Source organism: Cinclus cinclus, chromosome 2 (assembly GCF_963662255.1).
Source record: "Cinclus cinclus chromosome 2, bCinCin1.1, whole genome shotgun sequence".
In the NCBI taxonomy this organism is placed as follows: Eukaryota; Metazoa; Chordata; class Aves; order Passeriformes; family Cinclidae; genus Cinclus; species Cinclus cinclus.
The window spans coordinates 29150968-29268531 of record NC_085047.1 but is presented as its reverse complement, the minus strand read 5'-3'; the positions used below and the strand labels follow the sequence as shown (position 1 = coordinate 29268531).

General features: G+C 42.3%; 1 protein-coding gene across 2 annotated transcripts; it reads left to right on the top strand.

The window, feature by feature from the left end:
- The first annotated feature begins 8985 nt into the window (after positions 1 to 8985).
- Positions 8986 to 97686, top strand: TBX15 (T-box transcription factor 15). 2 transcript variants are annotated; one of them, XM_062515526.1, is made up of 10 exons: positions 8986 to 9167; positions 28856 to 28872; positions 37165 to 37170; positions 62353 to 62566; positions 70514 to 70615; positions 72412 to 72583; positions 72975 to 73142; positions 76441 to 76505; positions 83319 to 83416; positions 96902 to 97686. In XM_062515526.1, the coding sequence occupies exons 1-10, from the start codon at positions 8986 to 8988 to the stop codon at positions 97684 to 97686; spliced, it is 1809 nt and encodes a 602-aa protein (XP_062371510.1). The 2 variants fall into 2 exon arrangements, with proteins under 2 accessions (XP_062371510.1, XP_062371511.1); XM_062515527.1 differs by lacking the exons at positions 28856 to 28872; positions 37165 to 37170 and having other exon boundaries at positions 8986 to 9187.
- The last annotated feature ends 19878 nt before the right edge of the window (positions 97687 to 117564 follow it).

Here is a 117564-nt window from a genome sequence, read left to right as displayed (position 1 = left end):
CATCAAAGCAGTGCAGAGCAGCAATAAAATGCCTTGAAATACTTCTTAATACAATGTTTGCATTGGGCAAGTCCACAGATGACGCCGAATTTGCCATCACAAGAGAAAGAAAGCAGCAGATGAAATTTAACCAATATTTTTCTGAAACCCGACTGTAGAGGGAAAAGAGGAAGGGAGAGGGAGAGATTTTTATAATCCTGAAAGGCAAGAGGAGAAACCACATCAACGCAGAGTGAGTAAAATGCGGCAGGGCAGGATTACCAAGGCACAGGGGGATCTTAACGAACAGACCAATATGCCACAAAACATCTGTAAGGAAGACAACTTCCAGTCAGGATTGCTACGGAGGCACTTTTGACTCAGACGCTATTGCTCGGCCTTGCTATTTTAGAGGAGGCCATGCTTGTCCCCCTTACGCCCCCATTCCCCGGGCGATATGGGGGCACACACAACCTGAATTTTGTCCCCATGGTTGGAGAGCTTTTCTGGGTGGGATGCCTCTCCCACGGATGGTGAAGTAGAAGAACGGGGACGAATGTGTGTGCTGGCAAGGGGAAAACCTCCGGGTTCCGATCAGTCTCTGCCAAACAAATAAGCCGTCACACTCAGATGAGCGCTTAATTGCTATTGTGCTTTTGTTTTCCAAAGGCAGAACTCCTATTCCCCGAGCGCGGCTGCAGTGTGGCACAGGCTGGCTTTGTCTGGTTGCTGTGCGGCTGCTCTCGTCATGCTGGCCCCGCCTGACTGCAGCCCAAAGCCAGGAGTACCTATTTAGCCTCCCACGCACGAGAGAACGGCTGGATGCAGGCGGCTGAAAACCCCTCTGCCCTCAGCGAGTCTCCCTCCCTCGCTGACTGCTCATTCCCGAAGAGATGAAGCCCCGATCTGTGCTGAACTGTCAGATCCCGCTCTCGACTCGCTTCTTTGCCTTCCCCCGTGGGCGAGCTGCTGTCCCCTCAGAATTTGGCTCTCCCACCTCACCCGCTGGCCGGCCGTGACAGCCGAGAGCCGGCGCCTGCTGCCGGCACTCTTTCCCCAAGCCGGAGCCCGTCGTGGCTGAGCTTCCCGGGCTGGTTTCACGCGGAACCTCCCGCTTGCTGCGCCCACGCCGGGAAACCTCGGGAAGTGCTGCCGGGGCTGGCGGCCCTAGGTCCGGGTGGCCGGGGGGCTCCGCTCTTCCCTTCTGTGGAGATGTCCCTGCGGCTCGGCCCCTGCGAACAGGAGCTGGCTGCTGTTCACCGCCCGCCTCAAAATACTGCTCTGCGGGAACCTGAAAGGCGGCATTGCGGCCCTCGGGCTCCTCCTCCGAGAGTGCCACACGCCGCTCCTTGACCCGGGGTGACTCCGTGTCCGCTGCGACAGGGACCGAGCACAGGGCAGGGAGTGAGGCCTTGCGGCGGGGAAAGCACCGCACACGCTGCCGGGCTCGCTGCTGCGTGGTCGTGTCTGCCCAGGGGCTGGAGAGAGAAGATAATTTCACTTGTATGAATCACGATAGAACGTGACCCTGATAGGAATGCAGCCGGCACCGAGGCGGGAGCGGGGGGGGATATCTCTAGGCTTCTGCGGCTTTGCGGGGAATTAGCGGGTTGGGCTGTGGGGAGCGGAGAAAGCTGCGCTGAGGGAGGATAAAGGTTCAGCTGTATCAGGGGGTGTCCCACGGCGTAATCACTCGTCGCCCTCCGTTCGATTCCCAGGTTCCTATCTTCCAGGCAGGAGAAATCGCTGCGAGGCGTGCAGGTCACACAAAAAAAAAAAAAAAAAAAAAATGGACCACAGATGCCAGGAGAAATTCCTCCTGCCGGCCCAAAATTTCGTCCTGAGGAAGCCCAGTCCCCGGCAGCTTTCTGGTTACTAGAAACTAATAAAAACAGTATTAGAAGCTAATAAAAGCTTGCTTAATAATAAATATGGGTGAATTCCGGGCATGGAGCAAGAGAGGGTGAGGTTTTGAGATGCCGAAAGAGAGCCTGGGTCGGGGTCCGGTGGGTCCCGACCATTTTCGAGGGGCTTGGAGCCTCGTGTCTGCCGTGCCTGCCTTACACACCAGTCGTGTTTCACGTGCGTCAAAATAAGCCGTGTTTGAAGTCCCCGGGTTGTTCCTCGAACAAATCTTGTGTGGAGGCCGGGGATCGCTCTCCTGCTACTGTAGTGGTGCCTTAGCGTTGATAGCACGGGGGGATAAACTTCTGTTTTCCAGTGGGAGGATTGCATCCGGCGGCCACAGATCTTTTGAATAGTCCCATTAAGGTCTGCTTCGTTTTAGGTTCGGCCCTGAACGAGATTTGTTTACAGTATAACACATCATGTATGAGGTAGGGGAACGCAGAGACGTCTTTTGGTTCAAAGAGCCGTGCCCTGAAGAGAGAAAAAAAAAATATATTTCCCTTCTATTTTTTTTTTTTTGACCGAGCACACATTGAAATGCTGCGCGCATTCCTGCTTTCCTCTCTGGAAGAGCGGGCTTTGGATCCCATCTCGGTAACAAGGGGCCAGTTGCCCGCCTGCAGCGCTCCGTATGAGAACTATTGTGCGCAGGACCCACAGCGTTTTCTGGGGAACGCCATTTTTCGGCATGTATAAGGCTTGGGGACAAGAGCGGGACAAGAGGCAAACGTGGCTGCTGGGTGGGTCCTGCCCGGACCCGGGGAGGATAAAGCATGCTTGGCTTTGCCCTCTCCTTCTCCCCGGCGGCAGCTCAGGCTGAGACTGCTACAAGGTACCATAGGCTCTGTACCTCCAGATTCCTCCACTTACCGCACTCAGTCCTCTTGGGTGTGAGAGCCGAGAGTTGCATTTGGGCTGGAAAAAAAATCCAACCAAAAGGAAACAAATCCCCAAACTTCAAACTATCCCAAGTTGTAACAGCAGCAATTATCTGCAAAGAAGCAGCTCTTCAACGCGCCGCTATCAAAATGTTTGCTACCAGCTTTAAACTGATTTCTTTTACTTTCCCGATGGAAAAGTAGTCAGTCTCCCTACAGAGAACAGTCACCTTTCAGACTAAAATCTCCCTGCCGGGACTCGTGCGTGGGCTGCCCCAGGTCTGATCCTGGCCCGGCTTTTCCCGTGCTCCTCATGGAGTGTTAAGGGGCACATACACATCCCGATCTTGGGTCGGAACCGTAGCAGTGTTGAGCCACGGCAGATGGAGATGTTTGGCTGGTGACCTTCTCGGGACCAGCTCCTGTGCCCTGACTCTGACAGTGGATTTGGTTAAAGTTCTTATCCTGGACTTTGTCTAGATACAGCCTCGCTGCCGGCTTTTCCCCGCTCCTCCAGAGGTCTCCTAACCCTTTAGAACTCCGAAATTCCTTAAGAGTGGTTTATGTATTGGGGAAAAAACCCCAAACCCAGCCAACAAGCAAACAAAAATCCCAACCCAGACCTATGAACCTCTTTGAAATCTCTCTCGGTCCGTCTCGTCGGCTAACACCACTCCAGAGTCCACCTGCAAACAGGGGCAGGGGAAGAAAGAAGGAGGCCCCGAGGAAACCTCAGTGCGACTGAGGCCAGGGGAGCAGTGCAGGGGGGCAGCGGAGCCCAGGAGCCCAGCTGCACCTCGGCACCACCACCCTGTGCGAGCGACTTCGGCTGGCTTTGCCACCTCTTCTCTGGGGTGTGAGTGTGTGTGTGCAAATAAGGTTGTCGGGAAGGTAACGTGGCGGGTGTCATGACTGATCGGACACCTCTGTCTCTCGCTCTCGGAGCCCAGAAGTGCAGAGGGTTTTGTTTTGTTTTTTTTGTTTTGTTGGGTGGTGTTGTGGTTTTTTTGGGGTGGGGGGGTCAGCCCTGCTTTCTGGTCATCTTGCCAGCCTCTGCCCTCCTTGGAGCTGCCTCCTGCCTCTCGCCATCCGAGAGCTGCAGCCACGAGGATTCACCTGTCAGCAGAGACCTCAGCACAAGGCAGGGTAAAAAAAAAATCTGCAGAAGAGGGAGGAAAAGTAAATATCTTACAAAAAAGCAGACGGCAGGAGCAGCCGGGATTGGGTCCGGGGCACCCGTGGGTGTGAAGCCGAGCGTCCCGGGCGGGCGCGCCCCCAGGCTGTGCCCAGGGGCTGCAGCGCAAAGGGAGCGCGGAGCAGAGCAGCCCGCCCGTGTGTGTCTGCGGGCTTCACGCAAGCAGCGAGAGCTGAAAGCTGCAGAAACTCCGCGAGCCTGCTGGCAAGCAGGCAAAGCGGGTCTGTAGTCTGCAAATGAAGAGAGAGATCATCTAGTCCCCCGATTACCGTTCCGCGTTGTTCTGAAGTTTGACGTGGTAAATACAAAATGCATGGCTTTTAATCCTGCCTGTGTTGTTCCAAGTCAGTAGCTGAGAAAGCAGAAGGGTCTCTAGCCGGGACTTTGGTCTTTGTTGCGAGGGGAACCTGTTTTGTGTGAATTATTCATCATAATTGCCTATTTCCAAACAGCTCCGCGGGGAGGCTCCGAAATGCAGTCAGGTCTGACTGGTGCCTGGAGAAAAGTGACGCCCGGAGTTGGTTCAGGGGCAATTTTAAGTTCCCGATTCTTCTCCCCACTGGGAACACTGGGGCCGGGATGGGGCTGAAGGAGGGGAGAGGCCCGGGGGACAAGGGGCATGTTGTTTCCTGAAGCCCAGGAAAAGTGCCGATGCGTTTCTGCTCTGCCTGATCTCCTTCTACCGCCCCGAAAAGAGGAGAGACAAAAATTATATACGTGCCGCAACAAACAGGAGAGAAGTCCTGGTAAAATGGAGGGAAAATAGTGGCTGTTTTTTATAGTCCAAGTGTATAATCGGATTTTTTTTTTGTCCTGATAGAAAGCAGATAAATTTAGGAAGGGAGAGCTAAGAGAATAATTACAGGGTGAAGGTAGTTAAATTTTATTTCGAGTCCCAAAGGCAAAACCTGACATTTTATTGCAAACATCTGGAAGGCTTAAGAGACTGGCATGGTGTTTGTTTAAACACTAATAGAGATTTTTATTCTGTAAAACACAAACAAAGCCCATTTAAAAACACTTGAGACTGTAAATATTTTGCGGTGGTTCAATTCTCGAAGCCTGAGAAAACCGGGGAAAGAGGAGGGGGAACGAATCGACAGCATAATAGGGGTATAATTATGAATTAGTTAATATACGCAACAATACCGTTTGTGCAGACCATAAAAATAAATTGCAGGCGTATTTTTTTCCCCTAGCCATAATAACTGACCGCGCGCAGCACGGGAACATCACCTCGCTCGTGTTTCCAAGCGGCGACTTGTGCTTGCTTTAAACTCGCCTCTTACTAAATAGCCAGCCTCGAAATCCTCCGATCCGTTAGAAGATAATCGGCACTGTATTAAAGCCCTGTTATCAGACAGTCTTCAGCCCGCACCCACTGGCTCGTTTTAACGTTGTTTTCGATTACTAACTTTTTAAAAAAGAGAAATAATAATAAATCCATGGGCTAGATCTGAATGTAGTACCTTCGAAAGGGTTTTTCTTGCTGTGGAGCAGGGTTTGAAACTGGCCCTGCCCCTGCAAACAGCACATCTGGAAAGCACTCCCGCCCAGCAGCCGGCTCCCCTTATTTCTTTTTTCCCCCCAAATATTTCCATATATAAACAAATATTTTTCAGGCTCTCTCCCCGACAACTGGAAAGCAGAAGTGAATGATTTCTTTATAAACCCCGAGGCCTGGCCCTGCGACCCTTGCTCCTGCCACTTTATTCCAGGGAGCAGTTTCCTGGATTTAATGGGAACTACCCCTGCGAGTAAGAGTCTGGAATAAAGACCAGGCAGAGGGACGCATTAATCTCTGGCGGCCGGAGGTTGGAGTCGGATCTGAATCCAGATTAAGGCCAGGCCTCTGTAGACTCGGGGTTTACACCGCTCACCGCGGTGAGAGGGGACCTTGGCCTCGGAGCCGATGCGACTGAGAGGAACCCCGGCGTCCGGGAGCCGGCGGTGCAGCGCGGATGCGTTTTGCTCGGTCACATTTTGGTGCAGAGCCTCAACCGAAATCCCATTCCCCGGGTCCGGATGAGCTCTCTCAGGGCAGGGGGCAGCGAACCCTGCGAGGGGGCACCTTTGGCTCTCTGTCCCCCCCGCCCCCCTCATCCCTCCCCTTTCCCTCCGCACATCCAGCGGGGCCTCAGGGTCGCTGCAGGATCTGCCCTCTCCCTCCTCTCGCACGGCGGAGCAGCAATGCCTTTGTGTTTACCGCTTCTGCCCCGCCCGAGCTGTCCTAAACCTCCCGGGCACCAGGATAGGGCAAAGGAGGAGGGAGAGGAGCAGTCGTCGGGACCGTGAATCCTCTCGGTCCCGGGAGCGGCGTCCGGGTCCGTGGGGAGCTGCCCTGGCAAAAGGGTCTGCTCCCTGGGGTTTGACAATTAGAGGCCGTATTGGCTTGGAGACTGCGCTGTGTTTCTTGTCGTTGCTGCAGAGGCTGTGCTCGGCTGCCAGAGCCGGGCGCGGAGTGCTCGGGCACAGCTCGCAGACCTCGGGTTGCACAGCAGAGAGCCCCAAGGTAAGAGACCCAAAAGAGGTCGGGGCTGCTTTAAACTGTCCGCCAGTAAAACCACACTTAACGCTCTGGAAAACGTATTTCTGAGTTCTTACATCAGTTCCCAAAATTAGCTTAAATCTCCCTGCCTTTCCAGCACCATCTCTTTTCACTAAAACGCTATAAATAATCGACTGTTTTCTTGGGCTCTTTTGCTAAAATCTCCCTCCAGCTTCTTTAAAAGCCTTCCTCAGTGCCTGCCTCCCAGATAAGTGTTTCAGAGGTTTTCGGAAAGAGGGAAAATAATTATTTTGGGGTTTTTTTGGGGGGGGGAGGAGTTTTTTTTTGCTTGTTTGTTTGTTTGGTTGGTTGGTTTTAATTTTTGTTTGTTTTTTTTTTTTCTGGGGGGGGGGAGGATTTTTTTGGGGTTTTGTTTTGTTTTGTTTTTTGAGACATTCCTTCACCCCGGGGAAAGACACACAGCTGGGAGACCCGCTGGAAACACATGTGCCCTCCTCCGAGTCCCCGCTCCCTCTGTCGGCTTCCTCCAAGCCCCTGCCTCGGTCGCCCCCTTCTTGTTGCTCCCCGGCACAGCTCCCCGTGGAAGTAGGAGCGGGCAGTGCCAGCGTGGGGAATAGGCGACATCCATCCCGCGTGGCAGCGCCGCTGTGCCCGTCGCTGAGCCCGCGGAGAGCGACCTGTCAAGGAGGTGTACTAGAGGGGAGGGGAAAGGAGCGGCGGGGAGGGGGATGAGGGGTGTAGGGCGGGTGATGGAGGCGTACAAAACCTGCTTCTCGGCCTAGGTAACAAGGTTTAGCATTTCCGGGATTTGTCGAAGAAATTGCTTCTTTCCCTCTTTTCACGTGAAATCCATTTCCGCGCGTGGGAACCCCGGTGGGCTGTTGTCAGCCGGCGCTTTAAGCCCGGGAGAGAGGGCTGAAGGGCTCCGCCGTACCACGCTGACGTGGGGCACCATGGATTCACTCTGGGAGCAAAAGGAAGTGTCTTTTCCCTCTACGCTCCCACACGTGCCCCTTTCACTTGTTTCCAGCCGCACAGAAAAAAAAAAAAAAAAAAGGCTATGAAAAGCCTTCGCTAAGCAGCTCTGCACCTTCGGGGAGCAGCTGAGAAACAACGGACTAATATAATCCCTTCCTGAAAATTTGTGTGTCTCCTTGCCCGCTTTTCTACCGCGGCTCGGTCCAGGCTAATCCCCTCTCGTACTTTTGAATTATTTATATTTTATTTTGATCTTGTATCGAATTAAACCCCCGCGGCTTTCCCCGATGTATTTTCTGTGTACAGTTTCGCTTGACTTCACCTATTTTTCCAGGGTCCCACCAGCTAATGAAAACACACGCTTCTGTCACCTTCTCAAAAGCAGCCCTTGCTGCTTTTCACTGCGAGCCCCCCCCGCGCCACGCGTGACCGAGGGGCGTGGGAGCAGCTGCGGACCCGCCTCAGCCGGGAAGATGTCAGGGCAGAGTGAACAAGAGAGCAGAAATAAAATGCTGAATATTATCCAGGCAACCAGCCGGGATATGTACCTAGCGGCTTTGTTTTCGCCCTAGCTAGAGTGACCAAAAGAAGTGGGAAAGGAGAAAAAAAGTGTTTTTTATTTAGAGAGAAAACCCTTCCCAAAGAGACGGCGATCCCCATGCCCGGGTATGTCTGGGTCTCCCAGCCAGCCCACGCGGCCCGCTCAGCCCTGCCGCTCCACGGAAACGCATCGTTTTGAAATGAAATTTCAACCCTCTCGGGACGTTGCTTCTGCCAAACACCGATTCCTCTGGCAAGGGCAAGTAATACATGGCATAAATGAAGTTTTGAAAACACCCCGTTTTCCGGCACCCCTGGGTGGTAAAGCACCTCTCGGGTACTTTGCGTAGGGATTAGCCAGCAGCAGCGTTTGGGAAACCTGGGTGAGGCGGAGAGAAGTGCGGGAGTTGTTACCTTTCGGTGTTTAGAGCTATGGGTTTCCTACTGGCTCCCCGTTCTTCAAACAGTTAATTCTCCCAGCCGGTGTTCCAGGACTCAGATGGCCAAAATTCCTCTCCCTCAAGCCCGAGTCCCCCTCCCCTCCCTATTGGGTCGCAGCTTTTGGGTCTCTCCCTAGCTCTCCCTCCTATTGGCCGGGGACTTTTTTTCCCTTTTTTTTTTTTTTTTTTTTTTCCTTGACAGGCGCACGCAGCCTGCCTAACTCTTGGAGAGGAAAAAAAAAAAAAATCCCAGAAGTTTGGATCAATCAGAGAGAGACAGAAGGAAAGGGTAGAAGGAAAAAAAAAAAATCCAGCCTGCAGCCCCTCTGAGCAAGAAGTGCTGGGACCTGGGCTGAGCACACCCTCCTGGCTCTGCCTGCGGAGTATCTGCAGCCTCATGTAGTGCCTTCAGGAGACTGAAGGCTGGTTCTTCTGGGGGTGCAGCTGGGGAGGGGTGGGGGGGGAGAAAGAGGCAAGAGGCTCTGCCTCTGGTTCCCGAGCTGTGTGCTCCCAGCCACTGGTCGCTCCTCTGCCCAAGGGTCTGGGCTGGGGGATAAGATGAGTGAGAGGCGAAGATCGGCGGTGGCCCTCAGCTCCCGAGCGCACGCTTTCTCGGTAGAAGCCTTGATCGGGACAAATAAAAAGAGGAAACTGCGAGACTGGGAGGACAAGGGGCTGGATTTGTCCATGGAAAGCCTCAGCCCTAATGGCCAGCTGGGGGACAATGAAGACCCGACTCAGTGCCTGGACCTCAACCCCGGTTAGTGCGACTCCTTTCTCTTCGGGACCTCCCCTCCCTCCTGCCCCATTCCCTTCCAGCTTCTTGCCCTGAGTCCTGCCGGGAGCAGCCAGCCGGGCAGACCGTCCCGGAAAACATCCGAGACTGGGAGTACAGAAAAACAGAAGCGGAAATTTTGCGGAGATTTATTTTGTTGTTGCCGTTGTTTTTGTGGGTTCTTTTTCCCCCTCTTTTTTCCCTTTTTTTTCCCCTTTTTTTTTTCTTTCAGTTTACGGGGGCTTTCTCTTACTCGCTGCGTCTCTTTCCACCCCCCCCCCCCCCCCCCCCAATATAGCTCCATGATCTCCCGCTAGGGACCGCGTGCCCCCTGTGCTTCCTTTTTATCCCTCTCTCCTTCCACTCCCTCCGTGCCTGTCGATCGTGATAGTCCTTCCCGGGTGTCTCGGGACACTCGTTTTGTTTTGCCCCAGAGTTTGCCGAACCCCGATCGTGGAGCTGCCGGGTGGGTCGGGGGCAAAGGAATGGGGTGCGAGATGCACCCCCCTCGTCTTTTCCGCGTCACCCCTCGTGTCCTCCCGGCGGAGACAGTGCCGCCCTAAGCGGAGGTGTCGGTGTAGGAGGGGGATGTGGGCATCCGGGATCAGCGCTGCTCTGGGGCGAGGGTCGCCGGCTCCTCGGAGCCGTGGGGATACGCTGTATACTCCCGCAGCTCGGGATCCTTCTCCCGGGATCGGACCCGCTGGGTTCCTACCCTTTCCGGAAGGAAAAGGCTCCCGGCAGGGAAAAAGACCTCAGCGGGTAAGGGGCACGGCCGGGAGTCCAGTCCCGCTCCCGAGCCTGGCTCCTCCCGGGAGCCGCGGCGTATGGAGCAGCGCCGGGCCCGCGGCCCCAAGGCCGGCGGGACAGGACGAGGGGAGAGGGAGCGCGACACTTCCCTCCTGGTGTCTGCGCTTCAAATTTTAAACTCGCGTTTGTTTATTTTTATTTAAAAGGGACCCAGTAGCTCGCAACTATAATTTGGCACGAGCCAAACCCTCATCTTGTCTCCCCGGCCGCTTTTCTCCGGCCTAAAACTACGGTTCCGCAAACGCAGCCGCGGATCCCAGAGGATCCCGAGGGTGAAAAGGCGCTGCACCTCGTTCCCTTCGCCGTGCCCACGCCCCGTTCCCCAGGGCCTTAAGAAGGGACGGAGGGAGCGGCCCCGCTCTCAAAGTTACAGTGTGGGGAGAAAGTAAATTTTAGGTGATTTCCCTTTGCTTTTAATGTTCGGATGGGGCAAAAAGGTCAAAATATTTCTTAGCGAAGCCCCTAAGAAATAGACAGAAATATCCTCCACTCCTGCCAAGTCCATTACGCTGCACTTGGAACAGCAAACACCTTTTAAATTTTGTTTTTATTTATCTTGCATGATGTTCCTTAAGCTATCAATCAGCATAAGCTGCCCAAAACTCAGAGTAAAAAAAACCCAAGCCAACAAAACAAAAACAAATGGAGGGGAAAATAAGAGAAAGAATTTTAGATCCAGGTATCAAAAATATTTGCTGTAAAAAAAATATTTAAAGTGTTTTTCAAGGGAACTAAAGACCATGAAGACCTTGTCTCCACGCCGTCAAGGAAGTGCATTTAAATTTGGTTTTAACAGCAACAGCCTTTCCTGGTGCGGATCCTAAGGAGAAGTAGGTAAAATCTGCTGCCAGGGTCGTCTCTCTCAGCGGAGGGACGGGCACAAAGGAGAGCAGACAGCAGCGATCAACCAGTCAAAAAGTAGCCTACTTTTTCAGAGGCTTCCCCTCTAAAAGAGTAAATACGCGACCATAGACAAAAAATCCGCTTTCTAATAACAGCATATCTGTGCACCAGTCTTCTTAATTTTTTTTAACTTTTTAACCGTTTCTCATAAATTTTTAGCCGCAATAGGATATATTTTTATTCTGTCTAAAAGTTTAATACGCCTATTTCTCAGTGAGTTCGAATTGGAAAATTGGAATGCGCCAGGTTGGAGAGTGGGAGAGAAAGGCTGCTGATGCCCGAAACCTCAGAAAGTAAACGTGATGTTTTTCATAAAGCAAAGGAAATCAAGAACAGTTTGAGAAATCATTTTTAGGAGGTTGATAGACTTTAAATAAAGTCCGCGACTGTAATTTGCACAGTCACTTCATTAAACCTAATTCCTCCGCGGTGTACTTTTGCTGCTGGGTGAAAATTGATTAGCGGCTTTATAATGACCACCAAATTCCATCTTTACAAGACCTAATTAAGAACAAACTTTACACCTAACGTATTCTAAACTCGCCAAATCTCCAGCGATATAGAAAAAAAAAATTAGAAAAGGAAATTTTTATAGCGTCCCAAAGGTTCAACGCTCGAAGCCGCTGCCCGCGAGTAGAGCGGGCTGTTCCTTCTGCTGGTGCCGGGGTGCTTGCGGAGAGGCCGCAAGTCGCACGGTACGCGCTGGGAAATGATGTCTTGATTTTCGTGGGATAACCTAAACCGGTCTAGCCCCATTTATCGATATTTTCACCTAAATTGCCTAAATTTCAGCGCGGGAGGGCCTGAAAACCATTCAGTGCGGGTAGAGCCAAACGCGACCGCGAGCAGAACAAGGCTTCGCTCTCCTTCTCCCGGATCTTTTGAGTGCGGGCGGGTGTGAGGATTTCCCTCTCAAGCTCGGGACGCGTCCTCCGGCAGGGCTGAGAGGAGGAGGCGGCGGGGCGGCCCCGCTTCACTCACTCCCCGGGTCGGGGCGGGTCTGGGCTGGACGTGTGCGAACTGCAGCCTGGCAGGCAGCGCTACTTGTTTTCCCCGTTTTGGCGGAATCCCTGACCCCTTACGTGCCATTTTACAGCCGTGCCCAAACTCTTCGGTGACGATATTGGCGAGACCGAGTCTCCCCGAGAGAGCTCCCCGCCCTCCGGGGCCGCATCTTCCTGGGAGAAGCGAGGTGGCAGGCTGGGAGGTGCCGGGTCGGGCTGTGGCGTGGGCAAAGGTGAGAAAAGTAAGCGGATAAATTCCCCAGGTTTGTAAAAAACATCTCCCGAGCATCCGAGTTACTTATGTCTCAGCCATGAATTTTGTCGCCAGAGTTAATGTGCTTTTTTTACGAGACTCATTTAAAAGGGGGATAAATCTGGATTTTAATCATGTGCTGGTTCAACCACGAAGCTATGAAAAGGAATTCGGTATTACAGCGGCTCTCAACTTCTCTCCCCCACCCCGCGCACTCGGGGGGCCGCGGCCGGGCCGGGGCAGGCAGAGCTCGCCCGGGGGCTCCGGGAATCCTCCCCTGCTGCTCGGCGCTCCCGGAATCCTCCCCCGACACTCCGTTCTGGCCGCCGACAGGCCAAAGGAGGAGGAGGAGGAGGAGGAGAAGGGTGGCGGGACGCCACTCCGTCCCCTTGGCAGGTTCGGTTTCAGAGGGCAGGAAAACAATGGGCTCGGATGTCTTCTGGGTATTTATAGATTTAACCTGAGCAGCGGAAAGGTCACGGGGGCCCCAGGCGTTGCCTCCTTGATGTATATATTTTTTACCGTCGTTTACGGCGGTGGCACTCGTGGGCCCGTCCCTTTGCCTCTCCAAGGGCGCAGGGACAGAGCAAGGCAGAGCCGAGCGCGCTCGAAAGTTTAAGATTTTTTGATTTTTTTGGAGAGGGTGGATGGGAACGAGGAAGCGTTTTCCTCCACAAAAATACGCCTGCTCCTTCGGGCGGTCAGCATCTCTTAATGGCGAGACGAGCGCAGGTTCTTCAGAGGCAGAACAAAAACGTGCGGCGGCTAAATAGACTTCTTCGGCTTTGGGACCGTCCTTTTCCTCAAGGAGAAACACACAAGCGATTTTGTAAACGAATTTTACTGCCAGTGCAGTCTCTGTATCACACGTCCATCCCATCGGTATTTTTGGTTGCATATATCAAAAGTGCACCTAACAGTTTAAAAAACCCCCAAACCACACGAAAACAAACAAACAACCTCCAAACAACAAATTAAACAGAAGAAAACAGGGCATTTTTGAGAGTTTAATTATTCGTTCCTTATTTTTATCTGAATCTACACTGGTGAACTACTGCGAGCCTCGGCAAAGGTGGAAAAAACACGGCACACATTTTGAGACCCACAATGTGTTTATTACACATGCTTATGTTCAATATTAATATCCGGGAGCTTAACAAAGCCTTCAGTGACTGACAAGAGTAAAATCTTCAGCTCTTTTAGGGCGGCGTGTCGTTCTTCTGTGTCTCCCGGGAGTTAGCGTCAATGTCCATCCCAAACCCGCTCCACCGCCGCGGGATTCCTGCTCCTCCTTGCCCACGGGCAATCCCCGTACGCCGGCGGGGGTGCGGGAGCCACGCAGCCCGCCCACCCTCCGGAGAGGTAAAGAGATTTCAAGAGCAGGAGAAAAAGAGATTGACCCCTTCTACTTTTTTTTTTTTTTTAATACCCTTGCTTCTGAATGCTTATATTGATAACTCCGTTCTTTAAGCAGCGGCTGTTAAACCCGTGAAGTGGGAGTGACTTAATTCGGTTTCTCACTTCAGCTTTTGTTTGAGTGCTCGGTGGATGTGGTTAGGATTTCAAGAGCTGGCAGAGCAATTTTTCTCGTCTCTTTCCCGAGGTAGAGCACCCTGGTGTACACAGTCCTTCGCATTTTCCTTGAGGCTCGTAGATGAGCAGCGCTCTGAGACAACGAGATGTAAGACAGAGAGTGTCAGCTTTGCCTTTGCCTTGGGACTGGGCATTATTGATTCGTCTTTCTAACGAATTTGTGTATGACTGGGATTGTACGAATTCATTCCACCTCTTGTATCAGCACTTTGCCTCTTTAAGATGGGATACGGAGCTCAGATCCTTTGCTCCTTTGTGTACGCGATGGAAGGAAACACGAAAACCTGCCTATCCCAATACTTCTGCTCCCCCCATACCCCAGCAGCAGAGCTAATGCTCTCGTCTTTTCCAGGGGAGACAATTGCAGGAGGCAGATGGAGTTGTCCAGATGAGAGCCAGGAGAGCCGGCCCTGTTGGGGGCTCGGGAAAGGGTTGTCTCAGTTAAGTTCATACACCTCTGACCTTGGAGCCCGAGGAGACAGGGAGAGAGAAGGATTTGTTCCTGTGGTAATATGCATCTTACTGAATTGGGGAACTCCTGCTGCTGTGTTTGTGAAATTCCTTCTGCAGGGAGGTGAATTACACTGTATTAAGAGGGCAGGTAATAGAACAATAGAGGTAAACCTTAAAGAAAGCAAAAACCTTAAAACAGAGCATTAGAAAAAAATGCAGTGCGTCAAACAATTTCTTCCTTTCCTTTATATGTATTTTAAATCTGCAGCATTTTTACACAGGTTTATTCCATCTGCTGGTAAGGGGAAAGTTGCTGTTTCAAAAGATGTTACTTGTCTTCAACAAGAACTTTGGGAGAATCCAAAAAGCTTCTGTTACAAGCAAAGTCAAGTAATTCCTTACGAACCATCAATCACTTCTCCCTCCTCCCATTTGGGACTGAGCGCTTATATCAAATAACAGCCCAGCTAGCCTCTCCTCAGGCAGAAGTGTCCTGCTTTATCCGTATCTTTCTTTTAGGAAAACTGATGCTTTTTTCAGATGGAAAAGTTGAAAGATGCCTTCCAAGAGAGCTGCATTTAGGAAAGAGAATTTACATTGTTTTACAATGCAGTTGGTGCCATTTAAGTCAGTTCTGTTCACACAGAACACTACTCTAATCTGTTGGATTCCTGAATGAATCTTTGCTTTCAGTCTTAGCTTTTCAAAGATCAAAGTTCCTTTTTTTTTAATGTTTCTTTTTCCTGCCTTCTGATTTAGATTAATAAGATTTCAATAGTTTAAATAATGCACTAAAACCAATCTGAGAGTATTGGAAAAATTTCTGAGTATATTGAGACAGGATCAGATGTCATTGTCCTTTTTGTAAAATTAGTAAAATCCATTCAGGTGTGATTTAAATCACCTCAAGTGTCCATATTGAGATCTGTAGTTTACACTGGTGATGTTAAGTCAAATTCAGTGAAATAAACTTAATTTTTCTAAACCTGACAATGTTTCAGAGATCAACAGAGTTTCCCAGAGAGGTTGAACGTGTTAGTGCCTGTTGATGGAGTTACAGGAATTTGTGCTAACTCTTAGTTCTCTGACATCCACTTAAATAGCACAATTACTTGGCAGTAATGGGATGGGACCTTCTGTGTAAATCCTGACAGAAATGGCATTGTGGGTATACACACATAGGGGCAGCGTCTGTCAGCCTGGGAGCTGTGTGGCTCCTTTGGGAAGAGCAGCAGTGGGCACCTGGGTGTAGGGAAAATGCAGGCAAGTGGGATCTTCCCAGTTATCCAGTTTCTAATCCTGTCCGGAGCAGTGCTGTATACCAGGACATCGACAGATTTTGCTTCTATAGCTTTTTATTCAAACTACAGTTTTCTCAGAGAGTTCCATGCAGCAATGCTGAGACTTTTTTTTTTTTTCCCAAAGAGGGGGAAAAAACCCCAGAGGTGTAGCTTTCTGATGCTTATTTCAAATATAATTGAAAATAGGTTACAGTTGCACCCTTTACACCTGCGAAACATCTGCTGTCTCAGAATACAACCCCACTGCATTTCCTATGTTAAAAGCTGTAGTGTGATCTGAGTGAGAAGTGCTGGGGAGAGATAACATAATGGTATGGTAAAATTAAATTAAAATATATTTGAAAGCAGATTGAGAATTTTTTAAACTAAGAAGAAATGGGTGCCAATTGAAATTCTAGTAGCAATTTGTGTCCTAGGGGCATCTTTTAATTACATATTCTTCAAGGTCAGAAAACAATGAATCAGTAAATCAACCCCAGAAGTGATAAAAGCACTTGTTACAATAATATTTACAATAATATTTTCATATAGCCTTTGCTTAATTGAGCTATTGATCTGAGAGTATTGTGAAGATGGTGAAAGGATGGTCTGAGTCAGAACCCTGTGACAGTGGGCTGTCCACTGCTGTGTACTTGCAAATGCAGCCTTGCAGCTGTTAGAGGGAAGGATTCACCTAGCTGGTGAGTGGCTTAGGCCAGCACATACTGATTCACAGCAATGGAAGAAGTCCAAGGAGGATTTTCATTTTGGGACTCAGCAGAAAACAAAGTGAAGACCGTGAGGATTCACTTAGATTTACCTTATTATAAGCTTTTTTTTTTGTTTGTTTTTAAATTACTTTATGGAGAATCAGGAAAACTTAGGGTTTGGCCAGTCTTTGAGTATTTATTTCTGTATCATCAAACTACCTAAGGTTTCGAAGTTGTGTAATCATTTTAGAAATAGATCCCAAGCCTCCTTGTTTCAATTAATTAAAAAGGAGTTTTAAAATAGATCACAGAATGAATTAGCAAATAAAGAATAAGGCTTTTTTAAAAATATTACACTCAAATCAAGCATTTGGATGCTCCAAACTGCTTCCCATTTTTTCTCTTCCGAAAAGTCAAAGCTCTTTGGCAAATTCTGCAGCATTTAATGTAGGTTTAATTTCTTCTAAGCTGGATTTTACTAGTTAATTTTATACATCATATACACATACATATACATATACATATACATATACATATACATATACATATACATATACATATACATATGAAGTTCAGATAAACTCTTGCATGATAGAATTCAGTCCCTGTCATAGCAGAAGTCTTTACTTCACTGCCACTGCACCTGTTCATTCTTCTCAAGGTTTTTGCTTTTTGGGAAAGAAATCTTTCAGTATTGTTAAATGGACATTTCCAACTATGTCCACATGTGTAGTTCTTGGAAATGAGCTTGGGAAGAAATTATTGCAAACCACCTTTGAAAGAACCAATTTAAAGTTTGTAAAGAGTACTTAACCAACTGGTTAAAAGCTGACACAAATCATATTCATAATCAGCACATTTATATGGATGCAGCCACAGCAAAAATTGTTTTAAAATCAGTGGGCCAGAGCACACAGAATAGTTATGAATGACTTACAGTTCTTTGACTTCACTCAGGGACTCGATGCACTCTTGGCTAACACTGACATTTTTCCATGACCAATGAATTAACAAACGTGAGCTTCAGCTTTTAGGAGCTTCAGGAAAAAGAGAACTCCCTGATCAGAAATCTCCCCCAAGTCCAAGGAGAAAATGGAAGACATTGAAGCATCTTTGCTTTTAATAAGAGTGAAGAACTGTGCACCACAGACTTCTTAAGAAGCTGCACTAGTAATAGCAATATCCCTAAATAAGATATCAGAAGTGCTCCTTTCTTGTGATACCAGCGTCTGTGTGAATGCCTATGCAGAGAAAACAATTCCAATGAGAACATACATTTAGAAATGCATGCTGCATATGATGTGTAGGTTAGAGAGGCGTTAAAAATATGTTCTTCTTGGTTCACCCCTGAAATTACTGCAGGTGAGTTCTGTAAGTCTGAGTTTAGTGGGGAAGAAGGAAGCTTGGGAATAAATGGAGATTCACAGATAGATTTTTTTTTATTTTTCACCTAATCACCACACTGGATTTTCTTCAATCCTGCTCTGAGGATCCTGTTGGAAGGTCAATAATTAAATGTTCATAGGTGTTATTGTAAACATATTTAATGAATTTTACAAGAATCACTTTATTTGATGAAGAAATGGTCCTGGTTCTGCCCTGTCAGCACCCTCTTTCAGCTTTACACTTTACACAGAAAAAACACAAATGAATTTTTATTGCGTTTTAAGCAGCCTTTCTCACCAGGGTGAAAAGATAGTGGAAGAATACTATTGAGTATTCCCTTATGCCCTCTCAGACTTAAAGGAAATACTCCCACTGGCTTTTTAAAAGGCAAACTTCAGCCTTCAGGTTGTGCTGGAGTCTGCTGCTGCCTTAACTTGTAATTAGATACCATGCAAGGATTGGGACAAGCAATACTCAATTTTCAGTTGCTGTATCCTAGTGTGAGGGCTGTGTGGAAGCACTGCTTAAGGAGGGCCTGATTCTTTGACATGCCAAATATCTGCACTTCAGAGGACTTTATGGTGCTCATTTTCAAGGGTGCAACTTCTGTGACCTTATTTCCAGTGGTATTAAGAATGTGTAATCGCCGTGGAGATCTTAACCTCTCCCTTGTTTTCTGCTCTGAAATGCTCTAAACAGGCTGCCATAGCCAGAAAGTAGGGTCCTCCTCAGCACAACAGTAGGGATTGGAATAATTTTCGGGGGATTCCTTTTTCTTCTGCTTCAATACAGTCAATTCAGTCTGTAGGAGTTGAGTAATCATGTCAGTGAGGTTAATACCTGGGTGATCATTTTATCCTACAGCTGGATCATGTTTGCTCTTCAGACAAATACCTGATAGTGTGAAAACAGTCAGGTTGGATCAGATGCAGGTTTCTGGATTGCTCCTGTCTTTGAAACTTCTAAGTGCTCCTTCCATTTAATTGTGTAATACAATAATACAGTGCTCCATACAAGGCAATGAGGCTGTTATTTTTACACTGAGAAGTTATTTTCTTGCTTCATAAAGTTTAATCTTTTTATGCCAGAAGATTGTAGCAAGCTATGAAAATACAGAATTCAGCCCATGACTGTGGGTGCTTAATGGTTTTTATTTTGCTCTGGAATTTAAAAGATAAACAGAAGATTTGTTATCATAGGATTTGGGGGTTTCCTGTGCCAAGCACTTTGGAGCAAATAAAAAAAAAAAAGTCTTCATTTACCTTCAAACAAGCCTAGCAAAGTCTCCATGTGCCTAGTGGCAAGGCAGTCACATTATTCACTTCAATGCTGGGGAGTGTTAGCCACATAAACTGTAACATCACAAAGCTGTTATGCAGGTCCCTGCAACGCTGACGGAGCAGCAGAAATCCCACACTGCCCCATTAGAGACTCCTTGGATTATTCTGTACAGTGAAATTCTGTTTACTCCATAACTCAGGAAATTGTGCCTGGGCAGGGCAGCTCTGGAAATGCCTAGCAGTGTGCTGTTGCAGAAATGGACAATAATTAATAGCTTTTGTGAAAATATAGCCGTATAATGCAGCTTCAGGGAAAAAAAAAAAAAAACAAAAAAACAAAAAAAATCCCACCTCAGTCTGCTTCTCAGAATGAAAGGTTCGATTGTGAATTGGCTGGTTACTAAGAACATTTCAAGACTGTTTGCTCAAGTTACGTTAAGGTGCTGAGCATCATTTTTCCAGGGTAATGCTGGAATAATTAATTTAGAAAAAAATGAAAAGAGATTGGATTGAGTACATACAGCACACATAAGAAAGCAATCCAGTATGGTTAGAGCCTTCCACAAAAAAAGCAGTTCAGCCCCAAAGGGGAAGGGAAAATAGGGCATTTTTTGCCTCTGCTCTGTTGCAGTGTCAGATGCCCTGCTCCTGGTTGTGCTCTCAGACGTCTGCAGCACTGGAATGGTTGTAGGCTTCTATAGGTGCTGGCTTGTCCTTGGGCTGAGAAATGGTAGAAAAACAGCAAATCAAGAATGACATTGCTGTAGCCTAGCTGGATGAGGTCTGGGTGTCCTGAAGCCTTCTGAGGGGCTCACTTGGCCGGGACAAGGGGTGCAATGCACCAGGGAATGAACCAAGTCACCGTTGTGTTCATGTTGAGTCACAGGTAGACATTTTCCTCCTGGGAATGAAATGATGGTGAAATCAGGAAGATAGGAATTAATAGTGGCAAAGGAGTAGAAAGCCAAAAAATTGATAGAAAACCAGAGAGAGGGATCACTGTTGGGAAGGAAGAGGAGAATGAGGTGGGAAAGGGAGCAGTTCAGGGCTTCATTTCCTACTCACCAGCTGCTCTCAGCATGAGAAGAAATTAGAAACTATTTTCAGATTTTCTCCCTGCATCTGGGCACCTTCCTGTGTTGTTTCTGTTTTTTTTTTTTTTTTCTGGAATAATGAATAACATGGTTCCTATACTTGAAATGTACTGTTCAAAATGGTTTCTGAAAACAACTTAGGACATTATATGAGTAAGTGTAATAATTTGATGTAGTTTAAATATGTAAGAGAGAGGAAAGAGAAGACCTCTCAATTATGTAGAACTTTCATGAAAAAGAGCAGGTTTCTTCTCCATGGTTTAATGCAAAAAAGCTAGGAGTTTCAGAAAAAGTTAAAAAGACTCTTCTAGAGGAAGTATTTTCTCTTATAGTCAGCTCCACAGGATTTTTTAGAATAATATTTAAAATCCTCTTTGCAACTTTTGCTACTTTATTAGGGTCTTTGACCTTTCTATAATCAACAGATGTTACACATGGAGTTCAGTCTATTTTATTGTGCAGTTGAATTGGCTGAACATTTTGGATTTTCATTGAATATAAACATCATATATTTCAGGGGTTTATAGTATTAATATTTAAATAATTATTATACAGAAAATTTTCGTGTGCCAGAGAGACCATGTTATACATTATTGCAGTGAGTGTAGTTATTTATTCTATAGGTATTCCTAGAGGCAATTTCCAATTGCTAATTAAATTATGCATAACACAATACAGATTGATAAGGTCATAATTAAACTCAATTTATAATAATCAGGTACTTCAGATAACTTAGTCATCCCCTTCGACTCAAAAATTGTACTTGTTATACTGTTTATTTGTGTGTTTTTCCTGGGGGCATGGCTGGGAAGAAGAGGTACCAGCTTTTCTGCACCGCAACAGAAGTTTTTTGAAATGCCATTCTGACTAGGACCCCCAAACTTAAATGAAGAATTGTGAATAGTAGCAATGGTTTCTTCCTGCAATTATTTGCAGCTGGATGAGAATACATGTTTGTGAATGGACCCTCAATCATTTTATTTGTGACTATTCAAAGAATAACTGAGTATTCATGACGATGCTTGACAGTCATGAATTCAAGTATAAATAATTAGGGCTCAGATAGTTGCTGTCTGCTCTACCATTTATAATGGTGTTTGCTGTGCAGACAATTGGGAAGAAAAAGTTTATTATTATGGTCATCTAATGAAGTGTGTAATATTTATTTTGCATTTTTTTCCTGAAAATTAAACATTTCTTTTTTAGTCTTCTCCCTCTCCCCTGTCCCATTTCTGCTACCTTTCTTTCTTTACTCCACGTTCACAGTTGCGTTACTTTTGACGTGTCGGAGTCGTGACTTTTCTCCCGTAGGTCAGGGTGTTTGTCCAGCTCTGTTTCTAAAGCAGGAGGTGATTCATGGTTAGCACTTGGCTCTTTGCACATACTTTGACTGGTGACTCCTGGTGACAACTCAGTGCTGTCCTTTGCTCACGTTTAACAGCACAGCAGAGCATCAATTCACATCCAGGGCCTCAGGACATTGCAGCTGCACAATGAGTAATATTTTGAAGGTGTTGCTGGTCAGACACCCTCCTTTAATATGACAACATTCACACCAACTCTTTACACTGTGGTTGGCTAATTTTTTTCCCCGGGTACATACTAAGATGTGATCTTCATTGCATGTGCCAGAATTGCCTCTTTGAGCAGAGCAGGTCAAATGCTCCTAACTCTTCCCTGATATCTCCTTCATGAGGGGACTTCAACCAGGATTTATCATTATTTTATTTGTGGTCTGAGTTTGATAAAATTTAATACTAAATTCGAAAGAATGGCTGACGATATTTGAGTAGGAAATCAAACCTCAGTACAGGGAAAACCCTAAATACAATGAAGAAATCATAAAAGTAGAGTTTTGTGAAATAGAACAGAGGTCTTGAGGGTTTTGGTTTGTTGTTTGGTTGGTTGGTTGTTTTTTTTTTTCTTTTTATTGCACAGTGAATTACAGGCGAGATATCCATTCATAAAGAGATATTTTATGGGAAAAAAAACCCCTAGAAATTCTTGAACTATGCTTCCTCTTTTCCTAAGACATTGTGAAAATCCCCGTTTACTCTTGTATATCTAAACAATAAACAAAGGAATAGAAAACAGTAATTTTTTCATTTGTGAGGGCAGAGGAATCTGAAGCTAGAGGCCTAGTTTGCAGAGTTTGTAAAGCAATTAAACATATCAGGATTTCCAGTTCAAATTGTTGGCTCAAAATGCATCCTGATTTAATAAGGAAAGAAGAGGAATGATCAGTGATTGAATTCCTTGCACAAGGGATTTGCCAAACTGGAGATCTAACATTTTCATTTTCTTCAATTACATTTTGACTACCCTGAGACAGATAAAAAAGGTTATTTTTTTTTAATGAGGACAGGACTTTTTACAGCTATTATAAAATATTTGTTTGTTTGTTTTTCTTCAGAAGAGTCTTTAGATACTTATTTGGGGCCAAATTCAGCAAGCAACTGGGAACTCTAGCCCATCCATTTCCTGCATTTAAACAAAAGCATAACAGCAATGATGACTTGTACTTTAATATTCCCCATTTTTAGTGAATGTAGTTCTCCCTCTCTTTTTTTGCTTTTGTTCTAGTTTTTTTTTAAGGACCGAGGAAATTTTTTTCAGTGAAGACATTCTAGCTGCTCTTACTGACTCAGAAAAAGTGACTGTTTAATATTGGACAGAGTTTGAATCTCATTTTACTTGTTATGTATGCTATCCACATCATGTGCATGTATGAGTCTCTCCCTTTCTAGATAGATCTAAAATATATACACAAATATATTATATATAATTTAAATTATTGTTTTATGCCTGTATTATATATATTCAATATAATGCTAGTAATTTTGATATGGTTTTTGGATAGGAATGTAGTGTAATCTTTTACTAGGGAAACTAAAACTCTGTATTTAAACATTTAACATATCTTAGATATTTTAGAAGTACCATTCTTCTCCATTCCCATTTTGCACTTAATTTTTTTTATGGCAGCAAGTGTTAGATACTAGTGTTGCATTTCATGGCCAGAAGTAAGAGAATTGTGCTTTGCAAGAGAGGTTTCATGCATTTGGTAGTGAAAGCTACTTTCATTTTGCCATGGAATTTTCACACATGTTTTTGTATACAACAGCAAAAAAAAAAAAAGGCCTTGCTTTTAATGAGAGAAGCATTGTTTTATGTATATATTTGTCCCATTAGCTTTGTAGCAAGTAGGTAATATTTGGGACTTGAAGGTAGAACTGCCTTCGGATTTTGGTGAGAATCACTCAACAAGAGCATTTCCCTTTTTCCAGCCGATGTATTTGTGGCAGCACAGGTTTCCCTCCAGGCAAAAGTGGATGTGAAATCTTCTTTTAAAAGGCAATTCAAAAAATTTGCTGTGTTAAACAGAAGTGCAAAAAATTCCTAATGGAAGACAGATTGAAAGTGTTTGCCTAAGATTATCATTCTGGTAAACTGAAGCAGAGGAGCTGAAATTCCTGAATCTTTTATATCCCGTGAGCAAGGCAAGGGCAAAAGCTGGAGGGAAAATATTTGATAATATGCGAGCAAACAGCTGTGAGGAAGAAAAAGCTGCACATTCAGTCACTGAATCTCTTGGCAAAAGAAAACATTAGTTTAGTCAATGCCAAATGAAGCAAGCCCTGGGCTGTGCCATGCCATAAATCCTTAAAGGGACACACTCTACTTGGATTAAAAAAAAAAAAAAAAAAAATCAGTTCTGATGTTTTTCAGCTCCTTCTCCTTTTATAATACTCTGTCTGGCACTTAAAAGTGTATAAAACTTTAATTTGTGTTCATGGGATCTTTCCCTTTTTTATGTTTGCAAAGGTGGTTTCTGTTAGCCCGTTTCCTCCTTGCTATCTGAGGCTCTTATCCTGCCAAGATGTGTTCATGTCCTTTATTGCAGTGGGTCTCCCATCCAAATCCCTCCCAGCAGGAAAGGTGAGCTCTCATTTATGTGTTTGTAGGAGCCACCCCTAATTGTAGGGGAAATAGAAACTACAGAGTTTTGTCTGTGGCACAGACTAAACAATGGAGACTATGGGGTAAAGTGCATTTTTTTAATACTTCAGTTATAGATGAGCTAGATGTGATGTGTAACTTCAGTAAGGGACAGTCCCTTTTGAGAGGATTGTAATATTTCAAATTCTAAGTACATAGTTGTAAGCAGAAATATATCTTAAAATAGTATATATTGAAATTATTTCAGCTGTGAGGTGAGGAATCAAGTTCTTTACTTTCATCCTATATTTTCATTTCAATGTAAAACTGTTTTGTTGCTTGCCATGGAACTCCTGCGGGACTTTAATTTTATTTCCCTCATGCATGGTCTTGTTTTGCACATTTAGCAATTCTGATGTTTTTAGGTAAGTCCATTCAGAAATTGCAATATTTATTAAACCACCCTGTACAGTGTCAATAGAGGATAGAATGCTGAACAAAATTAATTGTGACCCTTTATATGGCCTTATTTAGGAAAATAGTCTCACTGAAGTCACTAGGAGCTGCAAAATACATCAGATGCAATTTAGGCATTCACTTGAACCTAAGAGCCTAAAATGCACTTGAAAATATGTGGGGGAGAAAAAGTGTGCTTGAATTATTTACATGCCTTCTAAGGTACATCAAGTTTTAAAGTATGGCATTGAAAAATCCAGCCTAGCCATAAGAGGCTACCTTTACCTTGTGTTAGAGGTGGCTGAGATAGACTGCAAACCTGCTGTCATCCTACAGAGCTTGGTAAAGTCACTGCACAAACAGTTGTTAGACCCAACATGAAGAACGGGAATTGATAGAGCACTGAGCTATTAGATGAGAAATAAATTTTCTTTCTTTCTTTCTTTCTTTCTTTCTTTCTTTCTTTCTTTCTTTCTTTCTTTCTTTCTTTCTTTCTTTCTTTCTTTCTTTCTTTCTTTCTTTCTTTCTTTCTTTCTTTCTTTCTTTCTTTCTTTCTTTCTTTCTTTCTTTCTTTCCTTTCTTTCTTTCTTTCTTTCTTTCCTTTCTTTCTTTCTTTCTTCCTTTCTTTCTTCCTTTCTTTCTTCCTTTCTTTCTTCCTTCCTTTCTTCCTTTCCTTCTTTCTTTCTTTCTTTCCTTCTTTTTTTCCTTCTCTCTTTCTCTCTTTCTCTCTAAAAGTTGGGCAAAGGTGTTTTGCTATTACTCAGTTTTTGGACTTGGTTTGCAGGAAAGTTATGCAGAAGAGAGGTGATCTTTATTCCTCATTCTGTTTTCTTGCACACTGGTGCAGCTATTTTACTGAAAGTTGTTTGCAGAGCACAGGCAGGATGGCATTATTTAGATCTTGCAAAATAAAGTATGAACAAGCACATACCAGCACTTCAGGAAGATTTTATAAGCATTTTCTGCCCCAAAAGCCCCTTTTTGCTCTTCCTCTGGACCCTGAACTCTTGAAGACTTTTAAAGGGTATTTCTGTGAAAGAAACATGCCTCTTGCAAGCAGCTGGACAAATGATTTTCATCATGTTCTGATGTCACCTGAAATGTTAGTTCTTCTTGCCCTTTTCCCAGTGACTGTATCCTGTTTTTTACCAACATTTTCATCTCTCCATACATTTCCCTGAACATATCATGGCATTCCAGGTGCAGGTGAAGGTTTTCTCCATCTAGCTCCTGTCTGAGGATGTTCTCCTGGGCTCAGCACGTAGAACAAGTAGTCAAGAGAGCTTCTTCAGTGCAGGTGCTAATTTGTTTTTGATTTTCACAAAATGTGTAGAATTGCAATTGATTTGACACTGCTATCCTTCTGTCAAAGTTGTTAGAAGCTAACCAGTGAGTCAGTTTGGATCAGTGGGTGAGAATATTATGGGGAAAAGGAAGATTTACCAGCTGTAAACACAACTGTTTCTGTGAGCCTAAATTCCTAAGAAATACAGCTAAAATGTTTGATATGTAGACAAGCAATCTGTCTGCTTATTTTACAACACAATGTTCAAAAGAGATGCTTTAGGCTAGAGTTATTTTATGTGCTTATGAAAAGATGATGAAAAAATAATGTTCCACACTTTCACACATTTTTTGTCATTTGTATAGCTTAATTCTTCAACTTTCAGATCTGAGTGCCACTTCAGGAAAAAAACCCAACTGCAAAAAAGCTTATGTACATGCTGTTAAGAGGTGCTGATGCTCTGTGCCCCTTTGTTCCTTTTATAAGTCTTTTAAGCAACATTTCCTCTTCTTTCCCGAAATACATATGAGGAGGTAGCTAACAAAAATCAGAATATCACCATTAGCAAACAAATTATAACCTGGAGGTATAAACAGGATGTCGAACCTCAAAACTGCTGGTTTAGAGACTGTAGATTCACACAGACATCCATAGGGTGGTTTGTAGTGTTTGGCACCTTGGTTTAAAGGATGTTGCACTTTGTTTTTCGGAAAGATTTGAGTTGCTGCAGGTTCAACTCATGTACTGTAACATTTCTTTAATTCTGACTATGTCAAAATATCCAGGAGTATTTAATTGCTGTACCTTGCCCCTTTTCTTGGGCTGTTTTTGAAGCCCTTACAACTCATAATGAAATGTTACCCCTAATTTAGTAAATGGTAGCATTTTAATAATAATTATAATAATGAATATAATGAATTAATAATTAATACCTAATTAACCATTCATAATTTTTTTCAGTGGCTTGACATTAATAGTTACATCCTCTGAGTAAAGATTTGCCTGTTAGGGAACTCAGACTAAGAATACATTTACCACATAAGACTAATTAAAACCCCATATTAAGAGTTCAGTGTAGTAGGTTGGCTCTTGTGTGGAACTCTGGATATGAATTTCACCAGAATATTTATAGATACAACATTCCTCCTTTGTATCACCATCTGCTCACCACCTCTTATTCTCTAGCTGAGCTTCAGGGTCTGTACCAATGTCAGCGGAAGCTTTAAAATCTGCCATTAAAATAGAAACAACAGCAGAGATCTGCTGTTAAAATAATAGCAACAACATCCCTCTGTGGGATGCTGGGGAACACACAACTATGGACAGGCCTGATCCAGCATTCCTTTCCTGCCCTGGGAGCTCTTTTTTGGGGAGGGGTTGGGGGGGGAAAAATAAGAAAAGAAAGAATGCACAGGCGGAGCCTGTTTGTGTACAGAGAGATGGAAATGTGGAACTACTTTCTCCCATTGTCCTTCTAGCTGAACACTGGGGAGAGATTGGAACAAAGCATGGAAAAGCCATGGAGGGAATGTAAAGAGATGCTCAGCAGATGGATTCAATATAAACAGCTGAAACCACTGATAAAGTTAATTTATACATTTTCCAAATTACTCTCCATGTAATTGTGACTAGGCCAGCTTCTATGCCTCTTACAGTCAATGGCAGCAGGATTACAATTAATAGGAGCAATGCTTATGCGGGATTGTAGTGGGACTGAATTTATGGGTCATGTATGAAACACTCTGAAAACAGACACAAGTAGAGCTGTGAGCAAGAAAACAATGTGTGAAAATGAAAGCAGTGAATAAACTTTAGCTTTGCTGTCTGGCAGATTTTTAGTTGATTGTAAGGGAAAACCACTGAACAGCGTCATCTGGTGTGGTCCATTAGCTGGTTTTTTTTTTCAAAGAGTCTAAGTGGACATGGTATGGTTGAGACATATTCCTGGAGAGCATCTCAGAAGACACACATGTCTAATGAATTCACATAGTGCTCATCAGCACAACTTCTCAGCACATCTTCATCTGTTATACTAGCAAAACTTCAGACACAATGTAGTTCCTGACAAGAAAATAACATTGTGGTAGCTAGTTTGAAAGAAAAGGATGATCACACTGATCAGTAATGTGTCTTAAGAGGCTTTACTTTTCATATTTTGATGTTGCTTTGATAAAAAAGTAGTCTGAAATGTAACATAATGGTTTTTTTCTAACAGAAAGTAAGGGCTTTAAAAATTTTCTATTTCAACAGAAGAATAATTTAGGACAAACAAATGAAGCTAACCCTAACAAAAGGATAAAAAAGGACAAATCCTCAACATAGAAAGTGCCTTTGGATGATTTCTTATCCAGAAAAATGTATGTGAGTACCATTTGCAATGGATGTTAACAGTGTAAAATCAGTTTTAGGTACTTGGAGTGGGATAGGACAAAGCACACCTCTAGTGCAACAAAACCTGTGAATTCTCATCCTTCACTAAACAAAATTACTATAGATAATTTGCATACAGAAGCAGGTTTGCTGATTTTGATGCAATTACCTGCTGAAAAGCTAGGCAGAAAAACAATTATGGGTTTTGCGGTTCAATCACTGTGAAGTGTATCACTCTCTGGAGGAAACATGAGGAATGCAGTCTGGAGGACTGTGACTGTTTTTAAGTATCAGCAGTATGTCAATGAAGTGACTGTGCTGAATATATTAGTGATAATTGATACCTCATCAGGGCAGCAGCATCATTAGAAGTAAAATATTCGATCTCTAAAACACTCAAGATCCTGGTCAGCTATTGAAGGGTGCAAATAAACTCTTGCAGTTTCATGGCCCAGGAAAAATACGCACAGAGTTAATTAACAAAGAGTAACACAAAATGGCAGCACTATAAACAATCAGTGTTTCAACAATGTTGAAGAGTAGTGGGAATACAATCTTTGTGCACAAATCAATTTCCTCTTATACTGTGTAGGATTTTTTGTCTTGCCTCCCTTGTGCATTCAGGGAGCACTGTTGGTTAAGTGGAACATCAGATGAAGGTGTAAACTGCCTGTATCTCTGCTCTCACAGGGGAAAAGGCTGTGCATTTTGTTCTAATCTAAACTGTGTGAGTCTGTCGGCAAGACTGTGTGGAAATGAACAGGAGACCAAAACAGGAGGGCAAAATAAGAGATCTCCATGAGATAAGGGAACCCAATTTATTTTTTTTAATGACAGGCATATGGAAGAGCCACGTATACCACAGTAGTAACAAGAAACAGCCTACCATTTAATAACTGGAGAAGATAGCATTTATTTTTATAGCAGGTCAAGAGCCCAATCCACAAAACAGATGAAACTTTGCTTTCATGAGCTCAGCAGGCCAAACCCGTACCATGCAAGCCACGACTGCACTTGGACTGGCCTTTGAAGTTAGTTGTGTCTGCCTTTGCAGTATCAGGCACATGAAGCCCTGGAACATTACAGGAAAAGCTTTTAAAAATTACTGTGAAGGGGAAGTAGCATAAAGGGGAAAAAAAGTCAGAATCCACATTCTTGTGGGTAAAAATCCGTTCCAGTGGCCTGAGTGAATTTTCCCTTGTCGATACTATGTGAGGCTGACCCAGCAAAACAGAAGTATGAGCACCATAGCCTGTTGGGCAGAACTCCAGTGAGATAAGTATTATCTGTGTAATCTGAGATAAATTCATTTTATTTTTGTTCAATAAAGGTAAGAATTGCACAGTGCAAACCATACAGATGTCGGATTGGTCTGCACCTTTGCTGTGTGCCTGTCAGTAATCTACAAGAGTTTGAGGCATGGGCTCAAGGCTTGAATTTGATCTCACACAAATATAGACTTTGAATTCCTTGGTCTGTTAAGACACTGTAGGATTTCTCCCAGTCACTCTGGGTTTGCAGAGAAGAAACTGGGATGAAAAGCGCAGAAGAAGGTCTCTGCCTAGAGACACGTTTTCTGTCAAGGATGTGTCTGCCTGAGTCAAAGAAATAACAGTTTATTTGGGTACACCAACCCTGCTCCTTCTTGCTTATTCCTGGCTGCTTTCAGCTTCTTTCTGTTGATTTTTTTTATCTCTTCTCCAAGTATCCATCTTCTTCCTTTTGTTTCAGAATCCTCTTTCTTTGCTTTTCCCTGGAAAACTCACCGTGCTCATTCTCTTAGACCATCTTGTCTACAGGAACATTACTGCTGATACTTCTCCTCAGATGTTGTCTGGCACATAATCATAAGGTCAGGCACTTCCTAAGCTATTTACCTTCCATTAAATAAATTAAAAAATACCAAACCAAAAAGAAAGACTATTTTCTGTTTAGACAACTAAAAAATGCCAGCTCAGAAGAAGCGAGAACATGCAGAAATTGTGAAACAAGACATTCAAGATTCACAAGAGCATTAACATGATGCATTTCACTTAGTGGAAGTAACAAATTTAAAGAAATGTAGTATGTGAATAGTGTATGTGCAATATGCAAATAATCAATATTACTGATAAAAAATATAATGACTAGGAATTTGGGCTTAGTCACTGCTGAATTTCTGCGTTCTGTGTGGGTAAAGAATAGAAGTTGGATTTAAAGACACCTATTCATCTTCTGATTGATTTCTAGAAGTGTGAAGTGATGGGCTTGTCCATCTGGTGCCAAGGTGTCCCAGAATTAGGAAGCTTTAAGGAGGAAAGGAGAGGGTGGTTCAAGGATGAGAATTGGTATCTTCCAGGTTTGGTCATTCCACACGTAGGGTCTCACAGCAAGAGGGATATCCTCTCTTCCTTCTGCCCCAAGCGAACCCCATGAGAGGGGCAGGCAGTGGGCAGCCCAGCAGATCCAAAGGAATACTATGAAGACCAGGGCTATGGCCAAGTCCACCCAGAGCATTTCTGGCATCCCAGGTCCCTGGTGCAACCAGGATGACAGGAAAGCAGCTTGCATCTCAAGAGGATCTCCAGGAGGAAAAGACACACCACAGAACATACAATGATTGGCTACAGAGGCGGATATGTAGATAGAAATATTATTTTTTATTAAAGTTGGTTTGGACCAGATCACACCTGGAAGATGAAGGGAAAAGAGTATTTTCCTATTTATCTCAAATAAGACCAAGCAAAGAAATGGCTGTAATTTTAATTATTTTTTTCTTTCTTAATCCCTTTCTTATGCAGTACTCATCTCAGAAATTTTCTCACACCATTCTTATTCTGTATTAGTCTACAAATATGGCTTTGTCCTCAAGTAAAACATCATTCAGCTGAGTTTCTTATTTCAGCTGAGCTCTGTAACAATGTGCTACCCTTTCAGCCCTGTAAGATTTCCCATTGTGGGAGGCCTTAATAGTATGGAACTCTTTGTTTTTGGCTCTGTCTATTGCCAGATGAAATTAATGACAACAGCTTCTTAAGTCTTTCAAGTGCTGTCTGGTACACACACAAGTATGTGGTGAAACAGGAAAAGAATATGATGGAGTATCTCTTTTTCACAATTTTTTTTTAGCCCATCTGAGAAATCTCTGCTCTTATTTAATTTCTTAAAGTTTCTGAGACATGCAGGTATTTCATTGAATCTTAAATCCACAGTATTTTCTGAGCTTGTTTATTTATTTTATTTTTTTTTTTTGCAAATGCAGAAATCAAACACCTTCCTTTTCTCTTACCTAATAGTTTTTAGTGTGGAAGCTGAGAAGTATAAGGCATCCTGTGCTCAATGTTTCCCAGAGTTGTTGCAAGTCCTGCCTCTGATCTGTCCCTCACTTGCTCAATTTTGAGAATTATTCTTGTTTTCTCATGGCCAAAATGAACAGCTGTTAGCTGTCAGTAGGGCCTCATCAACTGTCTTCCACTTGAAGACATTCTATCCAACAATCCACAAACAGGTGAGCTGTAGGAGGTTTATAGAGCATAAGTGCCAGTTTTCAATGTTACTTCAAAATCATATTGTTTGTGCCATGACTATAAAGCCCTGTTGCTTAATTATTTCTACATCCAGAGGCAAGAAGTCCAACCCACACAATTTTCAAGCTTTGAAATTTCCTGAGTTTTAAAATTTTATTCTGTTTATTTCTCAAACAGAAAATACCATTTTATTGAGCATGATCTTGATAAATGTCTTGTTTACATTCAGACTTTCTATGATAATACTCACTTTCTCCTTTGAAGTGTGTTTTTCAAGAATTCTCAGTGTATACATAGATTTATTTATTTATTTATTTATTTATTTTAATTTTTTATTTTCATTTTGGTTCTGTGGGAAAGAAGCCCCTAAAGGAGTTTAAAAGTTGTTGGCTTTTGGAAAGTTGAGCAATAAATAAAACCTTTGGGTCTCAAATCACCTAACATCCTTTCTCAGCATGTTACCACCTGTCCTTTGCTGTTCCTTTTGAAGAAACTGCCATATAATCTGCTTTTTCAAAAGCCTGCCCACCATCTTTCCCTTACATAATGCTTTGGTTTATGCATTTTTGGGTTGGTTCTGTTTAATAGACTTGCAGTAAATCCAGTCCAATCTCTGTGGATTTGTGCATATTTTCACAAAACCTTTAACTAACTTTCTGTTTATCTCAGACTGAAAGGGATTCACCAAGCCTTTTCTTCACTTGATTTTTTAAGATGGAAAGCTTTACCAGTACCTTTGCCATTTATCCCCACCTTTCAAACAGCCTGCAAAAGTTTCTTATCCCAATGAGTTTACTGGGGTTTTTTTAGATAACTCTGATAGGAGACACATCATTGCCTGAATTTGCATCCTGTTGTTGACAACAGTAAGAGCATCCCCCACGTTAAGACCTTATTACATCTTGAACATTACCAGCAACTAACAAGGTGATTAGCTTTAAACTTACTACTGAACTTCAAATCCTGATCACTTTCCTCTACCAAGGGCTGGACTCATGGACTGACTACAATTTTTTCTTCTGTCCTAAATTTCATTAAAAATTCTTTAAAAAAGGGGAAGTGATAAGAAAGAAGCTTGTTCCTGTGTGGAACAGTACGGAGTAGGTACTCTTTCAAGTTACTGTTTTAGAAGTCTTTGATCAGAATATATCTGCCATCATTAAACACCATGCTTTTAGGATAAAAAGGAGGTATTTGACTAATAAAACTGCCACCCCTTCTCCTGGTGGTCTGACAAGCAGTATGGTGTATATTCTCAAATAGCAGCTCAAGAAGCTTTCATTACTGGTCCACAAAGGAGCTTCTTGTAATGGTCAGTTGTGTTATTAATTTTAATTTTTTTAATTGCCTGTAAAACTTGTTGACCTAAGCTGGTCAATCGTTTAACAGTTAAAGATATCATTTGAACTGGTTAATCTGTTCTGTTGGCTTTCCAGCTGTTGCTTTTCCTTGTAAAATTAACAAGGCTTTATTCTAGTGCTTTTAGCTGATACTTTCATAAAAGGCTCAGTACTGCCTGTTGTGATAGCCAGTATCCCCTTTTATTAATAGAGGAGGTGACAAAATTTCAGATAACTTTTCAGGCTTCATGATACTTTTACTTTACATTGTTGATATGTGCTTTATATTATGCCACTACCCTAACATTAATTAACTTTAGCAATTCTGAATTTCTCCCATCTTCAACAACTTACTGCTAGCCTTCTGAGTCTCCAAGGACTGCTCTGTCCTGTGCCCTTTGGAGCACAAATGCAACTTCAAGTGACTAGAAATTACTCATTAACAGAAGGCACTGATCACTAAAGTGGGAGGCATTTGCATCAGAGAGATGCTGGGAGAGAAGGGAAGGGAGGACATCATTATTTTAAAAACTCTGCTGGCCTGGCCAGGGGGGTTAATTATTATCATCCCTGAAAGCCTACACAAAAAGCAGCTGTTTGTCTGCCAATCTGTGCAAGTCATTTAAATCAAATGAAGAACAAAGTTTAAAACACTGCCCGGACCTGAGCAGCAATGCTCAAGATGGTTTTGTTCAAAACGGTGTTGTGCATCTTGTGCACCCACTGCCAAGACAATGGTGTTCACCAGGAGTTTTATTTCTTACATATGGAGGGGGCCTCACCATCCAGGGTAACTTGGCAGCACAGAAGTCTTTGGGTGTCCCCAAAGCTTTTGCTCTCTTTGAAAGTCAAGGCAAGGAAGGCACCCTGCCTCGCTGGAGAGATTTCTGCTGCCCAGACGGGGGAAGTACTGCTTGTTATTAAGTCTCTTGAAACTGGGAGCAGTTGTGAAAGCATGTTTGAAAGCAGGATATGCTCTACAGTGATATCCAGGGCTCATAAGAGATTTTAAAGGGCTTTAAAGAGGAAATCAGACCTGATCAAGGGAGCTTGAAGATGGTAATTTAACAGGGGAACTCTGTACTGTCTGAGGGTGTTGCTTTCCTGTGTATTGATTTTTCTGTGATTCTGAACTGAAAAAATGCATTAGGATATTAAAACCAGAACTTCTGGAGTAAGTTTGGTTGAAGTCATGAAGTGGGAGAATGTGGCAAATTTTCCCCCACAAAGCCCAGTATAAGCTTTTCCTTAACAAGGCACATCAAAGCCATAAACATTGCAAGATGTAAAGCCTGACAAATGTGCAAACAGAAATACGTCTCCCTGTTCTTTTCTTTTGAGCCTACAGAGGAGAGTACAGGACGGGCTAGAACAGTTAACAATCCAGGATGCAGAAGGAAATAGCAAAGAAACCTAATTTGGAACCTAATGCAAACATTACGTTGCTCTCACAGGCTTTGCTGCAAATTTACTGTCATATCCATCTATTCAAGAGCTGTTTAGTGTGGAAGTGGGTGCAGAAGGTACTCCTGATAGTACCTTTCCTGTCAACAGAGATCCTCTGCATTCTTGCCGCTGGCAGGGAAGGTGAAGGGAATTACAGATTCAGCATTATGGATTTTGGCCCATCTGCACTGGAGAAAAAGGAAGCTGCTTTACTTACATGTTTTTTTTTTTTTTTTTTCCCAGCTTTACTTCTGATTCTAATCACCTCTGCTTTTGAAGCTCAGAGGAGCTGAGTAGGGCGACTAACTGATCCCTCCTGTGATATCTGTGTCCTCTTTGTAGTGAAGCTTAGTGAGTGCTTTTGGCTTTCTAGCTTTGATAACACTTTTTCCCAATAGTGAATTTTTAAATAAATACGAATAGAAGTATTTGTACTTTTGCACTGCAGATCACCTTTTCCACTAGCAGTAGTGATATGCTGTAAACCACAAGGAGCACAGACTGAATATCCTTCTGATGGGTCCTAGTGGCCTTTGTAGGATTTTCTTCATGTTAAACTGATTAGCTATAGTGTTTTACAGTTTTCTACCAATAATAGCATTAGCAGCTTATATTTAGTTTTATAATATAAAGTGGTATTCGCTGTTTTTATATTTGCTATCATATGATAGGGAAAAGACATATTGAGCTTCTATTTATTTATTTAAATATTAAGAGTGTCACACAGAAAAGGGGCTGTGAAACCTCCTTGAAGTCATCATCAGTATCATCATTATCCAAAAACAAAGCTGTTTCCTTGTTCAATGCTTTAACACAAAAGCCTCATAGCTCAATCTAACACAAGGACTAAAAGAGTTACATCTTAGAGAGATCACCTGAGATGCCTGTAGGTTTATGTATCCTGGTGTGGGGTAAGGAATAGTCTTTGGCCTAACAACATTTTTGCTTACTTTGATGAAAATTCATGGAGACCTGCTAATCTTCTAATTGTGACAAGGAGTTTAGATATTTGAAGTTTAAGGACCAAAGAGACTCTTAGATTGTCTCATTACCTTTCCATCTACCAGAAACTGCAGCATCTTATTCAGTCAAATTATTATTCAGCTAAAGAATATCTTCTAGAAAAGCACATAAGCTTCCTCTGAAAGGTTCAGAAGCAGAATTCAGCACCACCTGCAGCAGGAGATATCCCACTGCTAGAAACATGTGTCTTCTTTCCCTCAGAAAGGAGCTCCAGCTTCTTGTATTGGTTCTTGTCAAACCTTCCTCCAGGAAATTCAAGAATTGTCTTATAGTTCATGTTTTATACTGTAAGCATATTCCTTCATTGTAATAAACTCACTGCATCTTCCTTTGGTGTATGAAGCAGGCACAACTCCATGCATCTTCCTCTGAAACACATTTTTCTCAATATTAGAAGTAATTTTGTTGTTTCTTTTCTCTATCCCACTTTTAACCATCCTTTAGAAAATACATACACAGGACTATATGTAGTAGTCCAGTAGAAGTACCTCTTCTTTTAAAGCTTTGAAAATCTAGATTTAAACTACCTCAAGTCCCACTCAATACTCCCCAGTTTAAACACAGTTACTTGTTTTTTCCAGGGCATTGTGCTGGAAGTTCACATGGCATTCTTGTCACTGTGGCACCTTATCCCTTTTCAGGCACACCACTGTTCAAAACACAAGCCTCAGTTTGTTGGTTTGGCTCCCAGTCTTTGTTCCTAAATACACAAATTTGCATTTGCCTGCTTTAGCGTGCCCTGTTTAACAAGATTTATGTTCCATTGAAATATATGGTATGGCTTTATTTATATCTTTATTCTTTGGCTTTTTTTTATGAATGGGATCCCTTCCTGACTTTTGTGTTTTCCTTGCCCAGAATATCAAGACTTGTCAGCAGAGCTCCTCTGTTCACCCCATTCACTTAACGCTGACACTGTTTTAGTCTTTCAGTGTTCCCCTGCACTTCCAGTGAACATTCAAGACCATCACAGCAGGTCAGAGATCTCTTCAGCCAAGTCTCTCAGAATTGTTATGCACAAGTGGCCTTGGCCTGCCAAGTTGAATATGCTTACTCCTAGGGGGCTGATCTGAATCTGAACATCCTCCTCTGTTACTAATAAATATAAATGTTCTTCAGCTTTCTTACATATTGCTGTCTTACTTCTGAGACCTAGACATGAGTAATTGTTATTTCATATTTATGTCAATTTATCTGAGTGCATTGATCTTAACAATTCAGCATTCTTCATTCTATAGGCTACAAGCAAATGTTTATTGCTGTTTTCTGATGAAGAGTTCTATGCCTGCAAATCCCTGATACTTTTAGCACTTACTAATATAGACTTTCTTTCTGGTTTTGGCTTGACTCATTCAGATAATTTAAAACTCTGTCAGAATTGTCTCCTTCACCCATTGCTTCCTGCATATTTTGTGTTCCTATGGATCCTTACTCCAGAATTGTGTTGGGACATTGAAATGGCTTGTTTCGAAATACAAATACCCATGGACTTTTAATGAGCTTTCGGGTCAGGTTTGAGAACACAATTTGACCCTTAAACTGTCAACCACAAAAAGTGCTAATCTTCTGCCCCTACCAAGCAAACTATTTTTATGAAAGCGATTATCTCGATGGAAGCACTCCCACCTGCTCTCAGGAAGCCTTGGTGTGTGCTAATAGTTTGCTGTAATATTAGAATTGCAGCTGCTTTAGGATGGGGCATTCTGGGCCCTGCTGTCATTCATGCAGACACAAGGCTTTCACTATTTGCTCCTGTGACCTGGATTGGTGGCTACCAGGCCACTGCTGTTGTATTTCAGGGTGCTGCCTCCATCTTCAGTCTCTGGAGAAGATCCTGGTGTTGGCTCTGTTCACAGGACAAAACATAATTTCCATATGTTTGAACTCTTCCTCAGCCTGCTCTTCCCACCCACAACTGGGAATCAGGGTACAGCTACAAATGAATACACTTAAACTTTTATGGAAGGGAAATAATTTTTCTTCAGGTCACTGTAAGAAGAGAATAACAGGGGAGAGCATTCACTTGTGACCAACAGCCACCTGAGGAATGCATGCTAATTTCTGCTCAGATGCCATAGTTCCCCCCTGAAAAAAAAAACCCAAACCAACCAACCAACCAACCAACCAACCAACCAACCAACCAACCAAAACCCCCAAAAACCCAAACCTGCTCATCCTAAAGGTTTTTTTGACATACAATGGTCCAGAGGCTGGGAGACCAAAAAATTACAATTACTCAGTGTAGAGAGAAAAGATAAATGCCAAAAAATGAATAGGAGACCGAAGGTGAATTTTTGGTTCTAGCAATACAAAACCAGGGAGACAAATTTAAGAGTAAAATACCTGGTGCATGTAGCAGAGATCATGAATGAAATGAGGCTTTCTAGGTGTCTAAAAAGATCAAAACATGCATAAAACACAGAATAGAGTTATGGTTCAAAATGTTGGCATGTGACTGTGTGAAATATCATATGGTATAAATAAACAGGTAGCACCATTTTCTCTAATCCTAAACCAGAAATCTCCTTCTTCTCCTGCAGGCCTGTAAGTTAGAACAAGAACTGGACATTTTGCAGAGAGATATTTCCCTTCCAGTCAGATTTGGTACAAATTAACAACAACTCATGTTCATTTAAGGTTTCTCTAGGCTTGTCCCATGAATTCATTGCTTTGCTGGGCAGACTCTAGCCCTGCAATTCGTTTACTGTGGCATGGGAATGTACTTGGGAATATGCAACAGCATTTCCCTTTTTCTAGGAGAAAGCAAGAACTGGAGAAGGAAGAAATACCAGAGTATACGAGGGTACCAGAGCTGCTCTTGCATTCTTTGGTTTGAACTGGATATATGTCAGGATATATGAATATACAAACATTTGCATTCACACAGAACAGTGAAATACAGGGAAACAAGTGGATTTTCTGAGACTGTTTCCTGAAAAAGCATTAGCTAGTCTACAGGAAAATCCTGGGTGTCTATTATTTAGAAATGAAGTAAGTTAAATCAGGTCAGCATCATTTTAATGCTCAGTAGAGATTTCCTCTTAAGTACCTTATAGCATTTTAGAAAATCCACTTTAAATTACCAGCTTCATTGGTTTAGTATACTTTTCCTGAAATCTATGTGTAGATAGTGCCCTGAAGAATTCCTGTAAAGATAGCAGTTTTAAAGTAACATGGATATTTTTTCAGTTTCCTTAAGACTGTCTTAAAAAATAAGATTACTTAAGGAAAAGTGAAATAATTCACTCTTTGCCTAGCTTGAAGAGGTCACAGTAAGGTTGAGTGCTGGCTTACTCCATAACATTGCTTAAATTATTATTTCTAATAAAATCTTTCTAAAGCCAGAGAAGGAGTTCTTCAAAGACAGACAACACCCAGGCAAGCTTCTGGTGATAAAACAGGTGTTAATATAAGCAAGATGGGAATGTACCCAGACTGCATGGAGATGGAGGGAGCAGGTTAAATGGGACATTCTGCAGAATGTTCTTGGCAATTAACTGTCCTGATAAAGGAGGCATGAAAACCACTGTACAGAAGTTTTCACAGTGAAAAAAAAGGTCATCAGGGAAAGAAAAATGATGTTATCATAAAAATAACAGAAACCTGGAGTCTGGGAAGATTGAAGAGCAAAACTACTTCTGCATAAGGGAAGCATCAGGAAGGCATAGTTCAGGTCACAGCGACTTTGTAGAAATGAATTACTGAGCAAGCCAGAACCTGAACTGGAAACATTTTCTGTACTAACTATGAAGTCAGTTTTAGCTAATGTGTTGCTAATTCTTTCCTCATCTGTTAAAATGTTTTTCATTTTCTTGTGTGCTGAAAATATCTCTGAATAGGACCTTACAAATACATTAACTTCTACCACAAACTGTGCAGGCGGTGGTACTAAGAATATTGGAGAAAATTGCTTTTGGCCTGCGGGACACAGAAGACAATGAGAAGTTTCTTTAAAAAATCCCAAAACAATCTACTTTGCATTTTGTTGTGGAGCAGACCATAGGACCTGGTTATGGGAATCATCCCACGCAGAAACCCAGCCAGCATCTCATGTTAATGGATTTGCATTGTGCAGAGAAAGATGAGCCCTTATTTTCTGAGGCTTGAGGGGGGGAACAAGAAGTGTTAAGTGAATGGACTATCACATACTGCTCTACAAGTGGAAGACAGCTTCACTCCCTCAGCTTCCCAAGACAAAGTAAAACACTGAAATCCTTCTGTCCTTTAGAAGAGGAAAAAAAAATCAAAACAGAGCCTGCCTACCTCATTAGGGCTAGGGAAAACACTGTGACACTGGAAAAAATAGGAAACTAGGAATCATAAGCCAGGCTATGCAGTATACGGCCCACACAGATTTTCAGAGCACAACACCTTTTGCCAGTGTTCACAGAAGAGCTATAATTGGCATTTAACAGGAGCAAAAGCTATCCAGAATAACTACTGTATAGTAACTAAATGTGCAGTTAAACCCACACTTCAGTTCCTGGTCTTAGCAGTCAGGTCAAGCAGTAGGCAGGGAAGTGGGCTAGGAGGAGTGGAGGGAAGGAAACCCTGGGAACTATTTTGTGCCTTCTCCACACAGTCCCCACAGTTTATTTTGTACCAAACAGCATCTGAGCAGTCCCTGTGGGCAGCACTCTATCTGTTTATCCTCCTTGCCACCTCCATCTGCATTTCCACGAGACCCCACACAATTCTGGGTTGTGCATATTTGGCTCTTTTACACTGAGCAAGGTCAGTGATGATACTGGGTGGGGATTTTTGGGCATCAGTGACGTTGCTGGATCACACATGACATTTACAATTCACTGAGTCTCTTTGCAATCAGATTTTCCTTTCTGAATATCTCTCATAATATTCTTTTTTCCACTCTGATTTTCTCTTTCTATTTGGTAACATACCTCAAGCAGTGTCTTGTCAGCCTGCCTAACAGTTCCTTTCTCTGTCTTCTGCATGTCCAAGGACTTAATCCAACACTTTGTGTCTTTTGTTGGTTTTCATCTGGGTGTTTTTCCAGCGTTTTATGAAAGGTGAACTCCCTACCTTGTATGCTCTAGCCATCATGTACAGCCCTGAAGCTTCTTTTTGAAGGTTGAAAATCTAAAAATGAGGGGGAAAACCCTCTCCAAAAACCAAGTTCCTCAAATAATAAATCAGGACATACATTTTTCAAAACTGCCTGTAGTGGTTTTGGAGGAAAACCAGAATTGCTCTGTGTGTGTATTTGCTTTCACGGTGTTTTATGGAATTCTCAGTGTTTGCCTTAAAAAAGGGAATCTCAAATGCTGTACAGGCAGAACACTGCTTAGATATTAAATCCTAATTTATGTCTGACTGGTTTTGGATGCAGTCAGATGAACTGCAATTACAATAATTGTATGGCCATCACACTGTGCAATGCTCAGAATCCAGACCAGTGTTTGTCTCTGAAATTCTCTCACTTGACAAAAAAAAGGAAAAAGAAAAAGAAAAAGAAAAAGAAAAAGAAAAAGAAAAAGAAAAAGAAAAAGAAAAAGAAAAAGAAAAAGAAAAAGAAAAAGAAAAAGAAAAAGAAAAAGAAGAAAAAGAAAAGTTAAGCTGTTGTTATGAATTGAACTGCTTTTTGTAAGCTGCACCATCTTTCTGTTCTGTCCTGGAGTCCATAAGTACAACTTCTAATGACACTGCTCCAGCTGCAGGAATCTGCTCAGTGAAAGAGGAGGAGGAGAAGGAGAATGGCTGCTGGCCATTTTTGTTTTCTAACATGCATGGGTTGAAGAAAGAAGAATCCCTCATGGGATTTGATTTAGATGGTTTTGGCAGCTGTAAATTACTCACAGCATGCTGCAGAGTTTGTGCTACGAGATATTTTCAGTTCCGTTGAAATCTCATGCTAAAAAAAACCAGCCTCATGAAACTTGAACAAAAATAAGGCAGCGGGACAGAAGATTGCTGCAGATGACTTTCAGCTGGCTCATGCCTGCCTGCTCCATAGGAGGAGTTTTAAGGAGCTGGGTTCAACACTTAGGGAATCTTGAAAAAACAGCCGTGAATGACACTGAAATGTTGCTTTTCACCCTTAATGGCAAAGAAAATGCTTTTTTTTAGCCTTTGGGTTACATTTGGGTATACTTACTCTCTGTCTTAAGATAATGCTGCACAGGTTTTTAGTGGAATTGAGTTAGTATTTTCTAAAACATTGTTTTCTTCTGTGGTTATGCCTTGACATTTAAGAGTGAATCTTAGTCAGAGAGCAAAACTGCTACTTACAAAATCCACCTCCACAAATAAACAAACAAATAAACAAAACCCTGTGCTAAAATTAAAAAACTCTTGTAATCTTTGGAGCACAGTGCGCCTTTGTTTTATGGAGGGCTGGTCTTAGAGGGAAGTGAGATTACTTTCTATTAAGGAAGATGTTGCTGGAGTTGAAAGAATAATGTATTTTTCAGTGGAAGGGAACGTCTTGGAAGTACTCAGCTTAGGTTTCACATCCTGGGCTAGCTTGCAAGGTTAGACTTCCTGCAAAAGCTTTTGTGAAATTGCATGGATTTGAGCCAAAGATGATTGAAGAGTGGGCAACATAAGGTGTCCTTGCTGGCCCTTTAGTTTTTCAGAGCAGTTGTGCTTTGTCTGGACATTCTACCCTGTAAGAGGCTTGGGGTTGTGCAGTCTGCCCACAACACATGGGGCCTGCAGCAGAGCAGGCACCTGCAGAACTGAGTTGTGGAAAGAGAACAAGAGCTGCTCACCTTTTCTTCCATCAGCTGGATCATTCCACCATCTGTTCTTACAGATGCCCAATCTCTGTGTTAATTTTTCTGTTTCCTGCATCACTGCCCATAGTAGAGGGTAAAATATTTTAGTAAGTGGGAATATGCAAGACATTTCAGAAAATTATATATGGACATTTTAATATAGACATTTTTGCAAATGTCAATTTTTGTAAATGTAAAAAAAGATTCTAATAAAAATGAAACAGAATTAGACATGGTTTCGGATATGAAAGAATATTAGTACCTCTTGGATACGCTTCTACTTTCACAAAATAGCGCTTTCTAAAGAAAAACTATTTCATCAGCAGTTTTTGACCAGCTTAATAGTTTCATTTTCCCATAATTTTCTCAGGTAGAGTAGAACAACAAAAAGTCAAAAAAATGCTGCTATCTTGTGTTACTTAGTGTTTATGAATGTCCCACCCTGTTGCAACCCTCCTCTTCTTGGTCGGTCCTTAGCTGCAGGCACAAATGCACACATACCCACACACCCAACCCTGAGGCTGAAGCCAGTCTGCTTTAGGTTGTTGCCAAGACCTTGGTCCGTGTGCTCTCACGTCCACCTTCCACCCTGTGCCCTCCCAGGCTGGCAGAGGAGCACTTCAGGAGGAATGCTTCTTGGCCCCTGCAGATTTCTTCCCCAGGCTGAACAAAAAGCCAAAGAAGAAATTGCATGTCAGGCATTCATCCCAAGTTTTCCCCTTGGGGCCAGAGCCCCCTTCCAAGGTTGCCTTGGTACTGTGGGTTATGGTGGCTATGCAGGGTGAGCAGGGTCGTTGTGGTCCTCAGGTCCGTGGCTCAGCACTGTGCTGAAGATACATGGATGTATTAAGATCATTTTAGGCATCCTGGATGTTTCAGTCACCATCTGTGACTGTAAGGCTCCTAAATATTTCTGCTGCTGAGAGTCCCTGTATGGTGCAAGAAGAAGGCATTTTTTGAGGGGTCTTGGTTACCCTGTATCCTGGTAAGGCGCCATGATTTTAAGCTTCTCGTCGAGAAATTGATGTTACAGGACCATGGGACCCAGCCAAGCCTTCTGCTGGCAGCCATTTGACCTCCTTTGATCAAGACGTATTGGTGGATGAGGAAATGGGAAAAACAACATGGATATAAACTCAGTAATTTCTGTTGTTAATACTCATTTTGTGTGAAGCATCTGGACCTACCCTCTCTCTACTATCAGGGGAATTTTGAAGGTTGTGCAAAACGTTTTCTCCTGTTCCTCTGCTGGATTAACAGCTGCAAAAACTGGACCAGCTCAGCAGTTTTAATCCCTGGGTTCCCGTGTGTACTTTCTGATTTCAGAGGCCCCTGTTGGCAGTGAATAGAGAATTCATACCTCAGTTCGGGGCCAAATGATATAATAGTGGTTATGGGGTGTAATTTGTTGTCTTGCACATAATCTTTGCATGTTTTCTCAATCAATCCATAATTGCTTCTATCTGAGCTTCCATAGGTTGGTGTGGAAAGTCCTGACTTTGGCTGTCTGTAAATCCATTCCAAGGCCCTCAGCAAGAGCACTCTAATTTGAGATGGAGGTGCAGGAGAGTTTTATCTAATGTATTACACTCCAGAGCTTGCTCTCCTTCATTTTGCTGTTTGAGTTATATCTGTGCAGAAAAAGAGCACAATAGAGAACAATTAAACATCTTTAGCATCACTGGAAATGAGGGAAAATGCCATTGAAGTAGATAATGTAACTGCTGTGATTGAGGTGAGAGCTGGGATTTGTTTGTACTGAATTAAAAGCACACAGAGAAATGCAGTAGTGGGTTAAGATTTGGTATTAGAGAAGTTACACAGGTTTCCTCTGTAATCCAGTTTATGTAGTTTTGTGCCCACCTGCATGTGGTTGTCTGCTTCATGCAATGTGGGCATCTCACAGAGGAATAAAAGTTATACCTGGGGAGCACTGGTGAGGTGTTCAAACTTTTTAGCATGTCAGAATAATTTCTGAATTTCACCTTGACTTGCATTTTCCATAATCTATTTCCTGTTTATACTTTTCTTTCAAGTTTTTATGCCTTTCTAATGCCCTTTTAATGTCTTTATGTTTATTTTGCTTTATTACTGGCACTATGCATTTTAAAATATAGCTACTGTCTTTTTGTCTCCTTTTCTCCCACTGATTTCTTTAGCTGTTCCCCATTCTCCTTCTCCTGTGCTATCTCCCCCTTCTTACTGCTGTAAACTACAGAGTTTCTACCTGTTTCCTCTGAAGACATTTGAACTCAGGATGGTCTAAAGAGTTTAATGGGTGGATATGAGTCAACAGATCTTTTTGGGAAACCTACTGTCAAAGCCTTAATTTTAGTAAATAAAAAGATTTTAGCCTTCGCTGTGACTGGAGAGGTGGCTTCTGAATGCTTGCATTAGCTACCAAGCCACATAGGAAATTCTTGAGAATGTTTTCAGTGATTTAATTTCTTGGTTACTAAGTCTGCAGACACTGAATTATTTTGAGTATTTGTGGGCAGATTTTTTTTTGCTTTATTTTTTTTGCTTTTTTTTTTTTTGCTTTATTTTTCCACTATTCTTTTATTTCATTAAGTCTTTGGCCTATTGTCTTTATTTTCCTTTCCTCTTCCATAAATTATTTCTTTCCCCATAACCTCCCCACATCATCTCTTTCCATCTCTGTGTCCTTCCAGGTTTTTTCATCTTGCTTCTTGTACTCTTTTTTCTCCTTGCATTCTTCTTGCTCCTATTTTCCCAAACAGATTTTATCTGCTCCATCTAAATCTGCTGGGAGCAGAGAGCACTATGCCTCTAAAGAAACAGACTTTTATGAAACTAAGAATTAAAACTTAGAATGTTTGGCTTAGGAGGTCAGAAGATTACCTTTCCCAAGACAGGAACTGAATTGAACTCAAAATTCACCTGTGTTTCTCCTGTAATATCCTCTGCTGGATGCCCTGACTTTGGGAGCAGAGAAAGGAAACTACCTGAGGTGTCTTTTCTTTGCTAAGCACTTAGGTAGAGTGCAGCCTTACAGAGCACCAGTGAATGCCACTTGCCATTGTCTATGGCAAAGAAAAATGGAAGACTGGGAAGGCACACAGGCTGGGAGAAAGGATTTGTTGACCAGCTCCTCTTGTCTGTAGCTGCCAGACCTCAGACACTGTTAGTGAGCCCAGCTTCTGGGTGAAGGTTTTGTGTTTGTGCAGGAAGGAGCCTGCCCAGTGGTGATTATCAATACACTGCTGCTGCTTTGAGATAGGAACCATTAATTAATCATGGACTTTATGAGGGAATGAATGGCTCAGGTATGAGCAATTGTCATAAGTGTGATTCAGCTTAGTCCTCCCCAGGATGCTTTCAGCACAGCTGAGCACAGGCACAGGGCAAAATTCCTGGCAGGAGGTTGAGGACATTGTATGCAAGGAGATCTCTGTGTCTTCTCTTTTTCACATGTGTAACCCTTGTGTAAATCCCCTCAAAACAACCTTGGTCTAAAAGAAGTAAGAAATCGCTTGAGCTCATTGAAAAAAAATGGAATATAATAGTTTTCTGTCAGAAAATTTTTGCACAAAATTGATTTAAATTCAATGTGGAAAACAAAGCATTTATTGAGATATTGGGATCTGTACTAAAACAGTCTACTACCACAGAGGTTTTTGCTTTCTAATGTTTTATACTGTTAAGGCAACCATGATGCCTAATGAAGTTTTAAAGCTCAGCATTCTTAGACAGACTGTGCTGGACTGTGTGAATGATTTGTTGAACTGTAATACACCTTTTACTCAAAAGCTGTACAATTCTGGCAGATTCTTTTGAGTGCTTTTCAAGCCTTTGAAATAAAAAGCTGAAGAGTAAATAAATGGGAGGAAATCACATGCAGTAAATCACCAGGAGTGCATAGACTGTCTCAGGATTGTGAAAGAAATAATGTGTGAAATAGCAATAATACAATAAGAGATACAATAAAATCAGAAAAAAATCAGTGGGTCAGGTGCTAAGCAGCATGAAGGCTGCTTTGTTCTGCTCCAGCAGTTCAGTATAGCAGTTAAGCAAACATTTTATACCTGGAAGTACACAGCCCCTAGTTCCTCAAGCTGGGTGCTGTGCCCCTCTCACTCTGCTGGTGAAAGAGCACATGCAGTCCTTACACACTGACAGTGTGCAGAACTCATTTAGTGGGTCAGTGTGGGACAGAAGCAGTACTCATCGCATGTAGATTTTTTGTGGTCTGAGCTCCTGTTTCGTTCCCTGCCAGCTCCCAAACTGCTCTGCCCAGTCCTGCTTACAGCAAGAGTGGGGGACCCCAAGTTTATCCTTGCAAATCTTCAAAAATGTAACCGTGGCAAGACTGTGCTAGATTCCAGAAAAACAAAAAAGTGACCATAGTAATATTGATAAAACTTATAACTACAGGTGGTGATGAATCTTACAGCTCTATCTTTAAAAAATCACAGGATTTGTTCATGTTGCATGAAAGTGTTTAATTATCTTCTTGTCTAGTAACCATTAGTACTGTGTGTGATACATTAAAGAAGGGGAAAAAATTATTATGCAGAAGCAATCGTGGCCATAGAAGAGAGGAATGAGAATATGTGTGAGAAACAATTATGCAGACACCAGGGCTGGTGAAGAAGAATGGGAAGAGGTGCTACAGGTGCTGGAGCTGAGATTAAGAGATACAAAGGGGAGTAGAGACCCCATGTCAAAGCAAGAGGATACCTAGAAGAAGGCTGCGACCCTGTAGGAAGTCCTGGCAGGACCCGTGGACCCATGGAGAATGGGGCCTGTGCTGGAGCAGCTTCACTGGCAAGACTTGTGACCCCGCAGGGGACCCATGCAGGAGCAGTCTGTACTTGAAAACCTGTGGAAAGGGACCCACGTTGGAGCAGTTTGTGAAGAACTGCAGCCTGTGGGAAGGACTCATGTTGGAGAAGTTTGTGAGGATCTGTCTTCCATGGGAGGGACCCCATGTCAGAGCGGCGAAAGGGCTGCACCCCTGAGGAGGAAGCAGAAACAGAGTGTGATGAACTGACCTTAACCCCCATTCCCATCTCCCTGCGTCTCTGTATAGCAGAGAACTCTTACTGTTGCATGAGGGGTTATGTGCAGGGCAGCAGGATGACAGCAATGATGCAGCAAAACCAGCTGGTTGCAGGAGGCATGCGCTGGTGCATGTACCTTGTGCTACATGCAGGGGAGAATGAGGGAAGATCTTTGTCACAGCCTTTCCAGGACGAGGGGGGTGCTGTGCTCAGGTCTCCGTGCAGGGGACAGACGGCACGTGCCTCCTGCTTGTGCTGTGGGATGGGGCACAGTCTGCCACCCGTCCCTGCAAAGAAGGCATGGCCTCTTGCTGCTTGCAGCACAAGGGACCCCAGAAGAACAAGTTCTGGGGGTGTGAGGATGGGTGAGCATGTTGAGGGCAGTGGGGTACTATAGGTTATCCCAGAAATATCCAGCACAGGACACTTGCCCTGTGCTCCGAGGGCTTCTCTGCACAGGAGGCTCTTACTGAATACGTTTTTGATTGGCAGTTGGTGTAAGGAATTCTTTACTCAAGAAAAAACACAAAGCCGTGTTTGCTGAGTAACCCTTAAGTTGACACAGAGATGCCTTCCCGGATTTAGAAACACGACGATGGTTATTACACACAGCATGTCCCATGGATGTGACCTTCTCAGCTCCTCCCACTCAGTAAACAGAGGAATTAGTTATTCTCTAGCTCTGGCTCCCTGTCAAGAAAGGCACATTTTTTAGAGTAAAATTCACAAGTTAGCAGTTTTTCTATGAAATATTCAATAGAATGAGCTTCTAAGGGTCTTGCCCTGGTTGCAGAGAAAGCTACAGAGAGGCAGGGGATGTAACAGATGCAATGTTAGATTTGCTTTGCTGCCTTCTGGGGAAAACCCATTGTTCCTATTTTCAAGTGAGGCCAACAAATTCCATTAGATTACCTTTCTGTAAATATCCTGACTTGTTTTTAGCAGGTAGCTGCCAAACTGGCATTTTGCAAAGACATCTTGAAATTCAGCCATGGAGATAGCCATTTAATTTCAGCCAGCCGCTTCTATTTTCTTTTGTTTTACTTTATTTTTTATGTTTGTTTGTTTGGGGTCTTTTTTTTTGTCTGTTTTGTTTTGTTTTGTTCTGTTTTGTAATCTCCATTCCTCAGTGGAACTTGCCTGCAACTGCTCTGTGCAAATGTGTGAAATATTTTAGTGCTAGTTTCCTTTACCCCTAAAGGCCATAACATTTATGTAAAAACCAGACTCTCTGGAGTCAAAAACAGAGTGCCAATCAGAATTCTGGGTTCTTTATGCAACAAAGAGCATTCTGTTGAAGCAAACCCACATTTCCCTATTGTGTTATTCCCTATTTCTCCATCATGAAATGGCTGTGGACAAGAAAGCTGCTGAAATGTGTTAGGAAGTCCCTCCTTTGCTGATGCACACAGGAGGAAATGAGCTGATCTGCTCAAGCAGAGGAGACCTGCAGCCAGCAGTACAAAGCCAGACTGACATGAGCTGTGGAAAGGGAGGGAAAGAATGGTGTGGCATCAAGGACATTAGCCTAGCTCACTGACATTCCTTGTGCTGGGGTGTTTTGTGAGAATGTGTACTGCCTCCTGGACCATCCTCTCTTTACAGCATTTGGTGCCAGGAAGCCAATGCCACCCAATAAACTGTCCTAACCCCCAGCCTCTACCTTCTCCTTTCTTACCCTGTACTTTTGTTGTACTTCTGGTTTAGCCTTGTCCTTTCCCTCCCTCTCCCTCTCTGCTTTCCATGGCACATCTCACTGAAGAGCAGCCCAGCTGCATCTCAGACCCTGCTGGGCTCCAGGCTGGAAGGGGTGGGTCAGAGTTTTGCTTTGAAGCATCGCTGTGGGGCTTCCAAACTGTACTGGGAGAGGAAATTGCTGCCTCCTCCCTTAGCCACATGGTCAAACTCACCAGCACCAGAGACAAGCCCGGGCTGCTTTTCACATCAAATTTTGCCACACAAGAAGAAGGTGATAGAGTATGATTGAAGGGAAGATGGGGAGAGAGGGAGGAAAGCATGTTCTTCTGAGACTATCTTTTCCTTCTCCTCTTTTTTCCCATGAGAAATGGTGGTTCCTTTACTAGTTCATTGCTTCTCTCCAAGCACTTCATGCTGTAGTATGGGAAGGGAGTTTTAAGCCACTGATGGCAGCATTTCAGCATAAGGAGGGCATGGGAGGATGCACAAGAGCACCAGAAATAATAAATTAAGTGATCAAATAATATGTTTAGAAACCCAGTAAGGAATGTGCTATTTGGCTGATTGTGCAATTATGCCCCACTCCCAATGAAACCCCAATGACAAATTAAACTCTGCTTTTCCTCTGGGTTCTTCTTGAGCTGAGCAGTAAGAAAAATCTGCAGCAGCATCTGGGAAGGATGTGAGGAATGATCTGTATGTAAAAAAAGTCACAGACTTTTTCATTAAGACATTTTGTGGGGAATATGCTAAATGGTAACAAATACTGGTAGGACTGGCAAGCACTGAATTCTTGGTGTGCTGGTGTCCGTGGGGTCCTTTCCATCTCTGGGCCTCAGTTTGAGTGATTTTGACTTTCCAGTCTCTGCATTTTCTGCAGTAGCACACCTTCAGCTTTCTCTGTGGCAGTTGTTTGTGACAGAAACCCCTAAGGGAGAGAGGAGAATCTCAGTGAGAAAGCTCTAAACTGGATGGCAGAGTGAGGTTGAACAGGGCTTTTTGGGAGGTGTGGAGAATGCAAATTCAATGTGCTATCTGTATATCTGTTGATGTTATTTTAAACTCATATAATAGAGATTAAAGTAAGAGTTAATGGTGATGTAAATTCTTGCTTTCTACTTCAAAAATATATGGAATATCTGAATTTTTAGCTGTAGTGGAGATTGAAAATTTTGAGAATTTTGTAGATTTCCTTTCCACATGAAAATGTTCATCTGTGTTTTCTAAATGAAGTAATTCATTAGAATGCTTCATATTTCTTCTCATATGCAGTAAGATACAGCAAGCAATTCTTTCCACTGCCAAAATGCCAACTTTCTTAGAGAAAAGATGGTTGGGAAAAACCCTCAGCAAGCTCAAAATATGCATATAATTTTCCAAGTGTAGTACATGCTTTTAAAGGTTTTAAAAGAATGGGTTATGAAATAGTTTAGTTCTGCATGGTTGAAAATGTGTGGGTATTCATACACAGAAAATTACTAGCCCTGTTTTTGACATCCCTAAAGGGTGCTATCTGAGGTCACAGAAACCAACCGCTTTCTGAGGTCACCACTGATGCTTTGACATCACTGATGGGAGAATCAGGCAAATCTGAGGCCTCTGTGCTTCTAGACCCTGCACTTCCCAGAGGACATCACAGTGGGGCATCCTATTGTTTCTAGTGTGCTGAACTGAGAATCACGCAGGCATAAGCATTCTGAATTAAAGCATTTTTCATTAAATAACAAACTATCAGAGGGTTTTGCCAACATTCTCCTTGAATATATATTTTATATTAGATGTGGATGAAAGAAACAAAGGAAAACAGACTGGAAATTTCAAACATTCAGAAATTCTGAATTATGCAATCATCAGTTTTAGTCTTAAGCAGCATGATGTTTATACTTTAATAGTTATCTGGGTATGATTCACCATTTCCTTTTATCAGTTTTATTCTGGCACAGCTTCTAACCACAAAGTGGAAAGTGAGTCTCACAGTCAGTAAGGCACGTAGGCACAGGTACAGGTATGACTAAGAAATAGAAAGGTGTATATATAAAGTTATTGCTTGCAACGCCTGTGAAGTGTTTATGACAAAGCCATTCATGCCCTGTTTTCAGGACTAAATCAGTGCTTTTAGAGTAAGTGCAAGTGATTGGTCGTATTTCCTTCTGTGTGCCTGTAAATGCCACTTTAAAAGCCCATACTACTTTCAGTGAAGTGAAAAAGGTTATGCACCTCTTCAGTTGTACTGATGAAGTGTTTGTGAGTTCTGTAAAGATGAATGAAGTCCATGGAGTTTTTACAGTAAGCCTGTGATCACCAGATGTTGCAGTATGTGTGTGAACGCATGCTGGTGCATCTGTTGTTTGGATAATAGGATATACACATGTGGGACAAGTGTGCAGTGTAGGTGTTATGACACTTGGGACCATGGCTTCAGCAGGCGTAAATCAGGGTGGCTCAGTGGAAGGAACAAAATGCAGCAGAGTGTGCTTCCTGGAATCAGCGTGTGTGATGGCATGGAGGGACTTGGACATGTGGGATTGTGGTTGGCAGAGTGTGTCAGGATGTGTCTTGGGGAGCTTCAGCTAAAGACGGTTGCTAAAAGAAAAGAGAAAAAGCCAAGCCACAAATACACATCTAAGGAGCACGAATGATGAGGGAAAAGGAGAGAATGCACTCACTGAGGCTAATCCCTCAGGCTAAGTCACCAGTCTTGTGCTGCTTTTCCTCCGTGGAAGTACATGGAGCTGTGGGATTTTAGAAAAATTCTGAGGGAAATTCAATTTATGCCTTGGCATGTGTATGTGATATTTCAGATTTCAAATTAAATTGTGTTTATATGACACAGTTGCTTTTCATAGCAAAGGCTTGATTGAAGTTCCTAACACATCTTTTCCAGGTCCATGCACCATACTGTTGTAATACAGCCTTGTAACCTACTCAGTCACTCGTGATTCTGTCCCCCACAAACTCATACCAACTCCATCCCCCATGCTGTTACTTTAAAAAATAATTTGTTTTGTTCCTAGCTTGGTCTGGAAATACTAGAAGCTAATAAAACCAGAACTGTGCTCAGGTTCTTCTGGAGAATCTTTTCTCTCAATCATACCTGGATGGCTACATAGTCAGAAAATTGGTTGGTTTGGATGCAAGTCAGTTGTATATGAAGGAAATAAAAGGAAGAATATGTTTATCATTTGTGAAAATTCCCCAGAATCATTGCTTAGGAAAACATCTGGTCACTCTGCAGAGGTGATAAAAACAGCAAGCAGAACATTAGATTGCAAGAACCTTCCCAGTGGAAAGTACCATTGAAAATACTGTAATTTCTGCTGTGTTAGCCACTGGCAGATCACGTATTTAAAACCCAAATGCATTTTTAGGAACTCAGTCTCATACATATATTAATGTGTCTTTGTGTGTGTGTGTGTGTGTGTGTGTGTGTGTGTGTGTGCAACCATGTATGTAATAAAAACAGGACAGACTGAGCAAGCTAGCAATTGGAGTGTTTAGAGTCAAGGAGAAGCTTTGTTATGAATGAAATATGAAAGGATTTGGATTACAGTCAAGAAGTTTAGATAGAGGGCAATCTAAATTGTACAAGGGCAGATAGTCTTCCAAAGTCTGGCTCAGAATGGGATGTGGGAGGTCTAAAAGACAGCTTGGCTAATGTAGCATGTAGATGAAAAAAATGCACTTTAATGATTTGTTGAACTATTACAAACCCAAACATCAGTTCAACAGGACTAGCCTGATAATTACTGTTTTCCCAAAAGAAAAATGTAGATTGTGAATGAAAAGAACAACTCAAACTTGAAACTTCAGCCTAATGGAGCTGCATTTTTCTTGTGAAACCATTCCCATGGAAATTTCCTAATGATTTTCTTTTGAAATTGTCTCATTTAGAGAGGAAATAGATAGAGTGGCATATATCTCATTATAACACTGCAGAAAATGGACAGTCATAGTATAAAGGCAAATAAAAAGTACTAAAGGCAAATAAAAAGTACTAAAAGCAAATAAAAAGTACTCTTTCTCTTCTTGTTCACAGTTACATGAGAGACTCACTGCTGTGTGACAGCAGTGCAAAGAGTTCAAAAGGACTAAGGGAAATGTAGGACCTTTCTTTTTATTAAGATACCACCTGGTCCCTGATACTTCTGTTAGGATAACCACCATGGTATAGGGAAACAAACATAATGTCTCTTTCCCTGTGGTTTGTAGGCCACCAAATATTAGTTTGCAAATGTTTAAAATGTTAAGCTTCTTCTGTTTGAGCTGTGTTTATGCCTAGAACAAAATGTTAATATTTTTCTGGACTTCACAGACATTTTAAATTTCTCCGGGATTTCCCATTGGTCTCAGGGAGAATGGATACCTCTGCAGCCTTAATCGTGTGTCATGTTTTCCTTTTGTCATGAAGGATTTTTCTTTTCCTGTCTGGCAGAGAGTAGTCCAAGCCACAGAATCCAGAAACAGACTGTCCCAGGGATGGTGCCCCTTTCCACCAGGGAAGGGCTGCCACAGAGCTGGGATCTAGTTTCAAACTCCTGCACGATTTGTGGTTATTTAGAGCCAACATTTTGGTTTGAGTTGGTCTCCAAATATTTGTTGTATGGCTTTATTTATAAGAATAATGACTCTATGTTTGCAGGCTACAGCATATAATGTAACTAATGCTTGGTCTCCTTTTTTTTAGCTTGCTCTAACTTTCAAGTGCATTTCCACTCTTTAATTTTACACAAACTCTTGGGCATTGGCCAGACAAATTCTTTGTAGTCTGTGCAGTTCAGGATCTTGGCCAGATTAAAGCTGTCATCAATTTCACCTCCCTCTACTTTTAATAACGTCCCACTTTTCTCCCTTGTACCTCTCATGTTTTTAAAGGTTGTCATTCTCTGCATTCTACTTTATTTTCTTCAATACTATACTATTTTATTTTTTCTTCTGATTTAACTGAATCTTACTTTTCTGCATGTTCTTTTAAAACTCTGTATATTTAAAATATAGTCTTTATAAATATCCACTACTCAGCAGTCTTTTTGTGAGGCTGTACTAGTGATTCATTGTCCTAAATCCAATCTGAATGACAGCTGCAGAGAGTCTCCTCAGGGAATTTTAGGAATCTCTTGGTTTCTTCTATACTGAAATTTCAAATTGCATTTTCCTCAAAGCTAGTCTGACATACTGAAGGCCCAAGGTATTCTTGCTTTCCAGAAGACAATAATACAACATCAAATCCTGAGTCCAACTTTTGCTAGTTCAGAAGGTTTGTTCTGCTGAAATATGACTGACAGAAAACTCTGCTGGGAAAAATTATGCTTATAAAATTCTTTTAAACAAACAAGATACCACCATCCACAGATGGGAAGGTTTATAGAACAGGTTTCTGGTTGACATCTATTTGATGAGATAGTTTTAGCTGTGATAGATAGTAAGCATGGACTGATGAATTGCAGGCAGTTTTACTCAAAGAATATGATGGGATTTGGTATGAAGTCTATGAAGAAAGCCTACACTGTTATACTACTCAGAACAATCTTGGTCACCTAGCTTATGCTTCTGTAATGAGAATTTGTACTTGCCAAGGATGAGTTCAGAGTCCAGTGGTCAACATCTCCATCTTCAGCTGATGCAGTTCAAAACTGGAGCTGATGTCTTGGATGTCTGGTCCTAAACTGGATGTTGGCCTAGCGTATACATTTTCTTTTTCTCAACATTCTTTGAAAAATTACAGTAGATTGTGAGATAAAAACCCACTTTAAAGTTTAACTGTGGCTGATACTCTTTCTTCTGGCAGGACCAAAAGTTAACTTTTAAGGGCAAACCCCCAGGGCTGAGTATACTAGTAAACTCCAGCTGCTTTGTACTTCTTTGCCAATACTGAGAAGTCATAAACCCAATTTAACTTTTTGGTAAAACCAGCTTTACAGCTGTTTTGCATTGCTGGAGTAGAGCAGAACAGCTGGAGCATAACCCTGAATCAGGGTGATTTTTTCTTTGCTGAATCTTGTGTCTCTTTGTTCAGTCTTACATGGACTAAAACAAGACAGAGGTAGTCAACTCTTGGCAGCACAGACAAATTGATGCAAGACTTGCATTTAGAGCCAAAGCCACCGTGGGTCTTTTTTGTCTATTTGTTTCTATATTCTCTTACTAGCTGTGTTTGCCATGGGGATATACATATGTGATAGCTGTACTGGCCATAAACTCAGTTTTGGTAAGTGCAACATTTTTTGAGTGGGTTTTGCCTGTTTTGTCAGCTCAAGTTATTTTACAAAAACACCTTATAGCACTATATATCAGGAGGATGAAGAAGATTTTGATGTTAAAGTGCCAGAGGAAGTCTTCTCTTCAGGATCAACTTGTCTTTATTGGTACCACCTGTGACGGTATCAAATTGTTCCATTTGTCTCTGCCACATTTCTCCATCTCTGCAACATCTTCCAGTTTTGTCTTTTTGAGTCTTGCTGATAAGAATGCCATTTTGTCTTGTCGTGGTTTCATGGTCTTAAGATAGAAATGAATTACTTGAATTCTTCTTTTAACTGCCTGAGATTGCAATGCAGCGTGAATATAGATGAAGTTCTTGGTTTGGACAGGTTTGTACTGTCATCAGTAAATCCTGATGTTGGTTGCAACTTTCAGTCACGAGCATAATAATAGTAAGTATTACTGTGGGATACACTAGATGAATTTTAAAAGGTTCCTTTAAGCAAAAAATCATTTTATGACTCTATTATCAGTAATAAACAGGTTATAAATTCTAGCTGTATGTAGTCAATAATGGGCTAATGCTGGAAGAAGGGATGATTAATGTAGTAGGGCCTGTGAGTGAATGGAAAAGTTCAGGGGGATAAGATAATCTATAAGAACACCTGCAGAACTATCTTTGTGTTATTTGTTGTGTGCAGTGTGTCCATATGGTTACAATCACCAAGTGTTTAGAAACCTTTGCCTACAGCAAGAGCAATTGCCAGATCAGATGTGCAAAATACACCGTGCTAATTTGAATGGCTCTGTTGAACTCCAAACTGCTTCACCTCTGCTGCTCCTGCTGCCTTTGTCACAGCCAGACTTCTTGTGTGTTTTTGCAGTTACTGAGGTCTTTGGTTTAGCTTCTCCCCAAGTATTTGTTATCAGGGAAAACAGTTGTGTACCTGAAATAGTTGCACCAGCAGCTGCCACACCACAGCCAGATAAATTTCCACTCTTACAAACTGTTTGTGTTCTGTACAACAGAAACTCAGTTAGTTTCTGTTCTTTCACTTTTATGGGGTTGTGAAATTTTGTTTCTAAATTCCAGTAATGTCACGCTACTTTATGCATGGTTCTTAGGCTGCTGATTTTGTGGGGTGGCAGTAGCCAGTTTGAAAATCATAAATCTAAAAAGAGCCATGAGATCAGTCTGCAACCAGCAGCAAAAGCAAGGTGTCCATCTGCTAATTTCAACTGAGTTCATAGGAAAAAATAAAAGCAGAAAAAATAAAGTTTCCTAGATTTTCTTGGTTCATATATGTCCTATATTTTGTACCTTTTTTGTAGTCTACAGGTCCTAATGGCCAGCAAATCAACTGCTGTAGAGAGGGAAAGACCACCTGTTGCACTAAATATTCACAAACCTTGCAAACAAAAATAAACAGTAAAAGACCAAACCCTTAACAGCTTGTAACAGCTGCCACATTCCACCCAAGAGAAATCTTTATGCTAATGGAATCTGACAGGATCTACATTAGATATCTACACATATGGGGAAAAAAAACCCTAAAAGGAAAAAAGGGGGGAAAAAAAAGAAGAAAAAATAATGTGAGAAAAGGTTGTTGGGCTCCTCTGAGCAGGTGATGTTTTATATATGTAAGTCTTTTGTCATTGTTCCCACTCCTGTAGTTTACATTTTTGATAGTTTGAAGTCAGATATTTGTTGAATGCATGAGCTGCATGGTATGGCCAAGGACTAAACTGAGCTCTATTTCTTTTATTGGTTAAGTAAGGGGAGTGGTATCCCTGCTGTGCTCCAACTGCAGAAAAAAATTCTGCTGAAGATTCATCTATGAATATGCAGAGAAAATAGTCTTTTAATATTGCACATACCAGTTTGCCTCTTTCGCCAAACTGATGAAAACCCAGGAAATTTACCTGAGGAATACTAGCCAGTTGAGTCCTAGAAAGAAGTCAGGCAGTAGCACCTTTCTGATTTGTGTGGGACGGCTCTGATCCCAGGACACTGGTGCTGGAAACTGGTGCTGGAAACTGGTGCTGGTTGGGGTTATTGTCCATCATCTTGGGGTACTCAGTGCAGATGCTGACCTCAGAGTCACCATGCTTGTCAGAATGGTGTTTTCCTTCCTATCTGACAACAAGAAGCCTGGGGATTTGCAGATCAGAAAAAATTATAAGTTGAGTATTTCCAGGGTGATACAGAGATAGTAGAAATGCAAAAGGGATTAAGAAAGAAAAAAATCTGAACTACTTTATGTTCTTCTTTAAGCTCAGAAATGGCCAAAGTTATCCCTGGAAGCTTTGAAAGTGACCCTCTGGTCTGGTTAGCCTCAAAGGTTGTTAAAAGTGCTGAGAAAATTCCTCTCCTCCAATTCAATTAAACTGCAGTAAATAATTGGATGCATGATCAGTGTGGCAAGAAGGGATGGTTGTAGGCCATCCAACAGAGCAGTAGAAAAGGGAACTGTCTTTTTGCACAGTGCAGTGAAGCAGAGTTATGCTTCAGGCTTAGAGAATTTTCTTGCACATTGAATCCAGGGGTCTTTTCCATAAAATTTACAGTATTTTCCCATCAGATAGTTTCAACCTCCTTGAAGTGCAGTTCTTGCAATAGCCTGTCTGGCTTTGACAGATCAGTCCATTAAAAAACATCAGTCCTTGGTAAAAAAAACTTGGTCAGTCTGTTTGTCCAGCAAGTTGCCTGCAACAAGGGACAGTGCTTTAGTATTTCCTCTGTATTATCTGTAGAGAAAAACCTATTAGAAGAGTTAAGCATTGGCATTTCCCTGTGGTCACTATGTCTGTGTCCACAAAGACTGAAATGTTCATGTTTTTTTCTGGCTACACATCACTTCATAGAACAGCAGAAATAATTGGTGGAAACATCAGAAAAAAGAACATAAATAATGAGCAAGAGTGGAAATGGATAGTTTTAGAAGAGACATGAAAGAATGGGGAAAGGAAGGAGGCAGACTGATACTAACTGTGCAGTCAGCAGTAGCTTTGGAGACATTCACCTCCATAGCTATGGTGCAAGAGGAAGAGCCCTGATTCAAGCAGACAGGTGAGAGGAACCATCTTGTAAAGAAAAGCAATTAATATCAGAAAGTCCAAGTTTGTGAGTTCCTGTAAAAGCAATAAGGAACATTTTGACCTGGGGCAGTCCCAACTGAAAGTCCAGTGAAATGCTGTAGGGTTAGTAATCTCAGTTGCATCTATTCCCACTTTTATTAATGGTCAGTGATGGATGAGCTGGTTGTGAAGTATTTCTCAAGGACTGTAACCTGGCAAGAGAAAACCATGAAACTACTTCAATTGCTGCTTGTTTAACTTATGCCTAAAGTGGCATGAATTACAGATTCATCAGGGTTGAAAGAGACCTTCAAAATCATCTACAACAGTCAAACTATCACCAGCATAATCACCCCTGAACAATATCCCTACCAGCCACATCCAGACACAGTAGGATTGCAGCCTAACATAGTACAAGAGTCAACATTCCTGGGGAATTATTCTGAGTAGGTCTCCTAACTCTGAAAGGAAGCCATGTCATGGGGGATCTGCACTTCCCTCTGATGAGTTCAGAATGTGGGCTTTTATATAAGGCACCTCTTATGTAGCTTATCTTCCTCAGAAATCCTTCTGTTTGTCCTTCAGTCCTACAAAATATGTAGTACCAGCCCCAGTCTGCACCTCTGGGTGCTCACAGTTTTAATATCATGTTGGTGCTTTAGGAACTATTGCCTGCTTTCCCTCTGCTCACACCAATCTAAGCAATTTCTTCAAGTTTAGCAAAGTTGCACCCCGCTGAAGCTGGTGTGTGAAGAGATCAAGTTCCCAGTTTGAAGGCCAGAAGAATATTAAGATCTCCTTCCTGATTGTTTCATTGCAAGCAAGTTTGTGCACAGAGTGGCTTGAGATGTGCTAGCTGCCAGCTGGCACAAGTAATTACTACACATGGAGACTACTTCACCCTGCATCCCTCTAAAGATTGCTCACTTGCAGATGTTCACACCTGTCCCTTGATTAATTCAAAATCCTAGCACATGGAGACATCTCTAGTTAAAAGTCACAGAGTCTTACAGACCTGGTTGTCACTAGGGTTGAATTTCATATGTCAGATGCACTTAACCTCCCCTGAATTCCCTGGGTCTGGATTAAGTGTCTCTAACTGGATGACAACATTCAGATGAGCTTCGCTCAGGAAAGGCTGAAGAAAACACAAAACATGTCTCAGTGCCTATCAAGTCTTATCTAAGACCAAGAGCACTAGTGACTCTCCATTTCCAAGATTAGAAGAGGTAGTTACTGTTCTGTGCACTAACTTGGGGGTAATAATAGTTCATAACTCAGGGAACAAAGTAGTATCCTTGGGGAAAAAAAGAGTTCTATTCTCCTTTGAGTGGTACCACATGTTTGGGTAGATACTGACTTATCAGTAATTAGTGGACTCCTTTTGCAATTTTTGATTTGTGCCAGCATGGAAAATTATATCCAAGGTCATGGCTCTCCTTTGACTTCCATAATTAAAGAAAGACACCTCCAGAAGTCTGTAAAGTCAGTGGGATGATATCAGTTTGGATTAGTGAGAAGGGGCTTAAGCCTCTGATACTTATTTTTTTGCAGAATGCTATTCCACTTAATTCCCAGGGATTCCCAAAACTCCAGCCACATGCCCAGTTTGAAAAGCTGTGCAGGAAATGCTGGAATGAAGCTGTAAGAGCACCTAGCCAAGTGCCATCTGTTGGCCGTTTGCCATACTGCCTCAGAGGAGAGTTCCTGAGTGCCTGAACCAAGATCAGGTGATGTGGTCTAGACTCATCTCTTTGGATTCAGACTTACAGTTTAGTACCTCATTTCAGAAGGAGGGCTCTGCATTTCCCTAGATCCAGTCCCTTCAGACTCCCAGGGTGGTTTATCTTTAAGTTGGACATTGGGAAGAATTTATTCACAGAGAAGGTGATTAGACATTGGAATGGGCTGCCCAGGGAGGTGATGGAGTCACTGTCCCTGTTTAAGGAAAGGCTGGATGTGGCACTTAGTGCCATGGTCTGGTTGCCATGGTGGTGTTCAATCATAGATTGGACTTGATGATCTCAGAGGTCTTTTCCAGCTCAATTGATTCTGTGATTCTGTGACCCCAGAGAAGATGTAAGTCTTCTGGTTAATGATTTAGGACATGAGCAGGAATACAAACAGGTCTCACTGTGATTTGTGAAGCACCCTCTCTCTTTTTGTTGAAGGACAAACTGATTAGCCATTCCTAGGGAGACCTAAGCATAGTGACCCCTACTTACGCTTACATCTCCAGCGCTTTGAGGTAGAATAATTTGAGCTAGAGGAAGAAGATAAGAATTGTTCCTATGTCACTGGGGTAGTGAAGTAGGGAACAAATGTCTCAGCCCCTCTGTACTCTCAGACTGATTATCTGCCCTGTGGCCACAAAAGCCCAGAAGGTTATCCCATATTATCTTGAATCACAGTGTGTGTAGGATATTAATTTTGGATATAGGACTGGTCTCCATGTAATAATCCTCTATGTATAAGTTTGTGCTACTCCTTTAGAGGGATGGACCTATTACTGCTTCAGCCTGACCTGGAAGTCCATGGGAGATGTAAAGAAATCTCTTTTCAAAATGGATTGGGAGCAATAAGTGAAGTGAACCTTTCTCATGTCCTGCAGAATTTCTACATTGTACTGGCAGATCGCCTAAATCACTGACAAATCTTACTGAAAACACCCCTCAAACAAAATGTCTGCTGCCCAGTAATATCACCTAAGGCTCCCATAAAAGAGAAATGCTTCCTGATGACACTTGGGACTGGAAGTTTCTCAAAAACTAGCAGTCAAACACTCTATGCCCATACCACAGCAAAATGGGTTTTCCAGAAGTGTTTCCCTGTAGCAGGAGGTGAGGATGGTGTTTCTGTGGGCGGTATCTTCACTGCCTCCTTCTTCTTAACTAATGTGCAGGTTGCTCCAGGAGACACTGTCTCTCAGAAACACTGTAAACCTCAGACTCAGGCTACACGATCTCAGGGCTGTTGAAGAGTTTGTGGTATTTTCTTGGTAAGGAAGGAATTTTGTACGCCATGATTTAATCACATTTTTAGCACAGATTGTTACTTTTTGTCTCCTTAGGTTTCCTTTGCAGAGACAGCAATACTTCATTCTTTCTTCAAGTACAGAGTAAAAAGCTGTTTTGTTCATTCACTGCAATGCTTTTACTGGTGTGATCAACAAAGACACTCTAAAATATTGTTTCTGTGTGTTCTTTGAAATCCACAGAGCTCTTCCTGAGCCATTTGATGGAGTGTTTCACATATTTTTATTACTTTCCTAATCATATATATAATACTAGTGCAAATTTATTAAAAATGAGGTTCAAATCATAAGCACATTACTTAGCAGAGTGTATGGTTTTACACTGATGAATGAATGAATGAATGAATGAATGATGAATTCATTAATGAATTAATTATTTTGATGCAATGTGGGTGTGAAACACTGCTATTTGCAATATTTCATCTTGACCTTCTGTATGAAAATGAGGACTGAGTTTATGCAGCATATCTACCTAATAAATACATGAAATATTTTTGCAAAGAAATGACCATCTGACTCAACATGCCTGCCTGGACTTTTAAACTACGTTGAACCTCACTTTTTTGTTTGTTTGTTTATTTTTTTAGCAAACCTCCTTCTTCTCCCCCATACAGTTGATTGTGTCATGTGATCTTTTCTGCAGTTTGCTTCAGTTGTTTCCTTGGTAGTATATTCCATATATATCCTATCACCTTTTTTTGTTCTTTAGTAGCCTAGAGCATTTTCCTCACCAAAAATTTAATGGTTTTATTTCCAGAATAGTGCTGTCAAATAGCATAAAAAAAGGTTCATTTTTTGATGGTGAAGATATTAAAGGGAATAAAAAGCTGTGTTGTTTAAAAATATCTTTAATAGTACTGCAGGAGACTATTCAATTAAATAGAATGTAGTTTTCCACTAAACCCATCTTGTCTTAGCTTGAAACTACAGGTTGAATTAACTTTTTTACATTTCTGTTTTTCATCTTTACTTTGTACTCCCACCATTGCTTGCTACTATTTATATTTTATATTCAGGGTCTTTTTTTCAGCTGTTTCTAAAATTTTACAAAAGAAGCCAGATATCATGTTGGAAACTCAAAGCCCCCAATAAGGCCATAAATCACAAAACCCCCATACATATATATGCCATACAAAAGGCCACTGTACTATCCTTTAGCACTTCCTGTGTTGATGTTATCCCTCTTCCCTCCTCTTAACCCTCACAGTAGGAAGAACTGAGTGGTCTTACCTGGCTTCTTTACTTTTCAGACTCAGAACAGAGCACTGGGTCAGACACAGAGGTGCTGGCAGAAAGGACATCCTGTTCCTTTGGCTCCCATTCTGACCTTACATCTGGTGGGTCAGGCCCTCAGCCTCCTCCACCTTCATCCATGGAAGAGATCCAGGTAGAGCTGCAGTGTGCGGACCTCTGGAAAAGATTTCATGACATTGGGACAGAGATGATCATCACAAAAGCAGGCAGGTAAGACATCTCTGGCTTTCTGTCTAGTAAAAAAAAGCAATCATAACCAACCAAACAATTTTTTTTTTACATTTTTTTTAAGAAAGAAACATTTTTTTTTCCTTCTTGATAATCCAAAGGGATAAATATGCAGGAAAAATTAAATAGCTGAGTTTCTCAGCTGTATTTTCAATGAGTTTTCTTAAGACAAATAAAGTTCTTTCATATGACTGTTTGAATAAGTGGCTCCAAAGGAAAACTGGCAGCTGCAGGAAACCATTGAGGATAGTTGTTCCTTTGAGCGAATAAATCAGGAAACAGTCATTGTACAGTTGGCTGTACTGAATTTAAGATGAGCTATGAATTTGGGGGTAAGCCATTTGAGTTTCAAGTTTCCATAGCATTTCATGATCTTGCGGATTTAATCTCAAATGCAGAGAAATTCAAACTCACCTTTGCACCACATTAATGTCTTCCTGCAGCTCTAAATAGATGCAGCGTTAATGACTTCCTGTATGAAAAATGTGCAAGCCTAATGTTTTCATTTGCTGTTGCAGTGATACCACGACAGCTGAGGTTAGAAAGAACCACAAATTAGCAAGACTTTTTAAATAGGAAAGAAAAAAGAAATCTCACCATGACAGATTAGCCAAGGGGAAGATCTTCACAGCTGACTCCCATTTTAAAATGCCTAGAAGTCTGTTTGCAGACACAACCTAGAGGGAGTTGTACATTTCTAGATGTCCCAAACTAGGATTTTTAGGCATTAACAGGCCGTTTGTTACCTCCACCCAATGGGTTTTTAATTCTATTGGCGCGGAGAAGGAGGGCGTCAGCACCACGGACAGAGCCCGCCAAGGAGCGCAAGCACCGGGAGCGACCCGGGAGCTGTCCCGACTGTGCCGAAGAGATGCAGCACGGAAATTTTAGCCAAGTTTTGGGGAAAACCCACGGTGCTCTATTGTTTACAACGTTGTTTCATATCTGTGCTCAAAATTTGCCAGAACAGCTCGACTTGTTATTCTACATTCTTGTGAAGTGAGCGCTATTGCTCCCTAGCCCCGGAAAGTCCAGATAATTCAAGGAAGGTTACACTGGAAAAATAACCCAGATGATCCCTGAAAAATATTATCAGATTCTAATTATAGATTAGCTCCCAGTTTTAGATTTCAGTGGCAAAGGAAGCATTTTTCATCAGTACTGAGTGGGTCACTGTTTTTGACCTTCTGCCTCAAATGGAAGAGGCAAAGTAACAGGAATGATATCACTTGCTGTTGTGCAACACCTCTTCTCTGAAGATGTTAAAGCAGACACAGAGAAAATCATTATTACTCTCTTTTCATAGGTTGTGACATTGAGACCTAAACAGATTAAGTGATCTGTCCAGCATCATTAAATATGACACTGGAAGAACCAACTTCCTTCTTTCTGGCTTCATTGTCCTGGTGCCTGGACCATGCTGTTTCAGAAACTTAAAGTAATACAATATTACCTGTTAGATTGATTATAATTAATTCTCTGGTGATACATGGAGTAGAGAGACCTAAAAGCAGCATAAATGTATCCTTGTTCACCAGTTCAAATTAAATGGCCAGAACGTAGAGGTATGAAGAGGATCTTGGCAGCCCACACATTTCTGAACAAAGTAGTTGACCTTTCTGACATCTTGCAACCTCCAGTGTGGATAATTTTTTCACTTACAGAAGACCATATATCACAACAGAGTCATGACTTCCTGTGCAAATAATATATCCATTATAATCCAAAATAATATTCTTTGTCCTTGAAAGGAAATAATTGTAATTATTTGAATCCTGATAGCCTACTCTCACATTACCACCCACAGAAAATCTCTGTTACTACTAAATAGATGTGGGGTTTTTTTTCTGCTTGATTATGTTCTTCTCCAGAAGTGATGTTAACAATATTGGAGGGCTGCTGGCTTTTTCTTTTTCTGTTGACTACATTTGTTGGTTAAATATTGCAAAGCATAATGAAGAGCTGGGCAGTTTCTTTAGGTAATACACCTGTTCATTGAGGATGGTCCTTACAGGTGTGATAGAATTTTCAAATTAAATGGTTAAACAGTTCAACAGGTTAAACATCTTTCTCTCAGAAAAGATGTGTCTGTGATGGGTGAGAGCTGGGTCCAGCAGTCCTGCATGACACATCACGCATCCCAGAGATTAGGTTTTCTTATTTCTGGCACAAGTAGCAGAACTGGTGTTATTCCCTGAAGATCTCCTACTACTTATTCAAATTGTTAGAGAAACACAGAGTAATTTACATCTGCTTTCTTCCCCACAGAAGATTTTGCTCTTGTTGCTTCCTCATTGGAAACCCTGAGTCCCATACAGCCTTCTTGTTTTAAAAGCCATTATAATTACAGACTCAGTTGCCTATAACTACAGCTGCTTCCTTAATTTTCTATGACTTGAAAAGCACTGCCCGGTTCCTGCCTGTGCCCACAATGTCTCTCTGCTCTTGCAGAGTAATGCTAATTTCTAACCTACATTCTCATTTCAAACATATTTCTGGGGCTGTATCCTGCCTGTGTCAGGCACACTGCACTTTTTTGACTTTCAGACTCCTACTCTCACTCACTTCTAATTCTGCTTTGTTGTTTTTCTTTCCTTGATGCTCTATTTATAGATGTCTTTTTTTTTATCTGTTTCCATAAATTTACACCAGCCCTCTTATAACTCTTCCTTCTTCCTTTCCATCAAAACATTTTTATTTAGATTTTAATCAGATGCTTATAAAAACACATCTTTGTTCTTTGTGTAAAATATGCAAATGGCTATCAGCTGTAGTCATTCAAATCTGCAATCTACCTTTGTCTCTTTTTTTGTTTGAAAGGCAACCTTGGACTCTGGAAAAAAAAATAAGTTTATCTTAAGACCCAGGTCATACTGACTTGAACAACTAATCCTAAAATAATTTTTAACTCTTTTTCTCTATGCCCCTTTTCTAACAGTGATCATAGTGGCAGCATCAGTGGAGGAATTTGAAACCTACCCTGCATCCCTACAATCCCTGTCTAATGTCCATGGTCACCTAAGCCGCAGGGCTAACTGTTAACTGATGCATAGAAATGCTGCTCAAAGTAGGGAAAAAAATGGGCACTTATTCCTGGGGGAATACACTATAGGGAGTGCTTGGAGTCTTCCTCTGGAAAGGAACAGCTGCCTACTGTTTATGGAGGTGGTTTTATGAGTGCTACCATGCATACCAGCACATTCAAGAGGTTTTGTTCTGGGAACACAGGTTCCACCTGTAACAGAGCCAGGATCTCATCTCAGCAATAGGGGAAATTATCTCATCTGTCATATCACAGTTATCATATCTGTGCTGCATGATGGCTCAAACCAAAATGCTGATGGCCAGGATAGGCAGTAAGACTGGAAAAAAACATCAGTGAGTGAAACAGTTGACCTTGTCCTCTCCTGACTTTTCTGTGCCTCCTGATAGGTTAAGTGTTACTTTCTCTGCAGTCTCTTTACCTCCCTGAAACCATGAGTTTGAGTTGTCTGTAGCATGAACTTGGGGCTGTTTACATTACCAGAGAGAGCAGCAGAGATTTTGTAATCAAGCTCCATTGATGCTGAAGGGGCCAATGGGGAGAACTTCTCAGAGCAAGGGCTGGCAGGCCACAGCCACCAAACTGATTTTTAGAGTTGTTTGCTCTGCTTCTGGAGGAATATCCCCCTTGGGAGCAACTAAGAAGATCTGTTGGTCTCCCTCTCTTTCATAAACAATAAATCCATTTGCTACCAAGCCCTGCCCTCAGCTTTTCCTCTCAAAACACGCATCTCAACATGATCCCATGCTGCAGAGGGAAACAGAAGGGCGTTCCTTTCCTTTCCTTTCCTTTCCTTTCCTTTCCTTTCCTTTCCTTTCCTTTCCTTTCCTTTCCTTTCCTTTCCTTTCCTTTCCTTTCCTTTCCTTTCCTTTCCTTTCCTTTCCTTTCCTTTCCTTTCCTTTCCTTTCCTTTCCTTTCCTTTCCTTTCCTTTCCTTTCCTTTCCTTTCCTTTCCTTTCCTTTCCTTTCCTTTCCTTTCCTTTCCTTTCCTTTCCTTTCCTTTCCTTTCCTTTCCTTTCCTTTCCTTTCCTTTCCTTTCCTTTCCTTTCCTTTCCTTTCCTTTCCCTTTTCTCTCCTGCCTTGTCTCACCTCGCCTTCACTCCTTACACATTTATTTCTCTAAAGAAGTATGCATTTAGCATCAGGCTTAAATGCAAGGAAATATGAAATATGAAATAACAAGGATAACTTCAGGTTGCCCTATAAACTCACACTTTGTAAACATTGTGCATACTTAATCTGCAGACCTAAATCAGATTATTTTGTAGTTTCTCAATTGAATTATTTTCATGCCTGGGAAATGACTATTCTGTCTAATTCTTTTGCTACAGATGAAAAGAACATCCCTTCATTTTAGGGTTTGCATTTCATAGATGTCACCCTTATACAAACCTACTCTCACCTAAGTTCCTAACTTAACAATAAGAAATGGAAGCTTTATTCTACTGGGAAAAATAATCCAGTTCAGGGGCATACATGTGATCCTCCTCCTATTACCAGTTTTCACAAAGTAAAATTAAACTATATTTTAAAAGAAAATCTTAAATACCACCATGAAAAGATATAGTTTTAGCTGCCACAACCCAACCTTTTTTTTTTTTTTTTTTTTTTTTGTTGAAAGTTCCCAAACATGGTTCTTAATATGGGTACACTCCTGTGCTGGCAAATATTTTTTAACTAAGTCCTAGAGATATTTATCTATCATTAGTTTTCTTCACATTTGATGTTCATAAACTTCAATCTCATTATGGAGGAAAATAGAAATTGAGTACACTGTGGCACATGGTTGTTACTAATATTCTTCTTGAAACATTTCTAAGCAGTTCTAAAGCAGTTCTAATAACTTATTTCATATCACATTGTACTTCCCCTAAAAGGATACTGTATGTAGGTTCAGAGTCTAAGAGACTGTTTTCTTGCTGAGTGGTAAAGCTAACATGTAAATAACTTGATCATCCCAAACTGCTGCTGATATAAAACCTCCTCCTAAAAGATATCAGATGTCATCACATGTTCCCTCTGAAAACAGGCAGCCTTCGTGTCTGTAGCTGTTGACTATAAAGCTGATACCTTTCTAGATGAAAGACTCTTGACTCTTTATTAATGCAGCCTTATCCAAATGGCCTGAATTCCTTTCAAACCTTTGAGCCTCTTGTTTTGTATAAGGCTGGTGCCTCTGGGCAACCAAGAGCCAGCCAAGAGGAAATGCAGAGAATAGGGACTTTACCAGGATTATACACAAGTATAAATAAATCTCCACTATTAGCCTCTGCTTCTTCCATTTCCCTCTTTCCACACAGTAGTGCTGCCATAGCCCTGCTATGATGGTTCCAGGCCACATCTTTATGGCAAAGAAACCTACGTTACTTTTATACCAATAGAAAAAGAAAAACAGTAATAATTTACAAAAGTTTAAAGGTGCACTGAAACCTTAGAGAAAGTAGTGGGATCAGCCGAGCTCTCTCCAATAATTTTAGAGATTAGCCTCTAAGCCTGCTGAATGGTCTGTGGTAATCTTTTACAAGGTATTTCATAAGCAAACAACCCCACAGTCTATACTGCAACTTTACACGGGGCTGCAGATTTGGAGAGAGCTTCTTGGGACACACAGCTCATTCAATTTTCCCAACACAGTGTGCAGACTTAGACCAAAAGAGACTCTGATTTAATCCTGGGTTTCTCATCAACCCTCTGAAACATGACCTACCTCTTTAGCTGCTCCCAAGTCACCTCTCTCTAATTAAAGAGAGGTGGACTGTAAAATGCCACATCCTGTACCCATTTGGCTTGGCAGATTTAATGGGCCATTGTGGCAGAAACAAGGTAATGCCCTCAAGCCACTGAAGACTAATCCATTATTCCTTCCCCACCTCCCCTCCAGTCATTCTACTAGCAAACTCACACCAGTTGCACAAATTGCTCTCTCCATGAAGGGTTTCTGCAGATGATTTTTCTGACAGTTTTACCTCTCTCATTACTCTTGTTAGTTGTACTGTGGCAGCTGTGGAACAGTGCTCTCCCCACCCCCCACAATAAATGCCCTTTTCCAAAGCAGATGCAGTTACTAATGGGTCAGATCTTACCTTCTCAGTGTGGCCTGAAATGAAAGAACTGTGGGTAGGGCAAAGGCTGAGCATCAACATCCTCCTCCTTCACACTCTCTTCTTCAAGTGGCTATATGTGACTTGGCTGGGAAAGAACGAAGTAGATTCTCATTATCACATCCCTGTCATGTAAGGTTTGAGAGACATGTCTGGAGATGTTGACACAAGCTTTCCTACTTTCTTCCTCCTCCAGGCTGTGTTCACTAGCAATACTTGGAGAAACAAAGATGTTGAAAAGAGAACTGAATCTTCTTTCTGACATTTCACTGCTTCTCACAAAATAGAAGGGAAAGTGTCACAATGATTTGGAGGGATGGCTCCTAGAAACATTTATTATGCACTTTCCTACTATTCTGACATTGTGTTTTTAAATTGCCCTTTAATATCCTCCCTCCATCCACATACTTCCATCCTGCAAGGGTGTCTACTTATCGAGAAACAGAATATGATTTTGTATAAACACCCAGTACTTTTGGGGTTTCTCCTACCAAAGCTCTGTATTTTCTAAGCAGAAGTCATTCAGTTGAATAACACCATCCTATAGGACCTCATCTTAAATTTCTCTCAGATAAAGGCTGAGTAGTCCCTCATGTAGAGCTCAGGTCTGAGTTAACAGTCAGTGAAACAATGCAGGATTTCTTTCAGTCCTCTGCTCTGATTTCAGTGTTGTTCAATTCCTTCTGCACCTCATTCAGTTCAGCTCCTCAGATTTTATGAAGGTGTAAAAATACCACATTAGTTGGAAATATAATATGGCATAAGTAATTCCCTCAGCATGCTCTTTCGGGAGGTGTAGAATAAAAATTGGTCTAGTGGCCACCATAACATTTTTAAGAAGGAGAAATTATACAATAGCCACACTAACACTAACATACTTTAAGGTTAAAATTGTTCTGATCTCTTCTCTTCTGAAAGAATTGCTACAAACACTTTCACAACAGTGACTGTGTTTAGCAGAGCTTAACCTGTGCTCAGACAAGAAGAAAAAGGCCAGGAGTTGCTTCTTTTTGGTGCAGACTCCCATACCTTGTCTACCAGGAGAAAAATCTTAAGATAGATCTGGATCATATGGCATAGAAAAGGCAACATCTATTAAAAAGATTGCACAAAACACTACCAGGACTTCAAGGAAACTGTGATAATAATGCCAGTGTTTCTGTTGAATGTGAAATACATTCCTAATAAGCAGATAAATCTGAGGGATGTTTTTTCTTAAATAATTATAAACATGAGAGTGAGAGGATCTTTCAGGATGATATATTTGCTTTGAATATTACCTCAGGACTGTCAAACTCTATACTGAAATGTGATATTCTGAAAAAAAAGAAAACAAACAAACAAACAAAAAAAACACAAAAAAACCCCTCCCTAAAGTGATTCTGCATTTAATGCAATGTGAGAAAAGAATTACAGGTGGATGGCCAGTGGGAAAAACACAAGGTAAAAGGCACACAGCCCATCCTAGAAATTCCTTGGAGAGGATGATTTGTGTGAAGCATAGCAGAACTCTCTGCTAGGAACTGGGAACAGAGTGCTTGACTGTGAGTATTTTATCATTACTTACAGGTTATTATCCTGTTATAACTTTTTCTAAGTGGGAAAAATCTGAAGATTCAAACCACTGCCAGCACAGTCTTTTCTACCCACACCAAGCACAAAGGAGTCATGCCAAGGACTGGGCTGTGTAAAGTAGCATGTTTCTGGTGCCAGAGGGAGGTACAAGGATCCTCTTCAGTTTCCTTATTCACCATTTTCTTCCTTGTTTCTACTCTTATTTTCCTAGGAGAATGTTTCCAGCCATGAGGGTGAAAATAACAGGCTTGGATCCCCACCAGCAGTATTATATTGCCATGGACATTGTCCCTGTGGATAACAAGAGATACAGGTAAGCTTTATAGGGGCACAGAATCTTTTAAGAACTTACTGTCAATGACAGCCTAGGAAAGATACCTGCCATTAAACACCATTGCACACGTGTGCTGGAGGAGATCCTGTTGATTTGATACACCAACATAACTGATTTGGCCAAAATCTTTAGACACAAACCCAGAGTTTTGATACAGTCTCTTGAACTTTTGGGATGAAATCTCTCTTTTCAAGCAGCAGTTTTTAATTGAGGAGATCTCTGTCATGCTCTGATTGACACTATTAGTAATGGCTGTCTGAGGGAACTGATAACTGGAGTTATCAACAGGGGGTCTGCAGCCCCTAAAACTACTTCCTCAAGAAAAGAACAGGCAAGGAACAGCTGAACTAATCCAGGCCCCTCAGGTCTGGCCTGAATGGGGTTGGGTGTTTCAAAAGTGCTCAGTGCCCAGCACAGCTGCCTACTGGTCTCTGACCTACAGTATGGAGTCACTGAGAAACTTTCCACTGCTGAGCTAAAGACATGAAGAAGAGATTTCTCTGATATTAATGGTCTTCTGATCTTGATAAATACTCTGGAAAACTCACGATCCTCTGCATCCCAGAAAACTCTCCAGACTGACATGATATATGTATTCTTATGAAAAGACCCTTGAGAGCAAGTCTTTTCTCCAAATAGTCTTAACTGAGCCACATCTTAAGGATTCAGAATTGAACCTCTGCTTCAAATTCTAAATACCACATTTTTGCTCCCAAATTATAAAGAGTTTTTCTCAGGAAAATGCTTTTCCTGGGAAGCAGCAAGATAGTGTTTGATACTCAGCTGGATGTGTTTCCTCTTTCTAAGAGTGTGGTTCTAACAACATTGACAATACATTTACTTTCTTACCCTTTGTTTCTGTCCTAATTAGCTTGTGCAGCCACATAGGGAAAAGTAACAGGAAAGAAAAAGACTAAGGAAAATACTCCTTTTTTATTTTTTCTCTCCCCCCCCCCGCCCCCCCCCAATTTCTTGTGAAAATACAGGAAATGAGTCACTGTTTGTAGGTAAAGACTGGAACATCTTAGCAGAGCTGAGTAGAGACCCAACGAGGGGAAGCACAGAGCAAGAACTCAGAGGTGTCAGTGGAACTGTTTGTGAAGTGCTTTAGAGGGAAGGAGCCACAGGGCAGGAGAAAAAAAGTGTCTAGGCAAAGCTGTGATAGAGAAATTTATGGCATATATAGGATGGCTAGATCAGGAACACAAAAACATCACAAAAGACCAGGAACTCAAAAATAATTTTTTCCTCTAATCCCAGTGTATGTAACACTATATGGAATTTCCTGTTTTGCAGCATTTCAAACCAGAAATTCTGTTTTATCAATTATTTTACTGGTATTCACGGGCTATTGCCCTTTCTGGGTGAAGCCACATGTGTTTTCCAAAGCCTAGTATGATATATAATGCAGATTTCCAGAAACTGCAGAGTATTTATTAATATTTTCAGAGAGGACTTTGTTTACCCATATTTTCCAGCCTCTTACTCTGGCTCAGAGAGGGTTAAGGAGCTGAGAAGGCACATGTGGCAGTGTTTTACAGGGAAAAATCACTGCAAGGTGGTTTTAATAAGGAATCAAGTCTGAACAAGTGGCTCAGGGGTAATCTGGCTTTCATTTAGAAGGTAGGAGGTTGCAATAAAGCACATTCTGCCCTGACTGCAAATGAGAGCTGGGGGGTGCACGAGGGTGGCAGTCGAGGAGGAGCTCTGGACACGTTACTGCAGTGAGCGAGTGAGCAACAACCTCCCTTAGCCACCTACCCTTCCTCTTCTAGGTATGTGTATCACAGCTCCAAGTGGATGGTGGCTGGCAATGCTGACTCCCCAGTGCCCCCAAGGGTTTACATCCACCCTGACTCCCTGGCTTCTGGAGACACCTGGATGAGGCAGGTGGTCAGTTTTGACAAACTCAAGCTGACCAACAACGAGCTTGATGATCAAGGCCATGTAAGTTAGAAGTTAATCCTGGTGCCTGCTGTCCCAGCTTTACTCCTCTCAGACTTGAAGGGTTACTGCTGCTGCTTTGATGCTCCTGTGTCCTGTTGGGCACACGTGCCTGTATCTGCTTCCAGAATTATGGGCTTTTTTTTTGTTTGTTTTTTTTTGTTTGTTTGTTTTTGTTTTACTATTTCAGTGCTTTTCCTCAAAATGTTGCCTGACCCTATAAAGCCCCTTTCTCTTTGCTCACAGCACAAACTTTGTCTCATACATGCTTGTAAGAAAAGGACAATTTTCTCCATATTAGCTCTTACTCTGTCCCTGCTTTCTTGTACATCTGGAGGTTGTGTAAAATATTTTGGGGGCAAAAAAAGTCAGTTTCCTTCTGTTTTCTCTTCAGATAATCTTACATTCAATGCATAAGTATCAGCCTCGTGTTCATGTCATCCGCAAGGATTTCAGCAGTGATCTTTCTCCTACAAAGCCAGTTCCTTCAGGAGATGGGGTGAAAACCTTTAACTTCCCTGAGACTGTTTTCACCACAGTGACAGCCTACCAAAATCAACAGGTAAATCCTTCATGCTCCTTTTATGTTGTGCGTTCATAAAGTCATCAGTGTGCTTTCTGTGACTAAGACACTAAGTTCTCTGAGAAAAGTTATACTTTACAGGCTAGAAAAGAAAATGCTTGCTCTGGGGTATTGTATAGACATAAGGTATTTAGCCAGAAAACCACTAATTATGCCTGTAGTTTTTACTGTAAAATAAGTAACTAAGATCAACTGTAAAGAGGTGTGTTGTGTTCACTTCCTTGCTACCTCATGGTACAAAAGTAGAGTATCCTATCCTCACTATAATTTTAAGGCAGTACAGCTATTCCACATCCGTTGTCTCAGAGACAAAGCAGTTGGGTTTTTCATAGCAGTGAAGGAAAAAGTTTTGAAGAAGCCAAAGCTCATCAGTTGGTTGATAAAATAAGCCTTTGCACGTATTGCATATAAACTGAAATTCTCATGCATGAGTGTCCTGAGGGATAGGGGTCAGGTAAGGAATCAGGTTATGTACCTGAAATTTTGGAAAGAAAATTTCCAGTTCTTCAAGGAGATAGTCAATAGGATTTCTTGGAAACCAGCCCTATGGAACAGAGCTGGCAGCTGGTGGATCTTTAAGGTAGTCTTCCATAGAGGCCAATAACCAGCAGCCCCCAGGAGCCAGAATTCAGACAAGGAAGTGAAGAGACCAGCATGCCTGAGTAGAGACCTGCTGGGCAAACCAAAGAGAAAGAAACAAGTGAACAGGCAATGGAAACAAAGGCAGGTACCCTGTGTAGGGATTGAGTGAGAAAGACCATGGCAAAACTAGAACTAGTCCTGGTAAGGGATGCAAAGAATAACAAGAAGAGCTTCTACAGGTAAGTTAACTAGGAAAGGAAGGGTAAAGAAGATGTACCTCCCCCTGATAAACAATGCTGGAAAACGGGTAACAACTGATGGGAAGGCTGAGGTACTTAACAACTCTTTTGCCTTAGTCTTCAAATGAATGAGTCATCTCCTCTACATTTTGAGAGGATGGACAGCAGGACGGGGACTGGGTAAGCAAAATGCTTCCTACTGTAAGTAAGGATCAGAAGAGAAGGCTTTGGGGTGACCTAACTGCAGCCTTCCAGTACCAGAAGGGAGCCTACAAGAAAGTTGGACAGACTTTTTACATGGGGATGTAGTGACAGGATAAGGAGGAATGACTTAAAAGTGGAAGAAAGTAGGTTTAGACTAGATATTACAAAGGAATTCTTCACTATGACAATGGTGAGGCACTGGCACAAGCTGCCCAGAGAAACTGTAGATGCTCCATCCCCAGCAGTGTTCAAGGCCAGGTTGGATGGACCTTTGAGCAGCCTGATTTAGAGGGTGTCCCTGCTCATGGCAGGTGGATTTGACAAAAAGGTGATCTTTTTGGTCCCTTCTAACCCAAACCATTCTGTGATTTTATGATAATTTGTGTTTGATTTGGGTCTTAGATGATGAGGCTTAGTATTGACTCTAGATCCCATAAGGAAAAGATGTTGCTGCAGCAGGATTGCAAAATTTAACCAATTTTTAACAATTGTGAATTCTAACAATTTACTGAAATGTTACAGTTTTTTCTTTTGCAATGCCTAAGAGAGAACGTGTGCGGACAGTGCTCCCGTGACTGCTTCTTTTTATTCCTATGACTCCCAACTTTTTTCCTCCGTCTGGTCCCCTTGAACTGACTTAAGTAAGGATCCAAAATGGATCAAAAATATTGCAACACACTGATGGGTTTGCTATCATTGCAGTATGGAATATTTCCTGCTCCCCCTTGCCCAAATGCAAATACTCCACAAATCTTAACCGATGATCAGACAAGGAAAGAGGATAGGGAAAGAAGAAGAAATTGAAGGAAATGAGCCTGTCATTCTTCCTTAATAATCACACTTATAAGACATAATTGCACAGGGAGGGAGGTACTAAGGGAGGGATCCCTGTCAGGGACTGGTACCATAAGCAGCCTCACAGTAAAGAAACTCTGAATTTGTCTCTCTGGATTCCAAATGTTTGGGGATTTTGTCCAAAATAACTTGGGGGACACAATCACATTTTTATAATACCAGTAAAGAGATTCTGGTGGGCTGGAGAAACCTTTTCATTAAAACCAAATTTAAATCCCCTGAATCTGCCTGCATGCCCTCCAGTGGCTGCAGAGCTTTGCCTTACTGGGGAAAGCGCCTCTGGAAACAATTGTAAAATGTTAGCAAATCCACCACAGGGATTCCCTCTGCTGTAATTCCATCCTCCACACAACATATCTGTCTCTGTACACACAAGTCCCAGGACAGCTGCAAAGTCAGGCCAGCGGAAATTAAGTTCACAAATTAAGCTTCTGCAAAAATAGGAGCTGCATTCCAGATCTGAGGTTAATATTCAGAGTAAGGGCTTGGTTCTGACAGAAGCAAAACACCTGCAAAGACCCTTCAGATCAGACTGTATTAAACTAGTCCCTTTTGAGCAGTTTCAGCAAAACCACCTCAAATTGGGTAGGATCTGGAGATTTCACTCTCCTTTCATTCCAAACGTAGAATCTCTAGGACAAGCTGGGGCTGGCAGAGGGAAGCTCTTGTGCTGCACCAGGTTGTGAAATAGCCAACAGGGAATATAATACCACAGGCTGCAAGGTCAAAATCCCTGTTATATTCCATATTTACCAACATAGAATTTATGCTTAAAAAAAAAGGCAGGAAGGAAGATTACTCCAAAGCACTCCATCTGACTGCTACCTCCTTTATTTAGAGGAGGACCAAGAAAATTTCCAGACCAGAAAACTCTTGAAGGCTACTCAGATGCTGACCAGAACAACAACAACAAAAATTTGCATGTGTGACTGGGTGGCCACCTGACATCTCTGGGGGCTGTAGCCTGTGCTTTGGCCTTTTCTCTTCAGCATTGTTTGAAGGTCCATGAGTTACATCCAGCTGTTGGATATCTGGGACGTTGAGGCTGAGATAACTCAGCAGCCCAACACGAGCAGAGCGCCTGCTTCCCAAACCCCATGGCCTCTGAGAAATTGCAGCTCCTGGGGTTTTGCACCTTGTGTGCTTCTACTTCAAGAACAACTTCTCGGCCCCAGCACTGTGCCAGGTTTCCTAATGTTACCATGATTTCTGTCTCTGGTGCCATTTTAATGGAAGGGCAAATTTAACAGAGGTCTTGGGAAATAAGTATGAAAAATTGTTATACAGGTGACTTGGGCAAGAGTGGCAGTTAATTATGGTAATTAATCATCCATAATTTTCATTTGTTGAAAGAAAAAATTGAAGATATCAACTAATTATCTTATTCTTGCTTTTAGATCACCAGATTAAAAATTGACAGGAACCCCTTTGCCAAAGGTTTCAGAGATTCTGGGAGAAACAGGTAACAGAAGTTTTTTGTGTTTCTTCACTGATCTCTTCCTTCCTTTCTCTCATGAGTGTGCAAGGCATATAATTAAGATTGAGAAAGGCATTTTCTTTTTAAATTAAAATGAAGAACAAAGTTAGAAAAATGGGGGATTGCAGATTATAAAATAGACAAATAGGTCATAACCTAACACTGTGCAAAATAATTATTCTTTATTACATGTAGGGTTGGTGGAAAGGCATTTTTAAATTTTAATTTTCACAGGAAATGTCAAAACTTGGAGTGCAAATGCTTGCTTTACGTTAGAAGAAAAAATGAGTTTCTCATAGGTGTGCATGATAAAGTGCAAAAAATGTTCTTGTTTCAAGGAATTTCAATTTTTCTCCAGATATGGTCAATTTTTTTCACTTTGACTGTGTTGCTTAATTTTGTCAGTATTTTTATGGAAAAATTAAGTAGAACACCTCAATATTATTTAGAAGAAATAATATTTTAACAGCACAGTAATTAAAATGGAACTTTAATCAATCCCCCCATTGCATTAGAAAAAGGCATTACAGAGTTATCAAAAAAGAGTAAGAAAATGCAAAGACAGTTTCAACTCTTTCTGCCATTCATGAATCCTGCAGCAGATCTAAATATTTCACATCTAAATGATGTTACACTGATTTAAAGGACACCTACAAAGGCTTTAAACCTTAATTATACAATTAGACATATGACTACATTACAAGAAGCCTAGGGTTGTAAAGCAAAGCTCTGAGTGTGCAGACCAGAGTCAAAGTTGTGTGCTTAGCCCTCATTTGCTGTCCCCATGGGCACTGTAATTCAGTTTTTCTTGCATGCTCCTGTTCTGTGTTTACCAGGACCCCTGTCTCCTCTGTAAGGAGCTTTGCTAAGGTCAGTGTTCATGAATGGGCAACTGCCCTGGGTTTTCCACCACTCACTTTAGTGCTATACTCTCCATGATCACGAAGAAGACATTTAACTGACCTAGAGACTTCCTAGCTGAGCTCCTCTGCTCTCATCTTACTGAAGTTATGCGTAAAGATGTTGCCACTCTCATTTGATCCCGGCTGTGGTCATCAGTTCTCCTTGAGGCATAAGTGACTTTTATTCTGCTCTCCTCTCCTGTGTGGGGAAAGCAGTGTGTGTCCTGGGTACGATGAGATCTTCCCTGCGTGCACGGATACAGCCGCGCTGGGGGCTGGGTTGGGGAGAGGGATTGATGCAATTCCAGGTACATGGTGGGCTATATTAGTGTGGAAGGCATTAATAAGGGCCTAGCTCAGTGAATTTGGACAGTTTCCTGAAAAGGTTGGGAATTACTGATCTTTGTAGCTCATTGATTTAAGAAAGGGCAGGAAATTGCTACATGGCTGCAGCTGTGGGGAGGGCTCAGTAAGGCTCTCTGCTGATGTAAAGAGGAATTAAAATCTTTAAGGTATTACACATCAAAGGGAGCAGCCTGAGGCTTTAGGAAGAAAAAAACAGGCAAAGGTATTTGCAAGCATATATAGCAGTCGGGCGCCTGCCTCCCAAGCAGGGATCTGGCTGCAGTTGCACTGCTGTTGTCAGCTAGGGGAGGACACGAATGCTCAGCTGCCTCCTTCCCAGAGGACATATACACAGATATTCCCATAGGAGGGAGAAAAGCATTAAAGTCCAAGCTGTGTGTGAAAGAACTCTCTATATGGGACTCTTCTTAACTGTGCTGGATGGCTTTTCTCTCCTTTGTGAACTTGTAATCTCATTAGGAACACTGGTCAAAAAACAATTGTGATACTCTGCAACTTCCCACGTCCTTGCCACAGCTTCGGTCTACTGCAGTGCATCAGACTGTGGCTGGAGAAGGCGCCACAGAAAATGTAGGTCTCCTTTGCAAAAAAAAAAAGGTAATTTGAAGAAGGGCCATTTATGAATCAGCAAGTGAGTAGTATATGAACAAGAGGTTTCATGTATAAGGTCTTAAAAGAAAAAATAAAGGTGTAGCAGCAGCAAGAGAAACAGAATTCTGAGGCAGCTCCAGGACATCCTCTTCCAGTGACATTGGATACTGAGTCAGAGACATTGCTTGGAGTTTGCCAGCAAAGGATGGAGGAAAGAACCCCAGTGGAAAAGCAGAGCATAGTGGAAGAAAAGGCACTCTTAAGCCACTTCTTTTCTAGGACATTTCTTTTCTGCTTTATGTTGAGCCCCTTCCATTAAATGGAGATAGATATTTTCCCTCCACTTATTTATTGTTATTGTTTCACTGTTGTCTCCTGCTGCAGAAATTATGGAGGTGACTGTTGTTATTAAAGCTAGCTTCCACTTTAGATCTTTCACTTCCATCAGCTTGCAACTTCCCCTTTATTTCCCTATGACTGTGGTCTCCATCAGTGCAAGAGACTGCTAAACCCTGCTGTTCTGGGGATACCCCATCATGATGTGGCTGACTGTATCCATATAGGGGATATCTTTCCCCAGATCCTTTCTTGGATCTCTTTCAGTTATCTCCATGAGTGTCTCCCCAGACCTTACTGCCTCAGTCTTTGAGCTGGGAGAAGGAGCACTGAATTGTTTCAGAGGGAAGGATGGAAAAGCTCAGCAGCTTGCTGATGTTTTGAAGTCTTTGCACACTCAAACAGTGTTAAGTAATGGTGTTCAGGAATATAACCATCAGCCTTGCTGTATTGCAGTGGTAGCCTGTGTTTGAAGGCCAAGCCTTAGTTCCTGTTTATTAGAGATTCCCTCTGCCTGGTTTTTGGGCCTCCTTCACTTTTCACAAAAGAACATAAAGTATCTATAGAAATGCAACAAGAGAAGTTCCTGATGTTGAAAGAGAAATTTCCTGGTGGTGAAAGGATACCCACATAATGTATGAATAATGCAGGTTATTACTTGGTTACTTTCCTGAACTTCAAGAGACTGAGAAACCAGTTTTTGACATATGGAGCTCAGCTAGCCAAATGTTTGGGTAGTGAGGGTGCAGGTTTAATGCCACAGAGACTATTTTTAGAGACTGGGTAAAGTTCATCTGACAGTGGGATGCTTGCAGGAGCTCCTTATCCAGTAGGAAACTAGAAAGGAAAACAGTCTGGAAACTCAACAGGGTGATGGAAGAAAAATCCTCTAGGGTGAAGGAAACAACAGCACTTCGCTTTCAGATGTGGCAGCTGAGGTGAACAAAAGTTGCTTGTGCTGGAAATGCTCTTCGAGCTTTGTCTACAGTAAGAGACCGCAGAATGCACAAACTTAGACCAATAGTTTGGCTTCCTCAGCAAACAATGAAATGGTGTCCTGAATCCTACATGCAGTGGGAATAGCAAGATCAGCCATATGGGATGGATTATGGAGGTGCACAGATAGCTCGTTTCATTTTTCAGACAATGGAACTGTTTCATTTATTGCCTATTATTAAAAGTTTATAGCACTAAAAATAAAAGAATGAATGAAAAAGAGAGCAAATTTTTGGATACCTTTTAAAGGACTGACCTTATTAAAAACATGCTGGCAGTGAGACCTCTTCTGGTACTTTTTTTTTTTAAACTTCCTTCATAAAGATGGTGTGAGAGGGAAGGGTTTATGGCCTGGTAGATAGTTTGAAGTTAATTTTTCAGTGCAGTTCTTTGGAAGAGAAAGTAGATGCCACATGGACAATGTTCAGCACACTTGGTATCAGCAACCCTCAGCAAAGGCTCTCCAAATTTCCTGACATTTCAGAAATGCTGAAAACAATTATTTTTTTGTCAACATTCATTATCGTCCCAAAATGTCTCTTCATTGGCCAGGTGGGGATTCTTTTTCTTGTTAGGGGGTGGAACACACACACAGAATAGCACTCCAGTATTTCTGCTGAACAGGAGAGCACACCAATGTCATAAAATGCTATGGGGGAGACAGTTATTAGAGTTGACAGGGATTAAATTTCTTGATTCCCACCTCATCACCTCAATATTTTCTTTCAAAAGTAGTAATACATCACCAACAGAAGAAAGGCTGGGGATAGGGTTGTAAAATCAGTACACAAAGGTTGTGTGCTTTCTCACCGAGTGCTGTTTTCAGCATGACTGTGTGTTTTTCCTCTGCAAGACTCTGTACATAGTGTGGTAGGTGCCTAGCAGGTTAGCCCACAGAGCTGCTATCTCATGGATCTTGTCTGATGCCTGGAAGGACCTGAAAATTCAGTAAGCATGTCTTCTGCTTAGAAACTATTTCGAAAACATCCACAGCATTTTTTCTGCATGAAGAAAGACAGCCCCAAAAACCAGAAACCAAAGATTAAACAAAAGGAAACCCACAAAATAACGGGGGGAAAAGTTGATCTAGTACATAGAAGCTTAAATTTGTGCGCGGGAGAAGTGGACAAAAGTTTGAGCTCTGTCACCCACATGCTCAGGGAGGATGCTTTACACACATGTTCGACATATGCAGGCTTGTGGGGAGTGAAGGACTCACGCTTGGGGCGGGAAGAGCCAGCTGTGGAGTTTGAACATTCACTCTTCAGGTACCTGTGACACCAAGCTGCCCTCAGCATCGCAGGGCAAGGCCGGGCTGTTGCTGCCAGCAGTCACAGTGTGGAAAGGGAAGGGTGACAGGAGCTGTGTTCACAGCAAGGGGGCTGTTGTAGAACTGCTCCCCTGGAGCAGGAGGAGGTAAGTCCCTGTTGGTGTTGGCATCTTTCCTTTCCCTGACATACAGGGCAGGAGTAAAGCAGCTTTACAAGCTGCTCTGGCACTCTCAGTGCTGCCATTTACCCTCTATCAGCTCACAGACAGTCAAGTCCAACCCTTGAAAGCAGCATAGTACTAACAGATTTACTGTGTTGTTTCTTCTTTTTATTATATACTGGCTATTCTTTCTTTTCCTTTTTCTTTTAGAAGCAGAAATTATATGGTGCCTGTGAGAACTGTATTGATAAAGGGGAAAGTGTTAGATGGAGAACTAGAAACTTCAAATTGTGAGTCAACTGCTGAACTGATAAGGATGTAGGCTCTGGAGAGAGGCGGCCTTCATCTGCTTTTAGTGTCTCCAAAAGCCACCTCCCATTAGGGACTGGATTTTACTGGAAGGGAGTTGTGAGACCAGAGCTAGAAGCCCAGTGCTGCTACAGAGTGGGGTTGTGTACCTGGTGATCTAATGACTGAGCGAGACTGTGTGTCCACTGCTTTCAGTAAGTTGACCTCCCTGCTTCCCCACATGATCCTGTGGCAGACACAGAGCAGCTGGAGTAGCACAGCTGGAACTTTCAGTCTGCATTTCTGATACATTACGTGGTTCTAATCATCAAGGCAGATCCTTTCAACAGCAGGTCTGGTTGCATTGCAACTTGCTCAGGGCATTTTATGCCCCCTGGATATACAGTACCACGAAGTCTTCCCTCAGTGTTTGGGCTGGGGATCATTTCATGAGGCTGCGAAAAAGGTACTGTTCTCTTCCTGGCTGAGTGTGTCGAGAAGCAGATGGAGTCTGAACGTGTGTGACTTTCACACACAGGGAGCAGAGGAAATCCTGGGGGTGGTGCCAGTAGTTAAAGGGCAACTTTTGTATGTAAAGCCCAGCTTAGCTGATGGGTTCAAATTCTGCCCTGCCTTGTTGCCTCTGAGCTCCATGAGCTGGCAGAGGCCACTGTATTAACCAAATAGTTTTGTTGTAATGTCCTCAGCACTAGTGTGAGACTGCTATGCAGAGATGTCTTCTGTTTCTACTTCTAACAGCTTAGCAGCTAATAAACACCATGCAACAACCTCTCTTCTAAACCTCCTCTTAAAATACAGAGTTTGGTTTGCCAACTCCAATGTATTTAAAGCATCCAAGCTTCCGGGGAGACTTTGGAAAGTTAACTGAGTGGGGCATGTGCAGAAAGACATTTTCAGAAGCAAAAGGCAGCTCCAGTGTCAGCTCAACCTCTGATGAGAGGCTCTGGGGATGTTGTGCCTTTTGCATTGAAAGGGGATATGTTCTCACATTTGATGAAGAATCTCTACTGGTATTCAATCAGTGCAAGGGCTGTAACCTACTGAGGGAAAACAGGCTGGGGAAGGTGAGGAATGAGGAAGAGAGAGGTGTGCAGCTTCCACTGCGAACTTTTCCTGGGAAGACACTCCAGTGTGTTTGATAATACACCTATGTCTTCACTGAGCCTGTGGCATTAAGAGACTTCCAGCAGAGCTAGAAGTTTGAGGTGAGAGCAAGAAAAAATCTAAGACCCCAGCCCTTCAAGAAGAAAAATTCTCACTCAATTTTTGGCTTTTTCTCTTTGATATGTCTTTGTAGTGAGTTAGAGACCCAAAGCAGATGTACCACAGATCTTTTAGAAAGAGCATCTTATGCATTTTCAAAGTCCAAAACCAAGACAATTCCCTTTTTGATGGCTTCTCATCACACTTTGGATCAGTGTCCAGAACTGCAAAGTGGTGGGGAAAGACAATTTACAAAAATTTCTGCTTCGGTAGTCTGAATACCAGGCCTTCTTTGTTTACATGACAGCTAATAGCCAAAAATTGTGGCGGGCCACTCAATCATAAATTGAGTATGCCTTGAAGAGCTGACAGTTGTGTGTCCTCTGGAAAGCAGACAGTAGGCTTGAGATTCTTGCTAGAAAGAAAAGAAGTCACTAGGAGGCTGTTAGGAGCTTTTGAAATACTGGGATTAGGGAAATTTTACTTACTGTCTTAGTCAGCACCTGTGTGAGAAAACTCACTTGAAGAATTCACAGGTGCCAAGGTGACTTTTCAGTGGCTGCTGGCAGCCTGTCAAGCAATATCAGGGCCTTCTTTCTTCAGTGCCTGTATCCTCATCTGATTGACGTTCTTATTTCCTCCTTGTTTTCTTTCCTTTGCACAGGACAGGGCTGGAGGCCATCATGGAGACCTACGCCTTCTGGAGGCCCCCAGTGCGCACTCTCACCTTTGAAGATTTCACCACCATGCAGAAGCAGCAAGGTGAGCAAACAAAGGGATTGCAAAGAGCTGTAGAAATAGCAGAAGAAGAGGGCATAAAAGCAGCAATGCATTTCGCTGTGTGCAGCGACTGGAATGGGGATGCCGCACACATTGTTGAGCTCTTGGCTGAAGTGAAAGGACGCAGAGCAGAGAGAGGGATGGAAACAGTGGACAGACGATGCGTTATGAGGTGCAATGGAGCTACTTGGGTTCCCTGGTCTCCCTAGAGTCCTAAGAACTAGAAGGAGGAAGGATTGTAGGGTTGGGCAAACCAACCCAAGTACACAGCATGAGTTAAATGTGAAGAGAGCACAGAAAGACTAAGGAAATGCTCAACCATGTCAGACATGTTTTTCTCCATTTGCAGTTTACATTTGTTATTTGTGTGCAAACACAAGGGGGAGGGGAGTTGCCCTCTGGAAATTTTAGGAGACCAAGAATATGTGTCCCTTTGGGGTCATGCTACCTTGATTTTAAAACACAGTGGCCTTGCTGGAGATATTTTCTGCTAGTAAGAATCTGGGAGGAATTATTGGATAGGCCAAGTGTTCATGCTGTGTCTTTTCATAGCTCCTGCCCTTTACATATCTCACTTGTTAAGTAGGGCTTTCATCTCTAGTTTCAGGCCGTGTTGCTATTTTGCTTTGTGCAGGGATAGGTCTTTCCCATTCACTTTAGTGCAGCTATTTCTAGTTAAAAACAGTGATCACTGAGAAAAAGATATCAAGGCAGCAGCCTGATAGTTTTTGGGATTTTTTATTCAAATGTACATGTAAGGAAAGAAATAACTCAAAATGGTGTTCAAATGTGACACCAGCAAAGTTAAATTATCAAAACCAAAAGCCTGCCCAAGCTTGACATCAGCCCCCACACTTCCCTCCAGATCGTGAATCCACCTGGGGATGGTGTGTTCCCCTCCAGATGCAGGGAAGCAGCGGTGGCTGTTGGGGCTGCCCATCACCAAGGCAGACTCAGATGGGTGTCCAACAGAAGAACCTCTTCTTGCTTGCTGTCTGTCCCCCATGCCAGTTCCACATGTAACAGGGTCCAGGTCACCTGCTAAATAATTTCTGATGGCACAGCACAGGAGTGGGACAGAGCACACCCAAGTCAGCTCTGTTAGACTCTCCACGCATGGTCTTCAGCTGACCACCCAACTCTTCTTGAATAGCACAGCATGGGGCAGGAGAGATTTTGAACAAGCTCAGGGGTTTGTTTTGAGGAAAAATTATGGTGGGGCACTTGGACAGAGATGGGTTAAAGCAGGGATTTAGAAATGTTTTCATCACCCACCTAAATAGAAACATAACAGCCTCTGCTGGTCACAGTCACTGGAGCAGCCTCTCTCTAATGTCTTACCCCCTATTCGGGCTCGCCTGCCTCCCTCCCCTCAGTTATCAGATAACATCCTAGTGGCAACTCCAACTATTGCTTACGTGGTAAGGTAATATTAGGAAAGGAAAATATTTAATGTATTTTTAGCTTGTTATAATATAGTTTGGCAGCTGAAAAACCAGGAAGCAAGCCAGTACCCTGTAACCAGCAGGCCGTGTGCAGACCACCACCACTACACCAGAGACAATAAAGCCTAGGGCAGCCCTTAACTGAAGCTGTGTTCACAAGTTGATCTCAAAACCTAACAACTCATTACAAAAGTTTTTTTTGAGGTCTGCATTTAGCTGTGTGAAATAATAAACCAGAAATATTCCCACACCCATAGTGCTCATCTCTCCAATAATTGCTGTAATGAGCTGACCCCTGGTCTCAAAAACAGGTGCAGAGCTAAAGTACAAACATGCTCTATTTTATTTTTTGGCTGCTGGGACAGTCCCTAAAGGCAAGGACAAATATGCTGGTACAAAATCCTTGGAACTGCTGACAGAGCAAAAATTGCTGAGGTGGCTTTAAGCCACATGTGATTCTTCCCTCCAAATATAAGATAACCAGGATCTATTGTGTCCACACCTCTTTGTCTCCTTGCTTTCAAGCACATGAACTGGGTGACAGGTGAGTAAATCACTGCTGTTTAAGATCTGACATTAGCATAAGCTATTGAACCTCAGCTCCTCTGAGACTTTACATGGCTGTGACGTGCCCCAGTGTTTCCTCCTCTCCCATCTGGAGTTTCAGTGCTATGAGCTACATGATGTCATCTCATACTGCTGTATATTTATGAATTAGAAACTTTCAGGTTTTTTTTTTAATAAACTGATACTTTATTTCTAGATCCCTTTGCTTTCATCAAAGCTGGGTAAATATGTGACAATTCTGAATAAACATTTGAGGAAATGCAAGCTGTCCTTTTATCCCCTGAAATGTGTGTTGGGAAATCACATGGGGGGCTACCAGAAACTTTCAGGAGTAGATGTGTCCCCTGCAGCTAAAGAGTGAGTTCTTACTGCAGAGAGACAAGATGAGGAAAACAAGAGTGGCCTCTTGCCTAGGACTGAGGAGGAGCAAGCCATGGTTGTCCAGCCTCTGAGAAGAGAGAGAATAGATAACAGTACTAAAATGAGATACTGTCTGTGGTGATAGGAAAAAATAAAATAGGTTCAAGTTACATGAATTTTAAGGATGTGTTGTAACAGTTTCCTGTAGGAACTGGAATTCAGTTTTGATTTTCTAGAGATGGATCTATCCTACTGTAATAGGAAAAATTACATTTTCTGGGGCAAAAGCTTGGGGCATCAGCAGCATAAATATGGTGTCTTCCTTGCTTTCAAGATAAATTCTTCTGTGCTATGGATTTTTACAGATCTTTAGCTTTTCTTTTGACAGTTGGTAATTTTTTCATGGAAAAAGGGCTATCTGACTTTTCCAAGATTTTTTTTCCTAACAAATCTAACTGAATTTTTGGTCAGGTTAAAGATTTGACTAATAAAAACAACTGTACAGATGTCATGATTTTTTGGAGAGTGTTTAATTTGCTGCCACATGTGCCAGTTTGGAAAAGATAGTGTGTATTCTGAAATGAGGAGATAACTGATCTCAAAGCTGATAACTACAAAATGCTATCCAGAAAGGACAATCCCAGTATTATTCTGCAGAGTCTGCTTCCAGCATTAACTTACCCAGAGCTAAATGAATTAGTGCAGTTCCTAAGAGGTACAAATCCCAAAAATCCTGTAGGGTGGTCAGTAGTGATGGGGACAAAGGTAACAAGGGCAATAGAGATTGCTTGGTAACATGCAAGCATGCAAACATGCTTCGTTCAAGAGACTTTAAGTTTTCTGCGCTGTTTATCCCTTTTTGTAGGGTGTTAAGAGCTAAGGACAAACTTCTCCTCATCCACCGTCTTCATACACTTAATTGTTTTACAGGTTTTTATTTCCCCCTTCTGTGCCTCTCAAAGTGAATAGTGCCAATCATTTAATGTCTCTTTTAGTAGGAGCTTTTACGGGTTCTTAATAATTTATTTGAACACAAGTCTGTGCCGAGTATTCCAGATGCATTCATGTGATACAATTATCTAAAGATACTACAATTTTTCCACATTATCTTTTGTGCCATTCAGCCTACATCCTAGTGCTTTGCTCATTTATTTGGGTCAGGCTTTATGTGGAGCAGCAGCTACAGACGCACCAAAATCGATACTTGTGCTGGATGCAGCTGTTTCATGCAGGCATGGAATAACTTTCTAATCTGCACAATGATAGGTTTCAGCTGCCATGCAAACTGCAGAGTTTGATGTCGCACCCAGTTGCAGAGCCCTGGTGCAGCTGAGTCTTGTGGTCCCTGAGCTTTAGTTGCACATGTTGCCATTGAAGCACAGCATATCAGCAAGTCCCTGCAGGTCTGTGACCTGAGTGGTCACCGTGTTGTCCTGTCAAGGGAAAGAACACGCTGCTTCTGTTAGTGAAATCCCCTGGCTTGAGAACAAAACCTCTCTTTTGGAGTGCACAATCCAAAAGTATCCATGTCTTTGCAAGAGTGAACACCATGTTGGACACAATTACAGTAGATCTGCAGCCAGTCTTGAAAGAAAAAGTCCCCCCCAAGAAAAACCTTTGCACAAAATGCTCTGAAAATGGCAGTCCAGGAGAAGCTGACCTTCTGGGGAATGGTAACACCCACATTGCAGTTTACTTGCTGCGAGTGAGAAGGAGGGCTTGTGGTTATTGAATGCATATGGCAGTGAGATGTGTGGAAAGCCAAGAATCTATTAAAGTCTTTAATTGGAATATATTTTCAAAATTTAGATTGAACCTCATCCAGATTCTCATTATTAAATATTTGTGGCTCAGTTTCTTGATTTTAAAAGGGAATGTAAAAAAAAAAAAAAAAAAAAAGAGGGAGAGGAGAAAAGAAAATCAGAGTTCCAGTAACTCTGCATTATGTCACTAAGAGTAAAAGGAGCTATGGCTGGCTCATTTGTGATATCCAGTTTCCCACAGATTTTCCAGGATATTGTGATGAGCAGATCACTATCGGTGACTGTATGTTCTGTGAGACTAAAAAGACAGTGGGGCAATATTAGAAAAGTGATCAGTATCTAATCCTTCCTACAAAAGCTGATTACTTATCAAGAAATTAAATCAAAGGTACCCTGGAAGTTGGTAGAAAGAAGTATCTCCTAAACAGAATTTCAGGATCAATATGAGCATTGCATGATATGATCTATCACTAGGCCTGCAGAACATAAAAATTCACTTCATCATTAAACTACTGTTTTGACACATACATACCAAATCCACAGGAGTCAAGCATCTTAAACTTGACTGGTCAGCTCTCAAGGCAGCTTTCCTTTTAAATGGGCTCTTTTTTTGAATTAGTACTTTTGCCAGGAACTCCGAAGGGAAGACACAGTAGATTCAGCCCTTTCTCCATCAGCTTGAGCATCTGCATTGATCTTGGACTGGAGGCAGAGAGTCCACCTCTTAGAGGGTCTGAAAATATGGCATTAATGATTATTGAGATTAGCATTAAAAAATGTCTACAAGGATACTGGAGGGAAAGAGGAGTGTGTTCCTTGCTGGTAAGACTGCAGGTGCTATGTCTAGAGCAGCATGCTTGTACAAACTGATTGAGTACAGGTCCTACTGGCTCTTTCCGAGAGGGGAACAACTTAGCTCTGCGGTCTTGTGTCAACAGGAATACGCACAAAAGACTCCCTCTCCTCAGTGTGGAAGAGATTCAAATGTCCCATTTACTGCTGGAAAGGAACAATATTTTCTGGTAACAAGGATGTTTCCACACAGACCCTAAGTCTGCGCCGGCTATCAGCAGATGTGAGACAGACACCCCGAGCTGAGGTGTTGCTGCTTTCTCTATCTGTAAACATTACCCTTTCTGGGCAGGCATCTCCTCTGTCATGCCAAAGTTTGTCTGTACTGCCTGTAACTTACTCAGTATAATACTCTTCCCCCATGGGGGTGGTGCTCAGAGAGCTGCCCTGATTGTACCCATATGAAAACAAAACCCTGAATACACAAATGTGTACTGGTGTCAAGTGGAAGGAAGACTGAGCCCTCCAGAACCTTGTCTGAAGAAATCACAGGTGCCTGGAGGCAGAAAGAAGTAAATAACTGTTAAGATCCTTTTGGCTTTATCTGAGATCCTAGATAGTGTCTCCCAAAATAGTATCTCCCAAAAGAGTGGAGCTGCTTATGCCAAGGGAGGTTGAACCACCTACAAATTCATCTGATTGGCCCCTTGCCTCCCAAAGGCAGCCATCAGTTCTGTCAGCAATGCCACCAGGATAATCTGGATACTGCTTCCCTTTCAAAATCAACTGTAAACAGACTAGGCTCTTGGCAGAGGTCAGATAGCTGGGTGTGGACTCAATTATCTACTTGATTCTTTTGACCTTGAAGAAGAGGCTGGAAACAGAATGATTTTTGCCAGAGTCACTGGGATCGAGTGCTGGTTTCTGCTGCATACTTCAAATGGCTTCATAGATTGCTTCATTTAAACAAAGCACCAGGGAATAAACTGTTCCAGCTTCTTCTAGGTTGAGCTGCAGAGAATTTACCTTTGGAGAAGGGATGTTTTTGGTGCTTCACTGGAAAATTAAAATACCCTCCCAGATGTGACACAAGAAGCTGGAAGTCAATGTCTGTGGCACTTCCTGATGACCTGAAAGGAGCCTGAAGTGCTCTTGTTACTTCAGAGAGGTGTTAACTCTGAGTTCCAGTGACTGGAGCCTGTCTCTGTTTTCTGATGAGTGGTGATTAGATTTCACATGAATGACTAGAGGTGGGCAATGATACTTCGAAGATTCGCACAGTTTCAAAAGAGCAGCACATAATTTTCTTATGAATAGAAAATTACATGTTTCTTGAACTTGCCACAGTATTTAGATGTTTTTCCTCAGCTGTCTTCATGCTCTGGATTTGAATGGGAATGGAAATCACATGTCCTGAATTGTACTTTTTGTCCACATTAGAAAAAAAGTGGGTTTTTTTACCATTAGGTCTTGAAAATATTTTATCTTGGAGGATGACTGAGGCAAATTTTATTTCTAATTTTCTGACCACTCAGTTTGCCTTGCAGAAATTTGTAAGATGTAAAGAGAATTAAAGTTCTGAGTTGTTCTAGATCTACCGTTAATTCCAATGATTATTGTAATTTGAGGTAAACATATTAAAAAAGTCTTTCTCTGTAAATTTCTATCCTTAACGAAAATTTCCTTTAATTCCTCACTTTTGTGCCATACAGTACATATTTCCCCCCTTAAATCTATTACTGTAATTATCTTTTTTTTAAAAATGTGCTCTGTGAGCTGTATCCCAAAGAACTACAAAGCACTCTTTATGTTTCCTCTACAACCCAGCAACTTGGCACACAATAGGTTTTGAGTCTCATTTGGGCCTTTTAAAGATTTTACCAGCGGATTCATAATTTGATAATTGGCCAAGGGCTCTAGAGAGAAAAAAGGCAACTACACTCTGTGAGCAAAGAAATGGCTCTCATTCCCATGAAAGTGAGAAGTTTTCATTCCTAAAAATAGGGAAGGAGTGAAAAGAGTCCAGCATGTCACAGACCAGGTGGCCCTGCCCTTTCTTGGTAAGAAGACAAGGAACAGGCAACAAAACCTTTTAATTTTCCAAGGCGGTGAAGAGAGAACTCAGAGGAGTAGCAATGGTGATGAAGAATCTTTCAGTCCTCCTGAAGATTTTAGTTTTGAGTTTTGGAAAGCTGGGAATGGGAGCAAAGGCCTTGGGCTGCCGGTTTTACTTGCAGTGAAGAAGTTGCTATGATAGGTAAGAGCAGGAGTGACATCTGATATTGTGGCATTTAGATGTTTGAAGCCATCAAGCAGGACTGAGGCATGTGCTGCTTGAAGCAGAAATGGATCCAGGCTTGTGCTACGCCTGGCTCTAAAAGGACATGAGATCAGATAGTTACAGTGGCACACTCTGGCCTCCTAATCTATCAGTCAGATCACCTGGCAATCTGCACAAATCCTTCCTCCTGACCTCATTACTCCCTCAGATTCCCATCCTTGGGCAATTAAAAATTTTTATTTTTGTTCTGCGACCAAAGGTGAAGTAACTTGGAAAGCATAGAGTAAATTTCATCTGTACTACTTAGTGTACATGTGTGTACAAGTGCACACAATGGGAATAGGATTTACTTTTTTGTTCAAACTTGTTTTCCTGCATGCATGCCATTACATTTATTTACTGCTGTGTCTAAGGATAGGACACTTCAAAACACTGGGAAGAGTTGCTCTTTCCTGTGCTTTAGAAAGACCCTGTACATATGTATCCAAGACTGTAGTCATCGCAAAAAACAGACCTTTCAGAAATTTATTGGAGTACATCTGCATGGACAGGTTCCTCTGTGCTCCTTGCTGGCCAGACACATGCCAGCTCCTAGCCAGCTCCATTTGGAAAGCTGGAGAGTTGTATTATCATGGCTCTGTGCCCAAGTGAATATGAACTACCTCTCAGGAGGGTTATTTACTCAAGTAAAGTGCCAGGAGGAGAGTTGTGAGCCAGGTGAATGACTTGTGGCTACAGTCCCTTTTTCCTGCACCCCCAGGTGCTTGGACACGTGCCTATCAGATGATGAAGATGCCAACATCTTGGGTGGGTATCAGAAGAGGGGCTGTGGCTCCTCCAGGAGATGGATAAGTGAGGCCGTGCACCTATCAATCCAAGTATATGTTCACATATGGAGGTGGAAGAAGATGGCCTGGCTGAGGCTGTGGGCTGTGGGCTGGGCATTGTCCTATGGGCTCTTCAAAGCTTGCAGGCTGTGAGCTGGCCATGCTGCCCCATGGTTCATGTCTGGCCACAAGTTAAAGTAGCTTGTAGGTGAGAGTGGGCTAAGCTCTCTGAGAAGCACTTGCACTCTAAGAATAACTTTGTGCTTCCTGACACATTAAAACATAAAATCTTAAGACAAACCACCTTGCTGTTCCCATCCTTGTTAGAAAGTAAGGCACAAACTCAGAGGACACACAGCCACATCTGTTTGCAGTATGACAGTGAATACCTGGTCACCCCTGTGTGAGACCAGCCATGCTGAAAACTGCAGGCTGTGACCAAGTTGCCCAAACTTCTCTAAAACTCTTGTCTGTCTGGTGAGACTCTGCCATTGCACAGGGTACGGCATTCAAGTTCAGGTATGCTGTGTTGTCGGCAGCTCTGCATTGAGCAAAGATCAAGAGGTTTGTACAGAGGCACTGCAAGTGATGGTACCATCCAGTGCCTGGAAACATTAGTAAGGAAAATATGCTGCAGTGGAGTCCAAAGTTTGATCTATGTGCACCTTTCAGATAAAGGAGTTTGGGATAAATTGTGGGTCAAGTGAATAATATGGTGTCATTTGTAAGAGAGATCCCAGAAAATTTTCCATGCGCAATTGCTTCAGACTCCCTTGGCACTGATGCTCTCCCCACTATCTTGCTGTTGCCAGAAAGCTCCTTTGGCTAATGCTGGTTGCTGGCAGATGTGTTTTCCATCCACACTGCAGTGTTAGAAGTTCTCTACGTGACTTGCCTTCTGTGGAAGAGGTCCCTGTAGCATTTCAGATGCCCTGGCATGTTGAATGTTTCCAAAACACTCCAACCCCTCATTTTAAGGCACATCATACCTATGGACTGAGTCTATCTGTGCTGCAATTTGCCCTGAAATTGTCCTTAACACAAGCACAGCCTAGGTAAAAGCAAAAGCAAGGGTTTATTTGGAACATACAGGAAGACAACACCATTACTGAAGCTTAGATGGACACACATGAGTCATAAGCTACTTGAGAAGATATTTTAATGGCAGTCCTTTTTGATACCCAGAGGAAAAGCTATAATTTCTTCTCTAAGCCTTGTGGGCATGTATATGACCCTGGTGCACAGACAGCATTTCTATTTGGTTTCACAAGAGGAAATGCTGAGAAGAAAAGGAAGGTTTGCCTTTCCATCCCACCCTTTCCATGGTCTCCCTGTCTTCCACCATGATTTCATTCTTTTTCCCTACTTCTTGGTCCCAGCTTGCAAATTTTGACTTCTTGCACTTTATCATACTCCAGTTCTGGAGTACTTGATTGTACTCCAGAAAATGCTTCTGTCCTTTTGACAAGGTCAACTTAGTTAATCGCTTGTATGCCGAAGGGACAAGCTCCTTTCATAATAACAGTATTGCCTGGCTAAGCCTTGGGCAGAATAGCAGGACACTGTGAGGACAGACACTTTCACCTGCCATGTGGGGCAAACTTCAGATACAAAGGAGGGGCCTTTGCAATTCTGAACTTTTTATTTTATACAAATGTGACACACATGTGGAACCAATGTCTGCAGAGACAAAAAAATTATCTTCTGGGGGCTGCTCAAAATAGTAATTAATCACTCTGGAATCATGGTAAGTGTGGAGGTGAGAGATACTGTGACATTGCTGATAAATGGTTTTGGTGTTGGCAGCTATTTCCGGGGGAAATGGTGGGTAGAGAAAAGGAACAGAGGACAGCTATCGAGGGATTAATTTTATTCTTGCTTAAATGTGGTCTCAGTTGACTTAAACCAGACCTAACATTTTATTTTTTTTGTGTATCAGTTTAACTATATTGGTTTGTATCCATGCCTTCCATTAAAATGACACACACATCTGTTTTTCCAAGACTGTAGTATGGTGTGGATATATTTGCTGGGCTTGCTGCCATCTCTAGGGGTATTTGGCTGACTTTGTATCAACTACAGACCAAGTTATAACTTCACAAAAGTCCAGGTTGTGTATGGTTGATACCCGGGGCTGCCAGCAAAGATGGCTAAGAAATGTCCTTTGGAGCAGAGCGGAGCTGGTCCAAAGAGAATGAGCTGAGACAGGCTTTGCATTGTATGATTTCCTGTTCCATTTTTAAGGTGTAAAGATTACTCTGCAAATTATTAGGAACTTCCTGCTTCTGCATTATGCTCTGTTGCAGCACAAGTGTTGTGTGTCCTGTGCTTGTGGTTGGCATTGGTAGCAAGGCATTCTTGAAAGAGAGTTGTCAGGTTTGGCAATTGCTCCTGTTGATGGACCCCTTACCTCCTCATCGTTTTGAAGTTACAGAGAAAAAGAAAAATCTTTTTTACTGTGTTTCCTAACTGTTGTTAGAAACACAACTGTTGTTGTGTTGCCACTTGAGGGTTTTCCTGTTGGCCTGCAAATAGGGATTATTCAAAGCAGATTCACTCAATCCCTCTTTAGAGGTGGCCTGAAACGAGCAATTCTCAGATTTGGAACTATTAAGAAATCCTTGAAACTGTTAACAACAGTTAACAGTTAACAGTTAACAGTTAACAACAACAAACTTACTCAGTGTAGCCAAAGCCTCAGTTATGTATATGACTGAATTGTAGCTTCTCAGCAGATGAATAAACCTTAATGTTTGAGGTAACTGGTGTGTGCACTTTTCTTCTACTGAATTGATAAAGTTTAGCTTGGGGGCAAAGGAAGACTGAAATTAAGACATTGTGTTCAATAATTTATTCTATGTATTTTATTTCAAACTGGTCATTAAATACTCATACATATATGCATATGTATTTTTATTTACTTTCCAGACACTCAGCAAGAGAGTCACTTTCTGCAGTTTGTTCATGAAATAAATGGTGTAAAGAGTCAAAAGCAGGATTACTGTGGGATAAATACATCTCACTTTATGCTGTATTTGTTTTGTGATTATTTGACCTCTGTATTTTGGGCTTGGATAACTAGAAGATGATACATGAATTCAGCTGTGTGCCTGTTCTCCTTGTTAGAGGTTGTGCTCTTTACAGGAGGGCTAACAAAAAAAATGGTGTCTGTAGTTGTGTTCAATCTCACCTTTATCAGCAATTTCAAGTAAAAAACAGGCAGCAATGGAACTACTTGTGTAGAGGCCAACCTCCCCTTCTGCTGACCCTACTGCAGTGTTGACAACCTGTAACAGAGAGACAGGGAGAGAGGCTGGAAGATGTACCATCTTTACTTACCAGAGCCAAAATAGCCCAAGGTTGTCTGACAGACACATTGAATGAACCAGGGTAGTGTAGCATTTAAAATAAATGCTAAATTATTTTAATTATAATTACACTACAAGCCTTTGAACTTTGGAACTAAAATATGGGAGCAAGTTTGACCATTGGAGTATTGTCAAGAAGTGAGTGCAGAGTCCATGGTGGCATTTGAAAATTCAATTTCTCTCATTTACTTTAATGGAGATGTGATGCAATGCTTCTCTTTTATGCTTCTGAATGAATGACAAAAGGAGTCAGGCTCAGCAATAACTGGTAAGCATTCCTCCCCATGACTGGTAATGGGAATAACTGCTTTGATTTAACAACACAGAAATTAGCCTTTTGTTAGTGCTGCCTGGGTCAACAGCAATCACTCCAGGCTATGCTTACTCAGTGCTGTTTTTCTTCTTATTTTCTGAATCTAAGTTAAAAAAAAAATAAAAAAATCACAAATATTATTTTCTCAAGGTTATATTTTCACTCCCCATTCTGTTTCACCCTAGAAGTGTCAGAAAGAGTCAGATATAATCTTGCTTTCATTCTCACTATACTGACACAGAGCATGTCTTGCTAGTGCATCTCTTAACAACTAGCATACTCTATTTTCATCAAGCAACACCACATTAAGTTCTTCCTTGTTTTTTAATTTATTTTTTGGGGTTTGTTTTGTTTTGGTTTGGTTTGGTTTTTTAGCAGATCCAGACTGGTCTCAAAATCCTGCTGGATTTTTTCCCATAAGGTGATACAAGAAAAAGTTGTCCCTTATTTTTGATCCTCAGTGTGCAATCTCTGCCTTGGTGAAATTTCATCTTCTCATTCAAACACTATCTTTTCAAGTCCCTTTGCCTCTCATCTGTAGTCTTCTACCTTGTTGGAAATGCTGCCTCCCAGTTCCTCTGGGTCTGTTTATTATGGTCAATCTTTTTCACCAGCACTTCTTTGTTCTTTTTACAAGAGTCTCCAGTGTTGGTTGCCCTAATGCAGAAAGGGAATCTTGTAAAAAGAAAATGATCAAATGGAAAAAAAAGATTTCACATCAGGAAACTGGATTTTTTTTATCCACAGAACTGATTTTCCTGGTTGTTCAAGGGAGCTTCCTCCAATTCAGAATGTTGCCTGTAAATAATCTTTTCTTAATCTCAAAACGGTGCCATCATCTTTTTCATAACACTTACTTTCAGTTTGCTACCATTATTGGTAGTATTACACAGTATTATTTTCCCAGGTCAGAACATGTGAGCATCCCTGTCATGCAGAATGGTCAATTCCATCACTCATAACATAAATATTATATAAAGCATTGGTACTACTGACATGCACATATATCAGTATTTTGTTAACATCAGTGGTATGACATACGGAATCCCTTTTAAATTTTAAGCACATGATTAAAAATCCTGACATATTCCTTTTCTGCGCTCTGTGGAGCAGGATATAGTTTGAAACTGTGTCCCTTCATTTTAGTGTTACTTCTGGCTTGAATCAGTACCTCTGCTCTGTGAGCCAGCTGACAAAAATGCTGAATGGTGCAGAAGTCCAACATGCTTTCAGCCACTTCCCACCGCAAGCCCTGAGTAGAAGATAAAGAGTGTTTGCAGTGGGACCATACAGTTCACTGACTGATCGTCTTCCTGTAGACCAGGAGAGAGGAGAAATTACCTTCTTTTAACTTTTCTTATCTTTTTTTCTTTTTCTTTTTTTTTTCCCCCTTAAAAAGAGCTAAATAAACATGCCTGCAAATGGTGTATCTCTTGACTGATGAAGCTGTCTTTCCTCGCAGCTATTCCCAATGTCTTGGGTTATTCTGTGGCAGGCTTGCTTCCCTCTCCCATTTTAAAAGGGAATAAAACATCTGTTGAAAAACAAAGTCGTAGCAAAAAAAGCAGAAGGAAAGACCAAGGGATGCTATTAATAAAGTGAGGGCCCTTGAGAAGAAAGGCTGAGTTTTCCACTGGCCATTTTACCACCCTTGCTTCTTTATTGAACTAAGCTGTTTTTCAATGAGGCTGTCTCACTTTGCAGATGTGGTTCTGGGTGCTGAACATCCTCCCATGTGTTTTGTTTTGCAGGAGGCAGCACAGGAACATCCCCGACCACCTCCAGCACGGGGACCCCATCACCATCCGCTTCTTCTCACCTTCTCTCTCCATCCTGCTCTCCACCAGCCTTCCATCTGGCCCCCAACACTTTCAATGTTGGCTGCCGGGAGAGTCAGCTTTGCAACCTCAACCTGTCTGATTATCCTCCTTGTGCCAGAAGCAACATGGCAGCACTGCAGAGCTACCCAGCGCTGAGTGATGGGGGCTACAACCGGCTACAGAGCAGCACCGCTGCTGCCTCGCAGCCCTCTGAAACCTTCATGCCTCAGAGGACTCCCTCCTTGATCTCAGGAATGCCGGCTCCTTCCTCCTTGCCCAGCAACAGCAAGATGGAGGCATACAGTGGCCAGCTGGGATCCTTCCCCAGCTCCCAGTTCCAGTATGTCATGCAAGCAGGCAACCCTGCCTCCACCTCCTCCTCTTCACACATGTTTGGTGGTGGCCACATGCAGCAGAGCTCCTACAATGCCTTCTCCCTGCACAACCCCTACAACCTCTATGGATACAATTTCCCTGCTTCCCCCAGGCTGGCGGCAAGCCCAGAGAAACTCACCACCTCCCAAAGCACTTTACTCTGCTCTTCCCCATCCAGTGGGGCCTTTGGAGAGAGGCAATACCTTTCTACAGGGATGGATCATGGGATGCACATGATCAGCCCTCCATCCAGCAGCCAGCAAACAGCCGCCGCCTGTGACAACAGGCAGTATGGAGCAGTTCAGGGCTCCTCCTCACAGATGTCTGTGCACATGGTCTAACAAGCCATGCCTCTCCTTGGCATCAAAGGCAGACAGACCTTCATCGTTCCCAGGGGTGAACCCATCCCAGTACTCTCTTGCCTTTAAACTTATAGTGGAACTAGTATTGTAATGATAAACAAGAACATAAGCCATCTAGGTGTGTGCCCCAGAACCTCCTAGAGAGCCTCGACTGACAGCCATCGCAGCTTGTTGTAGCCCAGGGCCTCAAGATGGGCACAGGGCATCTGCTTTTTCTGGACATTGCAGAGAAGAGGGCATGACTTCAATGAGCAGCTGGAGAGAAGTAGCTGAATTTACTGTTTACGCATTAACTTTAAGCAGTGTGAGCTTTCAGTGTGGAGGGACCCATCTCCTGTGCTGTCTCCTCCAAGTGTTGAAGAAGGGGAGTCTCCCAGGGCTTCATCCTCTGAAGCTACACTGCCCATGGCTCTAAAGACCTCCCTCTTCCCAGGCAGTTCCTCACTGCTGGAGCGGCTCAGCCCATTTCTGAAACCAGCAAGGCCTGTGGGTCCTTCTTCCATTGTAGCACAGGAACGGCGTGGCTGGGCTGGAGCTTCTTCTGAGGAGGTTTCTCATTTTCACCATGGCTCTGCCCAACTGGCTGTTTCTTTATGAAGGTTGAGCTCACCAGCACCCATCCTGCAGACGGAGATGGGAAAGAGAGAGGAGAGAAAAGTTTTAGCTCACAAATGAGCCTCAGACAGAAGCAGGAATGTAACTTTGGAAAGATGAATGGGGGGAGGGGCTCAGCTCCAGTTGACTTGACTGGAAGTAATGCAGTGAGACCGAATGGATGACAGCCTTTGTGGGGAATGTGTGTCTCCCACAGCACTCATCCCAGTGGGAAGGAACTGTCCAGACTAAGCTCATGGGGAAGAACGATGAGAAAAGAGAGCTCCACAGGAGTGCAGCTGACCTTGCATGCAAGAGTTGCCGTAGAAAACCATTAGCATTTCAGAAACAGTGAGGCTGAGTATTTGCCAACCTCCTACCTGCCACATGGTCTCTGTTTAATCAAATAGATCATTGCCTTTTAACATCTTTATTTTCTGGGTTTTTTTCTTGTTCTTTTTTTTTTTGTTTTGTTTTTTCTCTTCAAATCCTTTAAAAATAAGAAAACAATTGTAGCTTGGTGCAAGCTATGCATTTAAGTTGTGTGAAAATGCAAATACCAAGTAACAGAATACAGATATTATTGAGAGTTGTTGTGAGGTGTTGTAGATAAATGTATTTATATGCCTAGTGGGGTATTCAATATTATGAATATAAAAAAGGGCAATAAAAATGGTATGTAAAATATGTATGAAGAAAATGCTGTATAAAGATTTGCCCTATGCACGGAACTCTGTTTCTAAGTGCCAAGCACAGAAAGCGCTAAATAAATCTTTGCAATTGTTCCCTCTGTGTTCTTCTCTGTCTGCGAGACTTCCTCAGTGTTTTTCTAGAGACAGACATATTTAAAATACTGTCACATGTGTTTGCACAACAGAGGGGGTGAAGATACGGTGCTAGATTGTGAAGTCCAGGCAATATTAAAAATAAAAATTTTGTCTTCTCAAGAAATTTTAAAAATTGAGTCCTTGGAATTTGTAAGTTGCCTTCTTCACAGAAAATGTATCTCAGAAACAGCTAGAATTGTAATTTTGATTATTGAAGAAGCTCTTCAGAACTATTTTTCACAGTTGGTACAGTCAACGATACTTTAAAATAGCAATATAATTTATTTATAATTTAAAAATAATTTTAAAATGCAATTTAGGAGTGCGGGTCAGTTTTCTATTTGCCTTGTTTCTAAAATGAGATTGAGACATTAGCACCAAAAACTGAGGGGAAGCTGAAGCCCCCTCAAGCGTAGCTGTAAGTTATGGCTTCAGAGTTTACAGCTTTCCCTGTGTCAATAAACCTTTTTTCTCCTGAACTGAAAAAGCACCAGAAAAGTAGAAAGACCTTTAAAGATCAATTCTACAAACATTTCTTTATTTTTGTTTTTACAAGGGAAGATAAATATACCAATGCCATTCCCAGCTCTCTGCCTAGTCTGTCTGACTGTATTCTGGCTTTTACTGTGTCTAGTCTTGGGGTGCTGCTGTAAAGGGTGGGGGGGATTTTGGATGGGAACAATCTGCCCTTCACCTTGCTGTCTTTTGTTTACCACTAATAATGAATTATTGGTTTAATCTGGTTTTTGACCAGCGAGTTTTAGAGCCTTCTAAAATCCTTTCAGAATCTTTCAGAAATGCCCCTCAACTGCTGCTTGATGTTTGCTTTTGGGTTTAATTCAATTTTATGGCAACAATTTCTGCAGGTTAATAGTATGTTGTGTGAACCAATATTTCCTCCTGCTGGCTCTTTACATTAGATTGCTCTTTCTTATTTAATCAATTAAATTCTTTGTGAGTTGGTCTGTATCTGAGCTAGAAGAAGAGACTAAGTAAAATCAAAATCATTGTCTGTATCAAAATACAAATTTAATCTGGGTTAAACAAACAAAAAAAAAATACCACTGGAAAAAATAGCTCAAAAAAGCAAACACATATGCAAGGCACAACTCCAATATTAGTGTGAAGAACTGGTATCTAAGTTTCATTTTAGTAGGAAACCTTGGGTAAGAGATTTGGAATGCTCACCCAGCCTCTTCAGCAGTGTGATCCTTCATGTTATTGAGTACTTTTTCCCTGATCCAACCATATTCTTCAGAAAATCTAACTGCATCAGTATGAATTGAAACAGCTTTTGGTATGAAGCATATTGACCCCAGGGTGAGCATTCACGGACCGTATTTATAGACATATTTATTTAACTCTTGTGGGGCGCATATATAAAATGAGAGTGCTTAGTTAGCTAGATAGTAGTTATTCCTTAGTGTTTTATTGCTGCAAGGTCAGAATAGTCAACATCAAAACTGAAAAATATAGGAAAGAAATAAAAGAGAGGCTTCCCTGTTCCAAGACGTAAAGTTGTAAGTACACATATAGTGTACTTGGTATGAAAAGTTATGTTGACAGTTTATGAGGATTAAAAACAAGCTAATACTGAAATGGGCAAAAAATACTACACATTTTCCTTGGCAGTCACTGTGCAAAGGGAAAGCAGAGCAGGGTTTGGGGGCAGTATCAGAAATAACAGGACAGACTTGTTAAGATTATTTATTTAGTGTTCATTTAGGTGCACAAGGGTAACATTCCCCTGAGCAGATAACCCACCCCATACCAGACCAGTGAGCCACCACCCCAGACAAGACACCACCCCAGAAAGAAGAGGTGAGAATTGAATCTGAAGTGGACCCAGGTGTGACCAGGACCTCCTGCACAGCAGTGGCTCTTCTCCTCCTGCCACCCACATACAGACACAAGGTCCTGAGCCATTTGTCCCTTTTTGCTGGGGCTCCTCAGAGGGAGGTGATAGCAATGGAGAACAGAGAGATGCACTGGGATCAGTGGGAAATCAACCAGGGTCCAACTGACCTGGTGGGCAGTCTGGATTGCAGAACACACAACAGCCACCCCTGGCAGCCTCCTTTTCCTTGGGTGACTGCCCTAACCACAGGGCTTGAGAGCCCTCCTGGCACAGTCCTGCTCTGATCCAGGAGCCCTTTGATTGCTCATTTGCAAAGCATGTGTGTGTGGGTGGCAGAGGCAGCAGTGCTGTGGCTCCTGTCCCCTTCCTTCCTTCCCTGCTTTACCACGAACATTTGAATGCTTTGGCCAGCTTTAAGCAGCTTTGCGACGGAAGTTCTCATATGTTTCTTTAGAAGAGATAGTGGAGGAGGGCAGGGACCTTATTAATTTTCCCAGTGCAGGGAAGGCCACCTTGTAACATCTCATTCAAAGAAGCCACGCAAGGAACAGGTGTCCTGCATGCAAGCCCCCAGTCACAAGTTTCATCTGGCATACGGATGTCATTAAACACCAGAGGATCTACCCAGAGCTGCAGAAGCCAGGGGTCTCAACTCTATGTCTCCTGGGCTGGCCCATCTGGCCTTAGCCCATGTAGGCTTCTGGTTTCCAGTCCAGGAGAAAAGATGGCTCTGTATCTCTCAGTTCAATGTTTCAAATTTAAAAAATCAAATATCATGTATCTCTTTGAAGAAGTATCCCTTTTTAAAAGCCTAATCCAAATCATAGAAACAGTAGTGGAAACAAGAATGTCAGGAGATCCCTCCTCTTACAGTACAGGCTGTTACAAGTGCAAACCTGACAACTTGTTGCAGAAATGAAAAGAATGGCACAAAAATAATCAGGGTGGGTTTGCAATCACTACAGAATTTATTTAGCTTCATTCCTTAGCACACTGACAGGCACGGGATAAATATTACCATGGTCACTGCAGATCAGCAATACCAGGACACTGCAAACCAGTGCAACATACTGTTCCCAGAGGTAATGTAAACACTATGTGCTAAAGCAAAATGTTCAGGGCACAAAGATAAATACTAATTAAGTTGCATGGACTGTGACATTCTCTGAAGTATGTGAGAGGCTGGAAGCATTGTTGGTTTGAAACATTCTGTGTGTGCAAAGGGTAAGGGCAGGTCGGGCCTTGCCCTGGTTGGGGAATGCCCTGCCCTGCACATCCTATTCCTAGAGCCTGTATCCCAGACTGGCAGTGGCTGCCAATCCTTGGCACAGCAGAGGCAATGCATTCATCTCTGGAGCCCCTAATCCACCTCCTAGAATAACCAGAAGGCCCACGTGGGGGAAGGGGCCCAGGAAAGCCAAAGGGTACTTAACCCAGGACATGCAGCAAGGACATGTCTTGACCCTAAGTCCTCTTGTAATTTCTATCAACAAAACACTGCAGGAACCAGGAGTGGTGGTTATATTTGTCCTTTTCTATGTCTTTTCTTTCTTTATTTTCTTTATTTCTTTCAATTCCCTCTTACGGGAATTTTAAGTAACTTAAAATGAAATGGGCTTTGAGTTTGCTGAATTGAATGGGCCAGGTTAATGCTTTGGGAAGTTTTATAGCTTTGGTGCCTTACAATACACTAGAGCAAAAATTGCAGAAGATGGTCTGCTAGAGTACCTCATTTATTGCATACTGGGTGAAGCTTTACTGAGGCAGGTTAGGGCTGACAGACAGCATCTGGCATTAAAAAAATTAAAAAGTCTTCAGTTAATTTTTTTCCCCAACTCTAATAGGTTGACCTAGAGCACACATCCCATGTGAGATCAGCACTAGCAGATCAGTTTTGCTGGATGTTGCTTGTTGGGCAAACAACAACATGAAAATGCAGCCATGGGCTGGGCAGAGGAATGCCTGAGCATGCCCATTGCATGCTACAAATGTAGTAGAAATGCAGCTATAAAAGCAATGACAAGACTTCATGAGGAGGGTGCTGGTGTGGTCGAGGGACAGTTTGCTATAAATAAGCCAGTTCCTATCCAGGGAACATCTGAATCCTTTGGCACTTTTTCTTTACTATAGAGACACAGACTGCAGGAGCAGACTTTTTGGCCAAGTCTGTAGCCCAGAGTTTTGAATCCACAGATGGGATCGTTTCTGAGAGCTTTTCTGTGGGTCAGCTGAGAGGGGCTTCTGTTGCCTGATGCTGACCCACAAAACTTCTGCTGGAAAAGTGGCTCACTCCATTTTCTGACTGCTTCTTATAGTTTATGTGTAATTGCTATCTAGGAAGCTGTATAGAATACAACTAAAATCTGTAGCTGCTAGGGGAGTCTGTGGAGGTCTGTTGCTCCTACCCAGAAAGCCACAGTCTTCCAAGAGAGATGGTCTGGCAAGGGACAGCCTTCTAAGGGGGTCTTCTGGCAGGTCTCCTAGCTGTTGGATAAACCTCAGCAAGCGGGCAGCCAGAGGCTGCTGGTGATCAGCTCTTAGTGATTTCAGTTCAGTGATTTCAGATCTACTTGCGAGGCCGACTCAGGGACAGAGAGACAGAAACATTGTATGGCAAATTCCACAGAGGTTCCTTTATTATCCAGCAGTTCTTTGAAGATGGCCAGGGACAACACTGCCCTACTAAACTGGGATGATGCTGGGGTTTTTATGGGGGAAAGCAAGGGTGGTACCAAAGGGGGAAAGACCAATGGGTAACAAAAGATTAGCATGGGTACTAAGGCATGATGGGATTACTGAAAACCTTAAGATAGCTCACCATGATAACAGAGGGTGTGCCCAACTAGGGCATCTCTCCAGGGGAGGATTGAGATAAGTGCTGATAATCACAGCCTGTTTAAGAGATATTTCTCCAGGGCAGAGTTGTCATCAGTGCCATAGCAGCCCCATCTGCCTCCACAAAAAAACCCCATGTAACTGCTTTCAATACTTACTCCTTCCTGTCAGTCACTGTTGCTTATCACCCTAGAGGAGTAATATGGCCACAAATTACAGGAGCAGTGTATGGCTCTTCAAACATCATCTCCTTTCTACTATAAAGATCTCCAGCAATTCTAGCCTGTCTGAACAGAGGACCAGGCTGGAAAAGAGCAGTTCCCATAGCTGGAAAAGAGAGTTCCCATGGCTGCACACTGTTGTGTTCCATGAGCAATAGCCCATCTCTGGAGCACTGAGCTTGTTTCTTTTCTGATTCACTGTGGAACTCACTGCATGCTGTGGGGGAGAAGAATTAGGAGCATATAATTTTACCCTGGTTGAAGTTCTTACAGATGCTGTTCTCATTCCAGTAATGTTCTGAATTTGTTGAGCATTTTGGAAGCTCTGATACTAAGCTGGGTAATTCCCTTCCCTGCTGAGATAGAGTGACTTCTATGAGCTAAGCTCAGATGCTTCCAGTAGCGGTCCAAGACTGCGTTTAGCTGGGTCTGTCCTTGAGCATCCAGCACTGTGCACAGCTCAGGGCACTGTTTTCCAGCTGACTGGGTGCATCTGTACTGCAGAGACACAAAGCTGGCCCAAGTGGCACTGCCAGCAGCGACCATTGCCCTTTTTAGGATGACGGAGAGGGTGGTGCTGCTTCAGCCAAGAAGCTGGTTTTGCTGTTAATATACCTGGAGCTTTACTCATATAGTTATTCTCAGTGAAGGGGCCTGTCCCTGGGACTTCTCCCTCCAGACTAAACTGATGGCAGCCCTGGGGACATTCTGCAACACCCACAGTCTTCTCAGTGTTTCCTTTGTAAGAATTAGGGGTGCCTGGTGACTTGAAGGGAGGTTGACATGGCCTTGGGTTCTTTTCCTATCTGAGCTGGTTTATAACATTTCCCTTAATGTGCAATCAGGTAATTGCATGTGAATACAGTTGCATTAAGTTGGTGTAACCAAGCCAGGAACAGGCACAAAGGAAAACTGCAGTTGCTGAGCTATATTAAATAGGTGATGCGGTTTAGTGATTGGACACATGATGCAATCACCTGCATCTGTCTCTCTCAGTAAAGCTGGAACAAGTTGCAGTACAATTAACCCTGCATAAGATGGATTTATCCTGCCAGCCATCCAAGCCAAGACCAGCATTGTACTCCATGGTTTATATTATGTTGCCATACAAAAATCCGTATACAGAAATAAGAAGATTAGTTAGAAAGAAGCATGAATGTAGAGAGGTGTGTAAATGCACCAGAGGAAAAAGAGAACAAGGGTGCAAAGAATGGCCTGTACTGATAGCTCAGGACATGATCAATGGCTGTGAAACTGGTAGGCTCTGAGGAAAGTTTTGCTTTCACCAAATTCACAGCATGGGTGACTCACCAGCAGAAGCCCTTCAGGCGGCAATGGGAGAGTGGCAGTGAGTGCACTGCTGTGGCATTTCTCTTACTGTAACCCCAACAAGAAGTCTAGATTTGCTAACAAGCAAAATGGGGAAGAAGACAAATGCAGCAGTATCACCCAAGGTTTACAGTGGATAACTAACCAAAATTCAAAGGTTAAAGCTCAATACCTGTGACTCCTGAAATACATACAAGATCTGTGCAAATGCCAGTACATTTTCACCAGTGAAAAGAAAGCCAGAAGATGAAGAAATTTCAATGACAGTCACTCCAAAATACTTGGAGACATACGCTTTGAAGTTTGTGAATTCCATGTGTGAGTTGGCAGTGTCATATTTTTTTAAAAACCAAACAAAAATAGCTTCCATTTCTATACAATATGACCCTTTTTTACGTGAGTTCCTACAGCTGTAGTATTATCCATAAAGTACTCCAACTCCTAACTCTGTAAACATTACAAAGTCAAGTTTTACAGAAGACCAGAGGAAACCAAAACAAAAATTTTGTGAACTGAGGCAAGGAAAAAAAGATAAATATTATGTAAAAGAAGGTTGATCTAACATGAAGAAACCTGTATATATATATATATATATATATATATATATATATATATATATATATATATATATATATATAAAAGATAAATGTAAAGTGCATGCATCCAAAACAAGAGAGAATAGGCTATGGTTACATAGAAAAATGAGCAGCATAGTCTGAACATATATTCTGTGAATAGCTCAGTTACTTTTAGATAATGAATAATAAGCTGCTTCCCTTCTTGAATAGATAATTTGATCTTATCCAAAGGAGCTTGAGATGATCTATCTTCTGACCACACAGATAAAAATCTTATTTACAGAAAAATGAACCTTTGAAGGGAAACACACTCTCTTCTTCAATGTGAAATGTGCTGTATTAAATTTGTTGTTTGCACTGTATCACTATTTCAGGCACTATTTATCGCAACTAATTATCAAACACAATGGAAAGCACATAAAACTTGTTACATTGCCTCTACATCAACATAAATGGTTTTAAGCAAAGCCTAATTGTTCTTTCTCTATTTAGGGTGACAAAAACACCATGAAATGCTAGGATTTATCTCAGCTGTCTGCCCCTGTAACTTGGGAAGATTTTTCCATCACTGCCATGATCTGGGAAGGAAACAATCTGATCCAAAGAACTTGTGGAGATGAAAATCTATTTCATAGTCATTATTGATTTATCATGCTTGGTTTCTGTCAAAAAAATGAAGACCCTGACTCCTGTTGCAGGTCTACTCATGCAAAAATCCAGACTGGGAAACAAAATAATTCTGGAACCTGTGTTTTCCACCACACAAGGCATGGTGGGGAGGTCCTGTAATGCCATAAGAGAAATGTAAGGCTGGAAATATCTGCTTAACATGGCCATAGTTCAAGCTGTCAACTGAGGCTTATAAATAGTACAAAATGAAAGAGGCAGAGAGGTGGAGCAAGGCTTAGCAGTCATATGGCCTTAGCTCTTTGGCTTCTCCTTTCTGATATCTATCTGGGCCATATTTACCCTGTGAGTGCCTGACTGTGTCATGATACCTGATGTGAAGGGATCCTTTGATGTCCATCTTTTTCAGGTCTAAGCTGGTAGACTATTCCACGTTCATTGTATTGGCACCAATAAGATATTTATAAGAAATTCAGACACAGCCTCATACAAATCCATGTGACCCATGTTCAGGGCATCCCTTTCAGCATTCCGTTTCAGCAGTGATTTACTTTTCATCTTATACAAGTTGTGAAGAGAAGATAGAACAATACAAGGGAAATGCAAGAGGAATAATAAATAAAGCAGCTTTTCAAACTGAATTTAGTGTGGAACAGAGTTGCAGTTGTAAACCTTGGGGAGTCTATGGGTGGGTGTGGGTGGGCTCTGGACCTGGGTGCACTGGATTCCCAGTGCTAATGTTATTTTCCATTTCTGAGCCCAACAGTGCTGCAACAGAAGGAGTGACAGCATCCATGAGTTGCCCTTACAAGGCAAGTGGGCAATCTCAATTTCAACTGAGCTTGAATCCAAACCTAAAAAATTCTCTGTCTTCATCCAGCCATAATATCTATGTTTTTTTCTCCCTTCATCTGTTGCCACAATTGCGCCACCGGGGGGTTCCTTAACTCAGTTCTTCTCTACTTTTACCCATGTTTCCCAGAATGTTGGCAGCTGCTCTATAACAAGATTATTTGTGATTTCTAAACATCATCTTCTAATGTATCTCCCAGGCTAGCGAAGCAGCAACCCAGGAAATCTCACTGAACTGGAGCTGCCTGAAGCAATCCCAAAGTGTCCAGCCATCCATTTCCATTTCCTGATTTCACTGGTTTCTCACTGCACTTTTTAGGATTTCCTTCTGGACCTTTTTTTTAATCTTCTCAGTAATAATGGAAAGAAAAATGTTATTGTCTGCTGGTGCTCAATCCCAAAGAGTCATTGCAGACGGAGCCTTGTTCCCAGGAATATTTTGGTAGTGTAGGGAGTAAAATGGAAATTCTGTCCTCGACATTGTCCTGAGACATGGACAAGGGGTCCTAGACCCGGCAGGTCCTGAGAGGGAGTCTGCAGTGACATAAGTGGGTGTGCTCCCAAAGGTGTCAGGTCTCAGCAGCTGGAATGTCTTCTATTCCTGTGTTTCCTTCACCCACTTTGGTCTTTGCCTTTTCAGACATGTACATACTTTAGAGTGAACTCATTTCTAATGCAGCAAGTGGAAAATCATCTCCTTCCATGTGACAATGTATTGGCTGCTTTTCAGCAAATTTATTGGGCATTTATGTCTAAATACAGACTTGCATATACCAACAAAAAAATCTTAACATTTTTATTAAATTCTATTTTATGTTGATTCATTTTTAAACACCTCTTGTTCTTTTTTTTTTTCCTCTGTATAGTCAGGGGAAAAACACTGTAATTTCCTCTTTGTGACCGTACTTCAAAATTTATCTTCAGCTTTCCATGGCCAAAGCAGCTAGAGAATAACTGTGAAATCCCTGTAGCTCCCATGATGGCCAAGGCATTGTGTCCCCATTTTACAGAGAGTAAACTGAAAAAAAGACTTACCCTTGGCCATATGTGCCAATCTCTGCCTCATTATTGCAGAAGTATTATCACTGGCAGAAGTGATGATAAAGTCCCCAGCTTTGCCAATTTGGCAATGTATAAAGATAATGTAGCTCAATTTATACTTTAGTATTTAAGTCAGATGGGGGGGAGAGCATACTGTGTGATGGCTGGCACTACCAAGCACAGGTGTCAAGTCTGAGCTGTATTTCTCCCATCGCTATTGCAACACAACCCAGACATGCAGGCTTCGTGGGACCAAGCTTAGTATTTTATCATCGACCCATGGCAAGGCGGTGGTGGAAGAATTTCCAGCTGAGGCTGCAATGCACAGGCAGGAAAACTTCATCATTTCTCTCTGCTCCAGAGCAGTCCTGCTGCTGGCCAGTAGAAATCTCCTGGACACTGCTCCTGGCTCCTTACGAGACTGTGGAGCTCAGGAGTGCACCCTGGAAACACGGCACTTGTGCTGGCGATGCTCTGCAGTTTGGTTTGACTCTCCCTCTGTGTGCGGATAAATGCAGCCCCGTGCCAGCAGCCACGTGTAGGTGCACAGGGAAAAGGAGCCAGTTGCTCCAACAATATGGAATGGAGGGCCAGGGAAAGGCACGTCGAAAATGTAAAGGACATTTATAATAAAGGAAGGTGTGAGAGCAGCAGGAAGAGCCAAATTACAAAAAAATAAAAAAGTGAGCACTTCAAGCAGCCAAATTAAACAAGACACAATGGGGGCCAATTTTGCCTCCCAGGCATTTCACAAGCCCACACCCCAGAGTTCAGGGGTGCTGAGGGGAGAACCATGTGTCCCTCCAGGTCTTATTTAACTTGGCCACGTGTAAGGAACTTTAACTCTTTTGTGACTTGCTGATTTTTACAGCACATGATTATTACCGTTCTTTTCTTCTTTATTTCTGGGTACTTTTTATTGGTTAAGCTTTAAATCCTTCAGAAAACAATTTCTTTAGGTTTAAAAAAATAATCATTGGAGGCAAAGCATAAAGTAATTTCAGTCATAGTATCTTGGAAGAAAATAGATAGAGTATTTTGGAAAGAATTTGAAATGAAAACACAAAGCCTGATGGGATTTAAATGTAGAAAACCAAAAATTTAGTATTGCCTCCTCTTTTCCCTTTCCCTATCCATGAGGTCACCATTTCTCATCCCATGGGTCTTGGCATCTTGCCGGGATCCTGAGGTAGCCATCAGAAAAAAATATTCTTGCTCCTGTGAGCACAATGCAGGATCAAACTGGCCAAGTGAAAATAATCAGAATGGCTTATTTGAGGCTACAAAGAAAGAAACTTTATAGAATTAGCTAGAAAAAACATTCAGGAAAGGCAGGCAACCTCTTTTGTCCCTCAAAAATTTGTTGCATAAGCATTTGAGACTAGGTGAAAATGTGTGAAATAGTGGATGCACACTGAAATTCAGCATCGCAGACAGCTTGATTGTAAAGGAATTGTGTCAATGTGTGCCAGGGCATAAATAGAATGAGTGTGCAGGTCCCTGAGACGTGGCAGACCTCAGCCCAACAAGTTTAACTTTAATCCTGCTTGGAAGCACTTCCCTGTGGCAGGCTGGTTCTCTGAAAAGCAGGGGTTGACACGGATGACATCTCAGCTCTACTGCTTCTAGGGAAAATGACTTGTTCTGTCTGTGTTCAGACCTGAGGCAGTGCTCCTTTGCTCAGCCCTAGCATGGTATGAGCAGGAGTTAAAATTTGCATCCCTGTTACTCTTAGCCTTCATGAAGAAGTGATCACTCTCTGACACTCCAGTGGCCTCATTCAGCTACAGGCATTTACCTTTTTTAATAAACTGTGATGCCTTTGGAGGTAAATCAAGAGCATGAGGGGAGTAGGACTTGTGAATGTTCTTCTCCCCTTGCAGATTTCTCTGCAGCAAGACCCTGCAAACTCAAAGGACATAGTGGTGGTATTGATGGCTCCTATTTGTTCTACCACAACTCAGAACTGTAGAATATCTCAACTTGGAAGAGACCCATAAAGATCATAGATTCCAACACCTGGCTCCTCTCAGGAATACCTAAAACTAAACAATATTACTGAGAGCATCTTTCTAGAGGCTTGGTGCAGTGGTCACTTCTCTGAGGAGCCTCTTCTAGTGACTGACCACCTTCTCAGTGAAGAGCTTTTTCCTGATGTCGAACCAGAATTTCACCCAGTGCAGCTTTATTCCATTTCAATAACATATGTGCAAACAAATATGTCAACAGTCATGGCTCACATTGCACCTTCTCCATGAAAACAGAAATCTGCTGGTTCCTGGTGTTTATTTCAGATTCCAAAAACTGTCCAGCTATACCTATCATAGAATCATAGAGTGGTTTGAGTTGAAAGGGACCCTTAAAAGTAATCTAGTCCAAGCCCCTGTAATAAGGAGGGACATCTTCAACTAGGCCAGGGTTCTCAGAAACCTGTCAGAACTGACCTTGAATATTTCCAGGCATGGGCAACCTCTTCTAGTGTTTCACCACCCTCACTGTATAGAAACAGATCTGCCATGTATCTAGCGCATATCTACCCTCTTTTAGTTTAAAACCATTACCCCTCTTCATATCATAACAGAGCCTACTAAAATGTCTGTCCCCACCTTTCTTGTGGGTCCCCTTTAGGTAGTGGAAGGCTGCTATAAATTCTCCATAGAGCCTTCTCTTCTCTAGGATCAACAGCTCCAACTCTCTCAACCTTTCCTCACAGGAGAGATGTTCCATGCCTCTGAAAACACAACTCAGCTTCTGGGACAACTGTGGCAAAGTGAATGCTTTAACTCTTACCAAAATCAGGCTCAGTTATTTTCAGTGTACATTTTGAAGTTATTTTGTTGTTACATAAATCCAATGCAGACTTGAAGATCCAGTTCAAAAATGTGTCCTCATGACAAATCTCCAATGCAAGAAAGAAGAAGTTACTACAAAGAAAAAATGGTGCCCATTAGAGAGACAGATTTGTTGAATTTTGACTCTGGATCTGAACTGTTTCCAAGGGAGACAGCATTAAGGCCATGAAGTCAGTTTGGCTAGATGGGATACTCCTATGGAATAGGGGAAATGTGCTCATCATCAAGAACATTTCTAATATCCTATCCATACTATTATGGTTGTCCAGTGCCAAAGACAGCAGACAATGTCAAAGCAAGAGGTGCCCAAGGGCATGAGGCAGCAGTGAGGAGCATAGCTCCTGCCTGGACACCTGCAGAGCTCTGTCTGAACCCCATGTTCACTTTGCTGCACAGGACAACACAAGCTCCAGCTGCACCTGACTAATCTTCCAGCCTATCCCAGAATTAATCCACATAATTCAGAACAATGTTGGGGGAAACTCCTCTGAATTTTCCTGTCCAGTCTGCAAGCTCCACCAACCATGTTCTTCTCACCTCCTTGAGAGCAAACAAGTGTTCACTCCTGTGCAATGCCATGCAGCATCTTGGCTTGAAGCTGTCCCTGTACACCCTCTGGACTGCACACTGGGGCATTCACCCAGGCCTGCAGTTCCAAAAGCCAAATGATTTGGTTTTTATTCTTTTCTCAACCTCTGTTGCTACATGTGTCCCAGATCAGATGGAACTCCTCAGGCTTGTAGTGATAGTTATTCTCCTTACACCACTTGTGGGAATGCAGGGATGAGCACGGAGTGTCTGGCTCTGACACTGACAGATCTCATACTGCTCCCAGGGAGTTGCTCAAATGCTACAAAGATGAACCATATGGGCAGCCCCAGCACTTGAGGCCATTAATAGGAATTTTTAAGCAACTGTGATTGATGAGGCAGCTCTTACAAGTCTGAGATCAATGAAAATGCAACTTGATCTTTTGAACCCAACTCCTTAATTTTTTTGTTCCTTTTTCTGCAGAGAATCCCATAAAAACCATTTCTGTGCAGACAAAAGCTGTCTGGGACACTTCATGTGGATTTGTCATGCATTTTCCTTTTTCTTCCCCCTCCACCCTGTTTGCAGTTTCATATGCTGTTTGTTTTTGAGTCTTTCTCCAAGATTCGTACAGCTCAAGATCAGCTTTTTCTATAATTGCAAATGGACATTGTCTTGAGGGTGTTTTTTGAGACTCATTATTTTCCTTTTGTCTTCAATTTAGATAATTTACTCCTCATTATTATCTGAACACCAGGGAGAAAATAGCGGTAAGGAAAAAGAAAAGCAAAAGTCATTGAGGAGAGAGGAAAGGCTGAACAACCTCCAGAAGAAAGCAGGGAGCCCAAGCAGAGAGCAAGAGAGAGGACCATGTCTAATGAATATTGAATTATGCAATATTGATGTTTTTCCCTCACGATCTGCTGACACAAATTGACTAAAACAGCTCCATCTTCCAACATTTGCTATCAGACTCTTGACCAACAGAGCAGTTGTTCCCAGTAACTTTGGATTGAGACAGTCCTCAGACAAGATGTCAATAGTCTTCCACTGGCTGGATGCTCATGGAAATTAAAGCCTCTAAGAGGCAGCAGGTCACTTAGAATTAGTGGAGAATGAGCCTCAAAGGGTAGAGGGAAGAGCCAGCTCCTTAAAATTCCAGACAGGGAATTGGGGGCAGCCTGAGGAGTAGGGGCAGGGAGAGAGGGCAACATGGGAAGCTGTATTTAGGTAAGGTCACAGCCTGGAGGCACACAAGAGGGTCCATGTGCAGGAGGGAAGAGGCCAAAACCAGTGCAGTGACATAGGTGTGTTTGATGGAGCACAGAGAAGCATGATGCAAGAAGAGAATGGTCCAGAATGAGGATGTGAATGGCAAAGAGCTGCAGAGGAGATGAGAGATGCACATTATTGAGGAAAATAATAAGAAAGGCGAGAGAAGAGCCTTGGAGGGGTTACTACTACTTCCCTGCTACTTCCCTCCTCTTGGTCACCATTGTCAAGGAGCAAAGAACTTGACAGAGCACAGAACCTACTCAGAAAAAGCGTCACTGAGGGCATTCATGGGATTGGGAGCACCCAGTTCTTCATCACCTTTCAAAAAACACAAGAAGAATTGAAGTTGTTACCAGAACACAGCAACACAGCTTGGCTCTTGACAACCGGTCATCAAAATAACCTGTGAGCTGACACTTTGTGACAAAAAATTCCAGTACACTTTGTCTCTCTTTTGCTAGGGAAACAGTCAAACCTTTCCTCTGAACAGCACCTGGGATTGTTCCTTACATTACCAGGTTTCCAGAATGAATCCCTGCAGGATATGATCCTTGGCAGGCAGAGGGATAGGTGGTTTCAGCTGCAGGTTAGGAGTGACAGGTCCAGCCCATTCCACTGGAGCTTGCACCCACTTCCCGGGAGAAGGATAAGTGACTGCCTAGCAATGGCAAGTGCTCGTGCCCTCTCCAGACCTCAACTACCTCAAAGTGTTCAAACACCTGGATACATCCTAGCAGTGGGCACAGCTCCATCTGCAGCTCTATGCGACCCAGAGATTTATATCTTCAAAAGAGCTCTTTGATGGCGTCACAACATAGGTGACTTCCAGGGCTTCTGGAGGGTCTTCTAGAACACCCTTATCTCTGGCTTCCACTCCATATTTGACAATATGGTGTCCCCAGTGATGCACTCACACTAGATGAGTTCTTACATTAAAATCTTAATATTTGCAAAATGTCTGTTGCTCCCTCAACAGAAATATTATACTCATTTATCTGATGGTAGTGACTCAGATGTGCTTCAAGCTCGGGAGTGTGCCAGTAGCAATGCTACAAACCTGACTGGTTTGGGCTTCATGGTCTTTTCTTTGTAACTAATCCCTGTGATTAACCTTTTCCTTAGAGGCTTCAGTACAGCAGCAAGGAACACCAGCCTGGCAGCATTAGAAATTGGAGCTGGATCCCCAGAGGATAGATGTAGGCTGACAAAAACAGGGCCAGCTTCTCACACCCACACAGGGCTCTGGCCACACAGCTTGGTGTCACATCCAACTCAGAGCGACAGCTTCGAGAAGTGAAGGGTGAGCTCAGTTGCCACTTCTTTCTCAGATGCTGTCTGCAATTACTGAGGCTGCCAAAAGCCACAAGAAGGCAGCCAGATGCCCTCCCTGCATGCTGGCAGGATTGTCTCTTATGAGCACCTAGAGAAGCCCACACTTCTCTAGGTCAGCTGCAGCACAGGGCTGAGCTTTACCAGGAGACCCAAAACAACCACCCGTTGACCTGTCTCACCTCCCCTTGCAGACAGTTCTCAGCTGGGCACTACTTGAACCCAGGTGAGTTCTTCCTTCACTGGAACAGCAACAGGGTTTTACAGAGTCTCTGTGACTGCTCACATTTACCCTTTCTCCATCACAAGCATCAGGGAATGCCTAAATGTTTGTAGGGAATTTCCTTTCAGTTTTGCTGTCTCTGAACCCCTGTTTATTTCTTTCATTTCTGTCTTTTATTCCACTTTTAAAACTTCCTTGAAAATGACACTGACTTTCCTACTTATAGCCACTGCTCTGGAGCTCAGTCAGCCTTGTTGATCCCAGCTGCAAGTGACAACACTTCTCACTCTTTTATATATCAGCTTAACAGCCTGATAACAACTGGGCAGGAGAGGATATTCCTGGCACTCTGAGCATACTGTGCGAGGCTTGTAGTGTGGCACCAGCTCTATTTTGCTGTCTCTTGCTCCTGAGCTGTTTCCTCCTGACTGCTTGAAAATTACTTTTGAGGTTCATATATTCCAAATTAGGTGAATGGCTGAGCATTCGTGATGTTGTAGGTTACTTAAAGGATTTTAAGCAGAAGTTTAATATTTCATTGTATGCCTGCAAACTCTTGAGATTTTTTAGGAAGCAAAATTCAAGTTTTGAAAACTACAGAAATGTTTCATCAGCTGAGGATCTGAACCCTACTTCCAAGCTCATTCAATATCTTTTGTAGCACACTGTTGTTCATACAGATATAAAACAATGTTTTTACAAAAACATTGTTCAGTTCTCAAGATCACTTCTTCATTTTCATGTGCGAGTTTAGGACTAAGATTGCTCTTCAGCCAGTGAACATTTTCATTAGGTGTTCCTTCAAGACACATGCTAAGCATCTATGGGACATTGCCATTATCTTGGGTTGCAGAAGATATCATGTGTATAAAAATATCCATTTTGAGCTCTGCCTGGCAGACTCATCTCTACTGCCAGTAGTTCTTTTCTAATCCATCTGAAGAGCTTCTCTCCAGCTGCTGTCTCTACTTTTAGCCTACCCACATCTGCAGTACTGGCCCTGCCCTCCTGCTCCACCAGCTCTGCTCCTCATCACCAAAGCAACGCTTGACCATGTTCCAGAGCACATTTGGTGACTTGAGCTGCAGAAGATTAGGCAAATGCTGCTCCTGGTGTGCAAACTCTTACTGCACTCAACAACACTTTCTCAGAGCTGCTACTAAGTATGTAGGTGAGACTCAAAAAGCTTAGGGCAAAAGTCTTGGTTTCTCTATTCTCCATTAACCTAGACCCCTGACCTGTGTACTGTTTTGGGGAGCTGTATTTTTTGTCTTGGAAATCATTCTTGCAATCCAAAGTTTCCTGTGTAAAATAAAAATTTACTCTTCTCTAGGTCTTCATTCTTTGAGTACCCAGCACTCCCAAAGGTAATGCCTTTTCAAAATGCCTTTGACACTTGGACTGTCCTTTATAAATTTTAGCAAAGGCTGGAGGATTTGCCAGTGGTTTTGCTTTCCCAGCATGAGCCAAACATGCCTGCCAGATTTCTCAAGAGGGGGTGTAAGATTTTCCAATTTCTAAATAGTCCAATGAAGCATTAAAAAATCAAAATGTAAAATAAATGTGTTTCATGAAAGGATTCTCTGTTGTCAGGGAAGGAGGGCTGGCTAACACCTGAGGGTGCCGGGAACTTCTCTGCTCTGTGACCTGAGGCCTGCGGGAAATGACCTTTACCAGCCTGGAGGCACAGGAATGAGGTGGTGCCAAACTTCCCCTCCACGTGTTGTGGGCAGCTTAATGGAAAAACTTGTAAATATTGCAGAATGTCGCTAATTGTTATTAGTATCACTGTGCCTTTAGGTAGAGGCATGTGCTGTGCATTTTATCCTCTGTAACTCACTTTTCGTAACAGTTAACCACTGTTTAACAAGGAAAGAAAAGCCAGAGGTTTCATGCTTACAGGAAGTATATGGTGTTGATGGATTTGCATAGTATTTAGAAGAGCTAGAGTTACATGGCAGTGACGCAGTTCTACAGCACTTGCTAATTCCCTCTTCTCCCTAAATACTTCCTCCTGCCTCCCACCTTTGGCTCTTTGGACCTACCCACTGTGTTATTTCTCTCTCTCTGGGCTGTGTCTGGAGTTACCAAACAGCTGCAATAAGTATGGTCATCCAGTCTGTCTGGATGGGAACCCCAGATATTTGTCTCTTGATGTGTCTTGCCATCTTCCTTTCCATATCAACCCTTTGCTCTCAATTCTTGCATCTATTCCAGCAGCTGCAGCAAGCTAGGTCTTAAAATCCCACTTGATAGCCTAGCAAAGCAGATCACAGTGTTCCCAGAAGAGTTAGTGCAATGGTGATCTCTACATCAGACAAGATTTATATTTGTCATATTTCTATCCAGAGTTCAGGTTTCACACAGATATTGCCCCATCCTTACACACATGTGACAGCTTCTTACTCTGCAAAGTGCCTGACAGAAGCAGTGCAGCTGTTGCACCATCTTCACCTCTGATTCTAGTGAAAGGGCAAAAGCCTCCCATGAACTATCCAATAGTTTTGCAAGGGTGACCCTGGAAAACTCCCTGGAAATGCCCTTTCCTCTTTCCACCTTGAGAGCTGGTTTCAATTGATCTCCTTTTGTGGCAAATGGGGGTAGAGGTGGTGACATCAAGCCCTTCCTGGCAGCTCCCTTTTCACAAGGAAGCATGCATTCAATTAGAGGATTTTAATTAAAATACTTTTCTGTAGCATCCTGTTTCCAGGCCCTGCTGTAAATTTAACTTGACGTTCTCTCATTTAACAGGTGGGTGAGATTATTGTGAGAGCTGCCAGATGGAAGAAAGCAGCAACAGGGCTGGCTGTTGAGATAGAAGAATGAAGAGAGGAAGAGAGAGAGCAAAAGAAAGGAGTGGGACAGATCTGCTGCATATCTGTCAA

Bases quoted from the DNA above. Each gene is read 5' to 3' on its own strand.
- TBX15 (XM_062515526.1), top strand. From the start codon at position 8,986: ATGAGTGAGAGGCGAAGATCGGCGGTGGCCCTCAGCTCCCGAGCGCAC. The intron at 73,143-76,440 runs GTAAATCCTTCA...TCTTGCTTTTAG, and splicing joins CAGCCTACCAAAATCAACAG to ATCACCAGATTAAAAATTGA. The intron at 76,506-83,318 runs GTAACAGAAGTT...TCCTTTGCACAG, and splicing joins AGAGATTCTGGGAGAAACAG to GACAGGGCTGGAGGCCATCA.